The following is a 135,432-nucleotide window of genomic DNA, read 5'->3' as shown; positions in this document are numbered from 1 at the left end:
ACTAGCCCAGCCCATTAAGCACAGGGCCTACAGCACCTTGGCAGGCAGGGACAGCCAGCAGCCAAGTCCAGTCTGGGGACCTCCTCAAGGACCACCTCCATTTCTCTACAGTGCCCAATAAGCTTAAAAGATATTTGACACCAGGTACAGTGGCTCATGCCTATAATCCCAGCACTTTGTGAAGCCAAGGTGGGAAGACTGAGCCCAGGAGTTCAAGACCAGCCTGGGCAACATAGCAAGACACTGACTCTACAAAAAAATACAAAAATTAGCCAGGCGTGGTGGTGCACGCCTGTAGCTACTCAGGAGGCTGAGGCAGGAAGACCACTTGAGCCCAGGAGGTCAAGTCTACAACAAGCTGTGATTAAGTCACTGCACTCCAGCCTGGTAGATGGAGAAAGAACTGTCTCAAAAAAAAAAAAAAAAAAAAAAAAGCTATTTGAGGCGGGGCATGGTGGCTCACACCTGTAATCCCAGCTCCAGGAGGCCGAGGTGGGCGATCACTTGAGGTTAGGAGATCGAGACCAGCCTGGCCAACATGGCAAAACCCTATCTCTACTAAAAGTACAAAATTTAGCTGGGTGTGGTCGTGGGCACCTATAATCCCAACTACTTGGGAGGCTGAGGCAGGAGAATGGCCTGAACCTCGGAGGTTGAGGTTGCAGTGAGCCAAAATTGCACTACTGCACTCCAGCCTGGCTGACGGTGAGACTGGCTCAAAAAAAAAAAAAAAAAGCTATTTGAAATTCCACTAAACATTAACAAATCAGGTTCTCATTTGTCACTTTTTTTTTTGAGACGGAGTCTGGCTCTGTCGCCCAGGCTGGAGTGCAGTGGCGTGATCTCAGCTCACTGCAAGCTCCGCCTCCCGGGTTCACACCATTCTCCTGCCTCAGCCTCCAGAGTAGCTGGGACTACAGGCGCCCACCACCACGCCTGGCTAATTTTTTGTATTTTTAGTAGAGACGGGGTTTCACCGTGTTAGCCAGGATGGTCTCGATCTCCTGACCTCGTGATCCACCCGCCTAGGCCTCCCAAAGTGCTGGGATTACAGGCGTGAGCCACCGCGCCCGGCCTTGTCACTTTCAATAAAATGAATTAATGTTAACACTGACCCACATGGGCCCAAAGTTTTCCAGCTTGGCTAACAGTTTAGGGGAGGGTTACCAAGTTCCTTCCAATGATGCTCCACCAACGGCTCTGTCGGACTCGCCCTGGAGCACCCGGTGGTTTGAAGAACACTTGGATCTTGCCTGCAGGCAGATGCCCACAGACCCTGCAAGCCACTTACCAAGATGCTTACCATAACCCGACACAAAAAAGCAGTTATCTGAGGATCAAGTTTTTATAATGCAAGTTGTAGGACACTAGAATTTTAAAAACACCAACCAGGTCAGGAGTCCGCACACTTTATGAAAACCCAAGTATTACAGTATTTAAGAAGAAAAACTGTGTGCGCACACACACACAGCCAGCTTCCAGTTTAGCCAGCTAAGGACCTAAAGCTTCATTAGCAATTATCCCTGCAAATTTAGCAATTCAGTATTCATTTTATACCTAAAAGAGCAATGTCTGTAATCCCAGCTACTTGGAAGGCTAAGGCAGGACAATCACTTGAACCCGGGAGGTGGAGGTTGCAGTGAGCCGAGATTGCGCCACTGCACTCCAGCCTGGGCAACAGAGCAAAACTCCATCTCAAAAAAAAAAAAAAAAAAGCTAAAACACAGAATTTCAGTAACTAATTCAGAGTTCAGTAACTGGAAATAAATGACATCCTATTCTCTTCTCACAAAAGAGAGGGACTGATACTTTTCCAAAGTTCTACAAGCCCGAAGTTGTTCAGGACTTGCATAATCTAAGACTGCAGACAGTGTAGGCGGCTCTACTCTATACATCCCTATATATGCCATGTACATGCCTTTCTGCCCAAAATACATTAGGACACTTGGTGCTCACAGGTGAATAATTCCTTTAATATAGAGAACTGAAAAAAAAAAACACTGAAAACCCACCTATTATCAACTGACATTTCAGGAAGGGATATTTTTTAAAAAGCAGGAGAGAATCTCAGAATGAACTCTCTCGAATAAAGGAAACATTATCAAGTATGTCAGCATCATCATTTTCCCATTGCTGGTTCCAGTTTATGGGCATCTGAGCGCTTCTGAAGAGCAAACACAGTCCCGTCGGACATCACATGACAGCACAGACTCAGGAGTTTGGCTACAAGTATCCCAGGAAATCAGGACTGTCTCAAAAAGGCCCAGTCAATGGATTTTTGATATAGGCTCCATATTTGTTATTATTTTTTTTTTTTTTTTTTGAGACGGAGTCTTGCTCTGTCTCCCAGGCGGGAGTGCAATGGCGTGATCTCGGCTCACTGCAAGCTCCGCCTCCCGGGTTCATGCCATTCTCCTGCCTCAGCCTCCCGAGTAGCTGGGACTACAGGCGCCCGCCAACACGTCCGGCTAATTTTTTGTATTTTTAGTAGAGATGGGGTTTCACTGTGTTAGCCAGGATGGTCTTGATCTCCTGACCTCGTGATCCGCCCGCCTCGGCCTCCCAAAGTGCTGGGATTACAGGCTTGAGCCACCGTGCCCGGCCTATATTTGTTATTATAAAATGTCTGGATTCCAAACCTACCCCACCACCACCATTTTCTTTACGACCTAGATGGAGTGAGTTTGTTTCCAAAAACTGCAGGATACTGGGTTTTTTAAAGAAAAATAAAGCAATGACCTCCAGATCAAAGACCAGAGATTCCCAACTACTGAAGGGCAGTGCCCTGGGAAGCAAGGTCCCTTGGCCAGGTGGGGTCTCGATGCCCTACGTGCCCACCGCAGGGCTGTGTGAATATCACCTAAGTGTTCCTCATGGACAGAGGCTAGGAAGCACTGTTCCAGAAAGTATCACAATTCAAAAAGGAGAGGAGAAAGTTACCCTCAAATTCTTTGGAACAGAATATGTACATTGCGGTCCCAATTATTCAATTATAATTGGAAAGTGATCAAAGTCGTTTGGTGACATCTACTCAAATACCATCACTGGTTACTAGCAGTACCCTCTGCAGGGAAAGCCCACGAGGCTGCCAGGACCTGGGCCCGCCCACCTGCAGCCAACTGGGAGCTGCCTGTCACGAGACTCAGCTCAGCGGACCTGCCGCATCTGCTCACCACCAGGCCACCTGGTCTAAGTACAGCACCAAGGACACACCTGCATGGCAGCTGCCTGCAACACCCAGCCTCACCTTGCGCACCACCTCCTCCTCCTCCTGGCGCTTCTCGTAGTGAGCAAAGTCGTCGAAGATGGAGGTTGTGTGCTTGTAGGAACTGATAATTTTCAGCACTTGTTTTGCTTTTTCTAAGGGCACCTCCTGGGTGTCCCGGGAGTTTGTGACCGGTTTGTTGTCGTTATTCTCCAGTCTGATGTGCCGGAGCTGGTTATTGGGCACATCCTTAACAAAAATCCACTTGACATCAAACTTCCCCTTCCACTTGTCCTGAGACCAGACCCCAGCACTGGTGCCGTAGTCCACGGGGGACTTCATCTCGGCCACCCCACAAAAATGCCCACTCCCATTGACGCTGAAGAGCAGGTAGACGGGCCCCTTGCTGCTCATGCAGCGGAAGGCGCTGTCCAGGCGTTTGTTGCCGTGCTCTGTGCTGCACCAGATGGAGTACTTAATGGAGCGGTGGATGTCATCCTCAGAATAGCTCTTGATGATGAAAACACGCCCGCTTTTCAGATTCCAGTCAAACTCCTTAGGGTTGTAGCTGTGAGCAGCCTTCAGTTTTTCAAGGACAGGGTGGGATTCGATGCTGGGGGCAGAATTAGGCTGGACATTTCCAAGAGAGTTGCTATCACTGCCAGCCCCTCCACTCTGCCCAAACGCTGCATTTCTGTTGCGTGGGGCAACCCAGCGGGTCTGGGATGGCTGCTGAGGGCTCTGATACTGCGGTTGAGCCAAAGGTGGGGGCTGTGCTGGGAGAGGCTGAGCCACCTGCTGGGGCTGTGGAGCAGCCTGTGGAGAGGGTGCCTGTTGGGGGACTGGGGCCTTCGGCACAGGCCCCTTGTTATCCCAGGTGCCAATGTCCATATTATGCTTTATGGGTGGAGGGGGCAGCGCACCCCCCATGACAGGCCCGCTCTTTGTTTTCATTTTAGGCTGTGGTTTTGCAGGCTTGCTGGCAATGGCAGCCCACGAAGTCGGCTTTGAAACTGGCATGTTCACATTTGTCCCACCGTTGCCAGAAAGGACACCAGTCAGTGCCACGCTGCTGACGACGGAGCCCACCGTCTTGACAGCAGAGGAGCTGACGTCCCCAATCTTCAGGCCAACCATGCCCTGCTCCAGGCTGTTCATCCCAGGGGCCTTGCTGAGGGTGTCGCTGTGAAAGCCTGGCTGCCCATCAACCACGGTGCCACCCAGGGAGCTCGGTGGGTAGGTGTAGCTGCTCCCATACGCGGAGCTCTGGGTCTGCTGACCTTGGGACCCACTTGTCCCCCATGCTGAGAACGCAGGGTTTTCAGGGAAAAAATTAAACCTGTGCTGATAGATGTTGTTCCCCAGGCCCCCAGGCTGCCCAAAAACAGCATCGTGCATAAAATGATGGTCTCCGTTACTGAGCTGTCCATAGGTGGTGAGGTATGGAATCGGAGGGTCCCCTGCAGTGGACCACGGAGCCTCATTGAGGGAGTAAGGAAATCCAATGGACGGCGGGTAATAGCTGGACAGGTAGGGGTCGCTCATTGAGGGGTAACTGTTACTCTGCAAAAGCAAACGTGACAAGTTACACCACTTCCACAACACGAGGAGATGCTAAGAATGCCAACCGCCTATCGCTTAAGCACAGGTGGAGCAAAAAACAAAACCTGCACAGCACGGGGCTACTCCTTCCAGAAGGAAAGCTGTGGTCGCCAATGTGAGAACCAAATCAAAGACAGAAAAATTAATAATGAACACAAACCAGGGTGTCGTCTCAAAATACGAAGCATCATTTGCAAGGCTCTGAATTCAGGCTAAATGACTAAGCTAAGCCTCTCTAGAACTGGCAAGGTAGCAGCCCCTCCCTCTACTCTTACCTACAAAGGAATCCAGAGTTAGGAATAAACCCCTGCCTGCTGACAACAACGCTTAAGACAGACACGGACGGCATCATGGGAACTGCTTTGTAAGGCAGAGATACTTCCATTGGCAAACCAGGATGTGCAGGGCCGTGAGGCAGTTTGCTCCAGAGAACAGACCCCAAGCTCGCTGATTACTCAGCAGGCCCTGGGCGCCCACCTCTGGGCCTTGACATTCCTCCTGGGACACTCTCCCATACCTGGACCAAAGCTCTCCCAGAATCCTTCGAGGGTGCTTCAGAGGCTCCTTCCACACACCCTTCCTAGCAGACGGCCCCTGCCTCTAAGTCCAAGGGGGTTCACATTCCCATGATTTCCTGGGCACAGTGTTGGGCTCTTGGAGTAGGCCCCTGCACAGAGTGCCCTGGCTGGCTCCAGCTCCTCAGCCAAGAGAAAGCATCCGAAGTGTGGACTCTGCGCTCCAGGTGCAGAGCAGCCCTCGCTTTGGATGCCAACTCACCTGGGCTTCCTTATGAAAACATGTCTGTGTGGTGACTGGAACCTCAGAGAGTGGTTTCAAAGTGACGGAACCATGAGGCAAAAAGTTCTGCTATAGAAGGTGAGTGCCTGAGCGCCCCATCGTAGGGGTCTCTGAAGAGCTGCCCAAGGCACAAATTTAGACTTAGGGTCAGCAGTTCTGGGACAGCATCTCCTTGGAGAGGCTCAACCAAGGTCTGGTCATGATTGGGACCCTCCAACACTGCCTTAAAATGGCTTTCGTGTGAGGTGTGTCTGTATGTGTGCACACACACACATGCACACAGGCGGGTGAGAAGGGGTCCAGTGTGAGGTAAGAAGGCTCCCGCCTAGATGCATCATCTAAGAGTGCCAAAATGCTATTACAGAAAACAGAGCAGGAAGTAAAACACGGAGCTCTCCAGTCTGTGACACCCGTTTTCGGATTTTTAGTTTTCCTGCTCCCCTCCCCCGAGTCCCCCAAGTAACCAGAAGGTTCTACATAAAGAGAATATGCTCCAGACCTCATCTCACAACCTCATCCCTGCCACATTGAACTTTCATGATGGCATCAAAGGCCACACTATGAAGGATAATAGCACCCAGTCGGGGACACCAGGTGGGAAGGTAGCTGAGGCAATGAGGGAGACTGTGGGATCCCAGACAATGAAACAGGCCTGCTTCACTGGAGGGGTGACCACAAGCAGCTCTCCCTGGGGGCAGTGCCCCAACACCAGCCAACACTGGTGGACTAATGAACCGGTGACCCGGCCACCACTTCCTGCCTCCTGCTCCCATCCTAGAATACCCAGGGCTTCAGAAATCCAATTTATTTTCTAATTTTCTTCCTGTTGACTTCCCCACTTGTGAGCAGACAATTCCAGAACTCCCCCCCACTTTTTTTTTTTTTTGAGACAAAGTCTCACTCTGTCGCTCAGGCTGGAGTGCAGTGGCGCGATCTCAGCTCACTGCAACCTCCGCCTCCCAGGTTCAAGCGATTCTCATGCCTCAGCCTCCCAAGTAGCTGGGATTACAGAAATACACCACCACACCCAGTTAATTTTTGTATTTTTACTAGAGACAGGATTTCATCATCTTGGCCAGGCAGGTCTCGAACTCCCAACCTCAGGTGATCCACCCGCCGCCGCCTCCCAAAGTGCTGGAATTACAGGCATGAGCCACAGCGTCTGGCCCTAGAATCATCTTTTAAAATGCACTAACTGCTGTTTCCTTGTAATACAAATTTGAGATTCTGGGGGTATAAGAAGACAAGTGGGATGCTATCAGTGTTCTACAAACACGAGATTAATCTGAGCTTATTCTCCCTCAAAACAATTTCCATGATGCTGGCTCCTTTGCTGCAGCCTTTCCCTCGGGAGCTGCCCTGGCCAACAGGCCCAGACAGGACAGTGAGCGAATCAGGGGAGCGGTCTGTGCACAGGACTTGCTCCTTGAGTTGCTGGCCGCAGGTGCCTTCAAGGACGGCAGGCAAGGGGACAGTCCCCCCCACAGGGAAGCCAGCCCTCCTCCTCCCATTAGCTGGACACATGCTCCTCAGCAGCGCTGCAATCACAACACATCTTCCTTCCCACGCAAAAAGAGCAGATGGGAAAAAAAAGACCTCTACAGCTGTGTGGTGTTCTAATCCACTCGGCCACAACACCAACCAGAGGAGCCAGGCACAGAAACAGATGCCCAGGGACACTTCTGACTTATACTTAAAGCCTTAACTAAGACAGGACATCACTTACCACATGAAAAAATGCACATTACGTTAAGCATGTAACATCCCTGAAAATCCGTTTTAAGTACTAAATGGACACACCTAGCACACAGGCCTCAGAGAGAGCCCACAAATGACCCATCCAGCTTCCCTCTACCCAAGGTGCAGGGCCTGCAGTTCCAGCCAGTACTCTGCAAATCCTTCGGCTCCAGATCACCACCATTCACACCCTGAGCCACAGAAGACGGTGATGCTCATCAGCTCTGCCGGCAGCCCTAAACCCTCCTTACACTTTCTGTCCTCACCGGGTTCCACGGCCACACAGGCAGGCTGGATATAGTGACCTGCGGTCCTGTGGGCCGGATTTCCATTTTTACCTCAATCTTACTGACAGCCCATTTCCTATTAACATCTGCCATCTTTCCTCCAAAACTCTGAAGGTAAAGAAGCAGGTTAATTTGTAAAGCTACGTGAAGTCAGTCGTTCTGTACATAAGAAAACCTGGAGATGCTGTCCTCCACCTTCTTATGAGCTACATGTCAGGCTGCTGACCCACACTCCTTCCCGGTGAGGGAAGCTGTCCCAGTCACAGTCCTGGTCACAGTGCGTGGGCAACAACTGGAAACGCACAGTTTGGGCTGCCTGGAAAACACATCCAGCCTCCTTTCAGGGCCTTTGATCTCCCTTTGTCTCACGCACAGCCAGGCACAGGTTCAGCGCTCACTTGCTGCCAAGTGCTGGAGGTGAGCTGTGCTGCTCCCTCAACACTCCTCAGCGCCACGGCTCCATGGGCACTGAGTTATGAGTGTGAAAGTTTACTTCTCAGGGATATAGTTGCATTAACTCCGGGCACGGTGGCTCATGCCTGTAATCCCAGCACTTTGGGAGGCTGAGGTGGACGGATCACGAGGTCAGCAGATCAAGACCATCCTGGCTAACACGGTGAAACCCCCTCTCTACTAAAAATACAAAAAATTAGCCAGACGTGGTGGCGGGCGCCTGTAGTCTCAGCTAATCAGGAGGCTGAGGCAGGAGAATGGCATGAACCCGGGAGGCGGAGCTTGCAGTGAGCCGAGATTGTGCCACTGCACTCCAGCCTGGGCGACAGACCGATACTCCGTCCCCCCACCAAAAAAAAATTCAAAGCTTGTTCTTAACACATTACTACCTCTGAGCAAGCATATTTTGGTCCTCGTAAATGAGTGGCAATAAACAGATCTTTTAAGGACAATACAAGCAAAACCACGATCCTGCTACTCTGCAGCCGCCTCCACAGAAGACTGCTGAACACTTTCACATGTTAGGCACCACACTGCAGCCCCTGTGGAGAACTGAAGACCTCATCGAAGAAAGGCTAACACATTTTTGGCCAGGCAGTGGCTCTGACCTGTAATCCCAGCACTTTGGGAGGCCGAGGCAGGTGGATCATCTGACGTCAGGAGTTTGAGAGTAGCCTGGCCAACACAGTGAAACCCCATCTCTACTAAAAATACAAAAAATTAGCTGGGCGTGGTGGCACGTGCCTGTAATCGCAGCCACTTGGGAGGCCAAGACAGGAGAATCGCTTGAACCCGAGAGGCAGAGGTTGCAGTGAGCCGAGGTTGTACCACTGCACTCCAGTCTGGGCAACAAGAGCGAAACTCCCGTCTCAAAAAAAAAAAGAGAGAAAAGAAAAAAGAAAAAGAAAGAGTAACACGTTTCAAAGGCAAAATCAGAGTCCCCTGACAAAGGAAAATACAACTTTAGATTCTTAAGCCTCCTCCTGTGACTAACTTAAAAATGATAAAAGAAACTTTAAATAATCAGGGAACATATTATCTCCAGGTTATTTGAAAATCCAAACAGTAAAACACAAAAAAGCCCTAACTCTATATTAGAACTAGGCCGGGCGCAGTGGCTCGTGCCTGTAATCCCAGCACTTTGGGAGGCCGAGGCAGGTGGATCACAAGGTCAGGAGTTCAGGACCAGTCGGATCAATATGGTTAAACCCCGTCTCTACTAAATCGGGCATGGTGGCAGGCACCTGTACTCCCAGCTACTCCGGAGCCTGAGGCAGGAGAATCGCTTGAACCTTGGAGGTGAAAGTTGCCATGAGCCAAGATCACGCCACTGCACTCCAGCCTGGGCGACAGAGTGAGACTCCGTCTCAAAAAAAAAAACAAAAACAAACAACAAAAAAGAACTAAGAGCAGTTTTACATATTTACTCAAATTTAACCACATTAAAAAAGAAACTTCCATCCAAAAGACGAGAACCATTTAAGTTGAAGTTAAATGGTTAAGTTTACCTCCTATATCCATTTTTCTGAGATGGAGTTGGAAATGACCAAGAGGAGAGACTAGAAGGAGAAGAGGAAAGGGTCCCTTCAGAAGCCCAAGAGGAGCAGAGAGAAGCATTTGCTTAATAAAAAACCAACAAACAAAATAATTAATTACATAAAATGGAAAAGTACCAAGGGTACTGCTGAAAAGTGAGGGACTGACACGGCTCCTGGGAACCAGCTCTGACCAAGGACTGGGAACAGGCCTACCAAGATGACCTGTGGTTCTTCAGGAGAAGCCTTAGGGAGCACAGAGAAAATGTTAGAGGAAAATAACCGAAAAACCCTAATTTACTTACTTGGCTGCTCACTTTTCATATCTGTTTTCAGGACTGGTCCTTCTGAGGCTGCAATTTCAGCCCCTCAGCTGGTGGCATCAATATGCAGAGACAGCAGTTTCTGACAGAATTTCTGCATTTGTTTCAGCAACTTGCCAGTAAGAAGCATGTTAAGATCCCACTATGTCCTTCCAGCTGCGTTTCTGGGAAGCTGTTGTGATGGCAAATGCCTACTTAGCAGGCACTGCCACTGGGTATTTTAAGGAAGCCCATATTTTTAGATGCAGCCACAAGAAACTGACACTCCCCTGCTGGCCCTCAGGTCACCCTGGGCCCACCAGAGCTGCCCAGGCACAGCAGCAAGCCCTGTGCCAAGCATCTCCAGGCTGTTCTCAACGAACTCCTAGATGCTCTGATGAGGCATTGTGTTCAGTGAAAAAAACCACCCAAAACCTGATGAGCAATTTCGTCACTGTGTGATCAGTGTACTTACACAGAGACATGTGAGCATGGAGGCAGTATCCTTACCACACACTGAGGCTGTAATCTGTACAGTGTGTAACTGTACTGAATAATGGAAGTAACTGTACCATCAATGATAAGTATCTGTGTGTCTAAACATATCTAAACACAGAAAAGGTACAGTAAAAATACGGTGTAAGCAATCAAGAATGGGACACCTGTACAGAGCACTTACGGCAAATGGAGCAGGTAGGCCTGAAGTTGCACTGGGTGAGTCAGTGAGTGAATGTGAAGGCCTGGGCCCTCACTGGACACCACTGTCACCTTTAGAAACACCGTCCACTTAAGACTACACTCAATTTTTAAATTTTCCTTTCTTCAATAATAAACCCTAGCCTACTATAGCTTTTTTACTTTACAAACTACTTTTTTAAAAGCTTTAAAGTTTTTGACTCTTTTGTAAACACAAATGTCATATAGCTGTACAAAAATATTTTTTTGTTATATCCTTATTCCATAAGGTTTTTTCTATTAAATTTTTTTTAACTTTTTGAACTTTTTTGTTATAAATGAAGACATGGCCAGGCACAGTGGCTCATGCCTGTAATCCCAGCACGTTGGGAGGCCGAGGCAGGAGGACTGCTTCAGCCCAAGATTTCGAGACCAGCCCAGGCAACACAATGAGACCTCATCTCTACAAAAAATCAAAAATAAGGCAGAAAGATCACTTGTGCCCAGGAGGTCAAGGCTGCAATGAGTCACCACTGCACTTCCACCCAGGTGAGGGAGAGACCCCACCTCAAAACAAAACAAAACAAAAAAACCAAAAACCCAAAAATACACAAAAAACACACATACTAGCCTAGGCTTACACAGGGTCTGGATCTTCCACCTCCACATCTTGCCCCACTGGAAGGTATTCAGGGGCAACAACACGCATGGAGCTGTCATCTCCTGCGACACCAATGCCTTCTTCTGGATTCCTCCTGAAGAATCTGCCTGAGGCTGCTTTACAGTTAACTTTGTTTCTAGTAAGTAGGTAGAATATGCTCTTAAAAGTATAGTAAATACATAAAGTAGTAACAGTTGTTTATCATCAATTATTACGTACTGTACGGTACTGTACGTAACTGTAGATGCATACTCTGGTATGACCGGGGCAGTAGGTTTGGTTACACCTACTGCAGCACCACAGGCACATGAGTAATACACTGCCCTAAACATGGTAGCTCCAACATCACCAGGTGACAGGAATTTTTCAGCACCATCATAATCTTATGGGACCACTATCATATTGTAGTCTGTTGCTGACCAAAACTGCATCCAGCAGCACAGGTACAGGTGCCATCTCCCCCATGCCCAGATGGCCTTGGTAATTTCTGTCAGTGGGATCACAGCAAACACACTCAGTCTGTTGGTCAGGGAGTGTGCAGGAAGCCTGGGGGCCAGCGGCATCTATTCCCAACTCAGGCATCATGCCGAGACAGTGTCCTCTAAACTCTGAGCAGGAACTGTTCTGGGTCATTTCACAGTCTTTCCTTTCAGAAAACAACAGAGAACTGGGAAACCAGAAGTCCCTGAGCAGGCAAAGCCTTCCCTCTCTGAGGGAAGGACCCCCACCACACGGCAACAACCCCTCACAGCCCATTACAAGTTAAACCAACCTAACAGGCAGACATTCTCCTAAGACTTTATAAACCATTCTAAGTATTACAGTTTCACACAAAACACAGGAACCACAGTAGCCTCCAACTGGCTACTACAAACCATACCTGGATTTTTCTCTTTTAAGTACCCAGGGTTAGGTTGGGCACAGTGACTCATGCCTATAATCCTAGCACTTTGGGAGGCTGATGCGTGTGGATTGCTTTGAGCCCACGAGTTCGAGACCTGCCTGGGCAACACAGCAATATTTCGTGTCTACTAAAAATTTAAAAATTAGCTGGGCGTGGCGGCACATGCCTGTAGTCCCAGCTACTTGGGAGGTTGAGGTGGGACAATCACCTGAGCCTGGGAAGTCGAGGCTGCAGTGAGCTGTCATCACACCACGCACTCCAGCCTGGGCAATGGAGTGAGACCCTGTCTCCAACAAAAAAAGACTCAGAGCTAATGGATATGTCCACTGTCTTAACTGTGGCCATGGCTCCAGAGGTATGTCTGTGTAAATCAAAAGTTATAAAACCATACTGTATATTCTACATATGGAGCTAAGACACCCACTGACACAAAAATAATTGATTTGTACAGAAATCCTCCCAAACAACACAAAAGCTCCGACTTTATAAAAATATTTTTGGCTGGGCACGGTGGCTCATACCTGTAATCCTAGCACTTTGGGAGGCCAAAGCAGGAAGATCACTTGAGCCCAGAAGTTCAAGACCAGCCTGGGCAATATAGAGAGACCCTGTGTCTACAATCAATCAATCAATCAATCACCAGGTGTAGTGGTGCACGCCTGTAGTCCCAGCTATTCAGGAGGCTGAGGCAGGCAGATTGCTTAAACCCAGGAATTTGAGGCTACAGTGAGCTATAATCATGCCCCTGAACTCTAGCTTGGGTAACAGAGCAGGACCCTGTCTCCAAAATATACACATACACACACACACACACACACACACACACACACACACTCTTAAGTGTACTGATGCAACCTCCCTCCCCCTTTATTGGCTAAAATTCAGTACATAATACCATTAAAGTACTAAAATAATAAGAACGCACTAGAAAACAAGATATTCAAAAAATCAGTTAACTTCCTGCCATTACCTCCATGCAAAAGCCCATCACTGAAGTCAAGTCAGTTCTGCCCAGAGGAGAGGCAGATTCTCAGAAGGCAACCAAGAGACAAGAAACAAAAGCAGGGTCGGAGTGGGGAGCGGGGCTGCCAAGGCTCCACCTGTACAAGGTTTCTTGGTCTCTAAGCTGCTTGATTCGCCAAGTGCAGTAGGAGGGAGGGGGATGAAGGAACATTCTAAGAAGTCCTAAGACACCTCAGAAAAGGGCAGACTAGTTTTATTCCTTCACAGAGAAGAGGTGAAGCCTGGTTTTACTTTAAAGCAAACATGCCCAGTAGCTGAGGGCTACTTGGAGTGGCAGAGGAAGGAATGTGAATCACAGCACACGAAATGGAGCACTCAGAGCATCTGCTTTGTGCTGTCCCATGAGGCCTGCTCACCAAAGTGAGGAGCTCACAGAGGTGCAGCCCCTCATCCAAGCCACCGGCCTGGAGGTAGGAAAGTGAGGCAGGGGAAGTCTGGTTCCCGAGTTGGACTCTTAAACAGACACCGCTTCTCTTGGGAGCTTTGCTGCAACAGTAGCACAGAGGAGAGACAGCAGCTCCCAGTAGATTTTAACCAGGGCAATTGTATCCCCCAGAAAACATCCACCAAGACACTTTTGCTTGCTACAACTGGGGATGGGGAGAAGGAGCTGCTAATGGCATCTAGTGGGTGGGAAGCCAGGGAGGCTGCTAAACATCCAACAATGCACAGGACAGCCCCCAAAACAGAATGTTCCTGTGCAAAATGTCCACAGTGCCAAGGCAGAGAAAGCCTGAATTACCTAAGAAAACAGGGCAGCTATGACTCACTGGGCCCTGCTGTATCAGGTACTGTCTCAGTGCTTTATGTGCAGCATCTGATGTCATCCTCCCAACAATTCTACAAAGACTTACTACTCTCTCTCTTTCACAGAAAAGGAAATTGAGGCAAGAGAAGGCAAGCCACAGACACAGGCCAGTCAGTGGTGGAGTTAAAACTGAAATCAGGCCAAGCGCGGTGCCTCACGCCTATAATCCCAGCACTCTGAGAGGCCGAGGCGGTTGGATCACCTGAGGTCAGGAGATTGAGACCAGCCTGGCCAACATGGTGAAACCCCGTCTCTACTAAAAATACAAAAATTAGCTAGATGTAGTAGCGGGTGCCTGTAATCCCAGCTACTCCCAAGGCTGAGGCAGGAGAATTGCTTGAACCCGGGAGGCAGAGGCTGCAGTACGCTGAGATCACACCATCGCACTCCAGCCTGGATGGCAAGAGTGAGACTCTGTCTCAAAAAAAAAAAAAAACAGACTGAAACCCAGGTGGCGTCTGGCTCCACAGTCGCTCCACAGCCCAGCTCTTAGCTGCTTCCCCAGACCACAATTCCAATCATCCAGAGCTAAAAATAACCAGGAAGCTTCAGAAACACACACACACCTCCACTGCGTCAAAGGCAAGACACACCACTGACCCACAAACACTGGAGCCAACTAGACCTGTCTGCATCCCGGCCCCAGTGGGATGCTGCCTCCTCCACGGGGAAAATCATTTTCACCCCACTCATGCCCAAGGTTAACAGGAGGCACATCTTCATGAGCATTCTATCATTTCTAATACTTCATAGTCTGCTGCTTTGTTGTTTAGGTTAATTTAAAAATCAGAAATGACAGTAAAGGTGTGTTACAAAACAATTAAAATCAACTTAAAAACAAATATATGCTAACAAAATAAACTCACCTGATTTGACTGTCCAGTAAGGTAGGGCTCAAAGTCATTGTCATGAACTGTATCCTTCTGATGTAAAGAACCATTTTGTACTAGAACAAAAAGTTGCAAAATATTACCCTCAAATTTTAAAAGATTACTTTTAAGCATGGAAGTCAAAGTCAGCAAAGTCTATTTCCATCTATTTCTAGCAGAAATTATGCTTTAATTTTAAAAGGAGTACAACCGGTATAGAACTGATGTTTACACAACTAATTAGAAGGGGGATAGGAAACTTTCAATAATTTAGGCTAAATTTTAAATAAAGGCTTAATCATAATTTGGGAAGATTAACCAAATTAAGTGTTAACACATAATGCAAGGAACACATAATCAGGGTGAAAACTGACATGGTCTAAGAAGACTTATGTGTGGCAAATAGAAGTGGAGCCTCCAAAAGCCCAAATGCAGAATGTATGCCCAGATGTATGGAGAACGGAGGGAAGAAAACTTAGGAGGCAAGGGGCTGCACTGAAGGACTGTTGGGAGCTATTATCTGACTCTCCACAGTGAACCCCAAATATCTGAGACAGGTCTCAGTCAATTTAGAAAATTTATTTTGCCAAGGTTAAGGACACACCCATGATACAGCCTCAGGAGGTCTTGACAACATGTGCCCAAGGTGGTCGAGACACAGCTTAGTTTTATACATTTTAGGGAGACATGAGAACAATCAATGTAAGATGTACATTGGTTTGGTCCGGAGAGGTGGGACAACTTGAAGCAGGGAGGGGGCTTCCAGGTCATAGGTAGATAAGAGACAAAGAGCTGCATTCTTTCGAGTTTCTGATTAGCCTTTCCAAAGGAAGCAATCAGATAAGCATTCATCTCAGTGAGGAGGAATGACTCTGAGTTCTGTCTTTGTCCACCCGGAATTTCCTTGTGGGCAAACTGTGGGGGAGGTATGTAACTTTTTTTGTCTTAGAAGCTATCTTTTTCAGGAATAAAATGGGAGGCAGGTTTGCCCTCAGCAGTTCCCAGCCGTAGCCTTCTCCCTTTGGCTCAGTGATGTGGGTGCCCCAAGACCAGTTTTCCTTTTACACCACTTACCTTCCCACTGTTATTATGCTCAGCCAGAAAAACCAAGTAAAGGTAAATAAAGTGCTGGGCCTTTTCCAATCTTAAAACACGATGAACCGTATTTGGTTACACCTGAGCTGACACACAAACGGGCTAAAAAAGTGTGCCAAGTAAACGTGAAGTGTCACTTAACAGTTTTCACACGAGTGCGCTCTGAAGGTTTATCCCAAGCCATAATGTCACAGGAGATGCTAACACGCCTGGAAAACAGGGGCTGAAACTACGCGGGATATGGAGCTTAGCCTGCAGAACCTCGGACTGCCCCTCTCCTAGAGCAGCCCCTGCTGGGCGGAAAAAGGCAAGTCGATCGTCGCCTGCGGCCATGTCCACCCGGCTCTCCTACCTCCCCTTCCCCAAAGCAAATCCATGATCATGCAGTGGGGAGAGAAGGACCCAAATTACTCTGAGCAATCATTTATTCACTTCTTGAGAAGCCCCTGTCTTCGACCTGTCAAATCTCCCAGAATCGTCGCACAACCTCAAGTTTTATCTCCCTGAAGCTGGCGGAAGAGAGAAAGTTTCCGGTTCCAGACGCAGCTTCCTGGACCGTTCCTTCCCCGTCCTCCTCCACTCCAGCCCGCGCCGGCAGTCCCGGGACTCCGCTCACCTTTATTATCTTGTCCTTTTGTTCTCTGCACCGCCGCAGGCCGGGACGTGGGGTACACACAACCCGGGAGAAGAGGGAAACACAAAGTTATTCACCAGAGAACCGGTCTCCAACGGGCCGCGAGCTCCGCCGGCCCCGAGGCGCGATCACGTGCGACCCCGGCCCCGAGACCCCGGCCCCGCCTGGGCCCGGCCCCCGCGACCCTGGGCTCTGCGTTCCAGCCCCAGGACCCCAACCCAGACCGCGCGACTCGGCCCCGGCCGCGGCCCCTGTAACCCGGCCCTGCTACCTGGGTGTCCACGCTGGTGGCCGACATGCTTCATGAACAACTAGACGCCGGGCCGGGGCGCCCGCCGGCTCGGGCCTCCCCCAGAGGCCGGGCCTGTCACCCTAGCTCGCGCGGCCCCGGGCCCCGCCGCCAATTCCCCGGGCGCCGGCCGGGCGGCGGCGGCGGCTGCTGGGCGCGCGGGCCCCTGGCGAGGCGGCAGCGACGGTGAGCCCGGGACGTGGACGCGCTGAGGAGGCGTCGACTCCAATGGCGGCGGCGGCGGCGGCGACAGCGGCAGCGACGGTGGCGGCAGGAGACGAGACGGCGCGGCGTCAGCGTGCACGCGGGGCAGGCCGGGAGCCCTGCGCCGGGCCGCCGCGCTTCGCGCCTGCGCGCTGCCGTCTTACGGGACGGATTTCGCTCTCAGGTCCCAGTCTCGCGCGGCGGGGCGGGGACCGCAGCCGGCTGGGCGGGGAAGCCCTGAGCCGGGGAAGTCACGTGGGGCGTGTGCCGAGGCGCCGCGGGGCCTGGCGGGAAGGGGCTGGCGGGCTGTGGCCAGGTGTGCGCCCTCCCACACACTCCGGCCACAGCCGCACCCCCGACGCGCTACGGGCACTGAGGCCTCTGTGGTTTTCCCCAAGGTCCGAAGACTAAACGCTGTTCTGGTCCGACAGCCGGGCTACGGGTCTGTCCGGGGTCGGTCTGCCCTTCCCCCACACGCAAACAAACACCTGCCCGCCCAGAGCTCTGAGCCCCCGCGTGTTCCAGGTCGCGCGCCCCGGCCCTTGCCGCGGGAGCTGCGGGCTTTGTTCGCTTTGCGGCCCTGGCCTTCAGCTGCAGCGGAGCCCTGGGCCCGGTCCCGGAGGTCAGCTGTTCTGTGGATGCACCCCTGGATGTGCGAGAGGCTCGCCGGCTTATAACCAGGTTCTCATGTTAGATTCTTGACCCCGATTTCATCACCAGGAGGAAAACAGACTTACAGCAGTGCTCTGTGCCCCAGCCTAGGCCAGGCCAGGGGACTTCTCGTCTTTGTTTGAGGATGGACAGCCCCTTCTTAGCTGCAGCTGTGCAAAGAGAGCCCAGTTCTCAGTTCCTAACCCCTCAGCATCCCCAGCCTGGACGCCCTTCTGGTCAGGTGTTGAATTTCGCTCCCTGCAGCCAGTATCCAATCCTGCCACTCTCGTGGCTGACTCCCTGCAGAGGCTTCCAGGTTGATAGTTTTCTTTCCAGCTCTGGCAGGTGTAACATCTTCACGTGGCCTGGATCTGGGTCCTGCTGAAGGAGAAAGACCTGGAGTGGGGTGTCAGGCGGGCTGACGTCAAATGAGTGTTTTCCACAAAGTGGGCCCGGGCAGATGCGCTAAGCAGGGTGAACAGTGACAGCAGGGACGGCAATGGAGTCCCAAGACGGCTCCCAGCCTGGACATCCGCATCAGTGGGGCAGCAGACAGCCTCTCACACTGCTGCAGGAGGAGGTGGAAACTGCCCCCAGCAGGCCGGTCAGCCACAGAGAGGACTACTGCTCCAAGTTGCTCATCACCAGGTCTCCCTGGAGCCCTGCCTCGCCTAAAGCTGGGGAAAGCAGGCTGGGCTTGTTTCCCTGGAACAGAGCTGAGGGATGTCTGATGCCCTGAGGATGAATCTGGATCCACTGGGACTTTGATGTGTTTGGGCCATGGGCAGGCATCTCAGGCCAAGATGAAATCTGTGCATTTGGGGTAGATCCGAAAATGAACAGCGCGTTTCCAGGATGGTGGCAGACATGGAGAAGATGTGTGGGGATTGTAGGGACAGTGGGGTTGCTGGGGGCACCCTGCCACCTGCCTCTGTGATAAGGCCTGCGCATCCTGGGCAGGCCCTGAGTGCCTGCTTCCCAGGACACTGAACTGTTTGGCGGCCATGACTGCAGCAAGGGGGTGTCTAGGTGGTCAGAGCAGACCCTCAGACTCTTGGAGCCCCTGTCTGTTTTCTCCCCCAGCTCCCAACCCTCGGCCAGGACGGTGCAGTGGTCACCACTGGAGTTCAGAGCCTTACAGCCAGTTACAGTGCCTTCAGCCTCAGGCCTCCTTTCCTCCTCTGTGGTGAGGTAATTACTCCCCTTTCACAGGATGAGTGTGCGGAAGAAACGGTATGCAGCCCTTGGCGTCAGGCCCGGGCTCTATCAACACTGGCTGTTACCTGCTGCCTTCACCCACAAATGCCCAGCCAGTCACAGGAGGCAGCGCTGGCCCTGCGGGAAGTGGCCACTCCGAGCTTAGGGGCCTTCTTAGATGGCTGAGTGCCGGCAATGCAGGACCCTGGAGGTGTTTCAGTTTCCTGGAGCTGTCTTAACAAAGTACCAGGAACTTGGGGGCTTAAAATAATGGCAATTTATTCTCTCCCGGTTCTGGAGGCCGGAAGTCTCAGATCAGTATTGCTGGGCTGAAGTGGAGACACAGGCTCCTTCCAGGGCCCTCGGGGAGGATCCTAGCCTCCTCCAGCCTCAGGTGGAGGCCGTCAGCCCTTCCTGGTCTTTCCTCCTCGCCTCTGTCACCTCATGGCCTTTTCCTCTGTGCCTGTGTCTCTTCTTATAAGGACGCTCATCTGGATTTAGAGCCCACCCTAATCCAGGATAACCTCATCGTCATGTGATTATATTTGCAAAGAACCTATTTCTAAATAAAGTACACAGGTACCAGGTGGACGTGAGTTTTGGGGGTACACTCCAGCTCACTACAGAGATCACTAGGGGGGCCTCACAGTGATGCCTATGGAGAGATTTTGGAGGGTGACTCCTGGGGCTGAGTAGGTTCTACTCACAAATGTAGATGGAAGGAGAGGCCCCCACAGCGAGGCCTGAGGGGGCACCACCATGCCAGCCTAGCCCCACTGGCCAGGAAAGAGGCTGGCAGGATCCCACAGCCACTACCCGGACCCACCCAGGCTTTTGCTCTGAACTCCAGAAGGCTCCATGCTGACCCTGACACGGAAGGAGACTGGGGGCTGCCCAGGGGCAGGACAGGTCTGGTTGGTGGGAACAGGGGGCCCTAAAGTGAATTGAATGCAGGGGCTCTGGCACCAGCAGTGAGGGCTGAGGTCCCCAGGCCAGCTCTGGGGGGAAAGCCTTTACCTTGGCCAGGCCTGAGGACCTGGGATGGTGTCACAGAAAACCAGGAGTTGAGCTGCCTGTAACGTTGGAGGGCCACGTCCACTGCCCAGCCTGCGCAGGTTCACACCCCAGCCCAGCTCTCGGCCAGGAAAAGGGAGGTCACCCAGCACCGAATGTCAGGGAACAACTGTCTCTCCCTCACAGGGAGCAGGCAACTCCTCATGTCATGGACGGAAACGGATCAGAGGGCTTTGGCCACTTCTCTGGGTGGCCCAGCGGTCTTGAGACAATGTGCCATTTCTAAGCCTGCGCCCTCAATGACAGACAAGAGCCCGTCCCCCGTGGGCCATCTGCCTTCACATGGGAACCTTCTTGCTCGGGGAACCTGCTGCTCATCCAAGAGCCCTTCCTAGCAGCACCCCTTCCTAGCAGCACCCCTTCCCGGCAGTACCCCCTCCTGGCAGCACCCCCAAGTGGTATGGGATTGTCTAAACATGACTAGCATTAAGAAGGTTTAGGTTTTTATTTATTTGAAAGTCACACAGGCGCATAGTTAAAAAGCTATCTTTGCACTCAAAGGATATAAGGTGGGAAGCAAAAACCACCACCCCCAAACCCCTCACAGAGGGACCCCTCCAGATGCCTGCCCGTGTGTGCAAGCATGAGTCTCTGTCTCCACTATCTGCCCTTGCATCTCACTTGTTGGGAAACCGCACTTTGGGGATCCACAGTGCTGCTGAGTGTCAACACCCACCGTCCACCCACCTCGTCCCTCTCCAGGGAGGGCATGGGCTCCAGCCGCATCCAGTGAGTGTCCTGGCCCCAACACACATGCACACGTGTGCGAAGACACCTGGCAGGAGGCTCCTGCCCATGGAATCACTGGGCCAAAGGCGCTTACACTGGCCATTGTGCTGATGTTGCCAGATGGCCCCCAAGGAGGCTGTACCAAAACCGCCATCCAAGAGGAGGTTTCTGAGCTGGGTGCAGGGTCCAAACGCTGTGGGCCCTGAATTCAGATGATCCCTGGCTGAACCAAACCCCTCCTGAGTGCTGGACACAGCTCACCCTGCAGCTGGCCTCTGGGGGCTCTCAGTGAAGATGGTATTTTCACTCGATGGACACCAGCCACTCAGGCAGCTGCCGTCTCCACGAATGCTGTCTCAGGTCCTCATCTCCTCCCTCAGCTCAACCCCGGGCTCATCCCCAGTCGGCAGGCCTCCTTCCAAAAGCGCTCCCCACTGTACTCCGTGGCGGGGCTGCTTTGTCCTCGATGAAACCAGCTCCTGCTCTCTTGGCTCCTCCTGTCTCCCTGTGCCTTGGGAGTGCGCTCACGTGGAGTGTGCTGACGTGGAGTGCGCTGACGTGGAGCGTGTGGAGTGCACTGATGTGGAGTGCGCTGACGTGGAGTGCGCTGACATGCCTTCCATGATGCACGGCACTTTACAGTTTTCAAACCTTCTCTCCGTAAGCTTCTCATTGGACCATTCACCCCACAAGTGTGAACTGAGCACATACTTATTATGTGCATGGGGCGTGGGGGCACGAGGTGGCCCCTGCCCAGCAGAGCTCCTGGTGCTGGGACCTTCCATAGCCCTGCAAAGGTTCATCTAGCTCCACTGAGCACCTGCTGTTCTCCACACAAGGGGACAGAACAGGCCAGGTGCTGCTCCTGCAACCCAGATGGGAGGCAGAGGTGGATGGGTCACTGTGGATCTGAGCTGTGATGGAGGCGGGACAGAGAGGAGCCCAGAGACTCAGGATAGGCAGGCGCTTGCCAACTGAGGATGCAGGCGGGCGGGCAGGGTGCCCCAGGTGGATGGACAGCAGGAGGCAGGACACAGCAGTACCTGCCTGCCCACTGGAAGGTCAGGTCCCCGAGCAGGGCCCCCCGTGTCCACTGCCGAGTGCAGGTGCGGGGAAGACAGCTCAGCACGTGGAAGGAAGCTCTGCATTGCGTCTAGAGAGCCGAGGGAGTTAGGGCAGCTCTGGATTGCTGGAGCAGCTGAGCCTCTGAGAAGTTAATGAAAGTGCCCAGGCCACATAGTTACTGTGGCAGCTCCCTGAGCTTTCACCTGCTCCTGAGCCCTGGCACCTGCCCTGTCCTTGGCCCTGCCCCATCAGCATGACACCCCCCAGGGGCCAGCAGCCCAGCCTGAACAGTGAAGCTGCCAGCCCCAGTCCTGCTTGTCTCCAGGCCTCAGCTCCCTCCCTGCTTTTCCAGGAGTTGAAACGGGGCTGTTTCAACTCCACTTTGCCAAGAGCCTCTTCTCCCGCTGCAGAGAACTGTCATCTGCCTGGAAGTACCAGTGCCAGGTGCTCTGGGGCCGATGTCTCCTTTGGCCCCAAGGTGGAGGCTCAGGGAGCAGATGGGAGCGTGCCTTGCTCATCGCAGTCGCTGCCGACCGCAGGGATTGCAGGCCTACATTGCTCTTGCAGCACCACCCGCCTCCGGGGTCACCCTCAGCAGTGAGACAACACAGGCTCTGCCACAAGAGGTGCCTACTGGGCTCTGCTCTGGTGAGGAGAGTCCTCGCCTGGCAGCCAGGCGAGGTCCCAGCAGGGCAAGATGAAAATTCGGGGCCCTCGTTCAAACAGCAAGAGAGGGCTCTTTCCTTCCTTCCAGCGCCCCTCTCTGCACCTGTGATGGTGTTATTATTTGTTATTTAACGTCACGTGCTCTTGGGCAAGGGGAGGGGAAACTCTCACAGGCACCTGAACCTGTCCCTGTGGCTCCGTGCATGGGCCATGCCCCTGATCCCTCTGTGCCCACACCCAGGTCCCTGCTGGGATGAGGGTTGGCAGGGGTCACTGGGTGGCCAAACACCATTCCTGGGGGTGGGGGGAGGAGGACTGTGCCAAGCCAGGCTCCCACACCCCAAATGCAGACGCATGCCACCATCTTATCAGACGGCACTCACAAAACACAAATTCAAAGACAAAAGTGTTAATATCAAGATGGTGACTACAGCACCCTCTGGGTGTGGGGCCACTTGGGTCACATCCTATGAGGCCAGCCCTGGGTCTGAAAGACACCAGAGCAGTCCCTGGACGCCACCAGGACTCTGGGGCTCTACCAGAGGTCTTCAAAGAGGGGGACCATGGGGATGACTCAGGCTAGAAAGTGGGGAGGAAACCATGCTAGGAGGAGGACCAGAGGGTAACCAGCATGATCAGGTGACGCAGATAGGCACCTGCAGGCTCAGACTTCACAGCTACAGCTGCAGGTGGCCCAGAAAGGGAGGCCCCACAATGGCTGGATCTACCTGGGCCAGGTGCCTGGGGAGGGCCGCAGGTGGGGCAGGAATGAGAATGGGCAGGGCTAGCTCTGGAGAACAGGACCTGGGGTTGGGCAGTGCTACAGGGAGGCGTTCCGGGTGCTGAGTACTACGCTAGCAAAAGACGCTGCTGCGTTCATCTGCCCTTGCAAACAGCAGCCTCTCCCCAGGGAAGCACCTGTCCCAGGACGGGGAAGGCCACCTGGACTCCCCCATCCTTCCACGTAGCTTGCTAGTTGTCTTGGGTGACCCTACTGGCCTGCCCGGCATGCAGCTCCCTTCAGTTGAGTGACCACCTTCCTGATATTCTTTCAGGGCGTCCCCTCCTCAGCCCCTGTGGTTGGGGGTGGATGCCTCACCTGGGCCTGATTGGAGCCTGTGAGCACCCGTCCAGGACAGAGGCTGGAATTCTGGAATGGGATGCTTTCTCCCTGAAGTGCTGAGCTGTGAGCACAGCACCTGTCCGCGGCCGCCCCTGCCTGGAACTGATGTCAGCCCGGAGAGGGAGAAGCAAGGGAATGAAGATGCTTGAACACCAGGATCCAGCTGAGTCTGAAATGGTCCACTTCTGTGCTTTTGGTTGGGTGAAGCAATACATTTCATTTTTAGCTTTGGGCTTCTGTCACCTGCAGCTGAGTGTCCTGACCATAGGGACAGGCATAACATACGAACCTCAGGCCTGGCCCACAGTTCCACAGAGGAGGAGTGTGTCTGGACAGTCCAGCCCTGCTCAGATCCCTCCCTTGTTCCTAGCCCCTCTTGGACCAGGGGCTCCAGGTACCCGTGCGCTAGCCCCACACACCTCTGCACCCCCATCTGCCTACAGTCCCCAGGATGCCAGCCATATGCACATCCCCCAGGGCCACGCTGTTCCCTCTGCCTGAAGCCACCTGCTTCACCTCCTCTCCGAAAACTCGTGTGGCTCCTCGCAATCTCATGCTCACCCTGGGGACGCCTGGGACCACTGGGTCATCACTTGTCTGCAGGGACAACTCCAAGGCCCCTGGTGTCACCTCTGTGCTGTCACCTCCTTTATGTCCAGCAGAGGGAGCTCTGAATCAGGAGTTAGGTCCTTGGCGCTCACCTCCCAGCTCCCCAGGGACCTGCCTCAGTTTCCCCAGCTGGGAGGCAGCATGTGGAAGGGAATGCCAGAGGGGCTCACCCCACCTGGTGGGCATTCTGTAACTTGTGGGCTGCTGTGTCCAGCAGGTGCTGCTATTGAACCCTTGAAATTGAGGAACTGCCCTTTGAGTTTTATTTAATTAAATTCCAATGGACACACGCAGCTAATGGCTAATGTCTTTGACGGCCAAGCTCAGACTCTAGGCAGTGATACTCAACGCTGCTCCCCTCACACTCCCAGAAAGCTTTAATTAACACACATGTCCACCCCTCTGTGCCCCACCCACCCCCAACAGAGAAATCAATGTAGTCTGGGGTGGAGTTGGTGACCTACATGTTCAGGAGGCCTCTGGCTGAGCCTGAAACCTCCAGGTGAGCCTGATGGCTCCACATGTGCCTAACACTCAGCAAGGTTGACAAGCTCCTGAGACCTGCTCACCCACCCTGCTCCCTCTGCTGCGTGGAGCTGGGGAGTGCAGTGTCCAGTTTGCCTCTTGCAGCCTCTTGCTTCCACTTCCCTCTCCAGAGTCCTCGCTGTGGTCCCAGAGCTCCCTGATCTAGCCTTTCCAACCACCTCCTGGATTCCCAGGCTGGAATCTGGGGCCAGAGGTGGCGCATCTCATGTTTTCAAATGATGCCCAGAAGCTCACAGATAGTAGGGCTGTTCGGTGGATGTCTGGGCTCTGCAGGATTGTGGGAACAGAGGCCTGCTGCTCTCATCCTCCCGCCCTCCCCATTAATACAGACCTTCTGTCCATCCCTGTCCTTAGGTGGCCTCTCAGCTCAGCTTCGCAAGCCGCAGGGGCTTGGGAACCTGCAGGAAGGAGCCGGGCTCAGCTGTACTGAATAAGCTTCTCCCCACCTCTGCCCCCCACAGGCCTGGGCCAGGCATGCCAGGAAAATAAATCAGACTAACGGACCCAAGTGGGGCCACAGCCACGGGAGCTGTGGTCCAGACAGCTGCAGCGGCACTGAGGAACACTGACCATCCAGCCTGAGACCCATGGTCGGGTCAGCATCCAGCCCAGCCCAGTCCAGCAGGTGGGGAGAAGCCCATGGTGGGGCCTGCTCTGGGCCCACGCTGGTCTCCTCAGCATGCTCCCTGCTGGCCTCTTGCAACTCTACCTGTGGCTGTCTAGGAGCCAGCGCTCACCGCAGCCAAAGCCCAGAAGGATGGACTTGCGCCAGGATGCTGGCCCCGTGGCAGGACACCCGGGGAGTCCCTGGGCTCTGGGAGGCCCTCAGCAGGGTGCCCAGGGCAGTGACTCCTTGGGAACGTACCTACTGCTCATTTTTGTTTTGGGATCTGCTCTGGAGAGCTCCACCTAAGACTCGGGCAGGAGGCTGTAAACCAAAAAGCATGAGAGGCAGGGCTCAATTGATCGAGACGTTTATTTTGCCAAGGTTAAGGACGTGCCCAGAAGAAGAGCATGTGGAGTCACATGTCCTTTTAGTCTGCGGTCTGTGGCTTTCTCCAAAGACGCTTTTGAGGGCTCCACCATTTAAAGGGGGGGAAGCAGTCTGGAGGGGCAAGAGGGAGGCCTTGGGAATCACATGCTGCAAGAGAAGAGGAGCAGGCAGGGGAATCGTCAGCTGCGTGTTCCTCTCATGCTCAGAAACCTGCACTGGCATGAAATAAGGTGAACGTCTCCTGTAGAGATGCTTCACCTGTTATCTGTAACTACCTGCTTAGGAACAAAAAGAGAGGCAGCTTCTCACATGACTTAGCTTTTAGTTTAATTTTTTTCTTGTGGCAGAGTGAATTGGGGTCCTGAGTTTATTTTTGTTTTTGTTTGTGTTTTGAAACGGAGTTTCGCTCTTGTTGCCCAGGCTGGAGTGCAATGGCATGATCTCAGCTCACCACAACCTCCGCCTCCGGGGTTCAAGCGATTCTTCTGCCTCAGCCTCCCAAGTGGCTGGGATTACAGGCATGCGCCACCACGCCCGGCTAATTTTGTATTTTCAGTAGAGATGGGGGTTTCTTCATGTTGGTCAGGCTGGTCTCAAACTCCCAACCTCAGGTGATCCGCCCGCCTTGGCCTCCCAAAATGCTGGGATTACAGGCGTGAGCCACTGCAGCTGCCTTGTTTTGAGATGGAGTCTCGCTCTTGTTGCCCAGGCTGGAGTGCTGTGGTGCAATCTCAGCTCACTGCAACCTCCGCCTCCTGGGTTCAAGCAATTCTTCCACCTCAGACTCCTGAGTAGCTGGGATTACAGGCGCGCGCCACCCATCCGGCTAATTTTTTTAGTAGAGACAGGGTTTTGCCATGTTGGCCAGGCTGGTCTCGAATTCCTGGCCTCAAGTGATCCCCACCTGCTTCAGCCTTCCAAAGTGCTGGGATTACAGCTGTGAGTCACTGTGCCCGGCCCCTCCAGACCATCTGAAAACAGGAAACTAGCCAGCCTGCCTGTCTCACTTTGAGCTTCTTAATGCCGTTGCCAGCCTCAGAAGCTGGAAGCCCCTCCTGTGGGCCTCTGATGTACTTGTCCAGAGCCCTGCGGTCACCTGGAGTCCTTGCTCTGTGGCCACAGGGAGGGTTGCTCCAGTGCTGGCAGGCTCTGGCCCCGCAAGCTGGGGAGAAGGGGACCAGCTCAGCCACTTTTGGTGAGGGCACTCAGGGTTGTCTCAGCAGGAGTGCGGCTGGGCGCGGGAAGGTTGCCTGTCACAGGGGTTACCAGCCCACCTTGCCCAGCATACACTTGCTGAGCTTCCTGGGAACCCAGGCCTGAGGCCTGGACAGGAAATGGAGCTTCTTCTCCTCCCTCCCGCCTCTTTCCTCCTCCTCCCTCCCACCCCTTTCCTCCTCCTCCCTCCCACCCCTTTCCTCCTCCTCCCTCCCACCCCTTTCCTCCTCCTCCCTCCCACCCCTTTCCTCCTCCTCCCTCCCACCCCTTTCCTCCTCCTCCCTCCCACCCCTTTCCTCCTCCTCCTCAGCTTCTGTGGGCCCCAGGTCCAGCCTCAATCTAGCCGGCACGGCCCGGGGGAGAGCAGGACCTGGCCTCATGTGACTGAAACCACAAGCCCAGCCTTTCATTACAGCCACTGACCCAGAATCCCAAGACTGCCAGGACTGGACGGCCCAGAGGCAGTGGTTGTGGGGCCCACAGGTGGAGGCAGGCTGGACCCCATCCCAAGGTTCTACCACCACAAGCAGATCTCTAAGCAGGATGTGGGCAGGGAAGGGTGGGGAAGGGAACCTGAGGTCCCTGTAGTACCACACCAGGCCCCCAAGGCCCCTCTGTCCCAGGCCCTCGTCAGGCAGATCTGGGTGTAGGGCATGGCCGTGCCACAGCAGGCCAGGATGGTGAAGGCGCCCGGTGAATTTCACCCCAAAATACGTGTGAGAAAAAGAGCCAAACTCTGTACAATATTTAAAGAGGTTTATTCTGAGCCTAATACCAGTGACCATAGCCTGAGGCACAGTCTCATTATATCCTGAGCACATGTGTCCCGGTGGTTGGGTGACAGCCTGGTTTTATACCTTTTAGGGAGACATCGGCATCAATTAGTACATGTGAGGTGTGCATTGCTCAGGTTCAGGAAGGCAGACCGACTCAAAGCAGGGGGTGGGGGCTTACGGGTCCTGGGTGGGGGTTTATGGGTCCTAGGCGGGGCCTCACGTGTCCTGGGTGGGGGCTTACGGGTCCTAGGCGGGGCCTTACGTGTCCTGGGTGGGGGCTTACGGGTCCTAGGCGGGGCCTTACGGGTCCTGGGTGGGGCCTTACGGGTCCTGGGTGGGGCCTTACGGGTCCTGGGTGGGGGCTTACGGGTCCTGGGTGGGGCCTTACAGGTCCTGGGTGGATTGTGGATTCAAAGATCTTCTGATTGGCAGTTGGTTGAAAGAGTTAAGTTATTATCTAAAGACCAATAGGAAGGAACATCTGGGTTAAGACAAGGGGTTGTGGAGACTGAGGTTCTTACTACGAAGACGAAGTCTCATAGGTGTCTGTCCTTAAAGACAGTAGATGGCAAATGTTTCCTGTGTAGGCCTTTAGAAGGTGCGGGACTCTCAGGTCACCTCTTCAGGATTGGGAGGGCCTGGAAGGGGAAGGAGCTAGTTATGTTAGTAGAGATTCCTTTACAGACACAAATTTGCCCACACAAGGTGGCTTTGCAGGGTCTTTTCTTTATTTTTCTTTTCTTTTTTTTTTTTTTGAGATGGAGTTTCATTCTTGTTGCCCAGGCTGGAGTGCAATGACGTGATCTGGGCTCACTGCCACCTCTGCCTCCTGGGTTCAAGTGATTCTCCTGCCTCAGCCTCCCAAGTGGCTGGGATTACAGCCATGCACCACCACACCTGGCTAATTTTGTATCTTTAGTAAAGACAGGGTTTCTCCATGTTTGTCAGGCTGGTCTCGAACTCCCGACCTCCCGACCTCAGGTGATCTGCCTCCCTTGGCGTCCCAAAGTGCTGGGATTATACGTGTGAGCCACCGCGCCCAGCCTTGATTCTTTTTTTTTTTTTTTTTTTTTTGACGGAGTCTCACTCTGTCGCCCAGGCTGGAGTGCAATGGTGCGATCTCCGCTCACTGAAACCTCCGCCTCCCAGGTTCTAGCAATTCTCCTGCCTCAGCCTCCCGAGTAGCTGGGATTACAGGCACACGCTGCCACGCCCGGCTAAGTTTCTGTATTTTAGTAGAGACGGGGTTTCACTGTGTCGCCCAGGCTGGTCTTGAACTCCTGAGCTCAGGCCATCCGTCCGCCTCAGCCTCCCAGAGTGCTGGGATTACAGGCGTGAGCCACCACACCCAGCCGATAGGGCCTTTTCAAACTATGGCAAAGAAATGTATTTGGGGATAAAATGTTTTTCTTTCCTTGTTTGCATGTGATGTTATGCCAGAGTCAGGCTGGCATTTGGGATCTTACAGTCTGTTTAGTCAGTTTGGTTTTTTTTTTTTTTTTTTTTTTTTTTTGGAGATAGGATCTCCCTCCGTCATCCTGGCTGGGGTTCAGTGGCTCAGCTCAATGCAGCCTGGACCTTTCTGGCTCAAGCGATCCTCCTGCCTCTACCTCCTGAGTAGCTGGGACCACAGGTGCACACCACCACACCTGGCTAATTTGTTTTGTTTTGAAAGATGAGGTCTCATTATGTTCCCCAGGCTGGTCTTGAACTCCTGAACTCAGGAGATCCTCTGGCCTCAGCCTCCGAAAGTGCTGGGATAACAGGCGTGAGCCACTGCCCCTGGCCTGTTTTGTCAGGCTTAAGAGCTCGGTTTTAATGTTAATGCTGGTCAGTTGTTCCTGAACTCCAAAAGGAGGAGAGTCTCATGAGGCCTGTCTGGCCCCCACCTTCCTGTCATGGCCTGAACTTGTTTTTCAGGTTTCTTTGAGTACCACTGGCCAAGATGGGGGTCCATTCAGTCAACTGGAGGCTTGGAATTTTATTTTTGGCTCACGTATGGTGCCCTGGCGTACTCACTGCTTTAAGTCAGAGGCCACTGAAGGGCAGCAGATGCTGGAAGAGGGTCTGCTGTGATTTTCCCTTTTCCGCCTTGGGGCCAGCCCCACCACGGAGAAGCGCAGTCACCTTCCACCCCTTCCCTGAAACCTCAGAAAAGAGGGCAGCAGCAATGCAGCCTTACCTGGATGGACCCGTCCTCCAGATAATGTCTCCTCTAGAGATCGTTCAAATTCCAAAGGGAATCGCTTACAAGTTCCTGTCTCTGGAGTCCCTCTCTTCTCCCTGATGATCATTCATCCCCCATCAGAAGAACCATCCACACTCCCCGTCTCCCCTCCCTGATGAAGAAGGGCACAGGAGCACCGGCCTCCGGGCAGGTTCTCAGGCCATCGCCCTCCTGCGGCCCCACCCCACGCATGGGGAACATGTCTCCCCCCGCAGCGGCTGCCGCTGCCTCCCTGGACAGGCTTCCTGGGTCTGCATCTCCGCTCTCAGCCAACTCATTGTGCCCCTGAGCCTCAGTTTCCTCACCTCTGAAGTAAGCTCCAGGCCCATCTCAAAGGGTAACTGAGGAGATCAGTGAGGGAATGTGGGTGATGGCCTTGGCACAGGGCTTGGCACACTGTCCTGGTTGGGGACCCTCCCAGGGAATCCCAAAGCGAGCTGACATCTAGCTGTCAGAGAGGAGGCCGTTCCTTATATTGTCTTATACTTAATTTCTTGTTTGCTGAAAAAGTAGAAGTTAGAATAGGCAGAAGTAAAAAATCATAGACAACTGGGCAACACATTTCGGGCCTGGTGTTAAAATTCAACCTCTGACCTCACTGCTTGTGCTATCTATAGATTCAGACATTGTATAAAAAAGCATTATGATATCCCTGTTCCGTTCTGTTTCGTTCTGATTACTGGTGCATGCAGCCCCCAGTCATGTACCCCTTGCTTGCTCAATCGATCACGACCCCCCCTCACACAGCCCCTTTAGAGTTGTGAGCCCTTAAAAGGGACAGGAATTACTTATTCGGAGAGCTTGGTTTCTAGGACGTGAGTCTGCCGATGCTCCCAGCCAAATAAAGCTCTTCCTTCCACAATCCAGTGTCTGAGGAATTTTGTCTATGACTCTTCCTGCTACAGCTGGAGGGAAACTCTCTTCCTTCCTAGCCTCAGTTGTCTCTTTGTAACTATGATAGTTTGCTGCCGATGCACACGGCAAGTCTGTATGCTGAGATGCTGGGTTGCAGCAGAGAAGGGGTTAATCATAGGGTCACTAAAGAAGTTGCTGGGAGGGAACCTCAAATCCATCTCTCAGAGGAATCTGGGGCTGGGGTTTGTTGTTGTTGTTTGGTGTTTTTTTGGTGTTTTTTTTGTTTTGTTTTTTGAGACAGGGTCCCACTCCAGAATTCAAGGGCACAATCATAGTGAAATGGCAAAGGTTTCCTTGTCCCCTCGAAGGGCCTGCGATGGGGGACTGGCTCGCTTCTTTGATGCCCCACTGCTCAAACCCCATGGCAGCTTCTAGGGGTGAATGTTTACAGCTGAAGCCCCAGTGGGCATGTGCTACAGGGCACTATCTTAGTTTAGCTGTGCGTAGGTGGCTTGTGTTAACCAGCTCAATTAGGCCTCTGCCTTACTGCAAGGACAGAGGACTTTCAGTATCCCAGGGTTCTTGCTGTACCGGAAGAATCGGATCACACATGGGCTTGGAGAATGAGTGTAAAGTTTGATTGAGTGGAAGTAGCTCTCGGCAGATGGGGGAGCCAGAAGGGAGATGGTTTTCCCCTGGAGTCAGGCCGCTTGGCAGCCCGGGCTGTCCTCCGGCCATCCCGGCCAAGCTCTGCATCGTTCCACTAGCCGATCACCTGCCGGGTCTCAGTGTGCTCTTCTGCCGGCGTGCTCCCCCTGACGGCCTCTCGATGTCCAGCCGCTTGTGTGTTCTTCTGCCGATGGGTTCCTCTCCGTGTCCAGCGCTTGGGTGCCTGCCCGCTAGGTCTCGGGGTTTCTATAGGCACCAGATGGGGGCGTGGCAGGGCAGGGTGGTCTTGGGAAATGCAACATTTGGACATGAAGGCAGGGTGTGTCTATCCTCACCTAGGTCCGTGGGCACAGGCCTGTGCGTGGAGCTCTAGCCGGGGACCACGCCCTCCTCTAGCCAGCACTTCCCTGCCCACCACTCCTGTCAATAGTTCACTGCAGCCTTCAACTCCTGGGCTGGCATAATCCTGCCGCCTCAGCCTCCTGAGTAGCTGGGACCACAGTTGTGCGCCACCATGCCCAGCTACATTTTTTAAATTTTTCTGTGGAGATGGAGCCTCGCTATGTTGTCCAGGCTGGTCTTGAACTCCTGGGTTCAAGCAGTCCTCCTGCCTTGAGGCTGGGCTTTTCCAGAGTTTTGGAGTGGGCTAAATGTGCGGATGATTGATTAGTAGAAGGTTGCAGTGTGAAGCCACAGGATAGACTGAAGAAGCTGTTCTCACGTGGATCCCATCCCTCCGTGAGGGTCTTCAAACTGGTTGCTGGAATTTGGGGTCTGAAAAACATCTTAAGGAATCCTCAACAAAAGCCTCATGACTCTACTATCAGGGATCCCATCTGTGGGAACGCAGTGGTCATGACCGAGGGCAACGTGGTGATGTTGAGCAGCGAGAAAGCGGGCCACCGTGCAGTCTGATTAATGCTTAATTCTAATAATATTTCTGTCCAGAGCCCGACATGCAATTCTTGTCAGCCCTGTGGAGACAGTTTTGTTACAGGAAAGGGGTCCGGATCCAGGCCCCAAGAGAGGGTTCTTGGATCTCCTGCAAGAAAGAATTCAGGGCGAGTCTGTGAAGTGAAAGCAAGTTTCTTAGGAAAGTGAAGGAATCAAGCACGGCTACTCCATAGTCAGAGCAGCCCTGAGGGCTGCTGGTTGCCCACTTTTTTGGTTATATCTTGATGATATGCTAAACAAGGGGTGGATTATTCATGCCTCCCCCTTTTAAGACCATCTAGGGTAACTTCCTGACGTCGCTATGGCATTTGTAAACTGTCCTGGCGCTGGTGGAGAGTGTAGCAGTGAGAATGTCCAGAGGTCACTCTCGTGACCATCTTGGTTTTGGTGGGTTTTTGTCGGCGTCTTTACTGCAACCTGTTTTATCAGCAAGGTCTTTATGACCTGTATTTTGTGCCGACCTCGTATCTCATCCCGCGACTTAAAATGCCTTCACCGTCTGGGAATGCAGCCCAGTAGGTCTCAGCCTCATTTTACCCAGCTCCTGTTCAACATGGAGTCACTCTGGTTCACATGCCTCTGACAGTTTCACCTTCTGGTCAGAGCATTGGGACCTCCACAGGCTCTGACTCAGCCCTCTAATCCCAGGCTAATCCCATCCCTATCTAAAAATCCCACTACCTTCCTTCTGAGAAAGTTGAGAGTCTTGTTTATACTAAAGTGTTAATGACTCACAAAGCATTCCCAGAGGAAAAGTTAACAGGAAGCGACTCTGAGGCTCTGGCAGTGAAAGGTCAGGCATCAGCCCTGCGGGGGGATGTTTGTTTCTCTGGAGGCCCCTCCTGAGACCCCCATCTCTGCACAGGAATAGGAACCCTGTGCCCAGCGGGTCCACCTGTCTGCCCACGTGGCCCCAACCCCAGGCTTCGTGGAATAGAGCAGGGCTCATTCGTGTGGCACCCACACGCAGCTTCAGGGCGTGGACTTTCCCGGATAGCTGAGTGGCTTCGGGGGAGGTGGGAGCTGTTGGTGGAGAATGCCGAGCCCAGCCCTGACTATGGTCCTCTTTTCCTGCCTTAGTAGGCTGGTCCCCATCACCGTGGGGGGCCTCAATTTGGGGTTATTCTCCTCCAACTCCTGCTGGTTCTGAATCTTGGAGGGAGACCAGCATCTCCCTTAGCTGCAAATCCCGGTTGCTGTGGGGTCTTGGGGCTTCTGGGAGTCCCTGCTGGGCCCAGCGCTTCCTTTCTCACTGACCTGGAGGCCTCTCCCCACGGCTCCTCATCTGACATCTTCTCACCTGGGAGACTTAATTGTAAAGACTCACAGGGACCCAGGGGGCATCACGGGGGGCCCTCCTAGGTACTGACAGATGTTTATTCATTTTGAAAAATGGGCAAATAGCAAACAAAGATGTGTAGGGTATGTTCGGAAGAAAACAGCAAAATAGTAACAGCAGTGCTTACCGCTCAGTGGGGAGAAGGCATATGAGTTTTCCCAGCTTTTATTTGGAAATCACTGTAGATGCAGAATTGCAAAGAAGCCTAGAGGTGTCCATGCACCCTGCCCCACCCCACGGTGTCATCCTGCAAAGCTGCAGGGCAACTGCCAAATCTAGACACACATGCCCCGGTGCCCACAGGGATGGCTCAGACAGCGAACTTCGCTTTCTTTATACTCCCAGTATTCCCAACACTTCTGGAATAGGCACATGATCGTTATTTTTAGCTCCTTATTTCTTTTTATTTAATTAAATAAGCAACATATGGATAGTCCTTGTTTTGAGAATTTTGGGCCGGCCACGCACGGCAAAGCGGCTGAGCACCCCTCGGTGGCTCCCTGCACAGTTATGCACTGGGATGGCACTGGGATGCGTGCGGAGAAACACCTGCTGGGTTTGGAGGTGCACAGGACCTCGGGGGCGATCCCACCGGAGGAGTGGGGCTCGGCTTATGGCCCAGCTACCCCCAACTTCCCAGTGGGCCCCAGGGCCTTTCCTTCCACTTCCAGGAGTGACACCAACCTTGTCTCCTCTCCCAGCCCCAAGCAGTGGGAAGAGAGGGTCCCATAACAGGCCATGGCAGTGGCCTCTGCTGCCTGCCCACCTCAGAGGGTCCCTAGCTTGAGAGTTCAGAGCAAACCTGGGTGCTGCATGTGTCCCTCCCCTGGAAGGAGCAGGCTGGAGACAGTAGCCCCTCGTCCCACCTCCCTGGTTCACTGCGGGCGGACTGGGAACCAGGCAGCAAATCCACCCAGCTTGAAGCCCACATCCTCCTGAAAGGGCCCCAGGCCCACACCCACGGTTTTGCTGAAGTGACCAAAGGTAACCGCTGTGCTGAGGGGACTAAAGTGACCAAAGGTAACCGCTGTGCTGAGGGAGTGCTGGAGGACAGAGCGGGGGGGAAGGCGTGGTGGGCGCTGGAGGACAGAGGTGGGGGAAGGCGAGGTGGGCGCTGGAGGACAGAGCGGGGGGAAGGCGAGGTGGGCGCTGGAGGACAGAGCGGGGGAAGGCGAGGTGGGCGCTGGAGGACAGAGGTGGGGGAAGGCGAGGTGGGCTCTGGAGGACAGAGGCGGGGGAAGGCGAGGTGGGCTCTGGAGGACAGAGGCGGGTGAAGGCGAGGTGGGAGCTGGAGGACAGAGAGTGGGGAAGGCACGGTGGACGCTGGAGGACAGAGAGGGGGCGAAGGCGTGGTACCCTGAGATCATCCCAGAAAACACGTTGGGAAGTTCTACCTTGTGTCTAGCCTACCTCCTTTCCTGGCCCCCAGGCCCTTTCCCGACAGCCCTCCCCTCCTATGCCCCTGAGCTTCCTGCTGCCTCTCCCTCTGTCCCCTGCAGCCCTGGCTTCTGGGCTGTATCCTCAGCAGGGCCTGCAGACACCCCAGAGGCCTTAAGAGCCTGGGAGGGGTTTCCAGCCACACCCTTCACTTTGATTTCTGCAGGAAACCAGGTGGCTGTGGGCCTTGGATAGGAAAGGGTTGGAGGTCTCTCTGGGGCCCAGCAACACTGGCCTGAGTATGACCAGAACAGTCACCAGAGGCCTCCTGGCAGGGCAGGTGCCGCCCCAGCCCCAGCACCTGCCGTGAGTAGGAGGAGGGGGGCAGGTGTGAAAGGTGGGCAGCAGCTGGGTCTATGCGGCTCAGCAGTGGGAAGTGAGCAGACCAGGCTTCCAGGCGAGCTCAGGGATGGTTTTCACTGCAGCTAACCCTCTCCTGCCCGCCTGCGCTCCCTGTGGCAACCAGCTGCTCCTCAGTGTGCAACTCCTCTTTATTCTTCCAAACTCTGTGAGCCTGCACGCTCCCATCCATCCAGGACGGAACAGCCGGGGAGAGTGGCTGAAGGATGACAGGGGGCTTTTAGGGTCAGCTGGGTGGATGAGCTGGGTCTGCTGGGGTTGAGGGCTGAGTCGGGGGTTGGGGGGTGTCGAAGTCTGGGCCCCATCCAGCTGTCCTGTTTGTCCCGCCCAGGTGTCCCTGGGGTTCCTGTTCTGCCCCCGGCTTCTCTGGGGTTAAGTCCTCCTCCCTGTTCCCTCACTGTGGGGTTTGGCAGCATGGCACAGTGTGGAGCTTGGACCAGCAGTCACGGTCACAGCAGACCTCAGGAACTCCGATTCCAGCGCCAGCACTGAGTACTCCTCTTTTGGGGACATCAGAGCCTCTCCCTTGGCTACCTGGGGAGGCTGGTATGGAGGGAGCTGGAGGGAGATAGGGGGAAGTGAGGGGAGGTGGGGGAAGGAGGGAAAGAGGGGGAGGGGGATGGGAAGGAGGAAGGGGAAGAAGGCAGAGGGGGAAGGCGGGGAGGGGGAGGGGGAGGTGAGGGCAGCTCAGGCCCTTCTTCCTGCTCTGATCTTCCTGGCCTGAGGAAAAGAGCTGCTCCCAGACCTGCGGAGGCCCCCTGAGGCAGAGGGATGCTTCAGAGAACAGCCGGGTGACCTGCCTCCCTGCCTCCCTGCTCTGCATGACGCAGCACTAGGCCCCTGTGAGGCCAGTCACCCCTGCAAGGTGGGGGGTCACGGCCCTGGGGCAGGCACAGCCCATATGTCCTTACTTGAGCCTTCTCTGCTTCCAGAGGCTGCCCTGGGCGCCTGACCCCAGAGCCATCATCTCCAGCTCCCCAGCCCGTCCCCCACAGCCCTGGGGCAGGCACCAGCCTGGGGAGGGGTCTCCATGCTCAGTTCCTTCCTGTCTTGTTCAGAGAGACATGGCCTGACCACTTGCGGTCAGCGGGATCCGCAACCCTGCCAGGGGCCCCATGACACGCCCCCGCTGCACAGAGCATGTGACCCCAGAGGCCACCCTGGCCACTTCCAGAAAGCTGTGGGCCCTGGGATACTCCCCTCCCGGGGTGTCTGGTGGCAGGCCTGTGCCTATCCCTGCTGTCCCCGGGGTGGACCCGGGAGTCAGGAGCTCCAGAACGGCCAGCTGGGCATATTCTGAGATTGGCCATCAGCCCCATTTCGGCTGCAAAACTGGTCAGATCTGGTGTTCCCTCCATGGGGCCTAAAGACAGAGCCAAGTGCCTGCACCGTGGACCACAGCTGAGCCACTGGGCAGCCGGTGATGGCCCCACACAGCAGCACTGTGGACCCCGCTCTCTGGGCAGCCCTGTCCTAGACCTGGACACCTGCAGAGCCTGGGACTGCGTGGATGGGCAGATCCTGGGCCAGCTGCGGCCCCTGGCAGAGGAGGAAGAGGAGGAGGGCGCCGGGGCCACCTTGTCCAGGGGGCCTGCCTTCCCCAGCATGGGCTCTGAGGAGTTGCGTCTGGCCTCTTTCTATGACTGGCCGCTGACCGCTGAGGTGCCACCCGAGCTGTTGGCTGCTGCTGGCTTCTTCCACACAGGTCAGTCCCGGGTGGAGGGACCTTCCTGCCGTGGGCCTGGGCACGATTCTGGACCCTTCCAGCCCAGGGCTCTGCCTCCTCCGTAGCATCCATCCCCCAACAGGAAGGGCCTGGCCTGATGACGGAGCAGTGGTCCTGCAAGCCCCTTCAGTGCCCGTGAGCTCGTGCCTGACACCCTCCACCGGAGTCTCTGCTGGCTGAGTGTTTCAGACTGTGGGACGTGAGGAGGGGCTGCCTCTGGCCACGGTCTGGGGGTCTCAGCTGTGGAGGCCGCCAGCTTGGTGCACAAGTACCCTTTTGTGATAGAAGTGGGTGGGGCTGACATTGCCTGGGGCCCTCACCTTCCTTGCTGCTGTTCTGCACAGGGAGAGGAGATGTTTAAAGAACAGGATCAGGGTGACCAAGGCAGGCAGTGGTCAGCCAGAAGGTCCTGGACGCTCAGGCTGTGGGGAATTTCTCCAGGCCCCAACCTGCAGCTACTGTCTGGTCTTCCCCAACTGAATCAAGTCCCCGTAGTACCTATCCTACTCTTGGCCTGGGCCTGCTCCTCAGCCCTACAGCTGCGGACCATGTGGTCAGACCTGAGTTCAGGTCCCAGCTCTGCCACTTCCTGGCTGAAGGACAAGGCAGCAGGGCCCACCGAGGGCTTTACAAATACTGGCACAGCCATGGTCATCATCAGCAGTGGGCTATGGGGGGCACCATCCTGGTAAGGCTGGACCAACTTAAGACAGCTGGTGGGGGGACAGTGGCTGGGACAGTCAGGAGCCATGGTGTGAAGGGGCAGGCCCAGCTCACCCACCTCCCTGGAGGTCCAAGGCTCAGCAGGCAAAGGCCGGGCAAGAGGCATGGCAGGTACAGAGCCGGGGTCTTTGGGGCTGGTAGAGGTCCAGTGCCCGATGCAGCCCAAACCTGTGATGTCAGTGGTAGGTGACGTATCGCATGGATGCCGATGAGGGGATGGGGCCTCCAGGAGGTAGAGAGATGAGGGGTCCCCCACCCCCAAAGGGAGGTGTGAGTTCCTAAAACCAAGCCTGGCCCCAGACTGGCCTTCTAGGGCAGCCTCCCTTCTTCCTCTCACTGGGAATCCATCTTGGGGAAGCAGAGACCTGGGGAGGGGCCCTTCTGGCTCCTGAAGCCCTAGGGCTATAGATGTGCCAGGCCCTGGGGGGCCCCCACTGCTCCCTCTGTGAACAATGCAAATGCCAGCTCAGTCCTTTCCTGAACATTCTCGCCCATCCTGGCCGGCACCCCAGTCACCCTTGTCCCATTTTCACCTTTGATGCTAATGAGGTGCAAGTGACATCCCCCACCAAGCCCCCTGCTCACCCCCTCCTCCTTCTTGCCACCTGGGAGCTCCCCTCCAGCTGAAGCTCTCATAGCCTTGGAAGGACACACCGGGGGCCCGAGAACTGGATGGGGCCTGGCTGAAGCCAGCATCTCTCCGCACCCCAGGCCAGCAGGACAAGGTGAGGTGCTTCTTCTGCTGCGGGGGCCTGCAGAGCTGGAAGCGCGGGGACGACCCCTGGACGGAGCATGCCAAGTGGTTCCCCAGGTACTGGCCGCCCCCACAGGGCCCCGGGTCTGATCACGGGTTGGGGGTGGGCCCCAAACGGCTCTGTCGACCCAACACCAGGCCTGCTTTGCCTCCCTGGCCCCACAGGGCACTAGGGAGGCTTTTCTGTGGATGATGCTTCTGGCCGGCAGGTACCCACTTTTCCTGTGAGGGCCCCTTTTAGGAAGGGCTGCTGGGGGCAGAAATGCCTCTCACATGGGACTACCCTGAAGCCCCATGGAGGCGTCTCCAAAGCAGCCCTCCTCGCCCAGGCCCACGGGCACTGCAGCCCTCCTCGCCCAGGCCCACGGGCACTGCAGGGCAGCGGGAGGAGGGGGCCCAAAGCTGACCCCTGGGGATCCAAGGGCTTGAAGCAGACAGTGGGGGCCCTGAACCCCAACCTACATCTGTGGGGCATCTGCAGCTGTCAGTTCCTGCTCCGGTCAAAAGGAAGAGACTTTGTCCACAGTGTGCAGGAGACTTACTCGCAGCTGCTGGGCTCCTGGGTAAGCGCCACCTCTCCTCGGGACTCCGGGCGGCAGTGGGGTCCTGCCCCTCCTATTTCCCCAAGGCACCAATGGTCTCTGGCTCCTTCCAGGACCCGTGGGAAGAACCGGAAGACGCAGCCCCTGTGGCCCCCTCTGGTGAGAACTGACACCACCCCTGCTGACTCCTTGTGCACCTGCAACCTGTGCTTGGCCAAGGCCACTGGGTGTCCCCACCCTCCGGGACAGCAGGGAGAGTGACGGGCACGTGACTGGATGTGAGGCTGCTGCCAGGGTTGGCTTCAGGGAGCTGTGCCATGTGAGGGTGGGGGCAGGGCGGCAGGGGCCTCCCCCAGTGCTAGGCCCCATTCTGCTTCTCTCCCAGCTTACCCCTTGGGCACAGCCCATCGCCCCTCGCCATACCACCCCCAACAGTGCCCAGCACTGCAGCTACTGCCAGATGGGCTGGATGTGCAGAGGGCCTTGGACAAGGGACAGGCTCTCTGGTGGCCCCTCCAGGAAGCCTCTGGATCCTGTTATGCTGTGGGAGGGATGGGAAGAAGTGTCGGGAGCGGGGGTACTCCGCAGCCCCTCCACTCCCGGCCAGAACTGGACCCCACAGGCTGCGGACCTGTATCTGGGCTGGCCCGGCTTTCTCCTTGGGAGTTAGGCCTCAAGTCTATCCTAACTGTCCACAGTCCCTGCCTCTGGGGACCCTGAGCTGCCCACGCCCAGAAGAGAGGTCCAGTCTGAAAGCGCCCAGGAGCCAGGTGCAGGCCCGGGACCCCCTGGGGTGGGGGCTGGGGCAGGGGAGAGCTAGGTGACCCTGACCTTCCATGGCCCATAGAGGGTGGGGGCCAGGGCGTGGGGACATTTCGCAGGCCTGTCCTCCTAGGAGGAGTTAGTCCATCCCAGGCCCAGAGGGTGTGCTGGGTTCTTGAGCCCCCAGGAGCCAAGGATGTGGAGGAGCAGCTGCGGCGGCTGCAGGAGGAGAGGACGTGCAAGGTGTGCCTGGACCGCGCCGTGTCCATCGTCTTTGTGCCGTGCGGCCACCTGGTCTGTGCTGAGTGTGCCCCCAGCCTGCAGCTGTGCCCCATCTGCAGAGCCCCTGTCCGGAGCCGCGTGCGCACCTTCCTGTCCTAGGCCAGGTGAGTGCCCCAGCACCACACGCAAACAGCCCTCCTGCGGAGGTGGCCCTGAGCCGGCCGTGCCTGGCCCTCCTGAACCCATGCAGGCCCTTCCCGGGTGGCAGCATCAGCCTGTCTTTACCCCGCCCCCAGGTCCCACTGATAGCGCCCATCAATCTTACTACCTCCCTTGACGCTTAGGTTGGGGCCTGGTCCTTCTCAGCACCGTGCCCTGGCGGCCACCACAGCTCTGCCTGCCTGCGTTAACTAACGCCTGCTGGCTCCTCTCGGCCTTGATTTTCCTCAGTGGTCAAGGAAAGCCGGCTTTGGAGGCGTTTGGGGAAACAGGGTGGGCCGGGTTGGGCTTACACAAGCGAGACACCGGCCTGGCCTCTACCCAGGGCCAAGGCATGGTGGGAACACCTGCATGGGAAGGGCGTGTGTGAACCTGTTCTTAGAGAAGTGGGTGGGATGCCCCATGCTGGCCGAGGGACAGGTGCTGTGACCACCTCAGGGCTCCCCAGGGCCTCTGTAGTTACCCCCAGGATGTGTCTGAAGATCTTCTGGCGGGGGACAAAGTGGTCGGGCAGGGAACTCTGGGATCTGAGGCCCCTGGCTAGGTGGGCCCCGTCGGTTGCCGTTGAATCACCCACCCCTCCTCTCCCTCTAGGTGCCATGGCCGGCCAGGTGGGCTGCGGAGTGGGCTCCCTGCCCCTCTCTGCCTGTTCTGGACTGTGTTCTGGGCCTGCTGAGGATGGCAGAGCTGGTGTCCATCCAGCACCGACCAGCCCTGATTCCCCAACCACCGCCCAGGGTGGAGAAGGAAGCCCCTGCTTGGCGTGGGGGATGGCTTTACTGTACCTGTTTGGATGCTTCTGAATAGAAATAAAGTGGGTTTTCCCTGGATGTACCCAGCAGCCTGTTCCAGACCATGAGCTGCCTCCCCACCCACCCAACCCGACACAGGTCACCACCTCTCCAGGCCAGCAGGGCAGCACCTGCCCAGGTGCAGCTGGCTCCAGGCTGCTCCCCAAACTTCCCCCACTCCCGCGGACTCCCCCTTCCGGGCCCCTTGCCTCCCCCTCGCGCTTATCCTCCAGTATTTTAAGGACTGTAGGAACGGGCAGGCCTCAGGCCCCACCTGAGATTGTACCCCTGACTGTCCCCCAAGCTCGGCATCTTCCGGAGAGTGGGCGAGGGCCATGTTCCTGTTTATTTACCAACTTGATGATACCTGGGGGAGCCTTTGGGACTGTTTGCCCAAGACCCCTCTTTACAAGAGTACCGCCTGCTCGTCACCACCACGTGCCCTGCCCTATGCCTTGGGGCCTGGCTCTGCCGTTCCTGGTCAAGCCCAGCCCCCACCCCAGGGCTCCATCAGCCTCAGCTCCTGGGTGGAGTGGGGATTCTTCTGGCACGAGTTTGGGGTTGGGCACCCTCCATGTTCAACTGGGGCCCTCACCACTTGAGGGGTCTTGGGGCTCACATTGACTTCCTGGGGAGGCTGTGCCGTTCCCGCGTCGCTGCATCCTAGTAGTGGTGCTTGCAGCCTGAGGGTCCAGCAGCCCCAGGTGGGCACCTGAGGGAGGGGCGCCTCGATGAGATGACGGCCTGGGGGCAGAGCTGTGACCCCCATGTTGCCAGAGAAGGTGGGCATGTGGGGCTCTGCCTTTTATATGTTTTCTTTTTTTTTAAGAGAAAGGAAATTACAAACTCTCTTGACGCTGCAGCCAGCTGTCGCACTGCCCTGCCACCCTGGCTGGTGTCCAGCACTTAGAACCCAGGGCAGGTGCTGCCGGCCACCTGGGGGGTGCTGGTTGGGGGTGCATCCCAAGGCCTGGGAGCTCCTGTCATTGTCACTGGTCGGTCACTGAGGCTGGAGGCTGCAGGAGCAGGATCAGCTGTTTCCTCACTTACGCAGGCCTGTGGGGACAAGGTCAGAGAGCAGCTGGGGGAACAGGGCTGGGGCGGCCACTGGGGGCTGCCACCCCCTCCCCCTGGAGAACCTGAAATGGAACAAAGTCCAAGCAGTGGGAGGCTTCAGGCCTTTGGCAGAAAGGAGGTGGGTGGGGCCGAGGCCCTGGAAAGCCCCCACTGCCTCTCCCTGTGCCGGCAGGTCAGCGTCTTGTGACTGTTTGCTGACATCTCAGTGGGATCTGGGCTGTGGGGCTGGGAGTGGGGTGGAGGCTCACCCAGGGGTGTGCCTGGGTCCCTGGCTCAGGGCCTGCATTTGACCCGACCCCTGCCCAGGTCTTTACTCCCTCGTTCTCTGACATGGGGAGCTGGGCTCCTGCAACCTTGAACGGCGCCTGCCATGACAGCCCTCATTTTTAGGAGAGAAGGGCCAGGGGCTACCCAGGGGCATGCCATCAGGTGTCTCTGGGGGCCTGGGCAGCCCAGGGGCGGTGCAGCCACCTATTCTGAGCCCCAAACTAGGACTGTGTACAGGGCAGGCTGTGTGGCAAAAGCTATTTCAGAGGAGGCCAGCTGGGAGCCCCGGCACCCCACCCCAAGGTCTGGGGTTTGCAGAGTTGTGGACGCTGCCTTTCAAGAAACAAGCCTGGTTCTGCCAGACAGGAAACCAGGGCCCCAGCTCCTGCCATGGAGAGAGCCCTGCAGCACCCCCATGCCGCCTGCTCCTGCCACGGAGAGAGCCCTGCAGCACCCCCATGCCGCCTGCTCCTGCCACGGAGAGAGCCCTGCAGCACCCCCATGCCGCCTGCTCCTGCCACGGAGAGAGCCCTGCAGCACCCCCATGCCGCCTACTCCTGCCACGGAGAGAGCCCTGCAGCACCCCCATGCCACCTACTGGGAAGTGGCTCTTCAGGACACCCTCATGGCCCCTGACTCAGAGCCGACTCCTGGACCCAACCCCCTCCCACAGGTTCCATCTCTGCTGGGCTCTGAGCTTCTGGGCTGGGACTGGGTCCTAGGTCTCTGCAGCCCCAGTACCACCCCAGAGCCTGGCACGAAGCAGACGTTAGAAAAGTGAGGGTGGATGGATGGATGGATGGATGGCAGAACGGACAGGCAGGTGCCTGGTGAGGCCCCCAAGGAAGGCAGCCTCTCGCTGTGAGCGCCAGATTGGCCAGGCTGGCCGCGGAGCAGGTTCTGCCAGCCATACTTACAAGTACGCCTGCTTGGACAAGAGGCTGGATGGCTTTTCATTGACATGGTAGAGAGGAAATGGATCAAATCCACCAATGAAATCAACTGAAAGAAATCAAGACCCAAATAAAACAAAACCCACAAAACGGAAAAGATGTCAGAGTGGAAAACAAGCCCAACCAGAGAACGAAGCCCAAGGGATCCCTGGGGGCACAGACAGTGCCCAAAGCCCTGACGTGACAGCAGAGGGGACATGGCCTGGGGGGACGGCGGGGGTAGGACAGCCTGGGTCCTCTGGCCCGTGCGGGGATGGCCTGGGGGGACGGCGGGGGTAGGACGGCCCGGGTCCTCAGCCTGTGCAGGGGCTGCACCGTGTTCCGCCCACTCTCCCGCCACCCTCTGTCACATTCAGAAACGATGGCTCCCTTGACACTGTGTCTGCACAGCCAGCAGGTGGCAGGGGCTTGCTGGGCAAAGTCGATGCATTTTGAACCCCAGGTTCAAGTGGGGTTCCCATCTTAAAATGTTTGAATGGAACCAGCGTGAGGAAGCCGTTTGCCTCCTCCCGGGAAGCTGGCTGAGCTCTGAGTGACGGTTTAGGATCAGCAGCAGAGTGGCTGAGGGATGCTGGGCGCTGGGGGCCAAGGCTCTGAGGGCATCCTTCGCCTCTGGAATCAGGCCTGGTCTGAGGGTAGAGTGCCCTTTGACACGTGGACTGCTGACCCCATGGCCCCTGGAGTCCTGGGGACAGATGGCTCTGAACTGGATTCTGACCCCAGGGATAGTTCTGTCCATAGGAACCGTGGGCCCCCTGGGCGCACCCAGATGCTGCTTAGCGTCTGCCCTTCCACTCGGCTCTATCCTTCTCCACAGGGTCTTCCTGTGAGACCACATCAGGATGAGGGGCCCAGCGAGGGCACCTGAGTGTGGACCACTCGTATAGCAAATCACAGGAAAGCTGACGGGGGCTGGCGAGCAGAGGGAAAACGAAAACCCTGCCTAGATGGGTCCGGGCTGCCACTGAGGGCCTGATGTGAGCGTCCCGGCCAGCGGGGCCTGTTTCTGAGCTGCCTAGATGGGTCCAGGCTGCCACCGAGGGCCTGATGTGAACGTCCCGGCCAGTGGGGCCTGGGGGTCCAGGCTGCCACCAAGGGCCTGATGTGAGCGTCCCGGCCAGCGGGGCCTGTTTCTGAGCTGTCTAGATGGGGTCCAGGCTGCTACCGAGGGCCTGATGTGAGCGTCCCGGCCAGCGGGTCCTGGTTTGATCTGCCTGGAGGCTGCAGCGGCCTGGACCTCAGCAGTCTAAGCTCAGACCTTCTACCTGTGGCCACTGTGGGGATCATGAGGGCAGGCCCAGCCCGAAGCACAGGAGCCCTTGGACCTGGGGGGCAGCTGACCCCTGAAGTCCCCAGGCCAGGACCTCTGCTCATCTCTTCCCTGGTGTGTGGCAAGTCCTTGCTCAGGCCTACAGCCATGAGCAAGGCCCTGCTGGACTTGGGGTCCCTCCCAAGAGGGGAGGTCTCTCGCCTTGCCCCAGACAGGACAGACTCAGAGCTGCCACCTCTGTAGGCGTCTCCCGCCCCGCTGCCTACGGAGGCCCCATACTCACAGCTGTCCTCTTCTTCCGTAAACACGCGGACCACATAGCAGCCACAGACAAAGCCCAGAAGCTGAAAGACACCACAGGCGGGGGCGTGAGTGTGGCCAGGACAGCCTGCGGGGTGTCACTGTGGCGACGTGGGCAGAGGCACCCGAGCACCCCGACCACCAAGGCCCTGCCCCTCCTGGACCTCAGGTTCCTCCTCTGTAACATGGAGTGGGAGAGCTGACCCGTGGGCATCCTCAGCTCTCAAGTTCCGGATGCACCCCTGCCTTCCACCCCCCCGACTCAACTGGGTAGGGGCAGGTGGGTGAGGATAATGGATATTGGGTGGGGAAGATGACCAGGTCAGCCTGAGTGGCTGCAGGGAGTGGGGTGAGGACACAGAAGTCCAGGCTGGATGAACCCCAGGCCAGCACAGTCCCAGCCCAGAGTCCCCTCAGGCCTCCTGCCTTTGGCCCCAGCCCACCCCAGCCAGCAGCCACCAGGGGTTCCTCCTCCTCTGTGGAGCAAGCCATCTGGGATTCTGGTTTTCAGCCCAGCAAAGTGCAGGAGAGACAGGCTGAGGACTCGGGGTCCAGCAGGCAACTCTGGGCAGAGTTGGGGGCTAGCTGCTGCCTGTGGGGCAGGGGTCAGGCAGGGAGAGGGGAGGGACTGGGAGTCCAGGGCAGAGGGCAGGCCACTGCAAAGCCACAGACACCTGCATCCAGGGCCACTGAGGGAAAAAGGGCTCTGGCAAAGGGGGGACAGTGCTGCCGCAGCCAGAAACACCAACGGCATGAGCGAGAGGGCCTGGCCAGGGGCACTCCAGGCCACAGACACCGAAGGAGGCGGCAGTGGGTCTGTGACTGGAGGGGCCCCAGAACGAAGCAGGAAACCTTCCTGGCTGCACCTCAGGCCAACCGCTGAGCAGCCGCGTGACCTCAAACATTCACTTCATCTTCTGGTCTCGGTTTCTTCCTCCATAGCCCTGGCCCAACAGCCCCCGTGAAGGCCACCGTGCCCAGGAGAGGAGACAGGACATGCAGGCCAGGCCCCAGGGCTGGACATGCCTGGGCTCCGTCCCCCCGATCCCCCACCCCATCTGGTACAGGCAAGTTGGCAGTTGCTTTCCTGGAAATCCAGCTCCTTTCTAGGGGTCAGTCAGGGGCCAGGAGACCTCTCTTACCACCAGGCAGGCAGACCTATCTCCTTGATATTGAGACAAACTCAAGAAGCTGTCCCAAATGGCCATTTCTGGTTCCATGCCATGGCCAGGGTGGGAGCAGGGGTGAGGGTGGGCAACCTCCATGGCTCGTCCCCCCCTCACCCCAAAGGAGCCCAAGACTCCTCCATCCTGGAGCTGGTCGTGGTGCTGAACAGGCAGCCGAGCTTGGGGAGCCATTGGAAGGTGCCCCTTCCAGCCAGTGCCCTCCTCGCCTAGGGACCTGCAGGCCGCCTCTGTCCCACACCCCCGTGCTCCCCACCCTACACACCACCGCCTCCTGCCCATTCTCCTGGCTCCAGTCCCAGGTCCACCCCCAAGCTCTCCCCTCTCCCTGCTACATGGAGGCCTGGGATCTGCAGGCCCCACGTCCCACCCCCCAGAGCCTGGCATTGTCAGACGACTCTCTTGCCACCACCATTTCCCTCCCCACCTCCCCAGCACAGCTCGGCAGAGGCCAACCAAGCCGCCAGCCTCTCCCAGACCCTCCAAAGCAAACAGCAGAGCCGAGCTCCTAGCGAGGACTAGCTGGCTGGAATTTAGAAACCACATCCTATCAAAGAAATTCCCATCTCTGGGAGTCAGGATAAAAGCCAACAGGAGGCCCCATCTCCGCAACCATGCAGAACACCCACTCCTCCAGCCTCGGCTCCCACAGCCCGCCAGCTCCCTCCGAGAGAATCTTCATTCATTCCCCTCTAGCTTCCTTTTTTTTTTTTTTTTTGAGATGGAGTCTCGCTCTGTCTCCCAGGCTGGAGTGCAGTGGCGCCATCTCGGCTCACTGCAAGCTCCGCCTCCCGGGTTCACGCCATTCTCCTGCCTCAGCCTCCCGAGAGGCTGGGACTACAGGCGCCGCCACCACACCCGGCTAATTTTTTTTGTATTTTTAGTAGAGACGGGGTTTCACCGTGTTAGCCAGGATGGTCTCGATCTCCTGACCTCGTGATCTGCCTGCCTTGGCCTCCCAAAGTGCTGGGATTACAGGCGTGAGCCACCGCGCCCGGCCGAGCTTCCTTTCTGTTGCCTTCTCACAAAGCCTAATCTCGGGAGCTTTGATGTGCACACTTGGGAAATCGGCTCTTTCTTCTCCAGTGGCAGGCACCTGCGTTCCACGCATTTTGGGGGCCTTGCTGAGTGGCTTTGGTGGGAGAAACAAGCCCCGACCGGAGCTGGCAGGTGCGTCTGTGGCCCCTTGTTATGGGGCAGCACCTTCCTGGCCTGATTTCCCGCAAGACCAGAGCAGAGCCCAGGAAGGAGCCCGGGGAGCTCACGAGGCCACCCGCACCGTCACGTGTCAGGCCATGGGGTCCTTAGATTTGGAATGCAGCTTCCACCGCCAGCTGCTGGCCATGGAGCCTCGCTCCTAGAAGCCCCATGTCCACCTGGTGTGTTGCATCGACGCCACTGTGTGCACCAGGGAAAGTCAGGGAGCCTCGAGATGGGTCAGAAGTTCCTCCAGAGACGGCACCAGCCGTGCTGCAGTCACATCGGCCCTGCCCCAGGAGCTCCTGAGGCGAAACGCTGACCAAGCACCCTCCACACACCCACCTCAGCTTTTGCCTCCTTCTGAGCACTTCGAGGAAGGCACTGGCACCATCTGCATTTTACAGAAGCGGGAGCTGAGGCACAGGGAGGTTGTTAGGCTCACAGAGGCGGCACAGCGGGGAAGTGGCCGTGTGGCCAGACCAGGAGCAGCATCGTAGCCCCTGTTCTCTATGAACCCATGCAGGGCCGGAGAGGATGGCAGAGTCCCGTTCCCGCACAAGCAACAGCTGCTCCTCAGGGCCACCCGGGGCCACAGAATCCCTGTCCGGTCAGACCTGGGTCACGTGGCGCCAGCCTTGCCAGGTGCACACTCCAGGTTCCCGACAAGTCTGAGGGGCTTCTTGCCAGCCAAGCCCCAGGCTCTGTCCACTTCCCATGACTGGCATGGGCTCGGGGCAGCCGAGGGAACAGGCGGGACACACGTGGATGGGTTTGTCAGGAAGATGCATTCCCCTCCTCCTTGGGGCCGTCAAAGCCAGAGGCGGGGTGTCTCGGCCTGATCTGGGTCCTCCCCACTCCCCACAGAAAACACCATGCTCAACTTGAGAAACGGCCTGGGTTGGCCCCGCCTGGGGGAGGTGGTTTGCAGAGGAGGCACTGAGGTGCCAGCCACATGGGACCCACCCGTGATACCTTAACCTCTCCAGCAAGGGTTGGGGATGAGGAAGGCAGAGACAGGCCTGAGGCCTGGTCAGCTGGCCCCGCCCCAGGGAGATGAGCTCCCAGCTCCATGTCCCCTCCCCCATCAACCCATCCCTACCCCAGGGTCCCCTTCCCCACGCTCACCGTGATCAGGATCTGCAGGCCGCTGTGTAGGGCCTCCACATAGCTGGGCTCCAGGGCACAGCCAGCACGTGACACCAAGGCCTGGCCATGGGGGGCCCCGAGGCCCACTGCCGGCACCTCCTCGTGCAGACAGCCCGGCCAGTGCTCACGCCACCAGGAGCGATGCCGGGAGAGGCTGAAGGTCAGTAGCTCGCTGTCCTAGGGGAGAGGTGCAGGAGCAGGGCTGGTTAGCACCAGGAGGTGGGCGGCCTCACCCACTGCAGCCTGCCGGGACAACACTACAGAGAGGCAAGAGGAGGTCCTGTCCTCCCACCTCCCCTGTCCTCCCACTGCACTCTGCCCCCGGGGCTCCAGCCATGGTGGGGAAAGGAATATCAACGCCCTCCCAGCCGCTCCTGTGCCTGCCCTCGACCCACACACCTCCTCCTCTAGGAAGGCCTCCCTGCCCAGACCCCAGAACTCGCTCTCAGGGGCACTGGGCGCCTTCCTCATGTCTCTGGCCAAAGCTCCATGTGACGTGTGTCTGCCTCAGGACAGTCTCCCCAGCTGCAGCCCCAGGTGTGGTTCCAGGAAGCGGAGGCCCGTCTGCCTGGCTGGGTACCTGCCCTAGTGCCCACCTGTGCTGCACCGGCCAGAGCAGAGAGCCCCCGGGGGAGACCAAAATCCACCCACCCCGGCTTTAGGACCAACCTCTGAGCTGCAAGCAAAGTGCCTAAAACAGCCTCCGTCAGGGTCGGCTCAGCGATGACCCCCCGCCCTGTTTCCCCTGGTTGCCTGCACTACAGGAGGCACGAGGCTTTACCAGCCTGGAGGGTTGGTCGGGCTGGGACAAAGGACCCTACGTGGCCCCAGGACGGTGGTGTCCATTCACCTGCACATCTCTGCCAGGATTTGCTCCTGCTCTGAGGCCCCTCTTCCCCAGCTGGAGCCCCCTCAGCTGCCAATACTTACAGACGCCTTTCTTTCACCCATCAAATAACTGGTCTTTCCCTAAACCTTTACTGAGTTACCAACTACAGACCAGGGATGTTCTGGGTGCTGGGGACAGAGCCATGCACAGACTGAACCCCTGCCTCAGACGACAGATGAAGAGCAAACACAGGGTGTTACCAGGGGCCCGGCCGGGAGCCAGGGAAGGACCTCGCACTGCCTCCCGGTCTGTACTCACCTGTAAGAGGCCACCGACTTCCAGGTAGAAGCAGATGATGAAGATGTTCCAGGTGACCCAGACGGCTGCCCACACCGTGTACTAGGGAGAGGAGAGGATGGGACGGCAGCTGAATGCAGCTCCCGGGCACACCTGCTTGCACCCAGCCCCCGGGGGAAGGGGTCCTGTGATTGCATAGGAGGGGTGGCCCCTGCTCCTGAGTCTGGCGGCCCCCAGATGCACAGCATGGAGAAAGGGGTCCCCCAAGCCCACCCTGGGACACGTCTCAGAGCTTTCCCACGTGGGTGCCCCAGGAATGAGGCGGTGGGACAGCCAGCTCGAGGGAGCCCCAGCGCAGGTCGGCGTACGGACACAGCGTCCCCGGCTGAGCTGCCACGGCCTGTCCTCACCTCACCAGGCAGATATTGCATGCGGACAGCACAGGCCTCCACTGCAGAGCACCCCCTAAACCACCCCCAAGAGAGCACCCCAAAGAGCTGCCAGAAGCTTTTGTAAATGAAGTTTTGCAGACACAGCCACACCCATTTGTGTACACACAGCCCAGCTGCTTTTGTGCTGGGACTGCACGGGCCACAGCGCCTAAGGTATTTACCATCTGCCCTTTGCAGGAAAAGTCGGCTGCAAACCACTGGTCTGGACCGATTATTTGGTTCTGCACTGAATGAAAATGCTGACTAAGCAGAGAGACATTTTTCTGAACATTCTTTCAGCTTCTCCAGAGGATGCAGCAAGGACAGTATGGCCAGGGGTCTGCTGGGTTCCAGGTCCCACCCTGGGCTTGCCGCAATGATTCTGTGCCTGTTTTCCTATCTGTAAAGCAGGGATCATGGCAGCACCTAGATCCCTGGCTACTGAGGGGATGAATTCATGAAGGTGTTCAGTGCCTGGGGCTCCCCAATATATGCAGCTTCTCCTTCAAGCAGCCTCAGAAAATCCCCTCCGTCCGAACCAGAATTCTAGATGTCCAGGCAGCAAACAGGTCTGAACCCAGGGGTCTGGGTTGGCATTTGTGGGGTGTTCAGTGGTGTCCAGGAAAATATGCCAGGATGGTGCCACAGGAGCTGCCATCCTGGTCACCCCAACCCACCTGCCCATAAAGGGGGCCGGGCCCAGGACTCACCACCATGACGTAGCGCGGCCGGTATTGGATGGTGCCGAAGAGTCCCAGGATGACGACGATGATGTGGACGAAGTTGGCCAGGATGGGCGCCCACTGGTAGCCCAGGAAGTCAAACACCTGCCTCTCCAGGGCGGTGACCTAGGAGCAGGGTGGGCGCCATGAAGCGTGGACCTGAGGGAGGCCCCAGGCCTGCCAGCCAGGTACTGGGCCAAGGTGACAGGATCTCAGCAGGGATTTCCTCCCCACACCCGCCCACCACACCTTTGTTTGACGAAGGACGCCAGGGCTCTAACTCCTGCTCCATGACCACCACCGAGCAGGCACTGAGCATCTACTGTGTGCTTGGCTCTTCCAAGAAAAATCCCCAAATGAGCCTGACAGGCCCCCGTGTGTCCCTGCGCGTCACTGTCTGTCCCTGCGTGAGCGTTCCTCCCTTGAGTAGGCCCCATCCCCTCTGTCCCCAGTTTCCTCATCTGGAGAATGGGAACACCGGGGGCTGCTCTAAATCACGAATTGTAGGGCCAGGTGACAGACACACAGATGGCCCAGAAAACACCACTCGGGGGGGTCAGATGGCCAGGAGGGACCGACGCGGATTCACAAGGGTACTGGATGCCGAGGCCCCAGCCTGCTGCCTGCATCTCTGCCTTGGGGACAGTGCTGGTGAGGCTGCTCTCTGGCAGGCAGGCAGTCTCCCCTCCACTTCAGGACATTACAGGACTCTGTTGAACTGGCCCTCCACACGAGGCCGAGAGAGAACCAACGAAGGGGGAGGGAAAGGTGCCTGAGGAATATAAAGTTGGTATTTTATATTTAGGAGACCAAGAAAACCTGAGCAAAGCCATGACCAGGCCACTAACTGCAGGGACTGGCGCACTCGGCCCCACCCGTCACCAGCTCCTTCCCACGTGCTGGTGAAGCACAACCCAGAGAAGAGAAGATGCTGCAGAACCCACCCCATCCCCCACCCCAGCCACTCCATCCCCCACCCCCCACCCCAGCCACTCCATCCCCCACCCCAGCTGCCCCACCCCCACCCCAGCCTCCCTATCCCCCACCCCAGCCTCCCTATCCCCCACCCCAGCCGCCCTATCCTCCACCCCAGCCACTCCATCCCCCATCCCCCATCCCAGCCAAAAGACAGCTGGGCCTGGGGGACCACTACCACCAAAACGCGGAGACTGGTAGTGGCCCCGAATGCTGGGCTGTGCTGATATTTATTGGATACAAGACAAACGGGCAGGGTAAGGAGTGTGAGCCATCTCCAATGACAGGTAAGGTCACATGGGTCACGTGTCCACTGGACAGGGGCCCTTGCCTGCCTGGCAGCTGAGGCAGAGAGAGAGGGAGAGAGAGAGACAGCTTACACCGTTATTTCTGCTTATCAGAGACTTTTAGTACTTTCACTAATTTGCTGCTGCTATCTAAAAGGCAGAGCCAGGTGTACAGGATGGAACATGAAGGTGGACTAGGAGCGTGACCACTGAAGCACAGCATCACAGGGAGACGGTTAGGCCTCCAGATAACTGCGGGCAAACCTGACTCATGTCAGACCCTCCACAAGAGGTGGAGGAGTAGAGTCTTCTTTAAACTCCCCCAGGGAAAGGGAGACTCCCTTTCCCGGTTTGCTAAGTAGCGGGTGTTTTTCCTTGACACTGACGCTTCTGCTAGACCACCGTCCGCTTGGCAACGGGTGTCTTCCCAGATGCTGGCGTTACCGCTAGACCAAGGAGCCCTCTGGTGGCCCTGTCAGGGCATAACAGAAGGCTCACACTTGTCTTCTGGTCACTTCTCACTGTATCCCTTCAGCTCCTATCTCTGTATGGCCTGGTTTTTCCTAGGTTGTGATTATAGAGCAAGGATTATTATAATATTGGAACAAAGAGTAATTGCTACAAACTAAAGTTTAACAGTATTCATATATAATCATATCTATGATCTATATCTAGTATAACTATTGTTGTATTATATATTTTATTATACTGGAACAGCTCGCGCCCTCAGTCTCTTGCCTTGGCACCTGGGTGGTTTGCCGCCCACAAAACTCTTAGTCCCAGGCCTCCCCATCCTGCCCAGAGGACACTAACCTACGAGGAGGGATGTCTGCCCTGCCGGAGCCCCGGGGGGAAGGTAAGCAACACCCCAAGGGAGGCAGTTCTTGCCCTGGCCCACTTCGCCTACACCGGGTACAGTCCTGTGAGGTCTGGGCTGGCGGCTGGGGCAAGCTGCACATCTCAGCTAAGGGGTCTCGGCCTGAGGAGCAGCCTCAGGTCTGCCTCCAGAATGGAGACCCTGCGGCACAGAGGGGCAGGGGGAGTCTTTTTCATCTCGAAGCCAAGACTCCCAGAGGCTCAGGGCTCCAGGACATGTGGCCACATGCGTGAGCAGTGAGTCTCATGCCACCATGGAAGCAGGTGACCCTGGTGGCCCTGCCAGGACCCAGCCCCAAACCCCTTCCTGGGCCTTTGGCTCCCAGGGTCTCCTTAATGCAGCAGGGCACAGCCTGGGAATCGGACGCCGCACAGCCCCGCTCAGAGCCAGCAAAGTTCACACTGTTCTTTGGGGAGAAAGGCTCCAAGAAGAGATGCCTGGGCCCTTTGTCCTGTAGCTTGGTAACACAAAATTCTCACATTTGTCAAAAAAAAAAAGGGCTACCCAACACCCCCTTCCTCCCGGGCCCCCCACCCACATGCAGTGACTAGAGCTGCGGTCAAGGACTCTTCTTCCCCAAGGCAGAGGAGGCACAGTGGGGTGCCAGATTGCCTTTGACAGCTCCCTGCTGCGGTTCAGCAGCGACCCTAGAGGCTGGCCCTGAGAGGACACGGCTCTGCCCAGTCCCTGGAGAGTCCCCAGGTCTGCTGGGGAAGCCCTGCGGCCCTCAAGCCAGGATGACTCTTTCCCTCTTGGCTGCAACCAAATTTCCAAGGGCCTGCATGTGCGCCCATCTGTCTACTGTCCACCTCAGAGGTGAAACGGGAGTACGACCCCACCTGTCCCTCTGTGCCCCGAGGTCACATCCGACCAGCACAGTCGTGCCTCACCCTGCACCTGAGACTGAAGCACCCATTTCTCCTGCACAAACCCCAGCACCATCAACCCCAGCACATCCTCACACCACCTTCAACAGATGGAAACCAATGTCACCAGTGTCCCCCAAAGCAGCCTCGCTTCCTGACGCCCACGCACCACCAGCTGCCACTGGCCATGCTCCAAACTGGGGTACCGTCCAGGCTGGTGCCTGTCCTTCATGAGGTCATCCGACAGGTATTCGAATCTTCGAGTGGACCACCCTTGCCCTCCCCATTCCTGCTTCCAGCCCCTCCCCACCCGTCTCCTAAGGGACTCCTGCCACTGGGGAGCCACTCACTGAAAGATACCAACTGTCCCAAGGCCTGGGATGGTCCTTGGGCCCCCCAGCCTGTTGCAGGGCCTCAGGTTATCTCCGCAGCCCCAGCGAGCCTCCCAGGAAAGCTCCGGAAGCTCCTTCCTTCCAGGAGGAAGGACACGATGCCTCCGCCGTCCCCAGGTCCGCCCGCAAGCCTGTGCCCCTAAGTCGAGGACAGGACACCCAAGCTGCACAGCCACGCACTCCGAGGGTTTTGCTGCTCAAAACTCTGAAACAGCCCCTTCTGGCCCTTCCAGCATCAGGAAGAGGAGGGGGGCGCGCGGTCCAGCTGCGCTCCGCAGCCCACAAAGCATCATTTCCTTTTTAAGACGGGAGACCCAGGGCCAATTAGCATCGAAGCAAAGCAGCTTACCCAGCCCGGACTGGCGAGGCCTTTGTTTAGCCCCCTCCCCGAGGGCAGCGGGCTCCGGGAAAGAATCCGCCTTCCAGGCGTCCCAGGGAGCTTCGGACTCCGGGGCAGAATGGAAACTTGGCCGGGGGAGCCCCGGCCAATCCCGACACAGAAGACGCTCGCGCTGCGCCCCGGGCATCGGCTCCAGCCCCTTCTCGCCTCCGCATCGCTCCACGCCGGGCGGAATCGGGGCGGCGGAGGCGGGTGGGGCCGGTTTGCTCGCGGGTGGGCAGGACGCTCTCACCCCCCGTCCCCTACACTCGCAAACTCGCAGGCACAGCCTCCGTCATCGCCCCACCCGGATCTCAGAATCGGAACTTGGCCGCTCACTCGGCGCCCGGGGCCGGCTGCGGGAAACGCTCGCACAGACAGAGACACGCGCGCACCCGGGGGCGCACCCGGGGCCGCACACGCCTCCCCAGGCGATGGGGTCCAGGCGGCCCCTCCAGAAGGCTTCCGTCCCGCCCGCCCATCCAGCCGCTCCCCGGCACCTGTCCCCGCCGCTCCGGACCCGCGGCCGCCCTCTGCGCACGCACACCGGGGACGGGACCGAGCGCCGCGACTCCCCACGCCCCGCAGGCGACACCACCTTCGGCCGCAGCAGCCTGGGATCCGAGGCATCCCCCTCGGAGCTGGCGCGGGACCCAGCGAAGGGGCCCCGGGGCGGAGGGAAGCGCCGGGACCCCGCAGCCGCTGTGGGTCGGGCACCTGGGGCTCCAGGAGGCTCGCGGAGGGGTCGCCACTCACCAGCTGAAAAGCGCAGAGGGCGATAAGCGCGCAGCGGCCGGAGCAGGAGCCCATGGTGCCCGCCTATACAGGAGGCCTCCGGGTGCCCAGCGCTCGGCCCCCGCCCCCGCCCCCGCTCCGCCCACTCCCCCCGCGCTGCAGCCTCGGCCCCGCCCCCTCAGCATCCCGTTCCCCTCTCCTCCCCGCAACCCCCGGCCCAGCCCCACCGCCGGGTAACAGCTGCGCCGCGTCTCCCCTCCCACCCCCGCCTGCAGCCCCTGGGGGCTTCGCGCCGGCCGGAGAGGGGGACCCTTCTTAAAGGGGCGATGGCGCGGTTTCTCGGGTAGCGAGGGGCGGCGCCGCGGCCCCAGGACAGACCTGCAGCTGAGGGGAGCCCGCCCCGGACGCGGCAGGGATGACCGGCGTCCGCCCCCTCCTCCAGGATGACCTACCCGGCACCTGCTCCCGCCCTGCGCCCCCGGCGTGAGATCCCCAACAACCATCCCCGTGGGGTGTCTGAGCGACCCGCATCCCGGAGGCGTTTTCTCTGAAAGTCTCAGAGATTCCTTGGCTTAGAGAAGTCCTGGACCCGGGTCCAGAGCTCAGAGGTCCCCTCCACGGGCGGGCCAAGGACTCAGGAGGTGGGAGTGAGCCGGGCTCTCTCACCTCCCACAGTGGGCTCCTCTGCCGGAAGGCTGAGACCTGAAGGCCAGGTCTGCTCCAACTGCCTGGACCGGCCTCCTGCCTGCGCGAGAGGGGCCTAGGGAGCCTCGGGTTGGGACAGCCTGAGGCCCTGTGCACGGTGGAGGCAGGACCCAGCTGTCAAGGGCAGGTCCTGGGGTCTGGATGGGGCTGAGCCCTGTAAAGCCTGCGCTTCCGGAAGAAGCTTGTGCTGGAGGCAGGGAAGGGTCCCAGCCAGGCCGGAGAGGAGCAGGACTTGGACACAGTGAGCCAGAGTGGCAGCCGGTAGGAAAGCCCGTGGGGGCAGAACAGCAGGAGATCACGGCAGGTGGCCGGGCCAGGGCTGCCACTTGGTCTTTACTCAGTGGCAGGGCAGGCTCCCTGACTGCCACCCACCGCCTGAGGAGCCTGAGATGGGTTTCCCATGGCAACCTGAATTCCTGCCCATCTCGAGATTTTACGAATTACTGAGGATTCCTGCCTTCCTAATTTTGGTTGTGTGTCCCTCAGTCCCAGGGATCAGGAGGGGTTAACAGAAGACCAAGGGTCAGGTTTTCTGCACTGCGGGGAGCCACTCCAGATCTGTCATCCAGGCTCATGGGTGGGTGCGGGGGTAGCTTCCAAGCCCCAAAGGTCAGAGAGCAAAGGTGTGGCCAGTTGTGGAGGGAGAGGGAGCCTCAGGTTGTTTGCAGTGCTGGGGAGATAAGAATATTCAGGAATTAGATGGTGGTGATGGCTGCACAGCTCTGTGAATACACTGCAGCCCACTGAGCACTACACTCTAAAGGGGTGACTATTATGGTGTGAGGATTATATCCCAATTTTTAAAAGACGTGAAAAAATTAATGTTTATTTATACAATATATAAGACATTGATTTTTAAATACAGCAGTATCATCCCCGTCCCCCATAACCCTGGTTCCTCCAGGCACTTGGAGCCATTGGTGGAAGGACATGGACTCCTAGAAGATGATTCACAAAGGTGCCACGTAAGCAGAGGAGCCACGTAAGCAGAGGAAGGCCCACAGCCGGCTGCTGAGGTCCTGAGGGAGAGGGAGGGGCACCTGCTCAGCCTTGCCTGTGTGTGGATCCTTCTCTCTCGGTCTCTCTCAGGGGAAGCTGCCTGGACATGCATGAGCCTTGCGGTTCTGTCCTACCAGGCTGCCTGCTCTTCCTGTTGAAAGCAAAAGCCTTCACTTGCTGAGGATGCAACGATGCCCTAGTGTCCCTTGCAGGAGCCAGTGTCAGAGCCAGGAGCCGTCGTGGGCATCCTCTGCTCCAAAGTTACGAGTTCTGGTGAAGGGGTCAGGATAGCCCCTTTGAGAGTTCAGCAGAGCAGGTCTGCACAGGGCCCACGCCGTGCACAGCCCACACTCCAGCTGCCCTGGTGCACACTGACGGCAGCAGCCAGCCGCGGGGACCCCAGGCGCAGTGTCACCCACATGAATGTTAGCGCAGCCTCCAGAGGCGGGTTCCGTTTGCACCCCTGGTTCGCTGGTGACACAGTTGTGACTTGGCCCAGGTCAGTTGTTGGGGCCTGGCCAGCTGTGGGTGGTGAGGTTTTCTCAGACACTTCATCTGCTCTTGTTCTTGCTTGAATTCCTTCTGCCTAAGAGTGACAGCTTTAAAAGCAGAATGGCACCACGTCTCCATCCTTACACAGAATCCCACATGGGAAGACCCTAGTCGGAGGCCCCCACCCTTGCCCGGAGCTGGACTTTGGGGCAGCAGCAAACTGCAGTGAGCATGAGTCACACCTGAGGACAGGTGGGCTGTCTTCAGGCTCCCAACAGGTCTGTCGCCTAAGGGGCTGGGGAATGGGGGCCAGAATGCCACGGCCTGCCCACCTGGGGGACTCTAGGCAGAGCTTGAGCAGCCTGGCAGGAAAATATCCCCCAGTTTCCAGAGAGTAAAAGCTGATGGTCCTACCGAGGTGTGAAGGACAGTGACGGACAGTGATGGAAGGTGATGGACAGTGGAGGACAGTGATGGACAGCAACAGAGAGTGGAGGACAGTGATGGACAGTGACGGGCAGTGATGGACAGCAAAGGACAATAATGGACAGTGAAAGACAGTGGAGGACAGTGGAGGACAGTGATGGACAGCAACAGACAGTGGAGGGCAGTGATGGACAGCAGAGGACAGTGATGGACAGCAGAGGACAATGATGGACAGCATAGGACAGTGATGGACAGCAGAGGACAGTGATGGACAGTGGAGGACAGTGATGGACAGTGGAGGACAGTGATGGACAGCGGAGGACAGTGATGGACAGAGGAAGACAGAGAAGGACAGCAATGGAAGGACAGCCACCCCAGCCAGCACAAACGCAGGCCTAGTGGGGCCCATGCATTCCTGGGACTACTGGCAAGCTGGGAAAGGCCTCCAGGGCAGGGAAACTCAGGAGAGTGACAGCTTGTTCAGGCCAGGACCTTGTGCGTCTTCGCCTTTTTTCTTTCTTAGTAAGCCCAGTGGATTCATTTTTGGGGGGCTGCCATGACAAATTCCCATAAACTAGCGGCTTAAAGCCACGGAAATTTTTTATGTCCCAGTTCTGGAGGCTAGACGTCTAACATCCAGGTGTGGGCGGGTTGCACTGCCTTCGAAGCTCTGGGGAGGGTCCTTCCTGCCCCTCCCAGCTCCCGTGGCTCCCAGCATCCTCAGCCTGTGGCCGTATCGCTCTGGTCTTTGCCTCCACCTTTGCATGACCTCGTCCTCTCCTGTGTGTCACTTGTTATGATGCTTCTGATGCCATTTAGGGCCCACCTATGTAATCCAGCATGCTCTCATGTCAAGATCCTTAATCACATCTGCAAAGAACCTTGCCCCAAACTCCTGGCTTCAGGCAATTCTCCTGCCTTGGCCTCCCAACGTGCTGGGCTTGCAGGTGTGAGCCACTGTGCTAGGCCTAAAATTGGGGGGCCACCATTCAGTCGCTGCTCTCCCACACCTGCAGCAGCCCCAGCCTGTCCGCAGGGCAGACCTTCCTTGTGGCAGAAACAACAGGAAAAGGAAAGGAAGAGGAACCCAGGCTTGGGTTCCCGGCAGAGCTGCTGGCAGAGCTGTCCGCAGAGCCTGTGCGGGGCTGCAAAGACCCCTCTGTTGTCAAAACACCCCTGTCCCCGTGCACCAAAAGCAGCCAGAACAGCCACAGAGTTTCAGATGAAACTGGGAGAACTGTCAACTGCAACAAACACTCCCAGAAAAGGAGAGGCCAATCCCCAGGGCTTCGCAGAGAGCACAGCCTGACCCCTTCATCCGGGCCCACAGGCAATGTTGTCGACTCTGTTCTTCCTTTGAAAGAAAAGGGCGCTGGTTGGCTTCCAGTTTACCGCAGACACACAGAGAGGCCCCTCTCTGGCTCAGAGCCTGGCCTGGGTCTCTCCAGTCCCAGCTTCTCCCTCCTGAAAGGAACGTCCTGCCCAACAATGCAACACGTGTGTGCACTCCCAGTGTGGGAATCAGGCTGAGCTGGACTTCAGGGGCAGCCCAGGATGGTTGCCTCGGGGGATGCGTTTTCCCCGAGGTTTCCCGGGAGCTGCCTGGGAGTTGCCGAAGCTTCTTCCCAGCTGGCTTCAGCCCAGGCTTCCTGGGTGAGATTCTTGTTCCCTGGCCCTTCACAGTACGCATGGTCCTGTTCCCCGCAATCCCCACCCCCTTGAACTCCGTTCCCACACTCAGGACCCACCCAGATGCCAGCTCCCCACAGAGCAGTGCAGCCCCCCTCTTCCGGCCCTGACAGCACACACCCTGCCCCCCACCACCATTTTGGAATAGTTCTTCGCCAGAAATACCATTTCCCACCCTGTCTTCTTATTCTCGGAGGCAGAGGCGCTTCAGCTTCCTGAGCCGTCTGTCACTGAATCACCCTGGTTTCCACTGGCAGTGCCGCCTCTCCCTCACTCGGATGCTTCTGTGCAGCCATGCAGGCTGTGTGTGCACAACCTCAGGGGGCACATCAACCGCGTCCTCAGGCTGGCCGTAGAGACATGGCCTCGGCCCAAGCGTCGCCGTCAGACTCTCCCTGGTACTATGAACCCTTGGCTGAGGGGGCAGAGGGGCAGCTAGGATCATGGCTGCAGCTCCCGGAGAGGAGCCCCCAGCCTCCGGGCCGTCTTCCTGAGCCTGCTCCCCAGGCCGCGCCTTTCCTGACTTCCCTCCAGGCTCCTGTTGCTGGCGACCACAGAACGAGCCCCAGGGCTTTCCTTTCCTTCCTGTCAGGGGTCCTTTCCCAGAGGTGGGAGCTCTGGGCGGGTGGGCCTGTCCCGGGAGAGTCACGTAGCTTGTTTAAAGAGAAGATCCCCATGGCTCCTGTGCACACATGTGGGGCCACTCTCCCCAGGGGCTGCTGTGAGCCTGGGAAGTCCTGGGTGGTGTCTCATGCCCCAGAGAGCAGCCCCCAGTGCACCTCGCACGCGCCCTCCTGCGGGTCTGCCGACTTTCTCCTCTGCCTCAGCCAAGTCTCCCACGCGGAGCAGGTGGGAACCGAGTGAAGGCCTCACAGGATTCTGAGGCCCCGGTCTGACACCCACCTGGCTCAGCACCTGCTTCCTCAGCCTCCAGCTGCACGGGTGGCCGCAGGCGTCAGGGTGTGATGGCAAATGTGACAGCAAACGTGGCTGGTCCGGTCAGAGGTCTCTGCATCCTCTACACCTCTGGCCAGGTGAGGCCCAGCCTATGTCCCTCCCAGCTCTACTGATGGACGGCAGGAAGCTGAGACCCCGAGCCCGTGTATCCTCGGTTCTTGGTGCTTTGTAATGCCCCTGGCCCTGGCTGCAACCGCCCACTGGCTGGGCCCCGAGCCTGCCCACCCTGAAACACTCACCCGTCAGGAAGAGAGAGCCTCGGCCGAGAGGACAGCCAGAAGGTGTAAGGCGAGAGGGTGCTTCCTGAGACACGCAGTGGGTCCAGGGCTCCTGTGGTCTCCTGCCTTGGCCATTCCGTCCATCTGTGGGAGGGCCTTGGCCTCTCTGCTTTTGGAGCAGGGCGCTGGGGCTAGGGGATTGCAGCCACAGCCACGCCACTGCACTGATTGGGAGCTCAGATCACCTGGGTGCAGAGGAAGCTTTGATGGCAAGGGTTGGTGTGGCTCATCTCGCCCACCATCTGCTGTCCCTCCTGAGCCTACGTTAGGCTCCATCCTTCCCCAGGCCCCATGCCACCAGCAAGAACAGCCCAGCCAATGCAGGCCGCACCCCTCGGCCTCGGCCGGGACCGAGCACACTGCCCTGTGCTTGTCCAGTGTGCTGTCCCTGGCCCCTGAGGCAGGTGGCCTGACCCCCGTCTTCAGAGGGGAAAGCTGAGTCTTGGGGAGGCCACACAGCCGCGAGGAGTGGGGGCAGAAAGAACCCAGCTCCGCACCAGGCTGTGTCAAGCCGGCGTTTAGTGCCTGGCAGCAGCTGCGGCCTCTGCAGGGCTTCCCGGCACAGGCGTGGGCTCTTCCAGCACAGAGCATGGGCTGCACCAGCTTCGGGGTGCACCGCATACAGGGTAGGGCCATGGCCGCAGCCGCTGGCTGACACCAGGAGTAAACGAGGACACCAGACCGGCACAGCCCAGGCCCGGCTGGGTGGCAGGCGCTGCCGGTGCCTCTCGAGGGGGCAGCAGGGTCAGCTGCAGATGAGGCTGCCCCAGGACTGGCTGCCAGCCCTCAAAGAGCCTCCTGGGTCCCCCCGGCACAACTCTCTGCGTGAAGCCCCCAGCAGGAGAAGGATTCACTGCCCTGAGCCTGACACAGCACGAGACGGAGGCCTCACTGAGTCCAGGCCCAGCACTGGCCCTCCCCTGGATCGTGAGTCCAGGCCCCCAGCCAGCCCCTCCCCTGGACCTCCCGAGACCCTCTCTGTGGGAGCCCAGGGGCCGGAGCCGCTCGACCACATCTTCTTGGTAGCTCTCATTTGGGACCTCATCTTTAATCTCAGCAACTCAGGGATCAAAGAGAAAAGGCCGAGGCAGGCGAGGCCGGGGTTTCTTGCTCAAGCATTCGGATCATTAAACAAATGAAAAAAGTCAAAGAGAAGGAAAGCCAGGCTGCTGCCGGTGGATCTGTCTGCCCTCCCCGGATGCCAGCGCCGCACGCCCCTCCCTCCCTCTCCCTCCCTCTCTTCTCTCTGGCTCTCCTGATGGAGGCCCCACATGGGGTTAGGATTCCCAAATGTCATATGAAGCCAGTGTTTGGGGAGCGTCTCGCTCCGCCTGTGTTGCTGTAACAAACGCCTCGGACTGGGTTGTGCGTAAGAACTGGGTTTTTCTGGAGGCTAGAAGTCCAGCACTGAGGCAGTAGCAGGGTCGCTGCTTGGTGAGGGCTGCTCTCTGCTTCCAGAGGGCGCCTGATTGCTGCCTCCTCCAGAGGGGACGAAGGCTGTGGCCTCACATGGTGCATGGTGGGAGGGCGAGAGGGTACCCCCTCCCCCCTGGAGCCCATTCACAAGGTGCTCGTCCTGTTCTCCCAGAGGCCACAGGTCTAAATGCTGTTGCAGGGGGGACTCTTTCAACACACATTTTGGAGGAGATGTCACTCAAACCAGAGCAGGAAGTGCGAGGAAGGACTCAGGAGTGCCCCCCCGGCCGTGTCCTGGCTTTGGAAGCACAGAAAGCACCCGGCAGCCTCGCATTCTCCTTGCCCTCGTTAGTTTGATTTTGCTTGAGGAGGACACACCAGTGCCCCCTCCCCAGTCTCTGCCCCTCCCTCTTCCTGCCGGAGCCCGGGAGGCACCACCCTGCACTGAGAAACCCCCACGGCAGCTGTAGCAGGGACGTCCTTCCGCCCCCACCATCCTCCCATCACCTCGAGGGACTTCCTTCTGTCCCACCATCCTCCCATCACCTCGAGGGACTTCCTTCCGTCCCACCATCCTCCCATCACCTCGAGGGACTTCCTTCCGTCCCACCATCCTCCCATCACCTAGTTTACTTTTACAAGAACCCTTGGAGGAAGCGATCATCCATTCTCCTATTCTGCAGATGAGGAGACAGGGGTGGGGACGCGCTGAGGGACCCACAGGAGATGGGGTTGGGGACGCGCTGAGTGACTTACAGGAGATGGGGGTGGGGACGCACTGAGTGACCCTCAGGAGATGGGGGGTGGTGGGTGGGGGGCGTGGGGACGTGATGAGTGACCCACAGGAGACAGGGGTGGGGACACACTGAGTGACCCACAGGAGACGGGGTTGGGGACGTGCTGAGTGACTTACAAGAGACGGGGGTGGGGACACGCTGAGTGACCCCACAGCTCAGAAGTGGAAGGGCTGAGTTTCACTCGAGGTGCTGGGACTCCCAGTCCCCAGGGTTGGGGCTCTAGCAGCGCCTCCTCACCCCAGTGTGGGAGCGAACAGCGCAGGACACCTGGACTGCAGGACTGCAGGTGCAGAGAAAGAGGACGCCTGGACTGCAGGTGCAGACAGAGAGGACGCCTGGACTGCAGGTGCAGACAGAGAGGATGCCTGGACTGCAGGTGCAGACAGAGAGGATGCCTGGACTGCAGGTGCAGAGAGGACACCTGGACTGCGGTACAGAGAGGGTGCACCTGCAGACAGGTGGGGGCCCTCAGCAGGAGACACCTGTGTGCAGGCAGTAAGCTGCACCTCATCACTAGTCACTCACAGGGCCACACACAGACCCTCCTGCTCCCCTGAAACCCCGTCCTGCTGGCCCCCAGTGCTTCTCCCCCGAAGGAGTGTCAGAGACAAAACAACACATTTAGTTTCAATATCTTAGTTGTGTTTTATTTGCGACTCTAGAATCGGGCAACACGTCTTTCCATAAAATAGAACGAACGCTCTAATGAGCCGAGGGGAGGTCAGAGGTCGGTTTCACAGACAGAAGAGGCCCGAGGAAAGTAGACAGAAACCAAAGGCGTGCTGGTCACTTCAAAGTTACTTTTCCTGTAAAGGTTAAAGCAGAGGGTTAAAGCCCACTCCTGTAATCCCAGCACTCTGGGAGGCCGAGGCGGGCAGATCACCTGAGGTCAGTGGTTTGAGACCAGCCTGGCCAACATGGTGAAACCCCGTTTCTACCGAAAATACAAAAATTAGCCGGGTGTGGTGGTGGGCACCTGTAATCCCAGCTACTCAGGAGACTGAGGCAGGAAAATTGCCTGAACCTGGGCGGTGGAGGTTGTAGTGAGCTGAGATCGAACCACTGCACTCTAGCCTGGGTGACAGAGCGAGCGAGACTCTATCTCAAAAGAAAAAAATAAAAAAGGTGGGTGCGGTGGCTCACACCTGTAATCCCAGCACTTTGGGAGGCCGAGGCAGGCGGATCACGAGGTCAGGAGATCGAGACCATCCTGGCTAACATGGTGAAACCCCGTCGCTACTAAAAATACAAAAATTAGCTGGGCGTGGTGATGCACACCTGTAGTCCCAGCTACTCAGGAGGCTGAGGCAGGAGAATTGCTTGAACCTGGGAGGTGGAGATTGCAGTGAGCCAAGATCACGCCACTGTACTCCAGCCTGGGGACAGAGCGAGACTCTGTCTCAAAAAAAAAAAAAAAAAAAAAACAACAAAACGGTAAAGCAGAGGGGACTTCCTCATCATGTTGGCTTCTTGCTGGCTTCTGGTGGCCTGTTTGGGGATTCGCTGCTATTTCTCCCTGATTTCTGGGAAGGATGGGGGCGGTCAGATACAGATCTTAGGAACCGCAGCATGAGTGACTCCATTTTGGTTTTGTCTGTTGGGCCTCCTGCAGGAGCTCTGTCCAAACCAATGGCCTCTGCATTCAGTTTTCTTTGACGAGAGCAGGCATCGGCCCCTGCCCAGCACTGGTGGGTCTCGCCTCTTCTGGGGGATCCATGTAAGTGGTCGGCGCAGTCCAGACCATGTCCAGTGTGGCATGAGACTCGTCCGTGTCCTGGTGGCAGTGGTCTGCTTGTTTGCATGGCTGCGCAGTCCTTAGAGACGTAGACATGTGGCCGTCCACTTGCCATGCCCCTGTGCATTTTCTGGTAGCTTCGGCTGCTGGCTGTAGTGGGGACGGCAGCTGTAAGCCTTCTAGACTGTGCTGCGTGGGAACTCCGGGGCCAGGCACATGCCTGCCTAGCTGTCCCTGTGTCTCCAGCACACGAGAGGCATGTGGCTTCTCCAGGCTCAAAAACACACCGAGTATCCCTGCTGTCGGGTCTTTACTTCCCTTGCTTCCTCACTACCCCGCAGCGCATGGGGCAGGGCCAACGCCTGCATTGGGGCCCGCACACCTGCTCTTTGTGGCGCTCACTGCCGTCCGTCTGATCATCCCTTGAAGGGGGACACTCCAAGTTGTGCCTGCCCCCCCCCAAATACTCCCAGCGCAGAACCTGGAACCAGCAGACGCTCAAAAATGTCAATGTTGAATGAATCGACACTGGCTGTGTTGGATGACTAACAAAGTCGTCTCAAAACAGAGATGTGAGTTGAGGACCCAGTGAGCATTCCTCAAAGTCTCTAAAGAAACAGATCTCATTTCTGAGACCTGGCCCAGCCAGAGCCGCCTGATATGAACTTGGGATTTCAAGAGCTCCCGTTTCATCCTTAAAATGCACTTGAATTTCACTTTGTAATGTACTTAAGCTTGTTTTAATATTGAAACAACGTTATTTTTAGTTTATTTGTCTAGATGAAGTCTCGCTCTGTTGCCCAGGCTGGAGTGCATTGGTGCGATCTCGGCTCACTGCAACCTCCACCTCCCAGGTTCAAGCAATTCTCCTGCTTCAGCCTCCTGAGTAGCTGGGATTATGGGTACCCACGACCACGCCTGGCTAATTTTTGTTTTTTTGGTGGAGACAGGGTCTCACCATGTTGGCCAAGCTGGTCTCGAACTCCTGACCTCAGGTGATCTGCCCGCCTCGGCCTCCCAAAGTGCTGGGATTGCAGGTGTGAGCCACGGCACCCGGCCTGAAACAACATTTTAAACTGCTGATCAGGTCAACAGTTTCTATGCCTCTGCACAAGCCCCGCCCCCCTTTCCTGGGCAGGGGTGGGGTGGGGAGATGTCTCAGTGCCCCCGTAGCCCAGGCCCTTCTCTCCCCCCGCCCTCCCCGTCCTGCAGGAGAGAAGCAGCCCAGTGTGGGAAGCTGGTAACGCCCACCAGTCGGTCACCAGTGTTGGTACCACTCTGGCTGTCGGCAACTGGCTGGGCCTGGGGACACGTGGGAACAACTCCGATCACACAGGAAGAGTCTCCTGGTCCCTCGGGACCATGGAAGCGCAGCCACACGGCACCGGTTTGAGGCAAGGCTCTCAATACCTTGCCCTCCGTGCCCAACGCCTTGGTCTTCTGCTAGGGGTCCTCACAGTCCAGGGAAACTGAGTCCACAGGGGCCTCAGGGCTGGAGCTTGGAGCCCAGGGCACCCAGTCAGCACATTCTATCCTCCTGGCCGGTGATTGTTTGGAAGTGGACACACGACCCCAGCTAGGCCCATCAGGGTGGAGCATGAGCATTCGGCTGGGATGCTGGTGCAAAGCTTTCTCTTGCTGGAGGCGAATCATGAAGCTTGCAGCCTTAGAAGCTGCCAGAAGCATCTTGGGGTCGCAGGATGAAGGCGGAACTGCAAACATACACGGAGAATCCTGGTTCTCAGCAATAGTGTTGAGCTGCTGGATCAAGCCACACCTGAAATTGAACTTTGTTCTAGACTTTTCATCACACAAATCAATACATTCCCTTTGCTAAGCCATTTGGGGTTGAGATTTTTGCCTCTAGCAACTAGAATCTGGAAAGATTCCTGGCTAAGATATGCATGGGAGAGGCCAAAGCAGGAGGACCCTGTGGGTGCAGCTGTCACAGCCCCAGGATCTGAGCTATCAGTTCTGCAATCTGAGAAGCTGGCCCTGTCTCAGTACATTCTTAGCTGTGACTCCTTAGTCGCCGTGGCCACACATAATTCAGCACAGCTGCAAGTTTCTTGGAGCTCAGGACAGAGCAGCTCAGAATTTTCAAGGAACATTTGTACTTCTGGGTGATGTACACACCCTGACATTCTTCCCATTTCCTTCTGTCCTGGGCCCCAGTTCTTCCTGGACGCCATGCACAGGCAGCAGAAGTGGGGGCAGATGGGGCTGGAACCAGCCAGGTGGAGTCCCACCATGCAGCAGGCCAGAAGCCAGGACCAAGGCAGCACCGTCGTGGGCAGCCCCGGGCCAACCCCACGTGCTTCTCTCTAGGACCAAGGCAGCATCATCGTGGGCAGCCCCAGGCCAACCCCATGCACTTCTCCCCACACACAGGACAAAGCCGTTTCAGAAGGACCTGGTGGTGGAAGGTGATCAACAGGAGACAAAAATGGGCAGAGAAAAACACAGGCATCCACAGGACACACCATGGCCGGGGCGTGTTTGCTTGGCCTCACCACCATTAAGATGATGAAAATTAAACAGCAATGGCAACACGTGTGCTTAGAGCCCAGCGGAGACAGCCCCCTTGGTAATGGCAGCCAGGGAGGGGATGCAAGGAACAGGCACACTCCCATCAGCGCATCTGGCACAGGGGTTTGGAAGACAATTTGGTGGAATCTCCCAGAACTTACCTGGCACTTCCACCTCTAGAGGTCTATGTTGTGGAAATACTCACACAGAGAGAAGTCACCGTACAAAGATGACCAGTGCAACATCGAAGGTAAAACAAAGTAATGATGATTGTGACAGGAGAGCCCTGTCTTCCAATCAGAGGCCAGTTAGAGAATGTAAGAGATGTCAGTGGTTAAGATGACCAAGCCTCTGCTATAGAGAGGACGCAGGAAAGCCACCAATCAAGATGTGAGTGGCAGGGAAGCCCACACTGTGTGCCTGTTTATGCAGAAGACAAGATCTCGGCAGGTCCACCCCAAACTGCTGGCTGTGCTCCCTCTGGAGGTGCTGCCCAGGACCAAAGGGGCTTTCAAGCCTCTGAGGGGCACCCCCATGGTGCCCTGGGGTTGTAGGATGCCTCCTTCCTGAAAGCCCCTCCTGCGAGTCAGCTCCCCTGCCTCACTTCTTCCCACCCATCACCGCTCAAGCTGGCTGTGACTGTGGTGGCAATGCAGGACCCAGCAGTTGAGCCACAGGAATTTCCCTGGAGCTGCCTCTGTGTGAGCCCTGGCCGGACACACCAAGAGACAGGGAGAGGGCGAGGGGACGAGCCACCCCTCCAGCAACTCCCAGACAACGGGGCCGGGCAGGGCCAAGGGAATGACCAGAATTCTCTCAAGTGGAGGGTGCAGAGGGCGCGGGTGAGTGAGCAGGGGCTGGAGGCCCCCAGCAGCTGCACGAGAGGGCGGGCCAGAGACAAGACCAGAACCCAAGTTCCTGGGAGGCCTGGAATGATGAGTTTATTCCTGGGATTTTATTCCTAGGATGACGGTGCTGAGTGAGGTCTGGGCAGAAAGAAGGAACTTCTGGGCAGGAGAACTTCAGGGGACTCTACCAGGAAGCGTGGAGCTCTGAGCAGGGAGCAGCCCAGTGAGGGTGGGGCTCTTTCTGTCTTTGGCTCAAGGTGACGACTTGCAGGTTGATGCTGGTAATGGAGAGGGTTAGAGAGAGGCGACGATCCAGGATTTCCCCTTTGCTATGCTGCCGGCCCCTCCCCTTCACCCCAACTAAGAGGTGCTGGCACCCATCACAGCACACAGCAGCCAGAATGCCAGCTGGGAGGGCTGCTGTCGTAGGTCGTTCCCTGGAGGCTGAAGACAGGGATTGCTGTGCCAGTGATTCTTTGGGAGGTGCTTGTCTTAATCTGCTCGGGCTGCTGTGACAAAATCCACTAGACTGTGTGGCTTGTAAACAACAGAAACTCATTTCTCACAGTTCTGGAGGCTGGAAGTCCAAGATCAAGGCATGGGGATATTCTGGGCTGGGTGAGGGGCTGCTGCCTGAGCCGGCACCTCCTCTCGTGTGGGCTGGGTGAGGGGCTGCTGCCTGAGCCGGCACCTCCTCTCGTGTGGGCTGGGTGAGGGGCTGCTACCTGAGCCGGCACCTCCTCTCGTGTGGGCTGGGTGAGGGTCTACTGTCTAAGAGCTGGCACTTCCTCTCTGTGTCCTCACATGGAAAAAGTGTCGGGTCTCTCTGGGGTCCCTTTTATGAGGGCGTTCATCCCATTCATGAAGGCTCTGCCTTTGACACCTCATCACCTCCCAAAGGCCTCACCTCCTGAAACCATCACATTGTCGGTTAGGATTTCAACATGGGAATTTAGAGGAACACCAACATTCAGGCGTGCTCCCTGGAGAAAGGTGGGTGGGATGCAGGATGGGAGGAGCTGAGCTGGGAGGGGCTCTCAGCCAGATGCATGGCCATGTCTGCTGGGCTGAGCCACAGGAATGAATGGGCTGAGCCTCAGTTTTCAAGGTGAGCTCAGAGTCCAGGAGAGACTAAGGGCTCTGGTGACACTAAGGCCAGATGCGCCTCTCGTGGGGGCCCAGATCCCTGGACAGTTGACGAGACTAAAAGTCATTTCGAGATGCCCACTGGTCCTGCCATGCAGGAGGCTCCCGGCCACTCCTTAGATGCAGACAGCGGGGCTTCCCAAGAGCTGCACAAACTGCTGGAGTGGGAGAGTGCTTTGACCACACAGGGGCCCCGACCCTCTGGCTATGCTGGAGGCATTCCAGCAAGGCTGGCCCGGAGCCTCTCGGCTGGGGGTGGCCTGGGGCCCCATCTGTGTGCTGCTGCCACCCACTGTGGGACTTTGGGCATGTCTCTCCATAGCCTGAGCCCCTGCCTTGACAGCTGTGCAAGGTGCGGATGCAGTGGGACCTGCCTTGCAAGGAAGCCCTAGGAGGGCGGCTGCCCTTGGGGATGCCCCATAACTGACCCAGTATGGTGACCCTAAGCTGATGAGCCTGAAGGCATGCACCCATACATGCAGTACAAATGCACGCGTACACACACGCACATACACACACATGCACATATACACACATTGCACATACATGTGTGTACACACCCCAGCCTTGGGTAGCTCTAGCTGCTCCTCAGGCTCTGCCACCCCTGCTGGGAGCTGGCTGGACCCTGTAGACCAGGCTGACTGGCTGTGAGGCCCATACCGGGTCACAGAGGACCTGTGCTCAAGGCCCTGCCCACCTTCTCTGTTCCTTGTGTTTAGAATGAAACTGCTGTGGTTCTCACCCCTGGAACTGACGCTCTCTCGCCCCATCACAGGGCATACCTGGTCCTGGCCCAGCGGACAGCTGGCTCCACACACCCTCCTCCTTCTATTCTGAAGAGGGCATTACAGACTTCTGGGTGCAAACCTTCGCTCCACCACTTACCATCTTTTTCACTTTGGGCAAATTATTGAATTGTACTGTGCCTCGGTTTCCTCGTCTGAACAATGGGTTCATATGAGAGTACACGGTTGTGTGGTTTAAAGATGCTCTTCTTCATCAAGCCCAGGGCTGCAATTCTGGCAAGTGCTCAGCCACTGTAGGCCTCTGGCTTGAAAGAGAAATTGGAGACCTTGTTCTGCAGATGGGTGACCTGAGTCTGGGGAAAGGCAGTGCTTTGCTGCAGGTCCCACAACTTCACAGGTGACCTGGACTCCTGCCTGGCTCACAGCAGCTTCGTTCCTGCTCACCTGCCTGTGCCCCAGGTAGCTCTGCACAGCCATTTACTCGGAAGTTCTCATTTCACTGTTTTTGTATTATTCTGTTTGATTTTATTCACACCAAGACCTTCAAGAGCCTCGGGAAGGAATGCACAGAGATGATCACATTACTATAACTGAAAATTAATGGACTGCTGGCACTTCTAGAAGAAAAACAAATTACCTAAATATTTTAGATGGGAAAATAGAACGTTTTCAATTTGCAGCTGCAGGTTCCGCCCTATTCCCCACTCCATTGCCAGATCCCACCGCTGTGAGTGAGCTTTGGCCCCTCTGTGAGTTGGCCACTGCAAGCCTTGAGACTGCAGAGAGGCGAGGCTGCTGTGGATGCTGTGAGGCAGCAGGCTACCCTGTCTTTGGAAGGGCCACGCCTCTAATCTGAACTTTAGGAACTGGGGCGGCCTTGCTCTGGGGGTGGAGATAGCCCCAGACCTCCCAGAGTCTGGGTGGGCCTGGTTGATGAGACAGCACTCTGACTTACTTGCTTTACAATCAGAAAACTGCAAGTTCAGCCTCCACTGATTGTTTGGTTACCCAATGCCAGATGTTGGCCCCAACTGTGCCCCTTCCAAGACTGCCTTCCCTTTTTCTCTCCTCCTTTTCAGCTTCTCAACCTTCACAGTCTGCCTCTTCCAGGCAGCCCACTGTGACTAATCCAGCACATGGCTCCCACTCTCTGAGCTCATGGTACCCACACGGTCCTGACCACGAGATCCGGTGCTGAAATCTACACTGTTCCAACTACCACTTGTGTAGATGCTGCTGGTGCCTGAGCACGTCACCTTGGCCCTCTCCTTTCTGTGCATGCCAGTGGTTTCTTACTGCAAGAACTGGCGACTCCCTCCTGAGGGCAAATAAACGGCACTGAGACACCATTTTCTACCCACAAGGCCTGCTGCCGTCAAAAGACTGACAATACCAAGTGTTGACAGAGAACGCAGAGCAGCTGGACCTCACACATCACTGGCGTAAGTGTGAAATGCTTACCATCTTTTTGTTGTTGTTTAGAGATGCAGTCTTGCTCTGTCACCCAGGCTGGCGTGCAGTGATGTGATCTCAGCTCACTGTAACCTTTGCCTCCAGGGTTCAAGCAAGTCTCCTGCTTCAGTCTCCTGAGTAGCTGGGATTACAGGCATGCACCCCCAAGCCCAGCTAATTTTTGTATTTTTAGTAGAGATGGGGTTTTGCCATGTTGGCCAGGCTGGTCTTGAACTCCTGACCTCGGGTGATCCACCTGCCTCAGCCTTCCTAAGTGTTGGGATTACAGGCATGAGCCAGTGCACCCGACCACTTAGCATGTTTTAATAACGTTCCATACACACCCAGGACCCAGAAATTTCACTTCTAGGTAATTACCTAAGAGGAAGAAAAAATATGCCTACAAAAAGACCTCTCAAGACAGCTTTATTCACACTAGCCAAACCTTAGACACCACCCTAGTGTCCAAAGTGTGAATAAATGACGGAATGTGGCGTGTTTTCCATGGCACACTACTCCGCAGTTACGGATACGCGCAACGTGGCTGAATCTCAGAGATATCACGTAAAGGGAAAGAAGCCATCACAAAAGTGTATTTTGCACGACTCTATTTGTGTGATATTTCAGAACAGACAAAACTAAGATATGGGGATACTGGAATCAGAAGAGTGGCTGCCTCTGATGGAAATGTTCTATAATTGACTATGGTAGACGCTACCTGGGGATATGCATTTGTCAAAACTCATTGAAGTGGACGTTTTGCGGTGTGTAGCTTATATCTCAAAAATGTTTGTTTTCCATAATTTTGAAAGACACCCAGATCAACGAGGAATACGTGGAATGCACAGAAAAGCACAAAGTAAAAACAAAACAAAAAGTGACCTGCAATTAACTTCCCACAGGTGATCGCTTTTTCAGCTTTGTACCTTCCTAGTGCAGACTCGGGTCCCACCATTGCACACCTGCGCTCTGAGGCATCTGCGTGGCAGGGGTGGGGGCCCGCGGACGCTCTCAACCCCGCCGCCTCCCACCAGGGCCCAAAGACTCACGGGTGGTGAGAAAGAGACTCATACCCCAGGGCGGGAGCACGAGCCGCAGGACGCAACCCTCCACCCCCGCGCCGGTCCCCGGGTCCCCTACTGCCCACTGCCTGTGACCCTCGCCTCCCTGCCTGTCGCCCGCTGCCCCAGTCCTCCTACCCGAGTCCCCCTGCTGGTCCCCGGCTGTCCTGGCCCCTCTGCCCCCGCCCCGTAGACTTCGCCCTGCTGCCGGTCCTCCATGGCCCCCGGTCCTCCTACCTGTGTCCCCCTGCCCGGCTGTCCCAGACCCGCAGTTCCCGCCCCGCCCCGTTGTCGGCCCCAGGTGAACGCGCCGTCCCAGAAGCACCTCAGCTTGCTTCCACGGATGCATGGACGCTTCTCCCGCCCGGCCCCCAAAGACTGCTGTCTTCCGCGGCCACCACGACCAGCCGCGGTGCGGGGCTCGGGGTGGGAGTTGGACTGCGCGGCTGCGCGTCTCCATGGCGACCGGGCGGGTGCGCGCCTCGGGGCTGGGGCCTGAGGCGGAAGTCCCGCCCTTGCCGGCTCCCGTGAGACCTTGCAAAGCGCAACGTAGCCGGAAGCTGGTGGCGGCTGGTGGGCGACCGGGCGCATCCCCATTGCAGTGCAGCGGCCCTACCCCGGCCCTGGCCTGACCCCGGCGGCCGTGCCCGGCCCTCCCTCCAGGTAAGCGCGCGGCTCGGCGGCGCGGGCTCGGCCTGAGGCCCCGGCTACCGTGGCGTTGTCCCCGGCCTTCGCGGGCGGACCTCTCTGCAGCAATCTCCTCCACCCGGACCCCGCTCCACCCCGAGACTGCTGCCCCAGAGCTTGGGGGCGCCCACCCCGACCTCCCCCAGTTCCCTCGGCGCTGGGCGGCGGGGCCCTTCTCGCGCGGACGCCCCGCTGCCGCCGCCCCTCCGCCGTGCCGCTCCGCCCTTCGTGCCCCCTTCCCTACGAAGCTGCCCTCCACCCGCACCCCGGATCTGGAATCTCCCACCGGTTACGGGAGTCCAGAGGGTCCCTGCCCACGCACGTCGCCTCCCGGGGCTCGAGCAGGACCCTGTCCCGTCCCCTTCAACACCCTCTTCCTGAGCTTCTTCGGACCCAGGACTCGGCCTGGACACATCCCAGTCGGGTGGCCTCTGAAGCCCGGTGGGGCTTCCACCCCCTGAGAAGTGAGGGTCCTGCTGGGCAGGTGTTGGTGAGCCCAGTCTCTTCAGAAATGGCAGCCTCAGCTTTCTTGGTTTTCCTCCTTACCTTTTGACGTGGATGACTGTCTTAAGGGAGGGAGAAAAAGAAACCAGGAAGGGGCTTTTAAAACTTTTCTCAGTTTATGTGGGTTTAGAGGAACTATGCTTCTTGCCTGTGCTTTAAACAGCTGTAATTACAGCCCACCAATTCTGAGAAGTAATTCTGCTCATTTTTTGCAGGTCTAATGCTCCTGCCATGCTCTGCTAATTATAGCACCAAAGTTCGGCCCTAAAGTGGCCCGGGGATCGAAGCCCTTAGCTTTGTTTTGGCGTCCCTTTCTGGGACCATATCCCTGTCAAAGTTCAGAAGTAATCCGTGCTTTAGAGAAAGGGCTGTTGTTCTTAGACATAGGTACTTGAGGCGCTTCAGACCGTTTCTGGGAATGACTATTAGTATTTCTACCTGTCACTGTGTTACAGCCCTAGGGTCTAAGCAGTGTTCTTAAATATCTCTTTTGATCTCACGTATTGAGAATGTTCCAACTTATGAATCCTGAGTTTTGAAGTCTCCGGGGCTTACCGAACTAATGCAGAGTGTCCTCACTGGGTTTGACGTTTACTGAAGTCACGTCCACTTGCAGAAGGAGGTATATTTTTACATCTTGGTTTCAAGTGTTCAGAGTTTTTGGATTATTTTTCAAGATAAACCATATTTGTACTTTTGAAGGTTAGGAGGTATTTGCTTTCGTGTTACTAACTTTAACATTTCAGGGAACTAGGGCTCTTGAATATCCAAAATTAGTCACATAGAGGAGTTCCTCTTAAATCCAAGCCAAGTCCTTTTTGCACATTCTCTCCCTCCGGTAGTTCTGTGAGTATCTTGTATGTTTTACAGTTAGAAATTCAAGCCGCCTCCTCATAGTTCTGACTTTTGTTTGCCTGTGTCTGTTGACCAATACATAAGCCCCTGAGGGCAGGCATGGTGCCATGGAAAGAGTACAGGACCGAGTGTGGCGACCTGGATTGGTCTCGTCCTGCTTTGTCGGCTCACCTCCTCTCCGTGGGCCGTGGCTTCTGTGTGTGCAGTGGTTCCGCACAGGGCCCTCAGCGGCTGCTGTAACAAGAATGTGTCCCGAGGTCTGTGTAAGCTCAGCCCCGCTCCCCGCCCTGCCAGGGCACCTCTCCACACAGGTTTTCCCTATTCCATCCTCAGTCGGCTGTATGGGTGGATGCTCAGTTTGATGACAGTATCCGCCTGAATGAGTCATGCTGGGGTCCAAGTCCTGTGGTCAGGAGTGAGCATTCAGATGTCTGCCTCATAATCTGTGGTTCCTGGACACTCTTACACAAGGCACAGAGAATTATGGAACAGAAGGGAGCCCAGGATGAACTTTTGGTTTTGTTTTGATGAACTGCAGAAAACAGGTGTTTATTTCCTAACTTTGAGTGGGTTTAAGGTGGGCACTGGTCAATACTAGGAGTCATGAGCTTCAGAACTTAGAAACTTCAGTCATGTGGAGTTGGGACTCCCCCAGTAAATGCCTCATTTCTGGATACTGAAGATTAGAAATGAAATATAGGACAGAGGTTTTTCTTTTTTGTTCCTTAAAAGCTCCGCCTACACCGTAAGAAAGCTGGTCTACACAGTCCTCTTAAGCACAGTGAAAGACGGAAGGGCTAGCACTGGGAAGGTCAGCAGCACACACGTGTGTAGCTTCCCATGGCTTGCAGAGTTCAGCGTGTTCTCTGTGTAGTGAGAGGTAGAGGGAACAGCACACGGCTCCACTCATATTGAGAGGTGGATGAGCCTCAGAGAGACAACGCCCTGAGGCATGGGCTGGCAGGGATCCAGGTCTGCTGCCTCCAGGCTGGACTGTCTTCTACAGTTCGCTTGGTGGTGTGGTGTGCAGGGCCACTGGGTCATTCTCCTTTGACACTGGGGTTGGTACCACCCCTTCCTCTGGCTTTGAATCTTAACTGTGTCGATTTTCCCGGTCCTGAATTAGATGGGCCACCAGTTGAAGTTGTACTTTGCTAAAGCTAAGAGAGCTGCAGAGACGTCCGCAGGTTTTCTCTTCACCCTAAACCTTGTTGCTACTGTCCCACTAGGGTCCCCGTGAGTCACCGTGGCGGGGCTGATGGTCCGAAGCCACTCTCCTTGTCCTGCAGAGCCACACTGTCGCCCCCATGCCTCAGAATGGCCCCAGAAGGACCTACTGCAGGTCCCCCAGTGGGCTGGACTTTCCACACACTCCAGGCAGGGGGGCACAGGCGGGAGCCTCCCTGCACTGCGTTGGGGAGGTGGTGGGGAGGGTGGAGCGCAGAGGTCCTGGGCTCCCTGTCGTTGGCAGTGATCGGCCCAAGTGTGGTGTGGTGTGTCGCCTTTTAGGTGGAAAATCGAATTTTGCAGCCAATCTGTGTGTGTTTTTAAAGACTACCCATTGCTGTGAATTTCACCATTAGAAGACAGGACTTTTTATAAATGATGCAGTCTTGGTGGCGAATAAGCTTAAGCAAAGTGGCACCAGTAATTATATGGTCTTCCGGATCATTGCCCTGGCCACAGCCTGGGAGCCTCCTGGGGGTATGGGGAACAGATCCTTCAGTAAGTGGTCCCCGCGGCCCCCTGCTGTGAGTGGCCCTGTGACCGGGGCTTCCAAGCAGCTCAACAGATTGCCCCTCAGGTTTTCTGTTGTGTGGTATTTTTGGACAGACGTTATTTTCTTTTTAGTAGAGTAGCCTGTTTGTAAGTTTAAAGTGTTTGTTTTTCTCCTTTGCAGCATCATGGCCAGCCCAAGAACCAGGAAGGTTCTTAAAGAAGTCAGGGTACAGGATGAGAACAACGTAAGCCTCTGCCCCCCACCCCCCGCCCCAAGCCTTGGTCAGGGTCAGTGAGTCCCGGGAAGTTGTGCTCTGAGCCTGTGGTTGGTGGTTGCCGTGGCTCTGGACGTGCGTGGCTTGTGCTGGCTGGTGGCCTGGGTGGCCGGCTCTTAGAGTGGTGCCATTTCTGGCGCTCATCAGTGCTGGCTGTCAGGGGTGGGGGCTCCTCCACACTTCTCAGGTCACATTGCTCTAAGGACAGGTCCACCTCGTCTTCCCGTCTGAACATTTTATTACACGGAGGCTCTTTTCCCTCATGCCTTGCCCTGACCCACACTCCCTGGCCACCCTGGGCAGCCCTCTGCATTCGCTCCTTGAGGCCATCTGTTGGGTCTTTGGGGTCCCTGGGCTCTGCCCTGAGCCACCTGCTGAGTCACTTGTGGCCCCTTTGCAGGTTTGTTTTGAGTGCGGCGCGTTCAATCCTCAGTGGGTCAGTGTGACCTACGGCATCTGGATCTGCCTGGAGTGCTCGGGGAGACACCGCGGCCTTGGGGTGCACCTCAGGTCAGTGTCCTGCCGCTCCGGCTCTGCGGAGAGCCTGCGGCCACCCCAGCATCTGTTCCTGACACGGGAGGTGCTGACGCCAGAGAAGCTTGGGGGCCACCTCCCATTGCATTGCCAGTGTCCACTCCAGGGACGCCATGGCACAGGGTTCCAGCTGCTGGCCACTCGGCCTCCCTGTGGCTGCTGCTTGCTGTGTCTGATTCTCAGGACGATGCTGGGGGGAGGGTGTCCCTGGGTGTCGCCGGTGCTGGTTGATTTGCTCGATCCTCTGGTTTCCAGCTTCGTGCGCTCTGTTACTATGGACAAGTGGAAGGACATTGAGCTTGAGAAAATGAAAGCTGGCGGGAATGCTAAGTTCCGAGAGTTCCTGGAGTCTCAGGAGGACTACGATCCTTGCTGGTCCTTGCAGGAGAAGTACAACAGCAGAGCCGCGGCCCTCTTTAGGGATAAGGTAGAGATGGGCCCGACTCACTCTTGCTTGTGGTGTGGGGCTGCTCCGCCGTTTGTGGCAGCTGGACTGTGGCCTTTAGTGGTTCTGGAGTCAGTTCTTTTGCTGGTTCTGACACACCCATTGGGCCACACACAGTCTGGGAGGCTTCCTGCCCAGAGGGGAGGCAAATGGCTTGCGGGGAGAGACAGACCTTCCCCGATTCCAGGGGAGAAAGCAGCTGTGACCGTTTATTGCCTCTGCGACATGTTGGGCACAGTGTTTCTAAGAAGTTTGGAGGCCAAATAGGTGGGTCCCCCTGTGTTTGAAGCTGGAGCTGCACCAACTGGGAGCTCCCCAGCACTGTTGTTCATTGTGAAGTGAGCCCCGGCCTCGCATCCACACCTGGTCTGTGCACCTGAGCAGGGGCCATCGAGGGAGGCTGGGAGGAGACTGCGGGTGGCGGGTGCTCCAGGCGGGCTGTGGGGAGTGCGCTAGAGTCGACGGTGCCCAAGGGCGTCACCAGGCACCTTTATGCTTTCTGATGCCCTGTGTCTCCTTGTCAGGTGGCCGCTCTGGCCGAAGGCAGAGGGTGGTCTCTGGAGTCATCACCTGCCCAGAACTGGACCCCACCTCAGCCCAGGACACTGCCGTCCACGGCGCACCGGTAGCTGCTCCTCGTGGGGCCTTCGCACAATTTCCACTGGGCCCTGATCTTAGTGGATTGGGTTTCCCCACAGAATTCTCCCTTCTTTGCTGTTGGGACAGCTCTTTTCCCAGAAGTCAGTGGGAAAAACAGCTTTTTAAAATTGCCAAAACAATACAAGCTTTTAGTAAATTTCAACCCATAAAGCTGTCTCAAATAGTGCCCCAGGTAAGCTCCGTACGCCTTCCAGATGTGCACACAGCCATGTGTGCTGTGGCGCTGTGGGAATTCACATCTCCGTCTGCTCACGGGGGTGTTGTCTCCCCTTCCCCAGAGTTGCCCATCTGCCTGTGGCACTGGCCCTGCCACCTTTGAACTGACCCCTGTCATGGATGCGTCCCACGTCCCGCTGCAGGGAACATCCCAGGTGGGGTGACTGGGTAGCACAAGGCCTCCCCACCTCACCTGGAGCCCTGTAGTTATGCCACGTCCAGGTGCTTCTGGCAGAAGGCTTTGCACTGCGGGCAACTCTGGCTTGACTGCAGGCCCTCGGCCCTCTTGCCCCACCTCTCCCCGCTGCCTCCTACCAACAGGGAGAGGGCAGAGCCCACTGTGGAGGCCTCTCGTGTTGCCCGCGAGGCTGGCATTGCTGGGGTTTCGGCACCTGAGCCCGAGCAGCCACTCAGAGCTGAAGGCCACCCTGGCCTCAGGTGCTCTCAGGGGTGACGTGAAGGCACTGCCCACGTAGGCTGCATGGTTCTGGGGGTGCTGCTGGGGTTACCTCAGACTTCACCCAGTTTTGGCCTTACCAGCCTTCAATTCTCGGTTTCAGAGCCTCTGGCCAGCCGCAGGGCGTGACCGCCTCCTCAGACAAGGCTTTTGAAGACTGGCTGAACGATGACCTTGGCTCCTATCAAGGGTAAGGACTTGAGAGCTGGGGACGCCTCAGGCAGGCCAGACCCACAGGGTTCAGTCTGGTGGGTAGGGCTGCTTCCCTTGGGGCCTCCCATGTGCAGTGGTGTGGGACCCAGGCATGCACGGTGCAGGGTCTGATTGCAGTGAGCCCCAGCTGCCCAGGTGTGAATTGGGGGTCTTGGGTGTAGAGAAGAGCTAACACTTAGAAGAAAAGCATAACACATTTTCTGCCTGGAATCTGCTGGACCTATAAATGAATTTTTATCCCCAAAGCTGGCATATTAAGTTGTTTTGATCCTTCTTTTAGTACTTCTGTGACTGGGTTTGGGGACTGGCTGGGGACCCTCTGGTGGTGTGGCAGGAGGGTCTTTTTAAATCAGCAGAAAGCACATCTCTCTGCTGCCAGGGAGCTGCTGAGGCTCCTGCCGCCACAGGGGGCAGCGTGCACGTCCTGTGCGTGGGGACGTTGGCACATCCCCCAGAGCCGCAGCCTCGCCTCTGTTCAGGGACCCATACCTTCAGGAGGAGCAGGGTTCATGCCAGCATCTTCAGCCTGTTGTCCGCTTTGTTTTCAGGGCCCAGGGGAATCGCTATGTGGGGTTTGGGAACACGCCACCGCCTCAGAAGAAAGAAGATGACTTCCTTAACAACGCCATGTCCTCCCTGTACTCGGTGAGGACTTGTGGGTCCTGCAGAGCATCTCCCACGGGCAGAGCCGGCCTGAGGGCACAACGGGCCATAGGGGCAGTGCGGCAGTCCTGGAACATGTGCTCTTTGCATTGTTCTGATCTAAGGACCCCTCCCTTACCTTCAGCGATGTTTTCTTGCAGAAATGTGGCTTACATTTTTCAGATCCCAAATGTATTCAATCACTTCTTTTTTTTTTTTTTTAAGACGGAGTCTTGCTTTGTCGCTCAGGCTGCAGGCTGGAGCGCAGTGGTGCGATCTCGGCTCCTTGCAACCTCCGCCTCCCAGATTCAAGTGATTCTGCTGCCTCAGCCTCCTGAGTAGCTGGGATTATAGGCACCCATTATCACGTCCGACTAATTTTTGTATTTTTAGTAGAGATGGGTTTTCACCAGGTTGGCCAGGTTGGTTTCAAACTCCTGACTTCAGGTGATCTGTCCACCTTGGCCTCCCAAAGTGCTGGGATTACAGGAGTGAGCCACCGCACCCGGCCATCACTTACTTCTAACACAAAATGTGTGTATTTCAAATCTAACAACGGCCATTACTGCAGGGAACCCAAGGACTCTGATGGCAGTCACTTGGCCATGTTCTCTGCAGAGGGAGGGCGACGTGCAGTGGGAAGCTGGCTCTGTGCTTGGGGCTCTGGCAGCGCTGGGAAGCTGCTCAGGTGCTGCCTGAGGTCACTCAGGGCCATTTCTGGTCTGGGGGTGCCTGGAAGCTCCAGGTCAGATGTTCAGAGTATGACAGCCTGGGCTTGTTGCCATTTTGCTATTAACGGGAATACATTTTGTTCCCCTTTCATTTTCCAAGGAAATTTTTACCATCTTTAAAAAATGATTTTGTGGATGTGATGGCTCACGCCTGTAATCCCAGCACTTTGGGAGGCCAAGGCGGGCGGATCACCTGAGGTCAGGAGTTCGAGACCAGCCTGGCCAGCGTGGCGAAACCCAGTCTCTACTAAAAAACTACAAAAATTAGCCAGGCGGGGTGGCATGCGCCTTGTAGCCCCAGCTACTGAGGAAGCTGAGGCGGGAGAATTGCTTGAACCCGGGAGGCGGAGGTTGCAGAGAGCCGAGACAGCACCATTGCACTCCAGCCTGGGTGACAGAGTACGAACGACTCCATCTCAAAAAAAAAAAAAAAAAAAAAGATTTTTATTCATCACAGCATTATTGTCTGTGACACCAGCAACCTGAGCCTTTGGCCATGGGGGCTGCTAAATGGGAGCTTGCGCTGAGAGCCAAGGAGGGCTTATTTTGTTTTTTGTTTTTGTTTTTTTTGGAGACAGGTCTTGCTCTGTTGCCAGGGCTGGAGTGCAGTGGCATAATCATAGCTCACTGTGGCCTGGAACCCGGGGCTCAAGCCATCCTCCCCCCTGGGCCTCTCGAGTTGCTTGGCCTCCCAGAGTTCTGGTATTACAGGCGTGAGCCACCATGCCTGGCCAGAAAGGGCTTTTTAATACTAACGTGACAAGATCTTCAAAGTATGTTAACTAAAAATAAGCAGGTTTAAAACGGATGTCTTCATCTGCAAGGAGCCCTGCCATTAAGTCTTGGGAGCCCCCAAGTGTGTGGAGCTTCCCGTCGCTCGGGGTGGCCTGGCTGCACCTCTGGCCGCTGACGGCCATGGTTGCTTGCTCTTGCAGTCATTGCTACATCTTTAGGGAAGAAAAGTGCATTTTTCCAGCCTGTGTGTGGGCTTCATTTTTGTGGCCTGCCCTTCTGCTGCCTTTTGCTGGGCATCTGGTGGGGAAGGCAGCTCAGCTTGGTGATCTCTCAAGTGAGGGTCCTTTTGCGTTTCCTTTAGGAGGAAGAGGGTGAGTTGTGATTGAAATGAGACATTTATTTTCCCAAATAGCTTTAATTATCTCGGGAGGCTCAGGAGGAAACCCTGAGCATAGATGAAGGAGAGCAGGTTACGGCGGTCATGACCCTACATGCCTCACCTCTGCCTGTTCCTCTAGGGAGGCAGGGAGGAGCGCCGGCTGTGGGGAGGGCCCTGCCCTGCAGTGTGGGCTTGCTTCTTGAGGGTGGTGGGAGCCACGGGAGGCTGGGTTGTGCTGTGTTGGGAGCACTGCAGTTGGCGAGGTGGGGGTAGAGGCTGCGTGTCTGTTGTGCCCTGGGTTCAGTTGCACTCCTCCAGCAGCCTGGAGAAGCAGGCACGGTGGGGTCAGGACAGGGCGGGGCCTGGGGCAGCCTCTGCCTCCGTCCTCTTCCTCGCTGAGATACTCCGCTCAGCGCCGGGTTCCTGGGTCCCAGTCCTGATGTGGCTGCTCTTTGTTGCCTCCCTCAGGGCTGGAGCAGCTTCACCACTGGAGCCAGCCGGTTTGCCTCTGCAGCCAAGGAGGGTGTAAGTCACTGTCCCCACCGTGCCACCGTCCCCACCAGGCCCTTGAGACACTGGCCACTGCTGGCCTGGGGTTCTGGGAGCTGCAGAAGGGATGTGGGACACAGAGGGTTTCTGGGTGCTCTGACCATGGGCTGTGCCAACTCAGTACCAGCCAGGTTGGTCCCGAGGCCTTGGAGATTCTGCAGGAACACAGCAGCGCAGGCTGTCAGGAGCTGCTCCTGTGTCAGACCAGCTGCTGGCAGAGGGGTCCCGCCCTGATGAAAGTGAGGGAGATGTGAGCCCCATTGATTCCTAGACTCCACCCTATCCAAGCAGGGCAGGTCTCGGGCACCCTGTGCCCTGGAGCTTCTTCTGGGGCTCAAGTCGTGTTTTGATAGCGTTTTCTCTCTTTCGCCTGCTCCTCAGCCTGAAACGAGGGGAGGATTTGGGGCTTTCACCAGGGCAGATGGGAGCATGAGGCAGAGACCCAAGAGCAGGCCTGACACCAGGATGGGGCGTGGGCCCCCAGGGGCTGGGCTGTGGTGTTACAAGAGAAGGGGAAACCCAGAGCAGGGCAGCGCAGGGCAGCTGGGTGCCTGCAGCTGCCCACACAAGCAGCCAAGGCGCCTAGGGTGGGGCTCTTGTGAGCGGAAGCCACGGTGCACACCTGTCAGATGTCCCTGTGGTCACCCTGGCCTCATGTCTTCCCCAGTCGCAGTGTGCACCTGTCACATGCCCCTGTGGTCACTCTGGCCCCGTGTCTTCCCTGGGAGAGGAAGGCCTGGGAGGGCCGTGGAAGGGGCAGCAGGCCAGGTGTCCAGGCTCCAGCTCCCACGGCCCCGTGACTTTGCTGAGCATCAGCTTCTGGTTCCCGCCAGGGCCTCCGTTTTCTCATCTCCACGGGAGGGCTGCGGCCTGGGGAGGCCCAGGTACCTTCCAGCCAGAGTGTCACGAGGGGGCCTTTTCTCCTCCCCCAGAGCGTGAAAGTGACCAAGGTACCTGGACTGTGCTGGGCATGGAGCCGTCCCCACAGCGGGGTAGATGGGGCTAGGGTGGTGGCACTGCCCATTGAAGATAGCGCTGCTGTGGCTTCCCCAGCCTGTCTTCTGCTCCAGCAGGCCCCGGCCCTGTCCTGGAGTCTGGAGGATGGGGTTGGCCCTGCTGTTCCCTGGCCTTGCACACTGCTCACGTGTGCCCTCACCCCAATAGCACGCCGGGCTGGCCTCCCTCTAGGGAGAAGCCAGCATTTGTGCTAATCCAGTCCCCGCTGCAGCTGTTCTGGGCATCTCAGAGTTATAGGGCCCCCCAGAGCCGCTGGCAGCCCGGGGGCCATTGAGAGACAGTCCTGGACCTAAGTCTGTGGGCCCTGAGGAAGGAGGCCTGGCAGTCCGTGTTAAGACTGTCAAGCCTTGTCTTTGTTTTTCATTTTAGGCTACAAAGTTTGGATCCCAAGCAAGTCAGAAGGTAACAGAGGAGAAGCTTCTGCACCCTGGTGCATCTAAAACTATCCTGAGTCTGACGTCACGTGCAGCACCTGAAGCTGCCTGGTTCCCTCTTCTCAGGCCACATGCTCAGAGCTGAGGGTCCCAGCGTAGAAGGGGGTGTTCCTGCCATGTTGTTCCCCTCCTCATTCCCGGGTGGCTGCCTCATGTACCCGCTCAGGGCCTGCGGGGCCAAACTCGTTTCCTGTTTACTGGTGGCTGGTACCGGTGTGCGGCCACTGCGGGTGGCCACCTTGTTGGGAGCAGGACTGCCTGGCTTGGCAGATGGCCTGGCCGCTTAGCCAGAAGGGCCGTTGTGGGTGGCGCTGTGCCTGCGGCACACAGGATGCGTCTGCACTTCGAGGCAACGGAGTGTCCCTTTGCTCTGGCCAGGGCTTTCCGCAGTTGTAGGCAGTGTGGCCTCAGGCCTTTGCATGTTTTTTATTCTTTAGGATGTGGGTGGGGGGCCCGCAGTCCCCACTTGGTGGTCAGGGCTGTGATCTGGCTGTCCTCGGGTTCAGAATCACACCCAGGAGGCAGTGCCCATGTGAGGCTCACTATGAAAGCTCAGGACTGCAGGCGTGGAACTGTGCGTGGCTCTGAGACACGCCTTTGCCCCCTGGATGAGGGAGTCCATTCTCACAAGGTGCCCATCCGTCACCCCCATGGCCCATAGCACCCCTTCCTCTGAGGGAGCCTCCCCACGTGCCCACCCCCAGCTGCAGGGACGCCCGTCTGGCTTTTTCGCGGGCCTCCCAGGGTCCTGAGGTGCAGTCGCTCGCACAGTTCCTGAAGGTGGTGGTCAGTTCCAGGGCAGGGAGCGGCTGCTCCAGGGTTGTGTTGCTAAGAGCCTGCCCAGTGCTGCCTTATTGCTGCGGCGCCCCATGACGCGTTCGAAGGCGCTGCTGGTTACTAATGCCGCCCCTCACCTTGCTCTCTCCTCACCTGTCTTCTTGCTGTCGGGTAAAGTTTTGGGGTCACAAGCAGCAGCCGGAGCCGGTAAAGCCCGCGTCTGCTCGTGCATGCCGCCCGCATCTCCGCCGAGAACGTGCTTGGCTTCCTCTGTCCCTCCTGCGTGCTGCCGCTGTCTTGTGTCACCTCACATGTGCGCACGCTCAGACCCTCTCCCTGGCCTCGGCCCACGGCTCTCCTTTAAGATCCAGGATCTGCATCAGGCTTGGCTGTGTGTGCCTGTCACCCCTGCGTGGTACCCCTGCGCTCCCCCCAGGCAACAGAATGAGACCCCCATCTCCAAAACACACAGACCCCCAACCCAGGCTTGCTGCCCTGGAGGTGCTGGAGGGAGGGCGGGGGCACTGGGCGCTCAGCTGCTGAGCAGGGTTTCCTGGCCACCTGTGCTCCCCTGAACGCAGTGCAAAGGGGAGGATCTTTGCTCTGTGACGAGTTCTTCCCTTTCCGGCCTTTGATCCGTGCTGCTCCCTGCCTTTGGGGGAAGAGGAGGCCTCACCACATCCCCAGGTGGCCGTGTGGCCTCGACGCCACTGACCCAGGATCAGGAGAGGCTGAGCTCATTTCTCAGCAGCTGCTTCCTGTGGCCCCAGCTTCAGTGCCCTCTTCCCTCCAGGGGGGACCCGGTGCCTGCCTGGAGGCTGAGCTAGTTTCTCAGCAGCTTCTTCCCGTGGCCCCAGCCTCCGTGCCCTATTCCCTGCAGGGGGACTTGGTGCCTGCCTGGGAGGAAGGAGAGGCGTCCCAGGTCTGCATGGGGTGGCTACAGCCAGCGTTGGCCTCAGGCACAGGCTCCACAGGGCGTGTTCCCACCAGCCTGGCCCTGCCGGCCGCATGGTGGCGTGTGAGGGAGGACCCTGGAGGGGGACCTTCCTGCGAGAATTGCTGGGGGCCGCGGTCTCCGCCTTCTAGAGGTGGCGGCCGACTGTGCTTCGGGTGTTGTGTGCAAAGCCCTGTCTCCTGCTCCCTGTGCTTGTGTCCTGCCGCCTTCCCTCCTGCTGGTGAAGCTCGCGCTGCCCTTTGCTGGCCTGTGCTGCCACTGCTGACCCGTGTCCCGTGGTGGAGCGGCCGTGGGGCTCACGTGACTTCCCCTCCTACAGGCATCCGAGCTGGGCCACAGCCTGAACGAGAACGTCCTCAAGCCTGCGCAGGAGAAGGTAACGGGCAGCTCCGGGTGGTTGTCTGGAGCCCTTCACTCTGGGGGACATGGGTATGTCAGGGGCATTAGGGGGATTATTTGTCCAGCAGCTGGGACTCAGCGAGGCCCGGCCTCACACCCCACCTCTCCAGCACAGGCGTTCTCCTCGGGGCCTGGGCGCCTCTCGGACCCCCCAGCTGGTCCCTTCCCCTGGCCTAGGGCCTCCCTTGCAGCGCCCCCAGCCCACCTCTGTTCCTCTGCCTCACCCCCACAGCTGGCCGCGGAGCCCAGCACCCCCAGCCCACCTCCGTTCCTCTGCCTCACCCCCACAGCTGGCCGCGGAGCCCAGCACCCCCAGCCCACCTCCGTTCCTCTGCCTCACCCCCACAGCTGGCCGCGGAGCCCAGCACCCCCAGCCCACCTCCATTCCTCTGCCTCACCCCCACAGCTGGCCGCGGAACCCAGCACCCCTAGCCCACCTCCGTTCCTCTGCCTCACCCCCACAGCTGGCCGCGGAGCTGTGCCCAGAGGAGGCGCTGGTACGGGAATGATGCCTATAATGCCTGCCATCCTAGGGGGTCAAGAGCCCCACCAGCTCCCTGCCTCCTTCGGGGCCTGAGTGGGACAAGTGCGGAAGACCCACCTGGGGCAGCATGGGCTGTCCTCAGGTCACTTTGCTATTTGTCAGCAGTGGCTGGCAGGGGCCACGTCTGCAGACACAGGCCTCACAGTGACATGGTCTCTTGATGCTGGAATCCCTTTGGGGCCACTGTAGAACTTTCTGGGGCTCAGCCTGATGGGTGTCCACATGCCCCGATATTTCAGATGCTCTCACCCAGGGGATTCCTGCACTCCTGAAGCTTTAAGCTTTCATCTCTCCTGCCCCCATTAATGCCGCTGTCTTAATCCGTGCAGGTGAAGGAGGGAAAGATTTTTGATGATGTGTCCAGTGGGGTCTCTCAGTTGGCATCCAAGGTAGGGAGCCTGCCAGATACGCGGGCACAGTCGAAGCCAGTCTCCATATTCCACGGCCCTGGGCGTGAGTGCAGGGTGTGCCCCGTGCAGCCCCCAGCCCAGCTTGGCAGTGGCCGCTGTCCTCTGAGACGGGAGGAGAGCTGCCCGGCCTGACGGCCCGAGGGATATGGAAACAGCTTGGCCCACTGCGGCCCGGTCAGCCACTAACTGTCACTTCTCCCTCTGCTCTTATCTTGCTGCTGCTGGCCTTTTCCTTGGTAAGTGCCAGCGCCGTCTTTGTTGCCATCGGTCCCGCTGCCCTGCGGGCCATTTGGGGCGTGCATTTTGTCCAGTTTCCTGGCATAAGGCGCTCTGCGGACAGATGCGGAGGGAAGAGCAGGCCTCGCTCCTCTGCCCCCAGCATGTGGTGGGAGCTCTTGAGGTCTGTGCATGAGACTGTCCTCGCTGCCATGTCCTGCACGCACCTGGCGCCACTGCAGAGTGGCTGTGCGCGTCTGTGTCTGTACGCGTGTGCAAGGCACCGCTTGTTTCTGGATTTTACCCGGATCTTCTCAGCGGGACGGCGCATGCCGGCTTGCATGTGGGGGCCTCCAAAAGCTGCCTGTGCCGCGGCAGGGCCTGCCTAACCTCTCTTCCTGTCTCCTTCCAGGTCCAGGGAGTCGGCAGTAAGGGATGGCGGGATGTCACCACCTTTTTTTCGGGGAAAGCGGAGGGCCCCTTGGACAGGTATGCTGTGGCCCCTCCTGGGCCTTGCATCCCACTCCCCTGCCTTGGCCACTCCTCCCACAGGCTGTCTGAGAGGAGGCTGGCATCCTTGCTGGGGAGGGGGCACTGTGGAGGCTGTCCAAGTGCTCTGCAGCTGCAGAGGCCCATCCTGCCTGTCTCTGCCCTGCTGTGTGCTCTTTGGAACGCTGCAAGAGCTGGGCTCCCCAGGCTAGGGTGGGAGGGAGGGTCTCACCCACACGACCCCACGTAGGAGGAGCTGGCGCTGCTCTGCTGTTCCTCTGTCTCCCAGACTCTGGGTGGGTGGAGCAGGTGGGGGGCCAGGGGACAGGAAGGCTGGGGCCCTGGAGACCTGTCCTGGGCCCCATGTCCAGCTCTGCCCTTAGCACTGGGCACCCCAGGCATTTCTGCTGGAAGCTGGCCGCTGTTCTCGGCCTCTGACCCCAACGGGGGAACCACTGGGGATCTCATCGGGCCTGGCCTTGTGCTGTCTACTGAGAGGCCAGCCCTGTGGGCACAGATGCGCTGCCCCCTAGGTGGGCCCAAATTTTCATTGCAGACGCCACGTCCCTTCTCTCCCTCCGTGTATGTGGTTTTCAGTGGTGTGACTGCGGCTGAGGACAGAGGGCAGGGCCAGGTCTGGGGCCAACATAGCTGAGGGCGTCACTCGGGAGGGCCTGTGTTCCGGCTTGAGGCCAAGTACCCCTGCCGCTCCCCACTTGACTAAACCACTGTTTTATTGCAGCAGTTTGGAGCTGGTAGAAAAGGAAGTTTTCTGTAAAACTATCCTCCAGTTTGGGTGATTGATAAAGAGTGGGCCCTGGCTCTCCAGCTCCCCGGCAGTTTCCTCTGCTCTGAAGCGGGAGAAACAGCTCCCGCCTGATGGGGCTGCTGTGGACCCTGAGCACTGGCCTGGGAAGGCGGTCACTGTCCAAGTGCAGAGCTCTCGGGGGCACAGAATTCCCAGTGGTGGACTGAGTAACAGTCATTCAGAGTCCCCCTTCTGTCTCTTTAAAAGCCCCTCGGAGGGCCACAGTTACCAGAACAGCGGTCCCGACCACTTCCAAAACAGCACCATAGACCAGAGCTTCTGGGAGACCTTTGGAAGCGCTGAGCCCACCAAGGCCCGCAAGTCCCCAAGCAGCGACAGCTGGACGTGCGCGGACACCTCCACTGAGAGGAGGAGCTCGGACAGCTGGGAGGTGTGGGGCTCGGCCTCCACCAACAGGAACAGCAACAGCGACGGCGGGGAGGGCGGGGAGGGCACCAAGAAGTCTGCGCCGCCGGCCGTGCCCAGCGATGATGGCTGGGACAACCAGAACTGGTAGGGCCCACTGCGCCCCCGTCCCCAGCGCCCCCGGGCGACTTCGTGTTTGCACTCTGCCCTCGTCGTTCTTCCTCCTTCCATTTGACCCAAGAATCGGCAACTGCAGTGTGAGGACAGCGTCTCGGGAGGCAGGGCCCTAGGGAGACTCGGGTTCGCGCCGCCTGCCGCGTGGGGAGTCTCGGTGCGTGGGGGCGGCTTGCTGTCCAGCCTGTGCAGGGGCCGTCCCGTCCCACACTCCCCCGGGCATTCTTGGACTCAAGGCAGGGGCTCTGCGTGGCTTGCTGGGAGGTGGGCTGCAGCACAGAGCCCTGTGACTGTTCCAGTGGCCTGTTCACTATGCAGTGTCTCTGGGGGCTGGGACCAGCCACGTGCCGAGCTGTCAGCGACGTGAAGTGTCCCTTCTCGTTGAGATATTTAACTTTGGGTTTGCTCTAGTTCTTTCTTTTTGAAGAGAGTGACTGGAGTGGTAAAGCTGGAAATGCTGAAAACGATACTGGCGCTCACACTGCTATCCAACCACCCTCGGCTCCCAAGTCCACGCCTGTCTGGGCCTGTGCTGTCAAACCCGCATCGATCGTAACCCTCTGTGGCTCCCCTGCATCAGCACTGTCCAACCACCAAGTTCACCAGACACAGCCTCCACAATAGCCACACCCACACCTGAGCTGTTCTCAGTGCTGGAACTTGACCATCCTGGAACACCCTGGAAGAAAAATGAGCACAGGGTGGGCCCTCGGCCCTGATGCAGGAAGGTGCGACAGCGGACGTGGCCAGGCAGGAGGCCCGGATTCAGGAACTGAGCAGGGGATGCCTGTGCGTGGTGCCTGGGCCTAGGGAAGCTCCAGCCCCGGGATGGGGCTGCCCTGCAGACTGGTGCCCGCCACATGCCAACCCTCACCTCCCCAAGGACTGGATGACGTGCTGCCACACGTGACTCATCTGCCTTGCCAACCCTGTGTGACCCTCGGTCTTGGCCAGCCATGCATGCGCCCGAAGCTCGTGCAGTTTGTATGTGAGGTGCTCGCTCCCCTGCCGCCATGCTCATCACTGTGGCCTTGGCCACGCTCCCTGGTTGCCCCGCTTCCCGGTCACCATCTGCAGCGCTCCTGGAGCAGCCTGGGCCCTTCAGCACCTGTGCTCGTCCCACCCTGGGGACTCAGCCACTTGCGGAACAGGATGGGACCGAGGTTTCAGCGAGCCCTCCTGGCGCCCGGTCCTCCCTGTGGGCACCAGCCCTCTTGGTAGCTGGTGTGGAGGGCCGGTGTCCTTGGCTGCCACGGAGGGATTTGATCACTGAAGCAGCCACACCTGCTGTAGTTGGACCTGAGGTCAGAGGCTCAGGGTGCTGAGCAGCCACCGGGGAAGCGGCCGGCAGAAAGGGCCCAGGAAGCCAGCCCCTGAGAGCTGAGCATGGGGGTCTTTGCGTGTCTTTCTCCAAGCTGAGACGTGGGCGGCTGTGTGGTGTCTCCTGAGGGCTGCTTGAACCCTGGTGGGCTGAGTGCTCCAGGGAGGGGTGGACTCCACCCTGGACAGTGGGATGTGGTGTTCCATGTGCCTGTTTCCACGTCAGCACCTTGACTTGGCAGCATGGAGCCAAGGTCTGTCCCCGCCCAGGAGGGTGCCTTCCTCGGGGGTAGGGAGACGGCCCACTCTGCCCCAGGGAGTCCCCTTTGATGGGAAGTGTAGTCAGCAGTGTGGAGGTGTCTGGGCCACCTTCCGAAGGTGAATGTGGTGGCCGAGACCCCGTCCACAAAGAGTGACGGCCTTTCCCTTCTGCAGGTGGGGGCAGGTGGGCCTGGGACCGGTGCTGGGGCCTCTCCTGGCTGTGTGCAAGGGCCCGTGTGGAAGGCACGGACCTGACAGCATTCCAATAAAGCATACGGGAACATGCAGAACATTTGGGTGCATCCCAAGGGGCCGCTTCCAGTGCTGTGCAAGTAGGGTCATGGCACCCCCAGGAAGGCAGGGGTGGGACACTAGGAATCATGGGCGGGCTCCCTCACTGCTCCTGGCCCCCTCCACCTAGCCCTCCTGGGGAGGCCCTGGCATCACCCCATCCGAGCCAGAGCTTCTGGGGAGTAGGGGAGCAGGCAGCTGGGTGACCCAGCTGGGGAAGAGGTTAAGGGGTCCTGGCATGTGCCTCTGGCTGGCCAGTGAGACATTGGGGTAGGGTCCAGTGACCCTTGGCCTGGGGAGGTGGGCAGTGGCTCCTGTAGTAGAGAATGGCACCAGGGCCTGTGTCTAGGAGGGCTCCTGCCCCTCCCGGAGATTCAGCACCCCCCACGCTGGGCACGATCCCAGCCCATGTCCTGGAAACTCAAGGTGCCACCTGATACTGGGGTTGGAAGGCAAGGAGGGTGGCTGTAGCCAGGAGAGGCCCACAGAGGTCCTGGGGTCTGTGTGTCTCAACTGGGCGGCTCCCAAGGGTCGTCTTGCTCTGGGGCAGCGCTTTAGGGCAGGTGGGCTGAGGCCAGAACTGCTGGATGGGGAAGACGAAAATGGCGGGTCCCGGCCCAGGCTTTGTGGGCCTGGAGTCCATTCTTGGCTGAAGCCCAGTCTCGGTCTCTGGCCAGCTTGGTGGGGCGTGGGCAGTAATGCTGCACAGCCCCCGGCCTCCAGCATGCAGTTCCACCCGCACTATGGCTCCAGGAGTCCAGGCTGACCACGCTGGGCACCTTCTGCCACCCGTCCCTTCCCTTGAGCCAGCCTCTGCTGTCTGTCCCGATACTGGCGTGACCCAGTGGATGCTCAAGGCCAGCTTCTGCCCTTCCCGAAACTTAGCTAAGTGTACTGGGTTTCCCCTGACCACCCACTCATCATGCCCGCTGGTGTTGCTGTCCCCCTGTTGAGCCTCCCGGGGACAAGCCCTGCCCTGTGAGCCTCCATCACTGGCTGACAGGGGGCTGGGTGAGGCTGACGGCCTTGGGGCCTGGCCCTGCATTGGCTGACAGGGGGCTGGGTAAGGCTGACAGCCGTGGGGCCTGGTCCTGTGCTGGCCCACAGAGGGGGCTGGGTTAGGCTGACGGCCGTGGGGCCTGGCCCTGCTCTGTTCTGACCCAGCCAACAGGCAGGTGGGGGTTGGGGGGTCAGCCCCCAGAGCACTGAGACTTCTCGGGGGCTGGAGGCTGCACAGGAGGCCACTGGGGCCATATCCCCAATTCTGGGACCTCTGGGCCTAGGACCCCATCTGGAACCAGGTGATGTGTGACAGGCCACAAGCATGCGGGGGGTTCCTGTGGGGTTGGGGCCTCAGGCCACAGTACCCTGGTGAGGAGAGGACAGTGGCCGACCCAGGTTCTGTCCTGTCCCTTTGTCATTCGTGACCCAGGCAGCTTGCCGGCCCTGCCTGAGCCGGATCACTGCCAAGTGGTCTGAGGAGTGCTGCAGAGGCCTCAGGTGTCCAGGAGCAGGGGCGGGGTGAAAAGGCAGACGGGTCCACCCTTGTGGAGCTCACATTTCATGAGCCAGGAGTGCTGAGTACCTGACTGCCTGGTCTGTGATGACCCTGACCCTGGCTTGCATGTGTGGGATGTGGGTGCACACACGTATTCCCAGGAGCCTGCGAGCCGGGGCTGCACCCCTGTGCCTGGTGCCTGGTGCCTGTCTGCCAGGCTGGGCGCCCTCCGCTGGCCGTGGCCAGGACTGCAGGCACCACCAGCCCCCTGGGAGCCCGCCACGACGTCGACCTGACACCATCTCCCAGGCTGCTCCCCCGGGACAGCCAGTTGGTGGATGGGCTGTGCAAGAGGTGGCCATGGGCCGGCCGGGTGCAGTGGCTCACACCTGTAATCCCAGCACTGTGGGAGGCCGAGGCGGGCGGATCACCTGAGGTCGGGAGTTCGAGACCAGCCTGGCCAACATGGTGAAACCCCATCTCTACTAAAAATACAAAAATTAGCTGGGTGTGGTGGTGAGTGCCTGTAATCTCAGCTACTCTTGAGGCCAAGGCAGGGGAATTGCTGGAACCCAGGAGGCTGAGGTTGCAGTGAGCGGAGATTGCAGCATTGTACTCCAGCCCAGGTGACAACAGCAAGACTGTCTCAAGAAAAAGGAGATGCTCGGCCGGGCGCGGTGGCTCACGCTTGTAATCCTAGCACTTTGGGAGGCTGAGGCGGGCGGATCACGAGGTCAGGAGATCGAGACCACGGTGAAACCCCGTCTCTACTAAAAAATACAAAAAATTAGCCGGGTGTGGTGGCGGGCGCCTGTAGTCCCAGCTACTTCGAGAGGCTGAGGCAGGAGAATGGCGTGAACCCGGGAGGCGGAGCTTGCAGTGAGCCGAGATTGCGCCACTGCACTCCAGACTGGGCGACAGAGCGAGACTCCGTCTCAAAAACAAAAGAAAAAAGAAAAAGGAGGTGCTCGTGAAGAGGTGTATCCTGAGTCTGAATCGGTGTGGCCCAGGGATCCAGGGAGGTGGTGGGGAGGTTGGCCCCCTCCTCCGCAGCATCCAGCCTGGGCCTTTGCCTCCAGCAGGTGTTACCTCTTCCTCTGTGGCCGCTGTGCCAGCGCTGGCCTCTCACCGAGCACCTCCAGCTCATCTCTTGCCTCTGGAGGCTGAGCTCGGGGCCAGGCCAAGTGGTTTCTCTTCAGCTACCAGAGCAGCAGGTGGGGTCGGGAGAGGCAGGCTCATCCTCCCTCGGGCCTCAGGCAACCCAGGGTTGGGAGGCCTCGAGGCGCTGGCCCTTTTGCACTGTCCTGAGTGCAGAGGAGGCATGGGCTTGGGGACTGGGCTCACAAGGCCGACAGCTGCCTCCAGTGGCCCTGAAGCACCCGTGTGACGCGTGGTATTGGGCTGGGGTCCTTAAAGGCAGAAGAGGTGGGGATAGGTTATTTGGGTGCACTCGTGTCTATCGGGGAGGCAGATGCCTCGGCCGGATCCACCTTGAGCTGAGGACGGTGAGCTTCTCAGGAGGCTGTGCAGCGAGGCCGGGACGCCCACACTTGCGTCACCACCCAGTCATTGGGCAGGGGCCGCTGGGGTGCATCTGTAACCTCCCAGGCAGTCCTGGGGCAGGGATAGCTGTGAGCGGGGGTCCTTTATAGCCGGCAGGTGCTACGGGACTCCACGCTGCCTAGGTGGGGCCTTAAGTCACAGCAGGGGTGGGACAGGGGTGGGGCCAGGGCAGGGGCAGGGCCGGTGTTGGGCTGGTCCCAGATGGGAGCATCCCAGGGTCCTGTTGGGTCAGGGGCCTGTTTTCCAGGCCTGGGTACCTGCTGAAGCTCTGGTTACCAGCACCAGTCTGCAAAGTGGGTTGGGCGGTGGGAGCCGTCAGGATGGGCATACTGGGGGAGGGGAAGGGTGACCACATGGGTGAGGGTCCAGGTGCTGCTGCAGGCTGCTCCCCACAGTGGGCAGCCAGAGCCCCTAGTGTCCAGCACCCACACGTGGCGGCCTTGGCATCTGAGTGGCTTTCCCCATGAGCCCCTCCTTGTAGGTGGACCCTCTGGGAGTGAGGAGTGAAAGTGTTGGGCTGTGCAGCCCCTGCCTCGTCACTGGTGGGACCCTGCCCTGCTGTGCAGTGGGGTCCTTCATGCTGGGATCTTTGTGGTCCCCATTCTTGGAGAGAGGCCCAGGGTGGCAGACAGGAAGGGTGGAGGGCAAAGGGAGGGGAGGAGAGAGAGGCAGGCCGGGGGGGTGGGTCGGGGGGTAGGCTGGGGCAGTGACTTCCGTGGAGGAGAAGCCTTTCATAAGCTCCAGCCTTCCTGTGGCCGCAGCAGGACCAGAGTGGACCAGCGCACTCCAGGAGAGAGGACTGGAGCCCCAGGAGTAGGAGGAGGTGGGTGACTTCCCTGTGGTCCTGAGGCTGGGTGGAGAAGGGGCTGCCAGGAGATCCACTCAGCCTGTGATCTGAGGATGACTGACTTTCAGAAAAGTCTAGTTAGAGGCCAAGTGTCCCTGTGAGCCACAGGACGGGGGTGCCCAGCGCGGGTTGTGGCCAGGAGGGGCCGGGGCAGTGGGAGCCAGGGGCTGCCTGAGCTCTCACCAGGGGCTCCCTTCTGGTCTCAGACAACATCCAGGGCCGTGGGGGAACGAGGAGGGTGCACATTGAGCAGAGAATGGCTTGCACTTCAGGCTGGATGCCTGTGGCCCTGGCAGGGGTCCCACTGAGTCAAGCCAGGTTTCTGAGGTGAGAGGATCCAGGGACTTGAGGGCACTCGGGCTGCCCACTGGTGCCTCTATGATCAGATCGGGAGCCCAGCCCACAGGCGCCTCTTGTTCCAATACCTGATTGCCCTTGGCCGGCCGGGCGGGCACGAAGTCCCTGATTTAAGCCGGTGGCTTTCCCGCCGGGTGAGGCCTTTCCCTTGCAGAGGGGCAGATTCCCTGGTGGGGTTACTGGGGTCACACACCGGGAGGGGTCGTGCAGTGGGGGGAGTCTCTGTTCGGCTGCAGGGGGTGGGAGGGCCTGAGTCACTCAGGACCCTAGAACCCTACTGTGTGGGAGGCTGGGGCTCACAGAGCCAGAGCCTGCACTCAAGTCATGCCCTCAGCTCAGCACAGAGGGGTAGGGGCCCGGCCTGCCAGGAGTGCTCTGTCTGCCTCCTGAAGGCCAGCGTTGGTGCGTGGGGTGAGGGGCTGGCGTGAGCAGTCTCAGGGAGCGGGAGTGCAGGGGAGCGGAGTGTGGGAGGAGTGGAGTGCAGGGGGAGGGGGAGTGTGGAGGGAGGGGGAGTGCGGGGGGAGCAGGGGTGTGGGGGAGGGGAGTGCGGTGGGGAGCAGGGGTGCAGGGAAGCGGGGGAGCCGGGGGGTGGTGCAGGGGACAGGGGGTGCGGGGGAGGGGAGTGCGGTGGGGAGTGGGGAAGCGGGGGGGTGATGCAGGGGACTGGGGGTGCAGGGGGAACGGAGTGCAGGTGAACCCCCGGCATTTCTCCTTCAGCCCTGGGCATGTTGGCAGGTGGAGGACTCGGGCCTGGCAGCTGACATGCCCCCCACGTCTCCGAGTGGCACCTCTGGGCACTGGTCACTGGACCACCCTGGCCTCTGAGTCCCCCTCAGCTGCTCCTCAGAGCACCCCAAATCCAACCTCCACTCCCAGCCCCTTTGACCTGGCCGGGCCTGGTTCTCCCTGGTCCTCTTTGTAGCCCACTCAGCTCTCCAGTGGCCCTGGCTGCCTCCCTGTCTCGGCCTCAGAGCCACGTGCCCATGGCACACACACCCTGCACCCCGGGCTGGCTTCCCCCAGACCCACCCGCTCCCCACTCCCGCCTAGGCAGCTCTCACTCTCCTCCACAGGTCTCTGATGACCCTTCCACCTCCAGTGCGAAGCTGGGGCCACAGGGACTCCACGTGTCCAGCAATCAGACATTGCCTGGAGAGCTCGCGCCTGGCCTCAGCCCTCCACAGCCCTCGGGAGCCCCACAAGCAGGAGGCCCCGTGCCCGTCCCAGCCACCCCTGCACTGGGCGTGGGGACAACTGGGGGCTGGGGGTCCTGTTGTCACTCAGAGCAGCCCCCAGTGGTGTAAATGCCAAGAGGGTTGTGGGAGTGAAAGGCAGCCCCAGCTCTAGCCTTGGGTCCTTGAGTTTTAGGCAGCTGGGAGGTATCCCCTCGACAACAGGTTGCAGGCCTCTGGTCCTCACACGTGAGAGGTGGAGCCCAGTGTGGTGACAGCCTGCCTGGCCCTCGAGGATGTGGAGAAGCTCTGGCATTGTGGTCAGGGAGGGGACAGACGGGGGGATGGCTGAAGGGCATGGCCTGTTCCCGTCCACAGCCCAAGCACCATGAGCTCCGGAGCCCCTGCACACCTCGGCCTCTGCCTCTGGCTGTGGCTGGGCGCCACCCTGGGAAGAGAGCAAGGACAAGGTAAGGACACTGGCAGTGGGCCCCTGCTTGCCCCCAGGCCACGCCTGCGCCACCAGTGCCCACGTGGGACAAGCCCTCCGCCCCTGAGCCCGGCCCTCCTCCTAAGTTGAATGCCTGCTGAATTCAGAGCAGCTCCCACAACAAAGGCAAGAGGATGGGACAGACGGGAGGGAGCGTGTGCTCCCGCCAAACCCTCAGCCTTGCCTGGGAATGCGCCTCTGTGGTTTAGTTCTCTTATATGAATGCTTGGCTGAGAGTTATTCCATGAACACCTTTTGGAGCGGTCTCCAGGAAGCAGGAGGCTGGGGTAAAGATGGGGCTGCCTTCCCTTCCCTCCTGCCTGCTTCCCACCGACGCCTCCCACTGGTGTTCTGGGCACATAGCCCTCTGGCTTCCCCCGGTGCGGCACTCACATTTCCACGCAGCACTACCTCCTCTGTGCACATCCCTGGGCGACCGCACCACCTCCTCAGAAGGCCCCTCCAGTCTGGCCGCTACTGGTTTTGGCGTTTGGGTAACGTAGGGCACCGCCCATGGCAGCAAAGGGAAATGGCAGAGGATGCTGTGGGCTCACCTGTCTGAGCAGCAGCTTCCTCCCGTTGAGAAATGTGGGTTTAGACTGATTCTAGGAAGGTGAATTTCTGTGTCTGGAGAAGGGTCCGGGGTCTCGGCCATGCTGTAGACTTGTTTCTGGGCTGGGCCAGTGTGGCTCCTCCCGGCACCTGCAAGCTCCTGGGAGGTTCTGGGCTCCCACTGAGTGACGGTTTTATTCCTCTGGGGTGAAAGGCAGGAGGCGGCAGCTCCCTCTTCTAATGTGCATTTAAAGGACCACCACCAGGGCTGACAGGCCGGGGCGAGGGAGCCTCCACGTGCCACTGCCGTTGCAGAGGGGCAGGTGAGATGCAGGAGCCCCGGTCTAGCGTGGAGCCGCGTGTTGAGACCCTTCCGGATTTCATGGCTTGTCTTGCCGTGCTGAGGTGCCCAGTTGCCCTGCACACAGGCAACAGACCATTGCATGAGCAGGTGCCTTGGTCCCCTCACCTCAGACTGGGTAACCCTGCCCTGGGGCCAGTGGGGGCCGAGATTTCAGTTTGAAAGAAGCTTCCACTGTCAATTTGAGCCAAATCAGTAAGTGACTCTACAGAAACAACTTGAGTTTAGGCAAAGGCAAATCTGGTTCTATCTAGTTCAGGATTCAGCACGATGGGGCCGCCCCTCACAAGGGCCTTTTGGGGGCCATTGAGCCCCTGAGGACAGCCAGGTGGGCTGGGGGCCCTGAGTCCAGCCCAGGACAGCTGGGAGCCCACACGCTGGGGCAGCCCTTCCCAGGATGGCCCAGGCTGGGCGCGGCCACAGTCCAGGGAGGGGAGCGTGGTCCTGGGTGGGGCCCTTCCCACCAGCCGCTGTCGGCCCAGCACCCTGCTCAGGTCCCAACAGTGCTGTCCTCCAGCAGAGAGCTGGGGAAGGGGTCCCTGACATTCTCAGGCAGAGTGGAGCAACAGAGGCTCTTCACAAGCAGGGGCTGCGGGAGGGGCCCTGCTCACAGCTGGCCTTCAGAGCCCCCTCCTCATCCCCCACACATTCCTGCCTTTCAGCCCCATCCGGAGACCCGGCACAGCTGCTGCCCGCTCTGAATGGGTCATTGTGTCTGCCCCAGTGCCCCCCAGCCCCTGCTCTTCCCCCGATCCCCAGCTTTCCGGGGGGCAGCACAAAGAAGCCCATCTCTGTCCCCATTTTCCAAAAATAGCTGCCCCTACTGCAGAGCCCCGGAAGCTTTCAGGGGGCACCAACCCTCTCCAGAGCCCCGGGAGGTTGGCCAGGCCCCTGCTGCCCCCTCCTCTCAGATGGCCTGGACACCCATCCCCCACCACGGGAGGCAGCCTTGTCTTGGGGGCGCGGACGCACACACGTGCCAATGTGCACACACTTCCAGTGTGGGATTCTGCACCCACACTCCCCACTGAGGGGGCATGTGCACCTGGCAGTGACCTTGGCAGCGAGGGGTCTGCAGCTCTATGGCCACTTGTCCCGGGGACCCAGCTCAGAGGACTCAGCTCAGGGGCCCCAGCCTGGGGACTCAGCCCAGGGGACTCAGCTCAGGGGACTCAGCCCAGGGGACCCAGCCCAGGGGACTCAGCCCAGGGGACTCAGCTCAGGGGCCCCAGCCCAGGGGACCTGGCTCAGGAGACCCAGCCCAGGGGACCCGGCCCAGGGGACTCAGCCTGGGGCCCCAGCCCAGGGGACTCAGCCCAGGGGCCTCAGCTCAGGGGACTCAGCTCAGGGGCCTCAGCTCAGGGGCCCCAGCCCAGGGGACTCAGCTCAGAGGCCTCAGCTCAGGGGACTCAGCTCAGCGACTCAGCCCAGGGGCCCCAGCCCAGGGGACTCAGCTCAGGGCTCCGGGCAGGTTGTCAGCTGCTGTGTTGGCTCAGGGCCTCTGGTCACCAGTGCAGTGGTTGCTGCCCTCCCAGACATGGGCCTGAGCCCCTTCCTGGTGGGGGGACCCCGGAGAGCCAGGCTGGGGCCTCCCTGGGTGGGACTGGACTCCCTCTCACCGAAGCTACCAGGGTGGCCCTGTGACTGCGGACCCCGGGGAGGGCGGGGTTCTCCTCAGCACCCAGGCGAGGCCTCGTATCCCCAAGTGGGTCTGAGTCCCCCTCAGACATCCTGGGTGGGCTTGTGTCTCTTCGGGGTCCCCCAGGATAGGACTGTGTCCCTCCCAAACGCTGAGGGCAGGATGCCTGTACCCCCCACAGCTGATTAGGTGGATAGGGAGGCCAGGTCAGTCCTGACCACTATGTCCTGTCTCTGTAGCAAGTGGCCTCCTGAGGCTGTCTGTGCTGCCTGAGGACCGGCTGCAGATGAAGTGGAGAGAGTCGGAGGGGAGCGGCCTCGGCTACCTGGTGCAGGTGAAGCCCATGGCAGGTGAGAACCTGTGCCCTCCCAGCCCCTTCCCCATTAGCACGTGCTGAGGACAGTCAGTGTGGTGGCCGCAGCCACCACTCAGGCCCACAGTGTCCCTCCCGCCAGCCCCTTAGTGTCAGCACCTCTCTGGCCTCGGTCTCTGCTGCCCCCACATTCCTTTCCCCCATCACGTATGACGTGGAACAGGGAATGGGGCCCCTCTGTCCCTGGCACGCAGCCCCTGCAGAAGGCATTCAGTATGTACTTTTAATTTTTTTATTTTTAATTTAAATTTTTAATTTTTTTAAAGACAGGGTCTTGCTCTGTTGCCCAGACTGGAGTGCAGTGGTGCGATCACAGCTCCCTGCAGCCTCAGTCTCCCGAGCTCACGAGATCCTCCCACCTCAGCCTCCTGCGTAGCTGGGAGTACAGGTGTGTGCCACCACTCCTGGCTCATTTTAGTATTTTTTGTGGAGAAGGGGTTTCACCCAGGCTGGTCTTGAACTGGCTCAGGTGATGTGCCCTCCTCAGCCTCCCACAGTGCTGGGATTACAGGCGTGAACCACCACACCCGGTCCATATTTTTTAAAGAAACGACTCCCTCCTCAGAACGAGGCTCAGTGCCTCAGAGGCATTCAGAACAGCCTGGACTCTGCACAGCAAACCCCAGAAGCACGTGCTCCCCACGCGTTCATCCTTGTTTACGGGAGCAGGACCTTGAGGACACCTTTTCAGGGAACCCTGTTCCTAGAGCACGGAACAGTCCTAACCTGACGACGGGTGCTAATTTTAAAGCTTTTCAAAAACTCAGATGGAAAAGCACACAGGCGTAAATGCTAACTGTATGAATCAGCACTGTGGGGTGGCCAAAAGAAACCCCTCTTGGGGTGGAAAAAGACCGTCCCGGGTGCCCTGGTGCCCTTGCCAATGTCCACCCTCCCCTGCTCCCCGGACGGCCGCCTCCAACAGCATAGACTAGTTTGCCTGCTTCAGAACATTCTCTAAGTGGAATCACACCGTAGCGACTCCCTCATGTCTGTGTCTTTGGTGGGCATTTTGTGAAGTTCGCCCCATGGTGTGTAACAGCCGTCCATTTTCTTTGCTGTATAGTATTCCCCTGTGTGATCTGTTCTGCTATTGATGGACGTGTGGCTTGTGTCCAGGTTGGCTGCTGTGTAGATGCTGTGTGAGGGATCCTGCCTGTGTTTCTGGTGTCCGTGCGCCTGTTGTCCTGGGTGTAAACCCAGGAGTGGAAGCGCCACAGTGTGTGCACGATTTCAACATTAGTAGAAAATGTTGAACTATTTTCCAAAGGGGTCGTGCGGCGTATACTCCCATCAACAGTGTATGCTTGCTTCCGTTACACGACACCCTTGGCAACCAACGCGTGGCAGCGTGACCTGAGCTACTCTGGTGGGTGTTCGGTGGTATCCTGTGTTTCGTTATTGAGCGGTAATTCACGTGCAGAAATATTCACCCTTTTGAGAAGAGGTCTGGGAGTTTTGTTTATCACATGAATTCAATCCTGTAGCCACTATCACAATTGATGTAGAGAACAGTTCTGTTACCCCAAGGTCAGCCCTTACCCCAGTGCCCCGTAACCACTGAGCTGTTTTCTGTCTGTTTTGCCTTTTCCAGATAGATGTACCTTATCAGGTGAAGTCCTGTGCTATTTCTACACAGGCTGAGTTTTTGTCAAGAGAATGCGTTATTTTTTCCAAATTCTTTCTTCAGTGAGGTGGTTATTTTCTCCTTTATTTGATTAATGTAGTAAATTACAGTGATTGATTTTTTAAATATTAAACATAATATATACATACATACGTATGTACATATATATGTATGTATATATATACGTGTGTGTATACATATATATACGTGTGTGTACATATATATACGTGTGTGAATACATATATATACGTGTGTGTATATATATACGTGTGTGTGTATATACGTGTGTGTGTATATACGTGTGTGTGTATATATACGTGTGTGTGTATATACGTGTGTGTGTATATATACGTGTGTGTGTATATACGTGTGTGTGTATATATATGTATATCTTAAGAGACAGGGTCTCTGTCACCCAGGCTGGAGTGCACAGTGCAGTGGAACAGTCATAGCTCACTGCAGCCTCCATCTCCTGGCCTCAAGCAATCTTCTCACCTTGACCTCCCAAAGTGCTGGGATTACAGGGCTGAGCCACTGTACCTGGCCTATCCCCTTTTATATATTATTAAATCAATTTGCAAATATTTCATCTAAGATTTTTATACTTATATTCATGAGGGAATATTGGCCAATAACTACCCTTTCTGATAAAGTCCTTTTAAAGTTTGGTATCAGCTTTATACCTCATAAGATGAGGTGGGGAAGGATTCCTCTTACTCTGTTTTCTGGAAGAGTTTGTGTAATGTTGGTGGTATTTTTTTCCTTAAATGTTTGCTAGAATTCACTGGTACTGATTTCTGGGCTTGTGGTGTGTGTGTGTGTGTGTAAACACTTCACATAATTGATTTAATTTCCTTAACAGACATAGGACTACTCAGATTTTCTAATTTTTTTGGTCAGTTTTGGTAAGTTAGTTTTTTAAATAGGAATTTGTACTTTATATAAATTTCCTGATTAGTTGGCATAACATTTTTCATATTATCCCAGAGACTCTATAGTTATAGCACCCTTTTCATTCCTGTTACTGATTGAATCTTCTCTCTGCTTTCAAAAGGCAGTCTGGAAGTTTATTTACTTTATTAGTCTTTTAATAAAACACATTTTGGCTTGGTTGGTCTGTCGTTGATTTTGTTTATTTTTTATTAATTTGTTGTTTCTATTTCTTTTACTCTCTTTGTGTTTAATTTTCTGCTCTAACTTAAGATGGATGCTTAAGTTCATTGATTTTCTGCCCTTTTATAAGATATGAAGTTAAAACTATTGAATTTTCTTCTAAGCAGTAGCTATAGCTGCATTTTTATATGTAGAATTTTCATTATCATTCAGGTAAAAATATCTAATTTTTGTTATGATATTTTTATTTGACCCATAGGCTACTTAGAAGTGTGTTTCTTAATTTTAAAACATGGGGGATTTTCTACTTATTTTTTGTTTTGGATTTCTTCCTTAATTGCACTGTGGCCAGAAATGTACAACATGCTTTCAGTCCTTTGGAAAGTACCTTGCTGGCCGGGCATGGTGGCTCACGCCTGTAATCCCAGCTCTTTGGGAGGCCAAGGTGGGCAGATCACTTGAGGACAGGAGTTTGAGACCAGCCTGTCCAACATGGCAAAACCCCGTCTCTACTAAACATACAAAAATTAGCTGGGCGTGGTGGCACACACCTGTAATCCCAGCTACTCGGGAGGCTGAGGCAGGAGAATCGCTTGAACCCGGGAGGTGGAAGTTGCAGTGAGCCGAGATGACGCCACTGCACTCCAGCCTGGGTGACAGAGTGAGACTCCATCTCAATAATTAATTAATTAATTAATAAAAGACATGCATCAAGTTAGAAAACTCTGCACAACTAAATATTCAAAGATAGTACTGAAACACTTTAAATTTGGGTATTGGGGTTATGATTGGTATTGGGGTTACGATTGAGTCTTTTAGAGAAACATATTGAAATATTTATAGACGGGATTATATAATGTCTGGGATTTGCTTTAAGATAATATAGAATGTAGAGGGGTGTTGAGGAGAGGGACATAAAACAATACTGGCCACATGCTGATAATTGCTGAAAGCTACATCATGAAAACATGAGGCTTCATTATACTATGGTCACTTCTGCATGTGTTTAAATTTTTCCATTAAAAAATCAGTTCAAACAAAGACAAGAAAGCAGAGAATAAAAATTTATAACAAGTATAATAAAAAGGGAAGATTATAGATATAAACTCAAATGTATCATTAATTTCATTAAATATAAATGGAAAAAATATTTTAATAAAAAGACAAAGACTATCACACTGGATGAAAACAATACCCAATTATATGCTGCTTAGAAGACACATCTGAAATGAAAGGCTGGAGAAAGGTTAACAGTAAAAGAAGGGGAAAAGAGATTTAATGCAAACACTACCTGGTGAAGCAAGTAAGACATAAGGAAAAAAACAGCACTAGAGAGATAATGAAGAGCATTTCAAAATGAAAAAGGGTCCACCTACCAGGAAGATACAATCATTCTAAGTTTGTATGCATCCAATAACAGAGCCTTATGCATAAAGCAAAGAACAGTAAGACAACCACAAGAAAGATATATCTACAATTAGAATGGAGATTTGAAATACTTTTTTCAGTAACAGGATAAGTAGACCCCAAACATAGTAACTATATAAAAAATCTGAAAAATAAGGTAAATAACTTAACTAGAACATTCGAAAACTCTGCAAATTGCATATATTTTCAAAGTCACACAGGCTGGTCTCAAACTCCTGACCTCAGGTGATCCACCCGCCTCAGCCTCCCAAAGCGCTGGGATTCCAGGCGTGAGTCACCGCGCCTGGGCTTGATGCATGTCTTTTACAATTGATTTGTCTGAATTGGGATGTGAACAGAGTCTACACACTGTGTGTGGTTCCTGTGTCTTAAGCAATTTTTAATCTAAAACAGATTCCCCCTCTCCCTTTTCCTTGACACTTATTTGTAGAAGAACAAACAAGATTGTTCTGTTGAGCTTCCCACTTTCTTCTCTTGCCAGTGGTCCCTTTTCCTTGACACTTACTTGTAGAAGAACAAACAAGATTGTTCTGTTGAGCTTCCCACTTTCTTCTCTTGCCAGTGGCATCTTTGGGGAGCCATTTAGCTCGCTCCTTCCTCTCTCCACCCTGTCTCCCATAGACTGGCAGTTAGATCCTGGAAGTTTGGTCGGACTCAAGTTTGATTATATTTGTTAACAAGAATTCTTTATCAGTGGTGCTGTGTAACTCCTACGTTACCACAGCTGGCGGTACATAATGTCTGGTGTGTCTTGTGAAGTTAAGATTGTTCAGTAGGTATGGGGTGATTATTCCCTGATGCCATCAACTTGGTGATTCTATATTCTTTTACCCTTCAAGTAACCACGCTAGCGACCACAACATGCAGCCTTGATTTATCAGCATATGATATACATGATGGTTGTCTCAGCTGTACCCAGGCAACGCTAGGACATTAGAACATCACAATAATATTTATCCCATTTTCAAGCACTTTTGTATATTTATTGATTTTTGAAATGGGGTCTCACTATACTGCCCAGGCTGGACTCAAACTCCTGGGCTCAAGTGATTCTCCCACCTCAGCCTCCCAAGTAGATGGGATTACAGGCATGCCCCACTTTTAAAATTCTATATTTATATTAAATGTCATAAAACTTTTTCATTATTGTCATTGCTTGTTAATCACGTTTGTGCAGGAAGCCTTGAAAACATGACAGACCTGGGCTTCTATCCCACTTCTACTGCGGAGTAGCTGTGTGATTGGGCCTTTGTGCCTCAGTTTTCCTGTCTATAAAATGGGTGTAATAGGGTTGTGAAGATTATGAGGCTTGATACCTGTGAAATGCTTAGGATACTGCCAGGCACACAGTGAAAACTCAGTAACAGTTAACTATTGATGGTAATGACAACACCCCGCCTCCCATTTGCTCAGCCGAGAGCAGAAGGTCCTCCCCTCTGGTCACTCCCTGGCACGGGGCTGGGTAGGGCTGTGGGGAGCCACTCACTGCACAGGGAGGATGGCGTCCGTTTTCTTTCCAGTGTGCAGGTGCAGGTTCCTCCCTCCCTTCCTCCCTCCAGGTGTGCAGGTGCAGGCTCCTCCCTTCTCTTCTCCCTCCAGGTGTGCAGGTGTGGGTTCCTCCCTCTCTTCCTCCCTCCAGGTGCGCAGGTGCGGGTTCCTCCCTCCCTTCCTCCCTCCCTTCCTCCCTCCCTTCCTCCCTCCCTTCCTCCCTCCCTTCCTCCCTGCAGGTGTGCAGGTGTGGGTTCCTCCCTCCTTTTCTCCCTGCAGGTGTGCAGGTGCCGGCTCCTCCCTCCCTTCCTCCCTCCAGGTGCGCAGGTACGGGTTTCTCCCCCTTTTCTCCCTTGGCTTAGCACTTGAGGCCCAGAGAATCACCCAGTGCTCCAAGTGCCTCTCCAGGTCTGACTGCTACCTCCGGAGTGCTATTTCAAGGCCATTTCTTCTTGCTCTTTCCTCTGAGAATATGACAGTGTCCCCTTTGGAATCATTTGTTTGCTTTTCACACTTGAAATCCAGACCTAACTTTAGAATCATGGAGTCACACAGCAGAAAATACTTGCGGCTGGTCGGTCTGCGCAGCCCATAGGGTGGGAGCCTATGGGAATGGGTAGGGCCCTGGCCCCGGACTCTTCCTTCTTGGACCTGGCCCCTCGGGTTTTCATCCCCTCCCTGGGCAGCCCCGTCTTCATACCTTGACAGTGTCTCTGAGGGTTGATGGGTTCTCACCTCACCATGTGACGGATTCCTCTAGGGGGGTTTAGTAAGTGACATCTTCTTTTACTGCCCCAAGACCCATTCCCTGTCACATTATTACCCAGGAGCCCATGTCCCTTCCATCAGACCCTCTCCCTTTCTGTCTCCCTGGCCTCAAGGGGAGGAGCTGGGGTGGGGAGGAGGAGCCAAGAGGATTTCACTCCCCACCGTGACAGATGCACACACGTGTGCCCACCTTGGCCTCTAAAGCTCTCCCCACCCCTACCCAGGGGACTCGGAACAGGAGGTGATACTGACCACCAAGACCCCTAAGGCCACAGTGGGGGGCCTGAGCCCCTCCAAGGGCTACACCTTGCAGATCTTCGAGCTCACTGGCTCTGGGCGTCTCCTGCTGGCTCGGAGGGAGTTTGTGAGTAAGTCCACTGTCTGCCAGCTGAGTCCCACCCTCCTCCGGGCCGGGTCCCACCCTCCTCCGGGCCGGGTCCCACCCTCCCCCAGGCTGCGTTCCAGCCCCGGGGGTTGGTGTGTGTGAAGCAGCTCTGGGCTGGGCTAGGGGCAGGTTTGAGTCCTGACTCACCAGCAAGGCTGCCTTGCCCCTGACATCTTTGCATGCCTCCCAGGGTCCTGGGCCCTCAGCACCCACAGATGTGCCCTTGAAGGGGTGTATGTGCAGCTGCCCCAGTGGACCAGGCCCTCCGCTCCCACCCTGATGGCCCTTTGTGTCTCCCCGCAGTTGAGGATCTGAAGAGTAGCTCCCTGGACAGAAGCAGCCAGAGGCCCCTCGGCTCTGGAGCCCCGGAGCCCACCCCCTCCCACGTGGGGAGCCCAGACCCTGAGCAGGCTTCTGAGCCCCGAGTTGCCTCCGCGCCAAGCCAGGATCCGCCCCCTCCTGGTGGGTTGGAGTGGAGACAGAATAAGTCTCCGGGGAGGGAGTGACCTTTGGTTTCCCACATTTCCCACCACGAGGCCAGGAAGTTCTTCCTCATGTCTGACCACACAGTCTCTAGCTTTAACTTAAGGCTGTCATGTTCCCAGGTTCACTCAAGCCAGGCCACTGGGAGCAGGTGGTCCCACTACCTCTGACCCCTTTGGGAACCTCCAGCCTGGGTCTAGGGGGTGGTGTGAGGGGTGGGTCATGCTCCCCCAGGAAGGGGATCAGGAGCAGAGCTGGTCCGGGGACCCTGGAGGGAGGGCCCTGCCCAGCCGGCCCCAGGCGTGGAGAGGTAGAGCCACACCAGGACAGAAGAGAAGCCAGGTAAGGGGTGGGCACAGATGGGGGCAGTGCAGTGTGTCTGCCCACAGGGCCCCCGTAGGCGGGGCTGGGCTTCCCCATAGAACTGGGAGGGCCTGGCTTTGTCTCCTCCATCGGATTGGGGTCCTCAGAGGCAGGATTCTACCTCCCCCATCAGACTTGGAACTGAAGGAAGTGTTCTCCTCCTCAGACTTGGGCACATCCCCTCCAGAGGGTTGTCGGGTCCAGTGCTGTCGTCCCCTCAGGGTGCTGGGCTCTGCTGGGTCCCCTGGACTTGGGCTCCCCCAGGGGAGTGTCCCCACCCATGCAGGCCTCAGGGCAGCTGGGCCTCTTCGGTCGCCCCACGGGGGGCTCCGCCGTGATGGCTGCTGGCCTCGTTCAGGCATCTCCCTGGGGGTCTGGCCCTGGCTCTGGGGCCCACCCCACCAGGCACTGCCCCTGCAAAACCCTGGGGAGCGCCAGACGGGCGATGGGGGCTTTGTCTTCACAGCACTGCCCTGTGGTGCTCACGGCGGCTCTGCTGGGGCTGTCTGTGGTGCCCACCCTCCCCTCCTCACCTGGTTTGTGCCTGGTGGGCTTCTGGGCCTGATGTCTGGGCAGGCAGCGAAGGCTGGCTCCTGTCCAGACAGCCGCATGCAGCCGTGGAGGGCAGATGTGCCCGAGCACCAGGCTGCCTCACATTAGCGGTGGCTGGACTGTGCAGCCGTGCCAGTGTGGGGCTGTCTAGTCTGGTGAGGCCTGAGGATCTTGGAGTCCTTTCCCCTGAAACCTGGCCCAGCCTGCCTCACTCTTGTGGCTGGAGCCCCAGGGAAGGTGATCTGGGGGCTGAGGCCAGGCCCGGAGCAGTTTGGGGGTCTTGGACCAGGGATGGGCCTCACCTAGCACCTGACCCACTCCCACCGCCCCAGCCGGCCCCCACTTCCGCTGCCTGCCCCCCGTGCCTGCTGACATGGTCTTCCTGGTGGACGGGTCCTGGAGCATTGGCCACAGTCACTTCCAGCAGGTCAAGGAGTTCCTGGCCAGTGTCATCGCACCCTTTGAAATCGGGCCGGATAAAGTCCAAGTAGGTGGGTGCTGGCCCGGCCCGCCTCCTGCCCCACCTGGGCATGGTCCCTACAGCTCTGACTGCCGGAGGAGGCTGTGACCTGTGGGGGTCCCCGCACCAGCCAGGGCTCTCACCTTGTGGGGTGGGACACCTGCTCCACATGAGGTGTTCTGGGGACCCCTCTGTGTGGAGGCCCTGGCTCTGCAAGCGTCCTCTCCCTGGGGACTGGCTGCTGTGGCCGGGGGACCCCGCAGAGGCACGTGCAGCTCTCAGGCGTGGCCCTGTGCCCAGCTCCCTGGGCATCTCGGCATTGGAAACTGAGCCTGTGGCCGCGCCCCTACTCCCCAGGCCTGACTCAGTACAGCGGGGATGCCCAGACTGAGTGGGACCTGAACTCCCTCAGCACCAAGGAGCAGGTGCTGGCAGCTGTGCGCCGCCTCCGCTACAAGGGGGGAAACACGTTCACAGGTACGGCCCAGGCCCGCCCCTCCCTCCGTCCTGAGGGCGGACCTCCTTCTGCCGCCCTCCCAGATCCCGAAAGCTTGTGTGTAAATCGAGCTCCAAGTGGTGTGGACCTGAGCCCTGTTCACACCTTTATGGAGGGCAGAGTCCTTGTTTACCTTTGACGAAAACGAGGGCCCATGTCCAGCGCGTGGCTCCTCTGTTCCACATTAGCAGCTCTGGCTGGGTCCACACCCAGCCCAGTCGGGGTCAGGTAGGGTCTGGCTGGGGAACTTGGGGCCCCTCCACAGGCAGACCCTCCCTGCTCCCTTGGGCTGCCGCCTGGCCTCCTGGTACCCCACAAGGGAAGGAGAGGAGCATCTCTGCTGTCCGGTTGCTGCCAGCCAAGCACCAGGAGGGGATGCTGGCAGCTGCCTGTCACTTTATTCCCAAGGCCTTGCCCTGACCCACGTGCTGGGGCAGAACCTGCAGCCGGCGGCTGGCCTCCGTCCAGAGGCGGCCAAGGTGGTGATTCTGGTGACAGACGGCAAGTCCCAGGACGATGTGCACACTGCTGCCCGTGTCCTCAAGGACCTGGGCGTGAACGTCTTCGCTGTGGGTGAGCACCATGCGGCCCCCTGGGCTGGAGTCTCACCGCCAGGTGGGCTTGGGGTCGCAGCAGGGAGCTTGCCTTGGGCACCTGGTCCCTGAGCCCCAGCTTCCACATCCACGGCACGGAGCTGCATGCAGAGCCGGGCACCGCCTGGCACTCAGAGGCGACGGCACAGGCGGGCTGCTCCTTTCCAATCTCCTGGTGTTCGGTGCCTTCCGTAGAATCCCCCCAAACCTCCCCCTGTGGCGTGAACCTCCCTGGTGATATATTCACCGAGCAGCTCCAGCTGCCTCCTCTGGCCACCATCCCTGTGCCTGGTGACTCCTGCCTGCTGTGCCCTGGCGAGGAGCTTCCTGGCACCCTCCAGGGCCTGGGACTCACAGGCGAATCAACTCTGTCCTGTGGGGAGGAAACCCCAGATTTTGAGGCAGGAGTCCTGGGAGCCCAGACCCTTCCTTGATGCCCCCAACCCCTCGGGAGCACCTGGCCCAGCACGTGGGTGGCAGGTGGGCCGAGTACAGCCCATAGGCCTCTTTGCTCCTGACCCAGTCTCCATGGAGACCCCCACTGCAGGTGGCCCCGTGGGGTGACCCCAGTGCAGGCCGACCTCACCTCCCTCCTCACGAGCAGGTGTGAAGAATGCCGATGAGGCTGAGCTGAGGCTCCTGGCATCCCCACCGCGGGACATCACTGTCCACAATGTGCTGGACTTCCTGCAGCTTGGCGCGCTGGCTGGGCTGCTCAGCCGCCTCATCTGCCAGATGCTCCAGGGTGGGAGCCCGCGGCAGGGCCCAGGTGAGGGGCAGGGTCACCCACACAGGCTGCAGCCTCTCTGGCTGCTTTGGGCAGAGGGTGGGGGGACGCTGTGGCTCCCGTGTGGTACCCGAGGCCAGTTCCTGTGGCTCTAAGGGGGTCTGCAGCACCCCCTTACATCTGTCCACAGAAGGGCTGGGGAGCAGCTTTCCTGTCCCTCCTGTGAGTGGCCACCAGGGGGAGCGTGGACACAGCTGCCCGTGCAGTGACCACCTGCCCCCCACTACCGCTACTCCAGCAGCAGTGGCTCCAGCCCTGGACACCCTCCCCGCCCCCACCAGCCTGGTCCTGAGCCAGGTGACCTCCTCCAGCATCCGCCTGTCGTGGACTCCAGCCCCCCGGCTCCCCCTCAAGTATCTGATCGTTTGGCAAGCCTCCAGAGGTGGCACCCCCAGGGAGGTGAGGGGGCTGGTATACAGGGCTCCCCGAGCCGGTCCTCAGCCGTAGTGGGGTCTGATGAGCCAAAGGGAGGGCGGGAATAAAGGCCCACAAATAACTGGGTCCAGGCTGAGGAGGGGGTGGCGAGGGGCTGGCAGCCCAGGGACTCACCGCGGAACTGCGTCTGGGAGGCAGCCTGGGGTGAGTGCGTTTTAGTGGCCAAGGAGGGCAGAGCAGGGGGCGTTCCGAGGGTGCTGGGGTTAGGGTCAGACTCAGAGCGCCTTCTCCCTTTGATTGATCGATCGATTGATCGATTGTGGTGGGCCTGCCCATGCTGTGCCTGGCACTGCTCTGTCATAGGTACTGGGAGCCCCGGCCTGTGGGAAGTGGGGCACCCTGCGGGCCCCAGCTGAGCTCACACTCCAGCTGACAGTTCCTGTCCTGCTCCCCATCCCCCGGCACCCCCCTTCCTGGCTCCATCCTTGCCCACTCTGTTCCAGGTGGTGGTGGAGGGGCCCGCCGCCTCCATGGAGCTGCACAACCTGGCCTCCCGCACAGAGTACTTGGTCTCCGTGTTCCCCATCTATGAGGGCGGTGTTGGCGAAGGCCTTCGGGGCCTGGTGACCACAGGTAGGTGGGGCGGAGGCAGCGGCCAGGTTCTGGGTGGGAGGCCCCACTCGTGGCCGTCCCTTGGAGCCTGGCACCCCAGGGCAGCATAGCGAGCAGCCCTGGATCTTAACCACCCACAGTTGGCACCGTCCCCAGCTTGCTGTGTGACCAAGGCTGAGTCACTGGGCCCCTCTGACCCTGGGTGTTCTCTTCTGAACACCAGCTATACCGTTGGTGTCATCACCTCAACTATAATCACAACCCATTATGCTCCTTGTCTACAGTGTCTATGGAGCTTCCCCTGCTTGGCCTCCAGCACGTGGCTTAGCTCGCTGGGTTCTTGGACCCCCAGGGACTGCCATGAGCCCATCTGTAATAGCCTTGTTGAGATGTAATTTACACACCATACAATCTGCCCATTTAAAGTGTACAACTCTAGTGGCTTTGGTATATTCAGAGCTGTCACCCATGGCCACTGTTCATGTTAGATCATTTTCTTCCCCCTAGAGGAACCACTGTACCCTTAAGCGCCTGCCCCCCCTGCCCCCGCCCCCCCGGCCACCCCGAGCCACCTTCTGTCTCTGGATGTGCCTGTCCCAGACGTTTCCTGCAGATGGAATCACACCGTGCGGCCTTTTGTGTCTGGCTGTTTCCCGAAGCCCTTTTCACCCCCCGGAGGCCACATTCCTCCCATGACCTCAAGGCAGATGGCCTTAAACAACACTGTGGGGTGGCCTTGTGTCCCCAGAGCTGGAGCCACAAACCTTGGCCCAAGGTGAAGCCTGGGAAGTGCCACTTCGAATCCTGTGAATCTGCCAGGCGGTGGCCGTGCCCACGCGTTCTGGTGTGAGGGTCCCCCTGTGCCTGAGTGTGATCTCTGTGGGCCCCCTTCCTAAAGTGCCCCTGCATGGCCCCCCAGCACCTCTGCCCCCGCCCCGGGCGCTGACCCTGGCCGCAGTGACGCCCAGAACCGTCCACCTCACCTGGCAGCCCTCGGCTGGGGCCACCCGCTACCTGGTGCGATGTTCTCCTGCTTCCCCCAAGGGTGAGGAGGAGGAGCGAGAGGTGAGCTGGGCCAGGGGGTGGCGGGGGAGGCAGTGGGGCAGAGCGAGTGGGGGCTGGCCTGGGATGTCATGTCTCTGCAGGTGCAGGTCGGGCGGCCCGAGGTGCTGCTGGATGGCCTGGAACCGGGCAGGGACTATGAGGTCTCCGTGCAGAGCCTGCGAGGCCCTGAGGGCAGTGAGGCCCGGGGCATCCGTGCCAGGACCCGTGAGTGCTCCAACCCCGGCTGCCTGCCCACGGGCGGGTGCCCCATCTTGTTCCTCAGCCTTCCATGGCGTGGGGGACCTCAGGCTCCCTCGGTCCCAGCCACTGCCCACCCTTGCCCCTGCCACGGAGGCCACATGCTGGCCTTGAGGCTGTGCTGTGCTTTGCAGCCGCCCTGGCCCCCCCGAGACACCTGGGCTTCTCAGACGTGAGCCACAACGCGGCACGAGTGTTCTGGGAGGGCGCTCCGAGGCCTGTGCGCCTGGTCAGGGTCACCTATGCCTCCAGCGAGGGCGGACACTCAGGGCAGGTGAGAGCAGAGCCCACCGGGGGCCCGAGTGTCTTGAGGGACCATGGGGCCCTGTCTGGCAGGCATGGGGTAGAGTCAACCATCAAATAACACACTTAAAACCACGGCAGCCATGAGACGCACCGGGGGCACCTGGTGTGGGGGCGGGTGTGGGCGCGGATGTGCGTGTGGGCGCGGATGTGGGTGTGGGGGCGGGCGCGGGTGTGAGGGCGGGTGTGGATGTGGGCGCGGATGTGGGTGTGAGGGCGGGTGTGGGTGTGGGGGCGGATGTGGGTGTGGGCGTGGATGTGAGCGTGGGGGCGGATGTGAGTGTGGGGGCGGGTGTGGGGGCGGGTGCGGGTGTGGGGGCGGGTGTGGGGGCGGGTGTGGGGGCGGGTGTGGGTGTGGGGGCGGGTGTGGGGGCGGGTGTGGGTGTGGGGGCGGGTGTGGGTGCAGGGGCTGTGGGGAACCAGGCCGGGGAGGCCCACCCCAGCCGTCCTGCAGTTCTGTTGCCCTCCCATCCCTCAGGACAAGCCCATTTTCCCCATTTTGGGGGGTCATGGGGTAGTCCTGGCCGCAGGTGCTGGGCCTGGGTCTCCACCCCAGCAAGGGCTCCAGGCACCGGCTGGGCCTGCCATGTCGCCCTCCCACCTACTGCAGACAGAGGCTCCTGGGAACGCCACCTCGGCCACGCTGGGGCCTCTCTCTTCCTCCACCACCTACACTGTCCGCGTCACCTGCCTCTACCCTGGTGGAGGTTCCTCTACGCTGACTGGCCGGGTGACCACCAGTGAGTGAGGAGAGGTTGGAGCTGGGGGTCCAGGGGGGGTTCCGTGTCCTTCTGCCCCGCTGGACAGTTCACGTCCAGTGTTTTGGGAGCCTGCCCTGGGCCAGTGCTGAGCCAGGTGGGGATGGGCACCCAGACGGGTGTGATGGATGGGGGTACAGGGTGCTCCTGGGTGTGGCTGCCCCTCCTCTGAGGCGCCCAGGCTCAGGGGCTGCACCCCCAGCCTGTGTCTCCACTTCCTTCAGAGAAAGCTCCCAGCCCAAGCCAGCTGTCTGTGACGGAGCTGCCAGGGGACGCGGTCCAGCTGGCGTGGGTAGCCGCAGCCCCATCTGGCGTGCTTGTCTACCAGATCAAGTGGACGCCCCTGGGAGAGGGGAAGGCTCGCGAGGTGGGCAGGGGTGGGTTTGTCCTTCCGAGGGGCCCCCCGTGGGCCCCCAGTCCTGAGGCCAAAGTCCAGGGCTCAGAGCCGTATGTGCGCCCACCCTGTCTCCCAGGGATGCCTCACTGCCCATGGCCTGTGCACCAGGCCCCCCAACCTGAGGACCCCAATGTACCCAGTGACCCCTGGGGCTCTCCTCTCCCTAGATCTCTGTCCCAGGGAACCTCGGCACGGCCATCCTGCCTGGCCTAGGGAGGCACACGGAGTACGACATCACCATCCTGGCCTACTACAGGGATGGGGCCCGCAGTGACCCTGTGTCCCTCCGCTATACCCCCTGTAGGTGCCCCTCCACTTCCCCTCTTCTGGGTGTGGGGCAGGGATGGCCCGAGGGACCCCTGACTCACCCGCTGCACAGGCCCAGGACCCCAGACTCCCAGAACTGCTGGCTCCCGGAGCCCTGACCACTGGGCCTGGTCACTGGAGTCTGCAGCACTTCCTTGAGCCCACACGGGGATAGGTGTTCCCCCAGTGGCCGAGTGCACAAACCACCTAGTGTCCCGAAGGGCAGCCCAGGCAGCAGCCCTGGTTGGGGGTGTGGTGTGGGTGTGGCAGGGGCCCAGTGTGGGCTGTGACAGGGGCACAGTGTGGGTGTGCCAGGGGTGTGGTGTGGCGTGGTGGGGCGTGGTGTGGGCTGTGGCAGGGGTGTGGTGTGGGCTGTGGCAGGGGCGTGGTGTGGGCTGTGGCAGGGGCGTGGTGTGGGCTGTGGCAGGGGCGTGGTGTGGGCTGTGGCAGGGGTGTGGTGTGGGCTGTGGCAGGGGTGTGGCATGGTGTGGTGGGGGCATTACACAGAGCAGGGTAGGGGCTGGGCAGCTGGTCCTCTGGCCACCGGGTGCCTCCTTTCTGGAGGGGTCTGAGCCCCACACAGCCCATGCTCTCGGCCAGCCACAGTGAGCAGGAGCCCCCCCTCCAACCTGGCCCTGGCCTCGGAGACCCCCGACAGCCTGCAGGTCAGCTGGACACCCCCGCTTGGCCGCGTGCTCCATTACTGGCTCACCTACACGCCCGCCTCTGGCTTGGGACCCGAGAAATCCGTGAGTCTTGGTAGAGCCTGAAGCCACCCCGCCTCATGGGGCCTCCTGGAAGGGGCGTGGCCACGCTGTCTGCGGAGGGCGGCAGCTCTGCCATGGCGGGACGCAGAGGGAGGCAGCTGAGCTGCGTGGACGAGCAAAGTTGCCCAGGAAGTGGGGACCAGGCACCCTCCCTTCTCGTAGGTCTCTGTGCCAGGACCCAGGAGCCACGTGACACTCCCCGACCTGCAGGCAGCCACCAAGTACAGGGTCCTGGTCTCAGCTGTCTATGCAGCAGGCAGGAGTGAGGCTGTGTCTGCCACGGGCCAGACAGGTGAGTGGGTACCAAGACCCCAGACCCAGGTAGACCCAACCCCAGCCAGCTCCAGACTCATCCAACCCCAGACCCAGCCAACCCCAGACCTAGTTGACCCCAGGGGTCACAGGCAGGCAGGGGTCCTGGGTGGCTGGAGATGACTGGTTCCAGGCTGGCCCCACCTGGATTCTCCAGGGACGAGGATCTGGTCACAGTTGCCTGGGGTCTTCCACGGCGGGAGCTGCTGTTGCTGGTTTTTTGTCTCTTGCTGGTTTTCCTGGAGAACCACAGGTGCAGGGTGAGGGCTCTGAGAGGATCCAGCCCAACCTTCCAGCTTCCCTCTGGGCACCCCATTGTGGGGTCTTCCAGTCTTGGCTTGCACGCCCTTGGGGGCGGGGTCCTCACTGCCTGGACAGCTGCCCCGGCGAGGCGTCTTCCCATGGGAGGGGAGAGCGGCTCCTCCCGTCGGGGGTGCTCCTTCCTGCCTTCTCTGCCGATGAAGGGTTCCCAGCACCTGCCATGGAGCAAACCCAAGTCCCTGTGCCCCCAGGACATGCGTGCCCCCAGCCTGCCCACACACCAGGCATCTCCCTGGCCCCCAGGACACGCGTGCCCCCAGCCTGCCCACACACCAGGCATCTCCCTGGCTCCCAGGACACGGGTGCCCCCAGCCTGCCCGCACACCAGGCATCTCCCTGGCCCCCAGGACACGCGTGCCCCCGGCCTGCCCGCACACCAGGCATCTCCCTGGCCCCCAGGACACGGGTGCCCCCGGCCTGCCCGCACACCAGGCATCTCCCTGGCTCCCAGGACACGCGTGCCCCCGGCCTCCCCTCACACCAGGCATGTTCCTGGCCCCCAGGACACGCGTGCCCCCGGCCTGCCCGCACACCAGGCATCTCCCTGGCCCTGCCAGTTCAGGGCACGCCTGGGTGACCAGTACCCTCAAAGGGTATCACACCCAGTGGGATGCCTGGTACGACCCTGGGCCCACTGGGCTGTCTTGGGGACAGCTGTGTCACTCAGTGAGATCCAGAGGGGCAGGGACCATCCCTGTTCCCTTCCTTTTCTGGGAGGCGTGGGGACCACAGGCCTTGTGGGCAGCAGATGGGACACAGCACAGTCCCACCTATACAGATGGAGCACAGGCCGGGGCATTGTCCACGAAGTGGCCCCTCCCCAGTGGTCTGTCAGGCGTGGGGGGCTGGGTCGCTCCCACTCACACTGACCCTGTCTCCTCTCAGCAGCCTGCCCAGCCCTCCGCCCCAACGGCTCCCTCCCAGGTGGGTCCTGTGCGCCCTCCCCTGCCTGCCCGCCCTCCCCTGCCTGCGCGCCCTCCCCTGCCTGCCCGCCCTCCCCTGCCTGCGCGCCCTCCCCTGCCTGCCCGCCCTCCCCTGCCTGCGCGCCCTCCCCTGCCTGCCCGCCCTCCCCTGCCTGCCCGCCCTCCCCTGCCTGCCCGCCCTCCCCTGCCTGCCCGCCCTCCCCTGCCTGCCTGCCCACAGTCTCTCGGGCTCTTCCTGGGCGTGGGGGCCAAGGGTGTTGGGACCTGGGACCCGGTGGTGGTGCGGTTGGAGGATGTGTGGGCAGGTTTGCGCCTCCACAGACTTCCCTGTGGCTGGGTGGTGGTTATTCCTGCTTCTCACTGAGGGAGCCGAAGGTTGTGTAAGGTCAGGGCCAAGACCCTGCAGAGCCCAGGCAGCGCTGGGGACCCTGGGTCCTTTCCAGCCTCATTCCAGGGTCTCTGCTGACTGGAGCTGGGGGTTTGAGGTGCCAAGCCTGGGGTCCTCATTCGAGTTGCCTGAGATTGAGGCCCTCCCCAGAGAGGGGCTGAGAGGTGGACAGCTCGAGGGCAGGGGACAGTGTCCCGGGGGTGCAGGGAGGGCTGCGGGTGGTGAGAGCTGTGAGTCTCACCTAGGGCTTCAGTGAGTGAACGCCTGTGGGGCTGTGACTGCTCTGAGCCTGCAGCAGGGACAAGACAGGACAGTGGGACAGGTGGGGATGGTGGGAAGGCAGGGACTGCCGACTTGAAACAGGCCTTGGAAGGGGCTGCGGCCTCTGCTGCCTCCTGCCCGGTGCCTGCTGGCAGCGCTGATAAGCCGCAGTGTGAATGGGATTTCGCCCTTCACTTTGTACCAATTAGTGCCGGAAAGGAGCTGGGGCTTCGAGGGTGGTGGTTGGCACCTGCGGCTCTGTGCGGTGGGGCTCGCCAGGGAATGGGGTCATCGCAGGCCCCCAGGCAGGGTGGATGGAGCGAGCCGGCCACGCCGTGTGCCAGCAAAGGGGAACTCACTGACGACAGTCTTCCTTGGAGGGAAAACGACCTTGGGCGGGTGAGGGACGCGGTGCAGTGGGCTTGCTGGGGGGCAGGGGGGAGAGGTGGGAGTTAGGGCTCATGGTCAGGGGCTGGGCATCCACCCTGTCCATCTCTGGGTCTCCGAAGCTGGGCGTTTGGCCCAATGATTTCCCAGGGTGGCCTGGGGAGTGGCCCCTCCCAGTGTGTTGGATTGCCCTGGGGAGGGGTGGGGGGTGATGCCCAGCCCAGGGCCTGAAGCAGACCCCTGCCCACCCCCCAGCCCCTGTGCTGACTTCGCGCCCACCCCGCTCCATCCCCCCTCCCTCCCACCGCACTGCAGCCCCTGGGTCCCTCTTGAGTCCCCGCTCCTGCCCCCCCTCCCTCCCCTGCCATCTCTGATGGTCCCTCGGTGCCCCCTCCCTCGTCATGTCCCCCAGGGTTTGACCTGATGGTGGCCTTTGGCCTGGTGGAAAAGGCTTATGCTTCCATCCGGGGCGTGGCCATGGAGCCCTCTGCCTTCGGTGGGACCCCGACCTTTACGCTCTTCAAGGATGCGCAGCTGACAAGACGGGTCAGGTGTGAGGGCGAGGGCTGGGGTGGAGCTGGAAGCCCAGGCTGGGGCCACTGAAGGTTAGGAGGACATGGCAGGGTGGGGAGCATGGGCTGGAGACCTCCTGGAGGCTGTGGGATATGGCAGCACTGCTATGTCAGCAGACGGCTGACTCACCCCAGTACTCATGCTTCAGAAATTCACATTTTACAAATTAATAAAATCTCCATGGGCAGAGTGAGGCCAGCCCCTTGGCATATTTTTGCAACCAAGTATGGATCTATTTCCCATGTGAGCCCAGAGCTGGTCAAACGTGCAGGAGTCCCAGGCTGACCTGAGGCGATGGGCCAAATCTGCCGATCGCCGGATGGAGAGGAAGCGATCACTCTCAAATAGCTTTGCATGAGATTTGGGACAATTCCTGATCTCTCATGACCACCCTCCCTTATTTACAGAGATGTTGTTCATCATGACCCTGAACTGTGATATATGCTGCATGACATTTTATGTTAAAATGTTTGATGATAAAGGTGGAAGCCAGGTGTGGTGGTGCACATCTGCAGTCCCAGCTGCTGGGGAGGCTGAGTCCAGGAGGTTGAAACCAGCCTGGGCAAGGCAGCAAGACCCCATCTCTACAAATAAACAAACAAACTTAGCCGGGTGCAGGGGCAGCACCTTGTATTCCCAGCTGCTCGGGAGGCTGAGGTGGGAGCATGTCTGTCTCAGGAGATGGAGGCTGCAGTGGGCTAGGATTGTGCCACTGTAGTCCAGCCTGGGCACCAGAGCAAGACTCCGTCTCTTAAAAAAAAAAAAAAGTTACAAAGGTGAGTTATATTCTGTAACAGAGATTTTAAAATTACAGAAATATATACATTTAAAAACTCACCTAGCTCTGCTGGGGCTTAGGAATGTCTCTCCCAGCCTGTTTTCTCCCCACACAGCCGCTGGCCCATCCTGGCCCCCTGGTCACCACAGCGTCTTCGTGGCTGAACTCGATGACTGTTCCCTGGCTTCCCTCACCATCCTCTCCCTTCCCCCAGTCTTGCTGCACATGCCCCCTGCATGCTGCCCCCATGGCAGTTTCTCTTCAGGGTGGTATAGTTGCCCTCTGCCCTCCTCTCTGGGCAGCAGGCTGCAGAGCCCTCTTCCTCGGTGGCCTCAGATGGTGTAGACGCCCCCTGCCCTCCTCTCCTCTTCCTCGGTGGCCTCAGGTGCATGTGCTGAGCTGGGTGTTCTTACGAGTGGGTGAGGTGGGAGCTCTGATCGCCTGCAGCCCGAGGCAGTTTCAGGGCCTCCTGGGTGCCTCCCCAAGCTCTCTGCTCTCAAGCGAACCCTCCTTGGACCAGGCAGCCTCCACAGGGTGGCTGTTTCCATGAGTCCCGGTTCTCAAATGAGGGCTTCTCCCAGCCTTGTGGCGTGAGCAGGCGCTTCCCATGCCTGTTTGCCCTTCCAGAGCTCACAGCCCGAGAAGTGGGGGCAGATGGTTCTCTAGGTGCGGCCGCCTAGGGTGGACCCCCGTGAGGGTTGCCACGCCGAAAGAGGAGGGCTCCTGCTGTGTGGAGTCAGGAGGCTCCTGAGGGGGCATCACAGGTGCCCAGGCCCCAGACCAGTCTGCTCTCGGGATGGCAGGAAGGTGGCTGGGCAGGGTCTTTCTTGGGCTGTTGGTTTTCATCCTAAGAGTGAATGAAAGACAGATAGGAGGCTGCAGCCATTGGGACCCAATTCTATCAGGAGCCGGAGACCCTGCTCCCTGGACCCCAATTCTATCAGGGGCCCAAGACCCTGCTCCCTGGACCCTGATTCTATCAGGAGCCGGAGACCCTGCTCCCTGGACCCCAATTCTATCAGGGGCCAGAGACCCTGCTCCCTGGACCCCAATTCTATCAGGGGCCTGAGACCCTGCTCCCTGGACCCCGATTCTATCAAGGGCCCGAGACCCTGCTTCCTGGAACATTAGGGGACCAAGACCCTGGTCCCGCCCCTCAGGGTGTCTGGCTGGGCACTGGCGAGGGCCCGCTGGGCGGTGCCAATGAGTGTGAGTCGGGGGAGCTGCTCCCGAGAGCAGAGCTGCCTTTCAGGAGTGACCCCGAGACCCTCCTGTGGGGTGTCCTGGGCCAGCACCCCCTCACCCTCACAGGGGCCCCCGGGAGCACGGGTCTTGGTGAGCCTTTGCTGGGGTCATCTGGGATGTGACCTGGGATGACCTTGGGCCTGGTGCCTCTGAGTACTTCTGTTGGATCCTCCTCATTCAATGGGAGGGGTTCTGTCCTTTATGTACCCCATGTTACTCTTGGGGAAACTGAGGCAGGGGAGCCCCAGTGTGGCCTCATAGACCCTCAGCTCTGTGGACCCACCAGTCTGGGCTCTTAGGGAGCCAATGGCCTCCACGCTTAGTCTACAGCTGGGAAGGGTGTGCGGGTGCAGGGGTCCACCATGACCCTCAGAGCAGCTTCAGGGATGGGGACTGGGGCTGGGGCTGGGGCTGGGCGAGCGGATCGTCCTGCCAGGTTTGGCCGCCCTCGGGTCTGCTCATGTGCCTCCCCCTCCTCCAACCCCCACAGTGACGTCCACCCAGCCCCCCTCCCTCCAGAGCACACCATCGTCTTCCTTGTGCGCCTGCTTCCCGAGACACCCCGTGAGGCCTTCGCGCTGTGGCAGATGACGGCCGAGGACTTCCAGCCCCTCCTCGGGGTTCTGCTGGATGGTGACATGGGCCCCGCGTCGCCCCCAGCAGTCAGGAGGAGTGGGGGCAGGGAGGCCCCAGAGCCCTGGGAGGCCTTCAGAGGAAGTCCAACCTCCAGGCCAGGCCCTCAGCGCCCCCGGGGAGCAGGGGTGTTGGCGCCCACCCTGGGTGGGAGGCAGGTGTCCCTGCAGTGGACCGTGGGCCACATTGAGGGTCACCTCCAGCTTGGCACCCTCAGGGCTGCTCCTGGCCTGTTGTGGGGGCTGCCCTGCTCAAGGTGTAGGCCCAGCTGGTCGCAGCCTGTTCTCACCTGCTCCACCCCTTCCCTGGCAGCCGGGAGGAAGTCCCTGACCTACTTCCACCGCGACCCCAGGGCTGCCTTGCAGGAGGCCACCTTCGACCCACAGGAAGTGAGGAAGATTTTCTTCGGGAGCTTCCACAAGGTCCTGGAAGGCTGCATGCAACTCACACCCTTCTCCCCCGTTCCCCCAGCTCTGGGGCAGCCCAGCCCCACAGGGACCTGCTGGATGCCAACTCCTCTCCCTAGGAGAGCAGGACCTTCTTTGGGAGGGAACGTTGACCTGGGGCTCTGTCCCCCACCCCAGCTCTTCCATCTTAATTGGAGCTGAAGAGCCTCCCAGCCCGTCTCTTTAGGACCCACAGACCCCGGGAGGCTCCTGCAGCAGGTGCCATTTGGTCCATTTTACAGAGGGGAAGCCAAGGCCCATCAAGGGGGGGTTCTCCCAGGGTCCCCCGAAACCTGAGGTGAGGTCAGGCTCCTGACCCCAGGCCCCGGGGAGGGGTGTTACTCCCCAACTCTGGCCTGGCCTTGGGGGCTCAGGTGGGCACTGGCCCTGCCTGGGCTGTGGAGAACCTCCCGTGCTGTCTCGCAGGTGCACGTGGCTGTGGGCCGCTCCAAGGTCAGGCTCTATGTGGACTGCCGGAAGGTGGCTGAGCGGCCCCTCGGGGAGGTGGGCAGCCCACCCGCTGCCGGCTTCATCACACTGGGGAGGCTGGCCAAGGCCAGGGGCCCCCGGAGCAGCTCGGCCGCGGTAAGCTGGGCCCTGCCCACCTGCTGGGCCATGCTGGTGGGGGCTGGCAGCCTCTCTGAGCCCCGGGGCTGAGCCGGCTCCCCTGCATTGCAGTTTCAGCTCCAGATGCTGCAGGTCGTGTGCAGTGACACCTGGGCCAATGAGGACCGGTGCTGTGAGCTCCCTGCCTCGGTGTGCCCCGTCCCTTGCCCCTGTTCCACGAAGCAAGTTAGGGCAGGTGCTCACTGAGGGTCACAGTGCCTGGGGTCAGTTGGCCTCTGTCCAGATTGTCACTGTGCTGGGAGAGATCAGGGAAGGCTTTCAGAGGAGGCAGCCTCAGGGCCAGAGGATGAGCCCAGAGGGACTGGACAGAGGGTCCTGGAGACACTGGGGCAGGCTGGGAACCCCTGGCTGCGCTCAGAGCCACGCCCACCTCTGTGGGCCCAGCCAGGTGCAGATGAGTCAGGAAGGGGCACACAGCCACAGCCACAGCCCCTCCCATCCTCGGTGACTCCTCTGTATACCCTGTGCTGGGCATGGCCATACTGGGGGCCCAGACGGGAGAGAGGGAGGGAGAAGGCACCATTCTGTCCTGGGGCTCATGCAGACAACGTGGAAGGGTGGGAACCCAGGGCCGGCTGCACACACAGGGGCTTAGTGGCCTGAGTCCGGGACCTGCCCACTGTGCACTTGTGCCCCTGATCTTCACCCCTGCCTCCCAGGTGCAGGTCTGGAAGTCTCATGGAGCCTAGGTGTGCTTGGCTAATCTCAGCTCTAGGGTCAGGCAAGAGCCAGCGAGAGGGTCTCTCTAATGAGCAGGGTCTCTCTTCTTCCAGAGGGATGGAGAGACCTGCCCGGCCTTTGTGTCTGCCTGTTCCTGTTCCTCAGAGACCCCTGGGCCCCCAGGGCCCCAAGGACCCCCAGTGAGTCCAGTGGCGTCTCCCTGGGGTGACCAGGGAAACTTGGCCAACGTGTTGCTGCCACTGGTGGATGTGAAACCCAGGCCCTCCGGCCCCGGTCCGTCCCCCCGTCCTGCCGCAGAGTTGGGATGTGCTTCGTGAGCCTCTTCCCTGCTGCGTCCGCCCTGGGCCAGGAGACAGAGGCCTGGCCCAGCCCCTTCCTTCCTCTGGGCTGGGCCTCCCCGACGAGTGCGCCTCTGGTGCGGAATCCAGTGATTCTCAATGTCAGGGTTGGGAAGCGGGGCCAGGCGCAGCTCCTTCCTTCCCCCAGGCTGGGCCTCCCCCAAGAACCCTCCTCTGGCAGAATCCAGTGTTTCTGAAGTGTGAGGCTTGGGACGGATCCAGGCGCAGCTGGGATCCAGAACTGTGCTGTGGCCACAGGGTGTGACATGGGCCGGCTGTGAGTTACAGCCACTTGGACGGCCACTGTCCTGGGTGCTGGCAGCCCAGCTCACCTGCATCAGGAGCTATAGGGGCCCTCTACCCAGGCCTCAGGGAGGCGGCCCTCCAGGCCTGGACCCCTGCCATGGGGTGGGTCCTGAGAGGTCCTTGGACCTGCCATGGCTGCAGCTGCCTCTGCTCACCCCAAGGTTCCAGCACCCCACAGGTGACGGCTGGGGCTTCCAGAGCTGGCTCCCTGGGACCGGTCAAGCACACTCACTCTGAGCTCAGTGTCCACAGCCCTGTCTACTCAGGGGGCTGGGGTTTGAACCCAGAACTCCCTGACTGTGAGAGGGAAGGATGGGCTAGGGCGTCCTTGCACTGGAAGACCCTTCTCTTCCCCCTGACAGCAGTGGACAGTCTGGGGCTGGGTGGGGGCTAGGGGCTCAGGGTGGGCCCGGCATGGGGCTCAGGGGCTGGTCTGTGCCCCTCTACCTCGGTTGGGTGGTTCTGGGGGCTTAGCCCTGTTTGTGCCTCTGCAGGGCCTCCCTGGGAGGAATGGCACCCCAGGAGAGCAGGGCTTCCCAGGGCCCAGGGTAAGTTTTGGGGAGTCCTGGGAGGTGAGGGGCCTGGATCGTACCTACCAGAAGAGGACACCCCTCCCAGTGCATTCCTGAGAGTGCAGGGAGCTGCACGTAGCCTCCCTAGGCAGGGTGGGGTCTTCCCAAGCTGCAGACAGGCAGGGACCCCAGCACCCCAGGGGTCCAGGGGGTTTGGGCTGGCCTCCCCCATGTGCCTGCAGGGCGCCTGGCCCGGGCCTGGTTATGGTGCAAGTCCCCTTTTCACCCAGATAGGGAGGATGAACCCCATGGCCCAGCGGGGCAGTCTGAGGCTTGGGGAGGTGAGGCCACCTGACCTGTTGGCCCTGAAGGCCACCCTTGATTTCCACGGGGCAGGCACAAGCCAGATGCCTTCTGTGTGCTGGGCTGGGCCCAGGGGCTTAGGCCCACAAAGCATTTTCAGATGTATCTAGGCTCAGCACATGCGCGGCGTGCAGGGAGGTGTTTCGGGGGTGGAGGTTCTGGTTCTGCAGAGAGGGATGTTGAAGACAGTTCTGAAGAGAGGGATGTTGAAGACAGTGGCGATGACAGCAGCCTCCCACCCCACGCGCGAAAGGGCCGCCCTCCAGGCGCGATTCTAAACATTTACCTGAACCATGGTACTGCACAAGCGTGACAGATGCCGAAGGTGTGGTCGGCATGCAGCGAGGCCGCCCTCCTCCCGACCCCGACACCCACCTCTCCCAGCAGCCTTCCAGCGAGTTCCACATTCTCGTGAGCAAAGACGTGCGCCTGGCTCTGGCGGGGCCGTCCTGCTGCACCTGCGCTGCCATATTCCCTTTGTCTGCGGTTGTGCTGGAGCCTGAGAGCGCATCTTAGGCACAGATTCCCTAGGAGAGTCGTTGGGTGGAAGGGCACACGCCCCTGTGCTTTGGGGTGGATGTCCCCACAGTGGCCCTGCAGAGCTGTGCGAGGTGCTCCCCCGCGACGAGCCAGCAGTGACCTCCCACCCCCATCTTGCATTCCTGGCTGCTGTGGGAGCCACGTCTGATAGATGAAAATGCATTTCTCTTCCAAGCAGCGTGAACGCCCTTTGAAAGTTGCCAATATTTTCTTGCTGGAGATGCCCTCTGACTTCTTCTCCACTGTTCTTTTTTCTTAATAATTTGTGGGCACGCTTTTTACTTGCTGGAACCAGCCCTGTGTTTGTGACGTGAGTTTTGACTGCGTTTGGCATTTTCTTGTCTTTTGACCTTGTTTCCATACAGATTTTAAGATAACTTTACATAGTCCATGTTACTGCTCTGTTCTATGGCTTCTGAATTTTGTATCCTGTTTTAAAAGGTCTTCTTATTCCGAGAGTAGAAAGAGCGCCTCCTCCTGGTTCCTCCTGGTGCTTCCAGGCCCTTTTCAACACTCCCAGGTGGATTCCTCTAGAGCTGATTTTGTTACAACACTGGGGAGGACAGGACGGGGAGGACTCCAGCTTCACCTCTTCACAGACCACCTGTGGTCGCCTGAGTCTTTCATTACACAGCCAGCCCCTCGCAGAAGTTAAATGCCCTTGCTCTTGTGCTGTCCCAAGGCCCCTGTGTATTTTGGGGTTTTTGAGATGCTCCAATCTGTCCCGTTGATTTGTCTGTTCACATGCAAGGGCTGTGCTTCTTCAATTATTACAGATTTCTTTAAAATTTTGATGCCAGACGGGCTGGTCCTCTTTTGTATTATTCCCCCAGAATTTTCCTGGCTCTCTTTGCTTATTTCATTGTTCAGTGAACTGTAGAATCGACTTATCCGTTTAACCTAAACAATTCAGTTGGTGTTTTTATTGGAAACGCATTCGCTTTAGAGATATACTCGGGAACAGATGATGTTTTTATGGTGTTGAATCTTCTCATCCAAAAACACAGCCATCCTGCCTTTTGTTCACAGGGCCTATTGTGGCCCTCAGTACAGTATGGGGACGGCCTCTTCCCACAGACACGCTCGGTTCTCCCTCATCCCTGTGGATTTCCTCTTTTTTGTTGCTATTATAAGTGAGGTGTTTTCTCTCATTGCAGCTTCTACCTCATTATTTTCACACTGGCCGTTACTGCTGTGTGTGATTTTCATACCCAGTTTTCTTTCTCAGTTATCTTCTTCGTGATTCGCTTGGATTTTCCAGGTTTACAGTGACGTCGCCTGCAAATAAACACTTCACCTTCGGCTTTTCAGTCTTGAGCACTCGAATTTCTTTTTCTCGTCTAATGGTGTTGGTGAATACTCCAGAATTTTGTCAGAGAACAGTGGCAGTAGCAGATACTCTCATTTTCTTCTTGGCTTAACAGAAGTGCTTCTGGCATTTGACCATTAAAGTGCTGTCCTGGAAGCGGAGGCAGGTGCATTTTGTCATGTGGTAGTGAAGTCCCTCCACTCTTCTTTTATTAGATTTAAAACATCAAGAATGCACATTAAACAAGCTCTGGTGCTGTTATGGACATAATGAAATGACTGTGCGTCTTAGAGCTATTAATTGTAAGATATCCCTAAATACTGGATGATTCCTGCATCTGTCGAAAATCTGATGTGGTCGCTGAATTCTCGTTATCCATGTCATGTGCTGCAGAGTTCAGCTTGCTGACATTTTGTTTTGGATTTTGCATTGATGCTTATAAATAAGACTCGCAGTTTTCTTTATAGTGTTTGGAACCTCAATTTGCTTTGTTCAAAAGATAATTTGAGTTTAAATAGCAGCAGTGTCCTCTGCCCCACAGGGTTGGATTTCCCATAAAACCTGAGTCTAGTGTTTTGGGGTCCAGGGCTTAAGAAAGTCTTCTGTCTCCTCAATACAGTTGGCCTGTAGGGGTCTCTGGCGTTTCCTCGGTGATTTCTTCAGCGCCCCCCACACCCCGTTGGAACCCACAGTTGGGCATGGGAGGGCTGGGGGTGGGTTTGGTTGGAACTGGCTTCACAGGCTTGACTCTGCTGTTCTCCAGCTCTGCAGACCCCTGCTATGGGTTCTCCCAGACCCTCCCAGGGTGGGCATTGAGGGTGCTGGGGCTGCCCCTGCTCCTTTAATGGAGATGTCTCCATGTGGTCCTGGGTCTGAATGCCCAGAGGGCCGGAAGGGCTGGCCGTGACCCAGAGGGGCCACAGGAGGGGCGGCAAGTGTGACCTTGTCAGGCCCTACCCACTGCCTGTGTCTCCAGGGAGAGCCTGGGCCACCTGGACAGATGGGACCAGAAGGTCCTGGAGGCCAGCAGGGGTCGCCAGGGACCCAGGGCCGCACAGTCCAGGGGCCTGTGGTAGGTGTCACTCCTTCCCCACCCTCCTGCCCTGTGCCCCCTCCGCTTCGCTGTCCAGCTCATCTTCCCCCTCCAGGGTCCACCAGGGGTCAAAGGAGAGAAAGGAGACCATGGGCTCCCAGGCTTGCAGGTAGTGTGGTTGGGGCCAGGGGGCCACAGGGGTTGGTGGGGGTGGGGGAAGGACAGGGATGGATATGGGGAGTGCATGGGGGGCACAGGGGTCGGGGGTGAGGCCTCACAGGCAGGGCCACCTCTTCTGGATGTGACCTTGGCCCCTGCCTGGCCAGCCCCTCTGTTCTCTCCTAGGGCCACCCCGGCCACCAGGGCATCCCCGGGAGAGTTGGCCTCCAGGGACCAAAGGTGCTGGCTCTGGGCTTGGAGGGTTCTGTCAGGGTGGTAGAGACCAGCCTGGCGGGGGGCCTTGGAGATGGAGGGTGTGGGGTAGGGAGGGGGAGGTGCTTCCTCCTGGGCTCCTGCGTCACCCACTGTGCCACCCCCTTCAGCCTGTGGCCTGGCCAGAAGGCAGGGGAGCTCCAGCCCACCCCAGGCAGGAGCTGTCACTGAGGTGGGGGGGTGGGGGAGTGGCTGGGTAGGAGCCTGGCAGCCTCAGCTGCCTCACCTTTGCTGCTTGGGTTACAGGGTGTGTTGGGTGCTGCTGGGGGGCTGTCACCATGGGAGGGCTGGGTACAGGTACAAACCCCACCCAGCTTGCGCCTGCCTTCCTTTGCCATCAGGGAATGAGAGGCCTGGAGGGAACTGCTGGCCTGCCCGGACCCCCTGGCCCCAGGGTAGGCACCGACCTCCCATGACCCTGACACCCACCCAGGGCTCCTGTGTTCCAGGGGCCAGGCAGAGGCCAGTCTGAACACAAGCTGCCACCCCTAGGTCACCCCAGGAAGTGGCCTGGGAGGGCCTCACTTCTGCTGGAACTTTCTACAGGGCCCTGTGGGTGGGTGAGCGTCTGCCCAGGAGCACTGCATGCCCCCAAGTGAGGGCTCTGTGCTGAGGACTCAGTTCCTGCAAGACCTTGGAGGGGGATCTCCAGGCATCGGCCTCGGGCTGAGTGCTGGGCAGGCCAGGTTGCCTCCCTGCAAGCACCACTTCAGGGGAAGCCCAACTTGCAGTCACACTGGAGCAGCTGGCACAGCTGGGGACATTTAGAGCAGCGTGGGTGCTGACAGTGCTGGAGGAGGGGTGCAGGGCACGGGGAGCCAGGGCCTGGAGGCAGGGGAGGCACCACCTGCCAGAGGAATGGCCTGAGGGAGGCTGGAGCCAGCCAGGCGTCCGCTGCCCTTGTCAGGTCAGGGGGCCCCTGGGACGTCTGGGAACCAGGGCTGAAGTGGGAGCAGATTTGCTGAGGGCCCAAGCCAAACCCTGACTTCTGTGTCTCTGCAGGGGTTCCAGGGCATGGCAGGGGCCAGGGGCACTAGTGGAGAGCGAGGACCTCCAGGGGCCGTGGGGCCCACAGTAAGTCCATTTCCAACACCCACCAGCCAACCAAAGGCAGGGGAGTGAAGGGTGCAAGCCCCACATGCAACCGCTCAGGGACTTCCTGCTGACAGCTCAGGGACTTCCTACTGACCACCTAGGGACTTCCTGTTGACAGCCCACAGACTTCCTGTTGACAGCTTCCTGTTTACTGGTCTGGAACTTCCTGTTGACCCCCTAGGGACTTCCTGGTGACTGCCCATGGACTTCCTGTTGACCACCCAAGGACTTCCTGTTGCTCTCCCAGGGACTTCCTGTTTACCACTCAGGGACTTTCTGTTGACTGCCCAGGGACTTCTGTTTACCACTCAGGGACTTCCTGTTGATGGCCCAGGGACTTCCTGTTGACTGCTCAGAGACTTCCTGTTGACCACTCAGGGACTTCCCATTTGTTGTTGGAGGCCTGTTCTGAGCTGGGAGCTTGGTGTTGGTGCTAGTACCCGAGAGTGGAGCTAAGGGCTGGTTCTGCACCTCTCCCAACCCCACCCAGGGCAGACCTGGTGGAGGGGAGGTGGTGGGGCGGCAGGCTCCATGGAGGGTAGGGGGACAGACGTGGGAGATGGGGGATGCCTTGGCCTTCAGCAGCTCCATGGGCCACCCCCCTTAGGTGGGCTCCAGGTTCACCAAGGAGCTGGGGAGGTGGAAGAAGACAGAAGATGGCAGGGAAGTGCCGGCACAGGCCTGGCCCAGGCCCAGGAAAGGTCTGTTCTCTGGGCAGTGTCTCACACCCGCCATCTCCCCTAGTATAAAATCTACAGCTGGAGGCAAGTCCTTTGTGGCACAAGTTCCAGCCCCACTCAGGACTCTGCTGCGGAACTGAACCTCTCACATGCCTGCTCTGGGGTGCAGGCAAGGACCACAGGCTCCTAGGATCTGGGAATTTGGGATGGGGCTTTGGCTCTGCCTGCCCTGTGGGATCACACTGCCACTGTGGCTATCAGGCCGCCTGAGCCAGGATCCACCCCAGGGCCATCTCACACTTCTCACGTGTGGTCTCAGGCCATCTCTGCTGACTTCTTTTCTCTTCCCCTCCTCATCAGGGGCTGCCGGGGCCCAAAGGGGAACGAGGAGAGAAGGTGAGTGAGGCAAAGAGTCTTTCGCTCACTCAGGATCTCCTGGGAAGGCACCTGCCAAGCGGGTCCCAAAGCTGCACCACCCTTCTTTCCAGGGCGAGCCGCAGTCCCTTGCCACCCTCTACCAGCTCGTGAGCCAGGCCTGTGAGTCTGCCATCCAGAGTGAGTGAGGCCAGCAGCCCTGCACCTGTGCCCACCACACCTGTCTGTCCTCACACTGGCCAGGCCGAGGGAGGCCGCCTTCACACATCGTTAGCACACCTGGGCCAGGTGTCCTGGCGTGGCCTGCACAGGCCTCGCATCCCTGGGTCCCCACTGTGTCCTGCTGACACCCCTCCTCCCCACAGCACACGTGTCAAAGTTCGACTCCTTCTACGAGAACACCAGGCCCCCCATGCCCATCTTGGAGCAGAAGCTGGAGCCAGGCACTGAGCCCCTGGGGTCCCCTGGCACCCGCAGCGAGGCCCTGCTTCCCGGAGAATGGGGGCGTGGTGGCCGCCACCTTGAGAGCAGAGGTACTGGGCTCCTGGCTCTTGGGGAGGGAGTTGTGGCCGGCGGGGGCGCCGGTTGTCCCTTGGTCCTGGGGCTGGAGCCTCAATCTGTGTCAGCACAGCAGCTCCTGCTGGAGACGCCACTGTCCAGCGTCTGGGGTGCTGGAGTGAGGACATGGGGCTTCCCTGAGCCCACACAAAGCCAGTCATGGCACAGAGGTCAGCCTCAGCCTGGCCTTCCAGGGCCTTCAAGGTGACCTCTTCCCCAATCTTCAGGAAACATGAGCTGCCTGCTTAGGGCCACACAGGAGGGCCCAGCCTACCTCCCATCCTTCCTGCCTCCCTCCCACCCTCCTGTCCTCCCCGTCCTCCCCACTCCTGCCGTCTTATCCTCCTGGCTGCTGCTTCCTCCGCCTCTCCCCACCCAGCGTGGAGCTGCAGGCTCCCGAGACCTTGTCAGCGAGCCTCCTCCTCTGAGGCGGCAGTGGTGGGTCATGACTTGGACGCTGAGATGGAGGAGAGGCTGATTCGGGGAGCTGGAGCTGGAGAGGGGCGTTCACGGGGAGGACAGACAGGGGGATGACCCAGCCAGACAAGGAGAGTTCCACACTGGCCGGGGTAGCAGCGGAGGCATCTCTGCTCTGTTTGGGCGTCGGCTGAATCCCCCCCTCATCCCACAGACGTCTCAGGAAACTGGGGGCAACCTGGGCGGAGCCCTGTGGGCTGTGGGAACCCCTGCCCCAGCCTTGGGAGCTGCCCATTGTGGCCTGGTTGCAGCCTGGCAGGTGAGGGGCACATCACTACTCAGAATAAATGGCCCCTTCTGCACCCACCTGTCTAGATGAGGGTGACAGGCACTGTCACAGGGCCCCCACCTGACGCCTTCCCATCTGGCCATGCCCCCCAAAAACTGTCATGGAGTCCAGGAGGCGCCTGTGTGGAACACAGGAACCTGGCACACTGCTGCCCTCCAGATCTCAAACTCCATCTGAGGACCAGACCTGCTGCCTGTGCCCAGGGAGGGGCCCTGACACCCTCTGTCCCCGTCAAAACAGGGCCCCAAGCCACAGCATTGCTCTGTCCTCACATACCCTCCCTTTCCTCACAGGGGAGCCTGGAGCTGTTGGTCAGATGGCCAGCCCTGGGCAGCAGGGGGGCTAGCACCCAGGGCCTCTGGGAGTGACAGGTAAGCCCCTGCTGCCTGCACCTGCCAGGGCTGAGGGCATCCAGGAAGGAGGAGCTCCTGAGGGGCCAATGGGTGGGGCCTCCTGCTGTCCAGGGTGGGGTGCTGGGAGCACAAGGCCCAGCACAGGCAGGCGAGGTGGCCCTGGGGAAAGTAGGGTCAAGTATGGACCCCGTAGGGGCAACAGGAATGTGGGGTCACAGGGCGTGGGGTCACAGGACGTGGGGTCCTGGAGATGGATTGGCGTGCCGGGAGCCTGCTCGACCTCGTGGGCTGCAGAGTTGCATGCTGGGGCGGAGGAGGCCCTGACCAGGGTTAGCGCAGCAGGGAGAGTGGAGCTCAGGTGTTTGCTCAGTGGGCACCTGGTCCAGGTGTGGGAAAGCTCACAGGAGTCCCAGGAGGGGTTTGTGAGGCCCTGGGTATGTCGATGAGAGAGGCAGGGTGGGGGCCATAGTAGCACCAGGTAACCTCTGCCTTCCTCAGGAAGCGCTGGGCAAGCGGCCCCTGTGTGCAAACTTAGCTGAGGGGCTGGTCCCAGGAACAGGTGTGGGGACAGGGTGCAGATGGGTACAGCACAACTCAGGCCTCAAGTAGCTTCAGGGGCCAGAGCGTGGCACAGGGTGTGTGACCTGGGGCCCGTGAGGGGCCGGCGCCTTTGAGCCAGGGGACTTGGCAGGGGCTAGGAGGGCTGAGGAGCACAGGCAGGAGACCCAGGGGCTCCTGGCCAGGCTGGGGCAAGAGGGCAGCTGCCCGAGATGCCCGAGACTCAGGTCAGAGCCCAGGGCTAAGGACAAGCAGCCTTGCTTCTCCTCCACAGACCCGTCAGAGAATGACCCGACCCACGGCCCTGCCCACAATCCTGCCCACTCACTGCCCTACCCATGGCTCTGCCCACCCACGGCCCTGCCCTTAATCCTGCCCACTCATGGCCCTGCCCATGGCTCTGCCCACCCACGGCCCTGCCCACAATCCTGCCCACTCACTGCCCTGCCCATGGCTCTGCCCACCCACAGCCCTGCCCACAATTCTGCCCACCCACGGCCCTGCTGGACGCAGTGTGCGGAGACCCAGGATGCGGGCTCTCGGGGTGGCCACAGTGCCAGGCGCTGGCCCTGAGCCGGTGTCCAGCTGTCTTTGGCCTCTCAGATCTGTCCTCCCTTCTCTCCTGCCAGGACATTTTCTGCACTGCCCCGAGGAACCCTGCGCCTTCCTCCCTGGGTTTGTCTGGACACCAAGAGCGACCACATGCTGGAGAAAAGCTCAGGAAGAGCCTGAAGGTGGAAGGAGAGGGAAGGAGTGGCCTCGGCCAAGGCCCACCCCATGCCCTTGGCTCTGTAGCATTTCCAAGTTCAGATAAACCACTGAGTGCTCACCCACCCAAGCGAGGCGGGAGTCATTTCCCGGGAGGGCGTCCCCCACCCTGGCTCCGTGCACCCCACCTTGAGGCCCTGCAGCTTCAGCCGAAGTGGAAGAGGGGAGGGGCTGGGCTGATGGCGAATCGGGTTCAGGAGGGCAGCAGTGCCTCAGTAGCTGTCTGAGTGTGTGAGAGTACTGAGTGTCTCAGTAGCTGTCACACAGGCTCAAAAATATGCCCCGCCCCTTTCTCTGTACCTCATCAAAGCCTGGCCGAGGCCCTGCGAGCCCTCCTCACTCTGCACCTCATGCAGGCAACAGACGGCTCCACTCCTGGCCCACCAGTCACCTGCAAGATGGCTCCTCCCTCAGAATAGCACTCCCACCCCAGCCCCAGCACCTTCGCATATGGGCACAGGCAGGGCCCTGCCTGCCCCATCGTCCCCTCTGTCCCCAGCCCAAGAAGGAGTTCAGATCCTGTGTGTGAATGGCCACCCCTCACCCACCCAGCCCTGTGCTGAGTTTCTTGTGCAGGGACATTGCTTTGAGACTTGGCACCATCAGCCCCTGCTCCTTAGGGTCTCAGAGCAAGGTCATCCCTCAGCAGGCGTCTGACCTGCGTGTGCCTCAGCACCTCTGCTCAGGTCTCTCCCAACCATCACAGATGCTGTGTGAGCCTGGACTTCTGCCTTATCCCCACTGTGTCCCAAACGGCATGGGGGCAACCTCAGAACACACACCTGGGCTTCTGGGCCTTGTGGCCCATGGTGGTGATGTGGGAACTTCTACTCCCTTTCCAAACAAATATTCAGTAACTAGTCCACGGTTACCACTTAGGCAGCTAAGCAAGAAAGGTGCCAGAAATGAAGAGGGAACCCTTATCATTGAGGAGAGAATGAAAAGTATTAAAAAGGAACAAAGAGAGACCCTTGATATTGACAGAAGGAAAACCCACCACCAAGATCATAGTGCACCACTGCGTGCACCAAAGCACACCCCAAAGAGGTGAGCGCAAAACAGCTTCGGGCAAACACTTCATCTACGATTCAGCTGTTCCAGGAACTGACCAGACCTGGAGACCAAATAGAGAGTCATGGGGTCAGCAGGGTGGGAGAGAGTGCCTGCACCCGCAGGAGCCACAGCCCTGATGGAGGCCAGGAAGCAGCCCCAAATGCCACCTCCCACTGCAGCATGAGAACAGAAACAGACCTCTGAAAGTTCCCAAAGTTTGTGGACAAGTCAGAGATCAAAGAAGTCAGGTGGCATCAAGACAGATTTTGCACCGAGGGACGAGGAGAGCATGTGGCCAAAGTAGGTGCAGGTAAAGCAGCATTTGGGGCAGAGTTATAGCCTTCAGTGCAAGTATCAGACACAGTTGTTGAGAGCAGCAGCCCAAGCCAGCCCCTCCGTCCTGCAAGGAGGACACCTAGGTCACTTGGCTTCTGTTGGGGAGCTGAGTTGCTTCAGATTGTGTGACCAGCGACACAGCTTGGTTGCTCTCGCTTGGTTTCTCCAGGACTGGGAATTAAATGTCCCCAGCTGAACTGAGAAGGCTCTTTGAGCAGTGGAGTGAGCAGGCTTTGTCATGAGGCAGGAGTGGGGCTAGAATCAAGCCCAGAGCCTTCCAAAGGAGCCCCTCTCCTGGGACTCTCCAATTTAATGAAGGGATTGGGCACTGGGTGGCTCACGGAGACCACGCTGGCAGCCAGGAGGAGGCAGCCTGGCAGGGGGGAACCAGGGTTGCTCTAATCCCCACCACCCCCTCAGCTGCCCTACTCCCGCCACCCTGCTGACACCAATGACGATGCTCAGCCTCAAACGGGGAGTGCAGGTGTCTTCAGGAAACTGACTTTATGCTGGAGGCCAATTAAAATGGCACAGCAAAGGCAGTGGCCAGCTGGTGCCTGGGCGGCTTAGGGACTGGTCCCTGAGGCCCTACCCGCCCCAGCCTATGCAGTGGAACTGAGAACGAATCAAAGGTGAGGACGGGCAAGGGAGCTGAGAGCAGCCTCCCATGCACCACACCGGCCTGGCTCCTGTTTGCAGGAAGGCAGCCTCCCCGAGACCCAGCCGACCCGTGCGTCTCCCATCAGCCCCGACTCCACCGCATCCCTCCAGGTTCTTTTAGGAGCCCCCAGGGACTGAGCTGAGGCTCATATTCCTGGCCAGAGTGCTGGGTTTCTGGCAATGCCTCCCCTGCTCCCTTTACAGCCACAGCTCTACCCTCCAGACGCCCCTCTGTAGTGGGCCTCAGTCCCCTCTCCACCCCCAGAGGCAGCACAGCTTCAGCCCTATGCAGTGTGGGGGCTCCAGGAGGAAATGCGGGGAGGTGCTTGGTCTTGGCCCAAAGCTCATGGCCTTAGGTGCTGCCACTGGGTCACCCCCATGCCCATGCAGCCCAGGATGTTCAGCTGGGGCCAGCCACGAAGGTGGTGTGATGCAAGGCTGATCTGATGCTAAGCTCAGGCCACTGGGGTCATGGGGGTTGTGGGGAGGTCATGGAATCACGGGGCTCATGCTGGGGTCACAGGGTGGTGTGGTTTTGCGGACTGTAAGGGGCGTGCAGCCATGTGTATCTGACTTGCCCTCCCTAGGTCTGCAGGCAGTGCCAAGTGGCTCTGCCTGAGGCCCCAAGAGCAACCCTGGAAGCTCCAGGCCTTCACAGCCCCCCTGAGAGCCACCTGCAAGGTGGGGAGCTGGGAAGAACGGCTCAGTGATGAGCTTGGAGGGAGAGGTGGTCACGGCCCCCAGGAAGGCAGGTGCATGCAGGCCTGGGAGGAATG

The 135,432-nt window shown here is 58.2% G+C and overlaps 6 protein-coding genes and 1 long non-coding RNA gene across 35 annotated transcripts in view; 4 read left to right on the top strand and 3 right to left on the bottom strand.

Moving 5' to 3' along the window:
* YTHDF1 (YTH N6-methyladenosine RNA binding protein F1) overlaps nt 1-17,163 on the bottom strand; it is a 21,364-nt gene extending 4,201 nt beyond the window's left edge. The window contains exons 1-4 of one of the 2 annotated variants that reach the window (XM_055265424.2): nt 16,860-17,163; nt 16,571-16,595; nt 14,857-14,936; nt 3,248-4,768 (exon numbers count right to left, since the gene is read on the bottom strand). In XM_055265424.2, the coding sequence (XP_055121399.1) occupies nt 3,248-4,768; nt 14,857-14,936; nt 16,571-16,595; nt 16,860-16,886 (1,653 nt within the window). In that variant the 5' untranslated portion in view covers nt 16,887-17,163. Of the gene's footprint in view, nt 1-3,247; nt 4,769-14,856; nt 14,937-16,570; nt 16,596-16,831 lie in introns of both variants that reach the window. The other variant, XM_063633456.1, reaches the window with a different exon arrangement.
* An 18,936-nt stretch (nt 17,164-36,099) lies between these two features.
* On the top strand, nt 36,100-41,349 carry BIRC7 (baculoviral IAP repeat containing 7). Of its 5 annotated transcripts, none has more exons than XM_063633535.1 (8): nt 36,100-36,113; nt 36,626-37,272; nt 38,728-38,827; nt 39,252-39,333; nt 39,426-39,471; nt 40,011-40,082; nt 40,208-40,460; nt 41,110-41,349. In XM_063633535.1, exons 2-7 carry the CDS (start codon nt 36,924-36,926, stop codon nt 40,453-40,455), a joined length of 897 nt encoding a protein of 298 aa, XP_063489605.1. In that variant the 5' UTR covers nt 36,100-36,113; nt 36,626-36,923; the 3' UTR covers nt 40,456-40,460; nt 41,110-41,349. The 5 variants fall into 5 exon arrangements, with proteins under 5 accessions (XP_063489605.1, XP_055121416.2, XP_063489604.1 ...); XM_055265441.2 differs by lacking the exon at nt 36,100-36,113 and adding an exon at nt 36,195-36,358 and having other exon boundaries at nt 36,500-37,272; XM_063633534.1 differs by lacking the exon at nt 36,100-36,113 and having other exon boundaries at nt 36,195-37,272.
* A 285-nt stretch (nt 41,350-41,634) lies between these two features.
* On the bottom strand, nt 41,635-61,479 carry NKAIN4 (sodium/potassium transporting ATPase interacting 4). 11 transcript variants are annotated; one of them, XM_063633543.1, is made up of 7 exons: nt 61,001-61,479; nt 50,971-51,108; nt 49,851-49,931; nt 48,683-48,880; nt 45,157-45,217; nt 43,568-43,652; nt 41,635-42,362 (listed from the first exon to the last, which is right to left on the bottom strand). In XM_063633543.1, the coding sequence occupies exons 2-7, from the start codon at nt 50,974-50,976 to the stop codon at nt 42,353-42,355; spliced, it is 441 nt and encodes a 146-aa protein (XP_063489613.1). In that variant the 5' UTR covers nt 50,977-51,108; nt 61,001-61,479; the 3' UTR covers nt 41,635-42,352. The 11 variants fall into 11 exon arrangements, with proteins under 11 accessions (XP_063489613.1, XP_055121426.2, XP_063489608.1 ...); XM_055265451.2 differs by lacking the exon at nt 61,001-61,479 and adding an exon at nt 56,160-56,181; XM_063633538.1 differs by lacking the exon at nt 61,001-61,479 and adding an exon at nt 55,515-55,729 and having other exon boundaries at nt 43,580-43,652.
* LOC134735845 (uncharacterized) lies at nt 57,226-62,199 on the top strand. Its single transcript, XR_010119378.1, has 2 exons — nt 57,226-57,696; nt 57,838-62,199. It is a non-coding gene; the product is annotated as an uncharacterized lncRNA (long non-coding RNA).
* Nucleotides 62,200-63,827: 1,628 nt separating this feature from the next.
* LOC134735809 (uncharacterized) lies at nt 63,828-73,366 on the bottom strand. Of its 3 annotated transcripts, none has more exons than XR_010119315.1 (3): nt 70,396-73,247; nt 65,946-68,808; nt 63,828-64,058 (listed from the first exon to the last, which is right to left on the bottom strand). XR_010119315.1 is itself a non-coding variant. In XM_063633301.1 (3 exons), exons 1-2 carry the CDS (start codon nt 73,364-73,366, stop codon nt 66,431-66,433), a joined length of 606 nt encoding a protein of 201 aa, XP_063489371.1. In that variant the 3' UTR covers nt 63,828-64,058; nt 66,398-66,430. The 3 variants fall into 3 exon arrangements, 1 of the variants encoding a protein (XP_063489371.1); XR_010119316.1 differs by having other exon boundaries at nt 65,946-66,699; XM_063633301.1 differs by having other exon boundaries at nt 66,398-66,764; nt 73,095-73,366.
* Nucleotides 73,307-90,830, top strand: ARFGAP1 (ADP ribosylation factor GTPase activating protein 1). Of its 12 annotated transcripts, none has more exons than XM_055265433.2 (14): nt 73,313-73,432; nt 76,716-76,779; nt 77,210-77,319; nt 77,599-77,770; nt 78,313-78,413; nt 79,225-79,311; nt 79,883-79,979; nt 82,290-82,346; nt 83,757-83,789; nt 84,776-84,805; nt 85,873-85,929; nt 86,826-86,885; nt 87,541-87,611; nt 88,627-90,830. In XM_055265433.2, the coding sequence occupies exons 2-14, from the start codon at nt 76,720-76,722 to the stop codon at nt 88,934-88,936; spliced, it is 1,245 nt and encodes a 414-aa protein (XP_055121408.1). In that variant the 5' UTR covers nt 73,313-73,432; nt 76,716-76,719; the 3' UTR covers nt 88,937-90,830. The 12 variants fall into 12 exon arrangements, with proteins under 12 accessions (XP_055121409.1, XP_055121408.1, XP_055121406.1 ...); XM_055265431.2 differs by having other exon boundaries at nt 87,535-87,611; XM_055265432.2 differs by lacking the exon at nt 73,313-73,432 and adding an exon at nt 74,415-74,582 and having other exon boundaries at nt 87,535-87,611.
* Nucleotides 90,831-94,146: 3,316 nt separating this feature from the next.
* COL20A1 (collagen type XX alpha 1 chain) lies at nt 94,147-132,672 on the top strand. Its single transcript, XM_063633297.1, has 36 exons — nt 94,147-94,715; nt 96,647-96,738; nt 99,550-99,660; nt 106,332-106,475; nt 106,796-106,954; nt 108,223-108,381; nt 108,708-108,827; nt 109,255-109,419; nt 110,044-110,208; nt 110,468-110,625; nt 111,105-111,234; nt 112,133-112,278; nt 112,359-112,482; nt 112,650-112,789; nt 113,429-113,558; nt 113,801-113,943; nt 114,141-114,273; nt 114,880-115,028; nt 115,209-115,338; nt 116,565-116,603; nt 118,051-118,189; nt 120,725-121,289; nt 121,740-121,898; nt 121,992-122,069; nt 122,714-122,800; nt 123,760-123,813; nt 126,966-127,061; nt 127,138-127,191; nt 127,368-127,421; nt 127,796-127,849; nt 128,457-128,528; nt 129,590-129,625; nt 129,718-129,784; nt 129,970-130,137; nt 131,222-131,299; nt 132,469-132,672. Exons 2-35 carry the CDS (start codon nt 96,657-96,659, stop codon nt 131,272-131,274), a joined length of 4,263 nt encoding a protein of 1,420 aa, XP_063489367.1. The 5' UTR covers nt 94,147-94,715; nt 96,647-96,656; the 3' UTR covers nt 131,275-131,299; nt 132,469-132,672.
* The last annotated feature ends 2,760 nt before the right edge of the window (nt 132,673-135,432 follow it).

The sequence above is a fragment of the Symphalangus syndactylus genome, chromosome 24 (assembly GCF_028878055.3).
Source record: "Symphalangus syndactylus isolate Jambi chromosome 24, NHGRI_mSymSyn1-v2.1_pri, whole genome shotgun sequence".
Lineage (NCBI taxonomy): Eukaryota > Metazoa > Chordata > Mammalia > Primates > Hylobatidae > Symphalangus > Symphalangus syndactylus.
This window is presented reverse-complemented; position numbering and strand designations above follow the sequence as displayed.

What these genes read in the sequence shown, in the direction of transcription:
- BIRC7 (XM_063633535.1), top strand. Translation starts at nt 36,924, where the DNA reads ATGGGGCCTAAAGACAGAGCCAAGTGCCTGCACCGTGGACCACAGCTG. An exon ending in CGCAGCTGCTGGGCTCCTGG is followed by an intron (nt 39,334 to 39,425) that starts GTAAGCGCCACC and finishes GGCTCCTTCCAG; the next exon opens with GACCCGTGGGAAGAACCGGA. An exon ending in AGCCCCTGTGGCCCCCTCTG is followed by an intron (nt 39,472 to 40,010) that starts GTGAGAACTGAC and finishes AACTGTCCACAG; the next exon opens with TCCCTGCCTCTGGGGACCCT.
- NKAIN4 (XM_055265447.2), bottom strand. Translation starts at nt 55,568, where the DNA reads ATGGGCTCCTGCTCCGGCCGCTGCGCGCTTATCGCCCTCTGCGCTTTT. An exon ending in CCCTCTGCGCTTTTCAGCTG is followed by an intron (nt 51,109 to 55,514) that starts GTGAGTGGCGAC and finishes CCCTGCTCCTAG; the next exon opens with GTCACCGCCCTGGAGAGGCA. An exon ending in AAGTCGGTGGCCTCTTACAG is followed by an intron (nt 48,881 to 49,850) that starts GTGAGTACAGAC and finishes CCTCTCCCCTAG; the next exon opens with GACAGCGAGCTACTGACCTT.
- LOC134735809 (XM_063633301.1), bottom strand. Translation starts at nt 73,366, where the DNA reads ATGGGGATGCGCCCGGTCGCCCACCAGCCGCCACCAGCTTCCGGCTAC. An exon ending in ATCCGTGGAAGCAAGCTGAG is followed by an intron (nt 66,765 to 73,094) that starts GTGCTTCTGGGA and finishes GTTCAATTTCAG; the next exon opens with GTGTGGCTTGATCCAGCAGC.
- ARFGAP1 (XM_055265431.2), top strand. Translation starts at nt 76,720, where the DNA reads ATGGCCAGCCCAAGAACCAGGAAGGTTCTTAAAGAAGTCAGGGTACAG. An exon ending in GATCCCAAGCAAGTCAGAAG is followed by an intron (nt 83,790 to 84,775) that starts GTAACAGAGGAG and finishes TGTCGGGTAAAG; the next exon opens with TTTTGGGGTCACAAGCAGCA. An exon ending in TCTCTCAGTTGGCATCCAAG is followed by an intron (nt 86,886 to 87,534) that starts GTAGGGAGCCTG and finishes GTCTCCTTCCAG; the next exon opens with GTCCAGGGAGTCGGCAGTAA.
- COL20A1 (XM_063633297.1), top strand. Translation starts at nt 96,657, where the DNA reads ATGAGCTCCGGAGCCCCTGCACACCTCGGCCTCTGCCTCTGGCTGTGG. An exon ending in GAGCCCGCGGCAGGGCCCAG is followed by an intron (nt 110,209 to 110,467) that starts GTGAGGGGCAGG and finishes CTACTCCAGCAG; the next exon opens with CAGTGGCTCCAGCCCTGGAC. An exon ending in CCCCAACGGCTCCCTCCCAG is followed by an intron (nt 116,604 to 118,050) that starts GTGGGTCCTGTG and finishes CATGTCCCCCAG; the next exon opens with GGTTTGACCTGATGGTGGCC.